Source organism: Siniperca chuatsi, linkage group LG21 (genome assembly GCF_020085105.1).
Source record: "Siniperca chuatsi isolate FFG_IHB_CAS linkage group LG21, ASM2008510v1, whole genome shotgun sequence".
NCBI lineage: Eukaryota > Metazoa > Chordata > Actinopteri > Centrarchiformes > Sinipercidae > Siniperca > Siniperca chuatsi.
Genome location: NC_058062.1, coordinates 1505491 through 1639344, shown reverse-complemented (window position 1 = coordinate 1639344; position 133854 = coordinate 1505491). Strand labels below are relative to the sequence as shown.

The 133854-nt window shown below is 43.6% G+C and overlaps 3 protein-coding genes across 6 annotated transcripts; 2 read left to right on the top strand and 1 right to left on the bottom strand.

Moving 5' to 3' along the window:
• Positions 1 to 7: 7 nt before the first annotated feature.
• Positions 8 to 3791, bottom strand: LOC122869022 (methyltransferase-like protein 23). The gene is made up of 3 exons (XM_044181543.1): positions 3687 to 3791; positions 3343 to 3580; positions 8 to 587 (listed from the first exon to the last, which is right to left on the bottom strand). Exons 1-3 carry the CDS (start codon positions 3768 to 3770, stop codon positions 310 to 312), a joined length of 600 nt encoding a protein of 199 aa, XP_044037478.1. The 5' UTR covers positions 3771 to 3791; the 3' UTR covers positions 8 to 309.
• Positions 3792 to 32711: 28920 nt separating this feature from the next.
• On the top strand, positions 32712 to 88140 carry doc2a (double C2-like domains, alpha). Of its 4 annotated transcripts, none has more exons than XM_044181539.1 (11): positions 32712 to 33066; positions 44436 to 44765; positions 52161 to 52240; positions 58598 to 58672; positions 59377 to 59486; positions 63549 to 63675; positions 64720 to 64779; positions 78402 to 78613; positions 82557 to 82638; positions 83639 to 83735; positions 85176 to 88140. In XM_044181539.1, exons 2-11 carry the CDS (start codon positions 44441 to 44443, stop codon positions 85310 to 85312), a joined length of 1305 nt encoding a protein of 434 aa, XP_044037474.1. In that variant the 5' UTR covers positions 32712 to 33066; positions 44436 to 44440; the 3' UTR covers positions 85313 to 88140. The 4 variants fall into 4 exon arrangements, with proteins under 4 accessions (XP_044037474.1, XP_044037476.1, XP_044037475.1 ...); XM_044181541.1 differs by lacking the exon at positions 32712 to 33066 and adding an exon at positions 35161 to 35200; XM_044181540.1 differs by lacking the exon at positions 32712 to 33066 and adding an exon at positions 38653 to 38673.
• Positions 88141 to 100704: 12564 nt separating this feature from the next.
• On the top strand, positions 100705 to 114938 carry LOC122869006 (trafficking regulator of GLUT4 1). The gene is made up of 5 exons (XM_044181533.1): positions 100705 to 101051; positions 108756 to 109044; positions 110598 to 110887; positions 111813 to 111945; positions 113817 to 114938. The coding sequence occupies exons 2-5, from the start codon at positions 108810 to 108812 to the stop codon at positions 113831 to 113833; spliced, it is 675 nt and encodes a 224-aa protein (XP_044037468.1). The 5' UTR covers positions 100705 to 101051; positions 108756 to 108809; the 3' UTR covers positions 113834 to 114938.
• Positions 114939 to 133854: the final 18916 nt, after the last annotated feature.

The window sequence follows — 133854 nt, the reverse complement described above, 5'->3', positions numbered from 1 at the left end:
AAAACACTGAAAGTTAAAATAACAGGTTAGATTTTTGCCTTTGAGACGTTTCACAGATAAGGATGAAGTCAGACATATGCAAAAGGAACTAGACCTTTAAAGTTACACATTTAAATCTGATTCAGGTTGATATTTCATAACACTTTAAAGACTGAAAACACGTAAAATGTGACCTTTCTTCATAACTATAAACGTTTAATGTCATGTTTGACATTCATTTCTCCACCTTCAGAGTTCCTGGAACCGCTGTTGACACCGTCAGTCTCAGTTTGTGCTAAAGTCACGGCACAGCGACCGACATCTAGTCTGTTACAGCCCGACATCGTCTGCCTTCAGCGTGATGATCATCATCTGGACACTGTGGATGCCCGGAGTTGACGATCCGGCCAGCTCGGGTTTATCGGCGTCAAAGTTTTCCGGCCGAACGTCGATGCAGCTCAGCTTCCACCTGCGGAGCAAGGTGCTGTTTCCCTCACAGACACACAGCAGCTTTTTACTGAACCTCCTCTCTTGGTATGTGGTCCAGAACTGGGCTCCGGGGTTTTCTCTTAGAAGAAAAGCAACAGTCACAAGGACATCTTCGAAATCTGAAACAGGTGACAAATGTTTGGTCACTCAGTTTGACATAAACTACGTGGCCAAAAGTATGTGGACACCAGGGTTGTCACTATTTCAATAAAGTCTGAACGAATTCGAACTAAGAGTGAAACTAAGGTGAATGAATATGACTTAAGTAGAGAAATAAAGAAAACTAGAGTTTGCTGATGCTGTCGTGCTGACCCGAACCATTTCTTTTATTTCAATCAAATTCAATCAAGTATACAGAGTCTTAGCCTTCAGTATCGTCTGTACATGCTGCTGTCTTTATGTTGTGGCTCCACTTCTGTATTTATCCTGAAAACCTCCTGAGACAAACACAAGAGGCTGCGTCTGCTGCAAATGGCGGCCTTTTTACCAGCTTCCAGCTCCTGAGGATGAGCGTGGTGAAAAGTCAGCAGTCAGACGAGGCTGTACAGGTGCTCCACAGGTTTCTGGTTGTACAGGTGCTCCACTGGTTTCTGGTTGTACATGTGCTCCACAGGTGTCTGGTTGTACAGGTGCTCCACAGGTGTCTGGTTGTACAGGTGCTCCACTGGTTTCTGGTTGTACAGGTGCTCCACCGGTGTCTGGTTGTACAGGTGCTCCACTGGTGTCTGGTTGTACAGGTGCTCCACAGGTTTCTGGTTGTACAGGTGCTCCACTGGTTTCTGGTTGTACAGGTGCTCCACTGGTGTCTGGTTGTACAGGTGCTCCACAGGTGCTCTGGTTGTACAGGTGCACCACTGGTTTCTGGTTGTACAGGTGCTCAAATGGTTTCTGGTTGTGTTGGTGCTCCACTGGTGTCTGGTTGTACAGGTGCTCCACTGGTGTCTGGTTGTACAGGTGCTCTGGTTGTACAGGTGTTCCACTGGTTTCTGGTTGTACAGGTGCTCCACTGGTGTCTGGTTGTACAGGTGCTCCACTGGTGTCTGGTTGTACAGGTGCTCTGGTTGTACAGGTGCTCCGCTGGTTTCTGGTTGTACAGGTGCTCCGCTGGTGTCTGGTTGTACAGGTGCTCCGCTGGTGTCTGGTTGTACAGGTGCTCCACTGGTTTCTGGTTGTACAGGTGCTCCACTGGTTTCTGGTTGTACAGGTGCTCCACTGGTGTCTGGTTGTACAGGTGCTCCACAGGTTTCTGGTTGTACAGGTGCTCCACTGGTTTCTGGTTGTACAGGTGCTCAACAGGTTTCTGGTTGTACAGGTGCTCCACAGGTGTCTGGTTGTACAGGTGCTCCACTGGTGTCTGGTTGTACAGGTGCTCCACTGGTTTCTGGTTGTACAGGTGCTCCACAGGTTTCTGGTTGTACAGGTGCTCCACTGGTTTCTGGTTGTACAGGTGCTCCGCCGGTGTCTGGTTGTACAGGTGCTCCGCCGGTTTCTGGTTGTACATGTGCTCCACTGGTTTCTGGTTGTACAGGTGCTCCACTGGTGTCTGGTTGTACAGGTGCTCCCCAGGTTTCTGGTTGTACAGGTGCTCCACTGGTTTCTGGTTGTACATGTGCTCCACAGGTGTCTGGTTGTACAGGTGCTCCACCGGTGTCTGGTTGTACAGGTGCTCCACCGGTGTCTGGTTGTACAGGTGCTCCACCGGTGTCTGGTTGTACAGGTGCACCACAGGTGCTCTGGTTGTACAGGTGCTCCACTGGTTTCTGGTTGTACAGGTGCTCCACTGGTGTCTGGTTGTACAGGTGCTCTGGTTGTACAGGTGTTCCACTGGTTTCTGGTTGTACAGGTGCTCCACTGGTTTCTGGTTCCTCCGCTGCCTCACTTGTGTCGCAGCAGTAAGACAGCAGCTTTTTACAGTCTGATCTTTGTTGGTCATTTAGAACCAAAATACTTCAGTGTCCTGATTATCTGATCAGCACGACTTTGCTCGCTGCTGTCCTCTATTTTTATTGATTAGCTTAGTTTACTGATTGTTCAACAGGGCTGCAATAGGTCAAGCTGATAGTAAATGTTAAGAGCGCCATCTGCAGGTTCACAAGGCAAACTACAACTCTGTTGTGTTTATAGACTGTACATTTTTAATTCAAACACGTCATTACAGCTCAAATATTACATTTTTCTCCACAGTCACACGAAAGCTTACATTTTGAATAAAAAGTGGCAGCTGTAGTGGAGCCGCGGCCACAACGTGGACGTGCCGCTCCAAAAGCAAAACCACGGGGGTTCGTCTGCTGCTATAACAGCCAGCGGGGCGAATGCAGGCAGTGGAGCCTGGCGTGGTCTGACGGGGCCGTCCATGGGTGCGTTACAGTATTACGGGTGCAATGAAATTATTCAATGACATTAAACAGGCTAGTCATAAAGGCAAAGAGAAATAATTGTCGCCATGCAGTGTGTTTTGTCAGTAATCTCTTCGATCCTCCAGCAATGTGGAGAAACTGTAATATTCTTAGAATATTCCAGTAGTTTTAATGTTGTTGTCTGTCACATAGCCTCAATGTCTTTCTGGACCCGTTAGGATTTAAATGAGTTGTGGTTAACATCTGTCTTTCTCATTGAATTGACTACATTAACACCCTTTGATAGTCTGGTTTTAACCTTATTCAGCTATACAGCTCTAAAATCCTGCGTGTTTGCATGATTCTGCGTCCATCGCATCTCGAGGTGAGCAGACCACTCGCACCGGATGTTGAACCTGGCTGCGGGTTTGATTTGCTTCATCCCAAAGGGGTGTCCACATACTTTTGACCATATGTTTGTACTGTGGCTCCAAGCCAGCACATCAAATGTAAATTTTGTTATTCTGTAGGAACCGACCTTGTGGCTCGTAGAAAACGTCCGATCCCAAGATGATGTCCAGTTTAGGAAGCAGAACGAGATCCGGTGAGACGTCCCCCCAGGTGAGGCCCAGCACGAGCACATCATGGAGGCCGTTAACTTCACAGCTGCGCCGGCAGTTCTCCAGACACTGTGGAGTCGTAGCGTTGTCGGACAGGATCACCTTTGCACCGCACCTCCCAGCCACCACACCTGGTAGACTCACACCTGCACCAAGCTGTGGAGAGACACCTCAGACTGTCCACAACTCTGTCGCAGCACGAGTTTCTCCAAGACGGCAGCTCAGATCCCAAACTGTTAAAGTGAAATGTGATTCTTCTCACCTCCAGCACTGTCTTGTCTCTCAGCTCGTCTCTTTGTGTCCACAGATACTGTGCCAGCACTACAGCACAGGGCCACACATACATACCATATTGTGGGTCGAGAACCTGAGGATCACAGTTAAACTGCAAGTTAAACTACAAAATAGTGAATAAAACATAACTAGCGTATTGGACATTTTAAGGATGTCTTGTAGGGCTGCACGACTTGGTTAAAAAATATCAGGTTGCGATTATTTTGACAGGTATCACGATTACGATATGATTCACGATTAGTGGGAATTTTCACTTTTTCATTTGCACTGAAAAACATATTGAAATCATGATGATGTTACATTTGTTGGGGTCTGTACCAAACAAACATGTTTTCTTACATCTGGAGAACAGGATCTGCAGGCCGGGCGTCTCTGCAGCACCATAGTACTTCATTTTAAAGCTGTTTGTCACACATTTTACCTTCATCACAAAATTGCAGCTTCATGATTTGGGTATTGCACTTTTGCCATATTGCGATTTGATAATATTTCCATTAATTGTGCAGCCCTAATGTCTTGCATATCATACCACAAATGTCCAGAGTGGTTCGAGACATTAGACAATTAACAAAAAGTTAGTGTCTTCTAAAGCTGGGCATCGACATCATCCATCATGCAGTATGTTGTTTTTTTAAACAAATACACCTTCAATCTGTTGCTTGTTTTAGCAGGTACAAACCACTTGACCCATGGTTCATTTAAATTAACAATATGTTAACTTAATGGTTAGGGGCATGCCTGTTATCTAAGTTCAAATTTTATATAAAGAAACACATCATTGTGCACAGGATGAATGCCCGAATTGAGGGGAAGACTCGAGAGAAAGAAACGAGGCTCATCTCGACCCACTGATACCCAGAGTACGTACGCAAGCAGCACACACATCCCTGCTTCTTTAAGACTTTTAAGTCAAATTCTTAATGAAACGTTCAGTAGTTTAAACTAAATCAAACCGCAGCTGTTAGAAAATGAGTGGAGTAAAACGTATATTTCACTCAGATGTCAAATAATAAACCCAGTGGAGTCCTGAAGCCCAACGCTGTACCTGATTAGATAAGAGCTTGTCCTGTTCATGTGGGCGCAGCTCTGACTTCATCCAGTGTTTGACTTCAGATTGATGGTGTAAATATTCAAATCTGGGTGCTGAATGTTAAAGGGACAGCTCCTCTTACCTGTAGTGCAGGTGTGAAGCCTGGATCCACCAGCAGGTGGCAGCGACGCTCAAACTTCCAGAGACTGAATGGATGGACCATCCTGAACTGTTTGCTGTCGTGCTGTAACCGCAGAGCGTCAGGCCCTCCGCAAAGTGTTTTCACACTCGAAGCTCACATTTTGCTGTGTCAGAACTGCAGTGGAGTTATATAACAAAGACTAACTCAGACTGCAGAGCTCAGACTGAACTTCGAGATGTAACTGAAAGGTTTAAACGCTGATTAAAGGGTGAATACGACTAAATATTCTTGCGCTCAGTATAGACGGATTACTGAACAATATTTCCTGAATCAAGCAGAGATGGCAGCTGGAAACAACACGTCTCCTTGCTCAATCTGCACAGCCTAAACCTAAATGAAAGAGTTTTATTATGAGTTGTATTGGGTTATATTATATAGTTTCATACAAAATAACACATTCATATTTTATATATATATATTATTTTCCTCCGGATGGTTTGAAGAGTCTCTAAAGATTCTGTGAACATCTTTAAACTTCAGTAAGTGTGAAGTGACTTTTTCACTGACTGTCAGACAGACAGGTACTGGGCTCAGGGTATCTGCTGATACATATAAAGAGTGCGATCAGGGTGGAAAAGCCTCTGAAACAGCAGGAAACCAATTAAATCTCAACAGAAAGCCACACTAACGAAACACTAAGTTTTAGAGATTGGCTAGCTGTTAGCTATTTTTCTTCTTGACCCAAACCAGCAGTGAACGTTTCTGCTAACAGGTGGTGTGTGTGAATCACAGCTGATGGATCTTCTTCCTCCATCGTTGTCCAGAAACTATTAAAAACACATCAGTGAGCCGCACTGTTGCACTGGGTGACATGTTCCTTCATCACCGTGAACACAGACAGACTCTGGAGTTTATTCTGACACTGTGGCGCGTCAGATGAGGTTTTTCCATGAGAAGAGCTCATAGGCGGCGCGATTAAGAGGCTAGGGGAAGCTAGCTTAGCTTCTCCAAAATAATCACTGAATAAATGTTACATTTTTAAAGATTAACCTTCAATAAAATTCGATTTTTTTGGGCAGTATACGACTGGCAAACGTTAAAACTCCAAACAAATTTTAAGATTTTATTTATTTTTAATAATGATATGTGGTAACCAAGGCGACCTGCGTCACTTCCTTTACGTCGTGCACAAAAGCTGAAGCTAGCTGTGAAAGCCTACTGCAGTCACCGATAAGGCACAACAACGAGAAGAAATGAACAATCACGGAGAACACGAAGTCGAGACAGAATCTCTGACTCTAACTGCTTCAAACGAGGGCCAGCCCACGGAGGCTGAGCCTCCCGCGCAGGTGAGCACTCAAGCGGATAAAGATGCTAACACCTGCTGCCCCTCTGACTTGGGGACTAAGGATGGCGCTCCTGCACAACCGTTGTTGCCGGAGTCTCCTAAAACTGCTTTGGGTGAACAGACTCAAGCGTTTAGCTTCGAATATTTCAGAACAGCAAGCAGGTAGTAGCCATATTCTGTTTCCCGTGCCGACAGTTGTGTGCAGAGTTAGGGACCCAGCTTTTACTCCTGAAACAGTAAAACACACTGAATCTGCTCAACACGAGCAGAGGATGGAAAAGTAGAAGCTATATCGGGTTTGAGATGTGAGCTGTGTGACTGTGATCCTCTTAAACAATAACAAAACAAATCTCTGGAACATGGAACAAAAATATTTCTGCTAATCAGATAGATGGAAACGCGCTAACCCTAACATACAGAAAGCATTAAAGCCATCAGGAGAGCGAGACCCCGTCAAAGCTCATCAGATGGTCTGCTGTGATGTCAGCTGCAGGTCGGTGCTGCTGTTCTCTTTACAGCCCCGTTTGTTCAGCCTGAATCTGTTCACATGTAGTCAAACTGTCCCATCAGAGCAGCCGAACCAGCAGTCAGCAGCTCCTGTCTGCAGTGGACCCGTGGACGGACAGACAGCTGTCTCTGGATCACTGTGAGACTGAAGGAAACTTAGAAACAGCAGGATTCTCAGGCAGGTTCTGCAGCCGCTTTCTTCTCTGGCGTCTAAGCTGATTTCTGGAGATTTATTCTGGACGGACGTCAGAGATAATGATCTCCTCTGGAAGTGTGAGTCTCACTGAACCATTCGATGTGTGTTTCATGTCTGAGAGTTCAGCTCAGGGTGACGGCTCCCCTTCTGCCTGAGGAGGATAAACATTTTGGACATCGGGAGTAATAAGTGGTTCAGTGTCTTGCTCAAGGACATGTGGACAAGAGGAGTTGGGAATCAAACTAAGCCTAAGGTTAATGGCTTAGCCACAGCTGCTCATGCTGCACTGACAGGAAAATAAGTGTTAAGAGACAATTGTTTATTTAAAAATTGAAAACTGTGCAAATAGCTAGTAATTCCCAAGGTACTTTCCAGCTGTGAATAGCTCCTTCGGATTAGTTTTAGCTCCGTACAACCTTTGTATTGTCGTGCATGAAAAAATAAAACAATGGAAAGTAACGATAGCTGATAATAAAACCTTGATTTGCCTGACAAATGTACAAATCAAGGAAGGAGAGATGTTACTTGTGGATCTTTCAGGAAAAAGAGTCACAACCTGGATAATTAAAAAATCTTTTTGATTGTAAAGTGGATGAAATGTTTTTTGATCCAGATGAACAAAAGGGACTTTGACGATTCTGGAAACATCTACAAAACTCTAAGTAGCACAGTCTTGTGGGTTTCTCAAAGGATGCCAAGTATCTATCTATCTATCTATCTATCTATCTATCTATCTATCTATCTATCTATCTATCTATCTATCTATCTATCTATCTATCTATCTATCTATCTATCTATCTATCTATCTATCTATCTATCTATCTATCTATCTATCTATCTATCAGCCTCTCCTCAGCAAACAGTGGCTGAAAGTGAACTGCAGTGTAAACCTGAAGTGTTCGGTTCATCGACCGTCTCGTTCTGTATGAACGCAGATAGAAGACCATGCATGTTGTCAGACCTCAGCCAGCAAATACGATTCTCTTGTTATCATTTTATATGTGTTGATATGATATTTTTCCTGTTGTGAACAAATCCAAAACAATGTGTTGATCCGTCTCTCAATACTTTTTGACTTCCTTCCTAAAGGGTATTTTTGGAGGGGGGTTTCCTTTACCTGAATCGACGGTCTGAGGACAGAGGGGGTCGTATCCTGTGCAGACTGTAAAGTCCCTTGAGACAAATCTGTGATTTGTGATATTGGGCTGCATCAATCAAACTGACTTGACTGCGCGGGGCTGTTTGAAGGTAGACCTGGCTGGACAGGTACGCCTGTACAGTCTGTATGAGCCTTCATCGAGAGACCCCCGGGACAGTCTAAAGGCCTTACGGACAGACCGTCCCCTCTTTTATTAGCCATAATCACACAATTCTTCCTCAGCATTAAGGAGCGAGCGTGCACCAACACTCGATCTATGGCGTTCTTCAGGTAACACTCGTTGGGAATATTTTGCTTGTGCGCCTCCTGCTGTTTTGGAAAGTACGGTAACAGGAAACATGAGCAGTCAAAGCCTCTGCGTGCGCTCGCAGCTCACCTACACAGGCCTGCGTCACGCTGTGTCGCTTTAGTCAGTCAGCCTTCATGGGCTGCACGCTGAACTGGGACATATACAGAGAAAGGATCGTCGGCACATGACAACAGCTAACTGGGATCTGATCAGAGCTCTTCAGTCTATTTCTGTTTAATCCTGGCTTCGCGCTTGGCTCTCAGTGTTTGGCAGAGCGTTGTACTGATGCTGCTGAGCCCGCTGTTGCTTTGACAAACAGGAAGCAGAACGGTTCGATCCCCCGTACACCTGCAGCCAGCAGGGATCAGGAATATTTATAGTGACGATCCCACACGCCAGCTTCAAGACTGAGTTACATAATCAGCTTCACCGTATGGACTCAACACCCAATTCAGTGTGTCCGTACCACTATCAACACGCTGCCCCTCCTGCCCCCTCTGCAGAGGAGATACCAGTGCTTTTAGAAACTCCCCTGGTTGCCTAGCAACTAGTCCTCAGGATTGCCAATAGAGATCATTTGTCTGTTTTGAGTGTGTAATATGATATGCTCTAAGTGTGTGTGTGTGGTTCATGGTTCTCTGATGGTATGTCTGCAATGTATGGTGTCTCACAGAGGACACATTTCCTGAGATGAGTGCAAATGTCAAGTAATGATCATAAATGAAGAGATGGCAATGAGTTCAAAGCTGATGTTTGTTTGTTTTATTTAGCAAATATGTTATCATGAAGTCTTATTCCAGTCAGTATTCTATATTTCTCTTAATGTCAAAAACTGTGGTGCAGATCCAAACCAGCAGCATGTGACTTCCTGTCACATGCTGCTGGTTTTTATTAGGAAATGGAAATAGTGCCAGCCACCAGACTTATATTTTAAAGACAGCATTGGCTGACCAATCTCTGAAACCCACACAAATACAGAGCAATGTAGTTTATTCAATTCAATGCAATGAGGAAAACTGCAAAGAACGGTACATAGGTGAGACTAATCAGCCACTTCACAAAAGACTTTATCAGCACAGACGACACGCTAACTCGGGATTGCAGAGCGCCGTGCATTTGCATCTAAAAGCTACAAACCGCACATTCGAAGACAGCGAGGTGCAGATTCTAAGTAGAGAGAAGAGTTGGTTTGAAAGAGGAGTCAAAGAAGCCATTTTGTGAAAAAAGAAAACCCCTCTTTGAACAGAAATGGTGGTCTGAGATTCAACTTGCCAACCGTTTACCACAGTGTATTAACACCGTGGTCAAGCCAATCACATGCTAATCAGGTACTTAACAGTAGTGAGGGAGGTGCAGCCAGAAAACAATAGGCCTGATTACTGATTACTGGGCCATCATGGAAACTATTAGCTCAGTTTCAGGTGAAACTAGCTAATCAACAGATACTCAGGTAGACTCCTCCCTGAGGGCGGGGCTTAAGCAACACAGAGTAGCTTAAATTTCTGAGTTCTCAGACCATTTTCACAATTGAGAATGACTTCCGGATGGGAGCCGAAACATCTTGATACTGAAAACAGTGTCCAGACGACTACGACTGAAACATTTTCTACGATACAATCTCTGAAACGTTCAGTATTTCATTAGTGCTGCTTTCTGTTCAGATTAGCTGGTTTGGCTCTGATCAACAAAAGCAGCAATGACACGGTATGTCATCAAGAGCATTCATTTAAAAAATATATGAATGAAGTATGTAAAGCTGATAACAACAGTGCCAATCATAAAACGATAAAACAATGAAAACAGCTGAAACAAACACACATGTTGAACTGACCGGAGGGTTGTGGTACGTTCTACATCAAAGAACAGAGCGAGCAGGTGAGTTCTGAGTCTGGCCTTACAGCTTTCCAAAGAAGGAGCTGTTCCAGTATCCTCTGCATCCATATTGGACGATTCTGCGCCTCAACATTTACGCCCAACGTCCAGAGCCAACGCAAGAGGTAGTCTGTCCTTTATGTAGAGAGGGGGGAGGTGAGGGGGTGAGGGGGCGGATGGGCGCATGGCGACACCCACATTTATGTCCTGTCACTGACAGGCAGTTAACGTTCACCTTTGTATCAGCTGTCGCCACAATCTTTTCATAACCGTAAAGAGTTTCACGGTATTTGCCTAACTCTAACCATACTTTAACCAAAGTTTATTTGCCATAACCTTGATCTCTGCATTACCCGAACCAGACTTTTTACAATCACTCTTGTCTGGTGATGCGGTTGTATTGATTTCTAGGAGTAAAGCAGGCAATCCGAGATGAAGACAGGTGAGGTAGTGTCAATATTGTTCAGCTACGATGATTATTGGATGACAGAAAAGCCTGCGAACAAATCCCAGTGAAATCGCCTTGATGTGTTCACGTTACTGTGGGAGAACACGGCTCTCGTGTTACGCACAGCACAACGACACTGAACTTGTTGTACTCTCACATGTCTCCATTGTACAATGCTAAAAAGTCAGCATTAGGTCAAAAACTGTATTACAGAGACACGTTCACATATTTTTTGCAACAAAGTTGAAAATTTCATTTCAAGGTAGATTTGCAAAGTTTTCACTGTGCTCTCCGTGCTGTTGTCAGGTTCGGATTACTAACTTTACAGTCACTGTCTGCAGGCTCAAAGGTCAGAGCAGGCTCAAAATGAAAATCAATAACCTTTTCAATAACAGGATGAAAACAAAGGCGAAACAAGGCAACGCAACAAAGCAACCGACGACCAGGTTTCATAAAAAGAATCATAGAGATGAATAATGATTTCATATACAATCCAGTTAGAGCTGGAAACAGTGATGAGTGCATGAAGGCAGAGCAAACATCCTGCTGCTGCCACAGCTGATGGTATCTGGTGTGTGATGCTGGTTGTTTTTATTAACGTGAACCTGAACGTGTGTGTGTGTGTGTGTGTGGGAGAGACCGTAGCAGAGCTTGACATTTTGTCTTTCTGTACATGTGAGGTCAAACGATCACGAGAGAGGTGAGAAAACAGTGAGGATATTTTGCCAGCAGTTCTCAGACAGCAGCGATCACAGACTGATAAATGACTTCAGGCGAGAGTTTTGTGGATGAAACCAAGTTACGATGGTGCAAGTACCCACAATCCTGCTGTTGTAAACTTTCAGTAGTGTTTTTCTGTGCTCACAAAGTAATCGTTGTTTAACTTTGATAAAATCTCAAAGGTTTCAGTTTCTGATATCCAGCCCAGGTAGGCAAAATGGTTTGGCTCCATATTGGCCCAAATCCGGCAGGCCGGAAGAAATAACTTGGCCCCAGTACAGTTGCCAGACTTTTGCCAATCCCAGTTTAAATGATGCCCCACACATACCACACATGGGCCATAGCTGGTCCAAATGTGGCTAAATGTGCCAGTTCTCAGCCTAAATCGGCCCGAGTCCACACACCCAAAGCCTAGCCAAATCTGCAAATAGTTACTGCTATTTTCCAGCTATGATGCAAATGTGGCTTCAAACAGAAGGTGAGCTTCTCACTTCACTCAGCGCTGCAGTCTGAACATCAGAGGACTGTAACAGACACGCTGATACACAGTGATGTCTACAGCTAGCAGCTCTGTCAGGCTGGAATATGAGCTAAATGCTAACACAGTCACATTCTGCGCCTCTATGGGGAAAGACTTTCTTCATCCATCCTGGTCATTCTACTGTCATCAAACTACTCACCTGTTTCCACTTTCCTTCATCTGCCCTGCCTTACCGCCTTTCCTGTTGTTTCCCCGCCCACATACTCACCTGCTTCCCATTCCCTCTAACCAGCCTGGCAGTACATTTACCAGCCCATTATCCCACAGATTGCCACATCATTATAGTTGCTTTGTTGCTTCATGCAGTTGCTTCCAAGCCTCTGGTCCCTGCACCCTCTTACCTGAACCTGCACCTGGACCCTTAACCCTGATATCTGGAACCTGTACCTGCCTGTAAGCTCACCTTAAACTTGTCAATATATCCGTGACCTCTTCCTACCTGCCTGGTCTGTCTGCATGTGGGTCCTGCTAATGCTGATGTTTAGCAGGTATAATGTTGACCATCGTAGCGTGTTAGCATGCTAGCTTTAGCTAGTTAGCAGTAAACACAGAGTGCAGCTGAGGCTGATGGGAACGCCATCAGCTCTGCAGGTGTTTGGTCAGAAACCAAAGTGTCGGACACGTTAACATGTCGACCTGATGGTGGCGCTAGATGAAGTGTGTATGTTTTATGTTCAAAATAACAAACTTGGCGCTCATAGTTGTAGGTAACATACAGAGTGAAGGTGTTCGTGTCTCTGTATGGACAACGTTGACTGTCCCACTGGGGTCACGTCTTTCTATCTCTGTCTCTCCGTCACCTTTCGACACACACTGGACGCCGCATGCACTCAAGATTTAAAACTTTGCGCTAATAACCAACATTTGGTTTGACGGCAACAACCTAATCCTGTTGACCATCTCAGGCTTTTTCACACAGAAACATAAAATCCCCTCAGGGGACTGAAACAGAGAAAGAAACGAGGCTCACCTCGACCCACTCATCTCTACACTGACTCTGTAAACAGCAGGGAGACTTCACTTTTATTTTCTTTGGCTAAATTATAAAATGTACAAACCTGAAACATCACATTAGTTGTGAAGCAGAGACACATCATGAAAACACGATTAAAGCCAAACAGAGAACAAGTGGAAAATATGAAACAGACGAAGTGAGGCAGATATTCAGTAGCTATCGGCACATGTTGTACAGTTTATCTTCCAAACTGAATCACACGTGGATGAAAGTCATTTGTTGCTTCCATTTACATAAAGCGGTGAGAAAACCATAAATCTGTCCCTGAACACACCACTGAGACACGAAGGAAGGATCGGAAAATGATTTACAAGTAGAAAAAAATGTAAGTGGTGTTGGACACTGCTGTTTAACTGGGATTTGTTGCCCAATCTGGACAGACGATTAAAAACATCAATCTGCATCTGGAAATCAATGAGGCCAATATGGAGCAGAGAGCTCAGAGATTAACATCAGGGAAATATGGTCACTACTTTATCTGCAAAGGGTCAATCTGGTTCACCAGTGTTATACTTTCCTCATGCAGTTCTAAGAATAACCAGGGATGGAAAGAGTCCTAGGATATTAAACTGTAAATACTGTTATTTAAAGACATTTTAGTCAAGTGGAAGCAGAAGCACTTGTGTAAATATGTACTCTGAGTAAACGTCACTGTGATACCGCTGTTAAACTGAAGCACCTTTAGGCTGCAAAATAATTTGCATTAAATGTCGACATAACTGTGGAACAACACGAGCGACCTGATGTCCGAACAACAACGCGCTGTTTCTATAGACGGCACTTTGCAGCCTGTGAGTACAAATGATTAGCAGTTATACAGCCGCCGTCCTCTGTGCAGCCTCACTAGAATTAAACGGAAAACAGGACAAAACTCAGCTATGGCGCATTATCAGCTGCAGAAATGAAATAGCCAGACACTTGACAGAGAGAGCTGTGTAAACTCCACAAACTCTGCTCTCTGTACAGTGACTTACGTCCATCAGTAACTTTGTTGAGTCTGAACGTCATCCTGTGAGTCTTTTACCGTGACGTCCTCCACAGTCTGCTCCACGGTCAATGCAAAGTATAACCAGTCCACCAGGCCGCTCTGTCCCACTGTGACCGGTCCACTCTGCTGCTCAGTCCCACTGTGACCGGTCCACTCTGCCGCTCTGTCCCACTGTGACCGGTCCACCGGGCCGCTCTGTCCCACTGTGACCGGTCCACCGGGCCTCTCTGTCCCACTGTGACCGGTCCACCGGGCCGCTCTGTCCCTCTGTGACCGGTCCACCAGGCCGCTCTGTCCCACTGTCCGGTCCACTGTGACCGGTCCACTGTGACTGCCGCCGCTCTGTCCCACTGTGACCGGTCCACCAGGCCGCTCTGTCCCACTGTGACCGGTTCACTCTGCCCACTCTGTCCCCACTGTGACCGGTCCACCAGGCCTCTCTGTCCCACTGTGACCGGTCCACCAGTATCTGGAACCTGTACCCGCCCTGTAAGCTCACCTTAAACTTGTCAATATATCCGTGACCTCTTCCTACCTGCCTGGTCTGTCTGACATGTGGAGTCCTGCTAATGCTGATGTTTAGCAGGTATAATGTTGACCATCGTAGCGTGTTAGCATGCTAGCTTTAGCTAGTTAGGGCAGTAAACACAGAGTGCAGCTGAGGCTGATGGGAACGCCATCAGCTCTGCAGGTGTTTGGTCAGAAACCAAAGTGTCGGACACGTTAACGACAGTCGACCTGATGGTGGCGCTAGATGAATGTTGTGTATGTTTTATGTTCAAAATAACAAACTTGGCGCTCATAGTTGTGAGGTAACATACAGAGTGAAGGTGTTCGTGTTTCTGTATGGACAACGTTGACTGTCCCACTCAGGTCACGTCTTCATATCTCTGTCTCTCACGTCACCTTCGACACACACTGACGCCGCATGCACTCAAGATTTAAAACTTTGCGCTAATAACCACCATTTGGTTTGACGGCAACAACCTAATCCTGCTGACCATCTCAGGCTTTTTCACACAGAAACATAAAATCTCTCAGGGACTGAAACAGAGAGAAGAAACGAGGCTCACCTCGACCCACTCATCTCTCTACACTGACTCTGTAAACAGCAGGGAGACTTTCACTTTTATTTTCTTTTGGCTAAATTATAAAATGTACAAACCTGAAACATCACATTAGTTGTGAAGCAGAGACACGTCATGAAAACACGATTAAAGCCAAACAGAGAACAAGTGGAAAATATGAAACAGACGAAGTGAGGCAGATATTCAGTAGCTATCGGCACATGTTGTACAGTTTATCTTCCAAACTGAATCACACGTGGATGAAAGTCATTTGTTGCTTCCATTTACATAAAGCGGTGAGAAAACCATAAATCTGTCCCTGAACACACCACTGAGATACGAAGGAAGGATCGGAAAATGATTTACAAGTAGAAAAATGTAAGTGGTGTTTGGACACTGCTGTTTAACTGGGATTTGTTGCCCAATCTGGACAGACGATTAAAAAAACATCAATCTGCATCTGGAAATCAATGAGGCCAATATGGAGCAGAGAGCTCAGAGATTAACATCAGGGAAATATGGTCACTACTTTATCTGCAAAGGGTCAATCTGGTTCACCAGTGTTATACTTTCCTCATGCAGTTCTAAGAATAACCAGGGATGGAAAGAGAGTCCTAGGATATTAAACTGTAAATACTGTTATTTAAAGACATTTTAGTCAAGTGGAAGCAGAAGCACTTGTGTAAATATGTACTCTGAGTAAACGTCACCGTGATACCAGCTGTTAAACTGAAGCACTTTTTAGGCTGCAAAACAATTTGCATTAAATGTCGCACATAACTGTGGAACAACACGAAAGCCGCACCTGATGTCCGAACAACAACGCGCTGTTTCTATAGACGCACTTTGCAGCCTGTGAGTACAAATGATTAGCAGTTATACAGCCGCCGCCCCTCTGTGCAGCCTCACTAGAATTAAACGGAAAACAGGACAAAACTCAGCTATGGCGCATTATCAGCTGCAGAAATGAAACAGCTTAGACACTTGACAGAGAGCTGTGTAAACTCCACAAACTCTGCTCTCTGTACAGTGACTTCACGCCCATCAGTAACTTTGTTGAGTCTGAACGTCATCCTGTGAGTCTTTTACCGTGACGTCCTCCACAGTCTGCTCCACGGTCAATGCAAAGTATAACCAGTCCACCAGGCCGCTCTGTCCCACTGTGACCGGTCCACTCTGCTGCTCAGTCCCACTGTGACCGGTCCACTCTGCCGCTCTGTCCCACTGTGACCGGGTCCACTTGCCGCCTCTGTCCCACTGTGACTGGTCCACCGGCCGCGCTGTCCCACTGTGACCGGTCCACCGGGCCTCTCTGTCCCACTGTGACCGGTCCACCGGGCCGCTCTGTCCCTCTGTGACCGGTCCACCAGGCCGCTCTGTCCCACTGTGACCGGTCCACTCTGCCGCTCTGTCCCACTGTGACCGGTCCACCAGGCCGCTCTGTCCCACTGTGACCGGTTCACTCTGCCGCTCTGTCCCACTGTGACCGGTCCACCAGGCCTCTCTGTCCCACTGTGACCGGTCCACCAGACCTCTCTGTCCCACTGTGACCGGTCCACTCTGCCGCTCTGTCCCACTGTGACCGGTCCACCAGGCCTCTCTGTCCCACTGTGACCGGTCCACCAGACCTCTCTGTCCCACTGTGACCGGTCCACCAGGCCGCTCTGTCCCACTGTGACCAGTATCTGTGGAAGCCGTATGATACAGGCCTCTAGAACCTGTGTGGCTTAGTGGGACTGTTAGCTGATGACACAATTTTATATTTGAATAAAACGAGAGGTAAGTGTGTTTTTATCTTATTTTCGTCATCGCCTCTCGTCTTCAGGACGCTCAAAACAGCGATGCAGTGCTCTAGACTCTTTTCTTTTTTGTATAAATCTCTGATGTAGAAATCAATCAGACACACAGACAGTTAGTCAGTGCACAGCAGCTGACGCTGGTCAGGTTGGACGAATTCAACCGACGATGACCCAAGTCCCACACCACAGCCGTGTGTTGCTGTTTAACATTACCCAGAGACATGCGGACCTGCACTCTTCAGTGGTGGAATGTAACTAAGTACATTTACTCAAGTACTATACTTAAGTAAAGTACAAGTACCTCGAATTTGTACTCCAGTATTTCCATTTTATGCTAATTTCTACTTCTACTCTCCTACATCTCAGAGGGAAACATTTCAGATTAGTTTTTCATCCCCTTCCTGTCCAGTGCAAAATGCAACACACACATGAATGCAGCAGGAGTATGAATCCAGAAACATCAGATAATAATATTAAATTATAATAATAAAACACTGACAGGAAGCGTTTTACTGCACAGGGACGACTCTCACTGTCTCACTTATCAGCACTTTAAGCACACTTAGCTGATAATACTTCATACTTCTACTTAAGATTTTGAATGCAGGAGTAGTTTCAGTGTGGTCTTAGTACTTTTACTGTACTTTTAAGTGAAGGATCTGAATACTTCCCTTTATCTTGGACCCATAGGCGCAAATGTGTTATTTCAAAACATATGAAACATGTACACACAACATATACTCACATATATGAATATAAAACCTGTAAACAACACGCTGCGGTTCACACTTCCACTGCCGGATTAAATCAGTTTGATTCAGTTGATTCTACTTTTGAGTTGTTTTCAGAGGATTTTGCCTACTTTATTTTTTAAAATCTGTACTCACAGAAACACTAACAATATGAGAGAAATAATAAATTATATTAATCCTAAACACAAATAATGATGTGCAACAGACAAATTAACACATCAAATGACTAATTACCACAAAGATAATCTCAGCAGCCTGTGAACTGCTGAAAACACCCTGAACACATGACTCAGATTACAGAGGACTGATCACCTGCTGCAGTTTGTAATTAATACCTAAAGTCTGTAATAAAATCTTACTGAACAACAGACTATACATTTTGTTATAACGGTATCAAATTATTCTTTTAGGAGATGTAAAAGCTTGTTTTTGTAAATAACAGTAAAGAAACCCTCCTGAGTAATCAGCTGTTTTCCCAGTGTTACTGTGTTTTGACAGGTTGTAATGAATCGCAGTTTTCTTTGAAAAAAAAATCAGATAATTACATGCAGTCCTGTAGCCCGAGCTGCTTCAGACAGAAAATCTCTGCGGTGCGATTGTGAGCAGCAAAAGAGGAAGTAAAGAATAATGAGGCTCAGAGGGAGCGAGCAAACATCAAAGTGGACGAGGCTCTTTGTCTCATGATGACTGAGTCATCCTCACACCATCACATGACACTTCAGACTTCACCTGTGAACACCACCTACTCACACAAGGACATGATTGCACAAATGCACACACGCATGACAAATAAATACACACCCGCGGATTGTTAATGATGTCGGTAGCTAAATTAGAGGATCATTATCACCTGTGCAATCAGCGAAGGGCAGAGCGCCCACCGCGCTGGTAAACAGGAGAGGAGGAAACACCAAGTGGAACGCCAGCTTTTTGTGTTTGTCTGTAAAGTGAATCAGGAAGCTGTGAGAGAACAACAGGACACTTTTAAAGGAGAGTAAAGTTAAAGTTGAGGAGGACATCAGTGAAGGTTACACAGTGTATCGTGAAATCCAGCCCGTGGACTTCCTGCCAGGACGCGCCCAACATGTCTGCTGTGATGAGACGTGCTCACATCGCTCATGCTCCCTCAGGATGAACTGTAATAACTCTGCTGATCCTCTGACTTTCCATCTAGCGCCACCATCAGGTCGACATGTTAACGCCGTCCGACGCTTGGTTTCTGACCAAACACCTGCAGAGCTGATGACGCTCCCATCAGCCTCAGTTGCACTTATTAGCATGCTAACATGCTAAGATGGGGAAGAAACATTACACCTGCTAAACATCATCCTGTTAGCAATGTCACTGTGGAGCTTGTTAGCGTCACAAAGCTGCTAGCATGGCTCCTCACGCATCTGCTGTTACTCTGTACTTACACTCAGGTCCTTTTACTGAAAATGTCCCTACTTTTTTAAATTGCACCAAACTTTCCACTGCCTTTCTATCTCTCACTTGTCATAGTGAACGTGACGGACTGTCACCTTTCTCGACACACACTGGACGCCAAAGAAGATTTAAAACTTTACAATAATAACCAACATTTGGTTTTGACAGCAACAACCTAATCCTGCTACCCATCTCAGGCTTTTTCACACAGAAACATAAAATCCCTCAGGCTAAAACACTTCAACATTTCCATTTGGATGCCAGGAAAGGGTTTAAGAGATTTATGAAACAATAACAGCACACAGTCATTCTTAATTTCCTATCTGTGGGATGACGCGCGCATGAAACGTGTTTGTTAATGCCTTTATAATTATTTTTCCTCAGCTCAAAAAGAGCCAGGCTGATGATGAGTCTTAAATGGAAATACAGTTTAAACGTAGAGACTGAGTGACATCTTAGAGGATGAACTCTTTTGCATTGGTAAGCTCAAATTGATTTTTGCTGTCTTTGCACCAGAGACTAAGAGGAAGTTGGCAGAAATCTATCCAAACAAAAATCGACGGTGACGCCCTTGCTGTGATCTCTCCAGCGATGGGGAATGTATGTATACTGAGAAACACAGTTTGAAAAAGAGCATAAATCACCTTGTGTCGCTCATCCAAAGCCTTTCCTTTCTCTATTTTGTGTCTCCTCGCTCCTCCGTCCTCCTGCCTGTGACCCGAAACCGATCTCAGCGCGCCATCTGGAATCTTAATTCCTAAAATGCATCTCGAGGAGCGAGGAGGCTCGGCCGGAGGAGCCGGGAGCGGGGTGCACCGTGTATCCTTTTCGGGCGCGATAAACAGCTGGAGCGGGACTCCAGTGATGCTTTTTGTATCTGCCAAGTTGTATTAATGATTTAAGATGATCAAATGCTACATCAAATTTCTTCTGCCCTTCACTGCTTGTGTAGCGCCTCGTCAGGCGCTGTTCTAACCCGCATTCCTTAACATTTCACCTTTGTTATTAATTCTGATTTTATCGGAAGCGTTTCAGTTCAACTGTTCAAATCGTGACAAGATGTTTACACAAACAGCTGCTAATGTCACATTATATCAACAAGATCATTCTTTTCTCAGCAATAATTTGCTGTAATTCATGTCGCTACATAGTGTGTTGCCCATTATGTTATATATCTTTCCAAACATGCAGATTTTATAGACCTGATCGACAGTTGCAGACGGGCTGAGGGCTGCATTGGAGATCAGTGTGAGACTTTGTCAGTGTGTTTGTGTGTAGGCCTATATAATATACTGTAGCCTTTATAACTCAACTAAAATATATATATATATATATATATATAGTATGTCACTTTATTTGTGTAGTACTTTTCATACAAACATTTGAAGTGCTTCACACAATAAAATATAGAAAGGCTATATACTGTGTGTGTGTGTGTTAAATAAAATCTTACTGAACAACAGACTATACATTTTGTTATAACGGTATCAAATTATTCTTTTAGGAGATGTAAAAGCTTGTTTTTGTAAATAACAGTAAAGAAACCCTCCTGAGTAATCAGCTGTTTTCCCAGTGTTACTGTGTTTTGACAGGAAGCTGTAATGAATCGCAGTTTTCTTTGAAAAAAAAAATCAGATAATTACATGCAGTCCTGTAGCCCGAGCTGCTTCAGACAGAAAATCTCTGCGGTGCGATTGTGAGCAGCAAAAGAGGAAGTAAAGAATAATGAGGCTCAGAGGGAGCGAGCAAACATCAAAGTGGACGAGGCTCTTTGTCTCATGATGACTGAGTCATCCTCACACCATCACATGACACTTCAGACTTCACCTGTGAACACCACCTACTCACAAGGACATGATTGCACAAATGCACACACGCATGACAAATAAATACACACCCGCGGATTGTTAATGATGTCGGTAGCTAAATTAGAGGATCATTATCACCTGTGCAATCAGCGAAGGGCAGAGCGTCCACCGCGGCTGGTAAACAGGAGAGGAGGAAACACCAAGTGGAACGCCAGCTTTTTGTGTTTGTCTGTAAAGTGAATCAGGAAGCTGTGAGAGAACAACAGGACACTTAAAGGAGAGTAAAGTTAAAGTTGAGGAGGACATCAGTGAAGGTTACACAGTGTATCGTGAAATCCAGCCCGTGGACTTCCTGCCAGGACGCGCCAACATGTCTGCTGTGATGAGACGTGCTTCATCGTTCATGCTCCCCTCAGGATGAACTGTAATAACTCTGCTGATCCTCTGACTTTCCATCTAGCGCCACCATCAGGTCGACATGTTAACGCGTCCGACGCTTTGGTTTCTGACCAAACACCTGCAGAGCTGATGACGCTCCCATCAGCCTCAGCTGCACTTATTAGCATGCTAACATGCTAAGATGGGGAAGAAACATTACACCTGCTAAACATCATCCTGTTAGCAATGTCACTGTGAGCTTGTTAGCGTCACAAAGCTGCTAGCATGGCTCCTCACGTACCTGCTGTTACTCTGTACTTACATCAGGTCCTTTTTACTGAAAAATGTCCCTACTTTTTTTAAATTGCACCAAACTTTCCACTGCCTTTCTATCTCTCACTTGTCATAGTGAACGCACGGACTGTCACCTTTCGACACACACTGGACGCCAAAGAAGATTTAAAACTTTACAATAATAACCAACATTTGGTTTGACAGCAACAACCTAATCCCGTTACCCATCTCAGGCTTTTTCACACAGAAACATAAAATCCCCTCAGGCTAAAACACTTCAACATTTCCATTTGGATGCCAGGAAAGGGTTTAAGAGATTTATGAAACAATAACAGCACACAGTCATTCTTAATTTCCTATCTGTGGGATGACGCGCGCATGAAACGTGTTTGTTAATGCCTTTATAATTATTTTTCCTCAGCTCAAAAAGAGCCAGGCTGATGATGAGTCTTAAATGGAAATACAGTTTAAACGTAGAGACTGAGTGACATCTTAGAGGATGAACTCTTTGCATTGGTAAGCTCAAATTGATTTTTGCTGTCTTTGCACCAGAGACTAAGAGGAAGTTGGCAGAAATCTATCCAAACAAAAATCGACGGTGACGTCCTTGCTGTGATCTCTCCAGCGATGGGGAATGTATGTATACTGAGAAACACAGTTTGAAAAAGAGCATAAATCACCTTGTGTCGCTCATCCAAAGCCTTTCCTTTCTCTATTTTGTGTCTCCTCGCTCCCCCGTCCTCCTGCCTGTGACCCGGAAACCGATCTCAGCGCGCCATCTGGAATCTTAATTCCTAAAATGCATCTCGAGGAGCGAGGAGGCTCGCCGGAGGAGCCGGGAGCGGGGGTGCACCGGTGTATCCTTTTCGGCGCGACAAACAGCTGGAGCGGGACTCCAGTGATGCTTTTGTATTCACAAGTTGTATTAATGATTTAAGATGATCAAATGCGCGATCAAACTTTCTGCCCTTCACCGTTTGTGTAGCGCCTCGTCAGGCGCGCTGTTCTAACCGCATTCCTTAACATTTCACCTTGTTATTAATTCTGATTTTATCGGCTGCGCCCAGTTCAACTGTTCAAATCGTGACAAGATGTTTACACAAACAGCTGCTAATGTCACATTATATCAACAAGATCATTCTTTTCTCAGCAATAATTTGCTGTAATTCATGTCGTCATATAGTGTGTTGCCCATTATGTTATATATCTTTCCAAACATGCAGATTTTATAGACCTGACGACAGTTGCAGACGGGCTGAGGGCTGCATTGGAGATCAGTGTGAGACTTTGTCAGTGTGTTTGTGTGTAGGCCTATATAATATACTGTAGCCTTTATAACTCAACTAAAATATATATATATATATATATATAGTATGTCACTTTATTTGTGTAGTACTTTTCATACAAACATTTGAAGTGCTTCACACAATAAAATATAGAAAGGCTATATACTGTGTGTGTGTGTTAAATAAAAGAAAAAGCACGACATCAGTACATTCTTCTCACATTGTGAATGAAATGAAAAGTAAATATATAAGTTGTAATAAACACTGTTATGCTCATCTGACAGAGATCATAAAAGACAGCAGTAGGCTTTAACGACACAATGGACAGCTGATGTCAGCTCACTCACACGCTGTATTTAATTGGCGTCACTATAAAATGACGGCTCTCGTCGGATATGTCATTTCGTTAAATGTCTGTTGCCTCCTCTCTCCTCGGGTCTCTTCCTCGCCTCCTCCGCTTGCATCTCTGGTGGGGGGGACTACGAGGAGAGGAATCGAGGAGGTACAAACTGAGAAATGAGAAAGGCCTCAAATACGGTTTCTGGTGCAGTGTCCTCTTGGCCTCATTGTGGTGATCTAAGCTGTAATGTGCTCATTACTGGCCCCTGAGAGCCGCAGGTGTAGTGGGTGTTTTTCCCCCAACGGCCACAAGGGGCATTCCACACTCCAAAACAAACATCTACAAGCGACACAAAGGTGAGAGTTATGCTTTATCGGAAGCTTTTTCTAGCAATCGTTTCCAGGGTACTCCAGACGTCCCTCTCCCCAGCAACGTTTTCCAGCTCCTCCTGGAGGATCCCAAGGCGTTTCCAAGCCAGATGAGATAGCAGTGGGTTCTGGGTCCACCCCGGGGCCTCCTACCAGTTGGACGTGCCAAGAAAACCTCCAAAGGGGGCGCCCAGGAGGATCCCGATCAGATGCCCAAACCACCTCAGCTGGCTGCTCCTCAGCTCCTCTCTAAGGCTGAGCCCAGAGTCCCCATGATCCCGTTCGTTCGGTCACTACCCAAAGCCCATGTCTATAGGCGAGCTGGGTTTGAACATATATCGACTAGTAAATTGAAAGCTTTGCCTTCCGGCTCAGCTCCCTCTTCACCACAACGGTCTGGTACATCATGCTGATGCTGCACCAATCCACTAGTCCATCTCACGCTCCATTTTACCCCGAACTGTGAACAAGACCCTGAGATACGTGAACCTCTTCAATTAGGGCAGCAACTTGTTCACAACCGGAGTGAGCAATCCACCGTTTCCTGGCAGAGAAGAAGTTCAAACCCCACCTACTTTCACACCTCCGCACACCTGACCAATCACTTTGTGAAGTGGGTGAGATTGTTGGATTGTCGGTCTCAGAAAGTTACAAAGAAGTTGGAAGCAGACATTGTTGGAAAGGTGTCGGGGGAAGGAGGTTTCAGACACTGTTAGACAAATCGACAAGCACTTTGTTTGACGCGTACTGAGGCCTTAGCATGTTAACGCACCTTCATTTAGCATGGTAGCAAGCAACGTACCAACTACCGGACGTTAACATGTTTGGTATGTACGGTCTAGCATATGCTAACATGCTAATGTCATTGTCTTTGTTGGAGGTATTATGTTCCTGTGTATCTTTGAATCTCAGGTTTTTATAGGTACGCTGTGGAATTTCTGACCTCTAGTAGTGCTGTGGAGCAATGTGCAATGAGTTTTGTTTGTATCGCTCATGCACAACTCATTCCTGCCACCGGTTTCACACTGCTGATTGAAAGTTGGTGGCGGCAACGCACAAAGAAATGTATTAAGACTTTCTCCAAACCCCTGTGAGTTTGACGTCTGGCTTTGTAACAATACAAGTGTTTTCTTGTGTCTAATATGTTGACAGTCTTTCGCTGCAGATCTTCCCAGTGATCTAAGGAGCTCTTCGAGTGTTGACGTGAATGATGAGGACACTGAGGACTTACACCTGAGGGTTTTGGAACTGACATACCCCCTTTAAGCATTTTCTGTTTTGTTCGTTTTTGCATGTTTAAACTCAAGCTACGTCTTCAGGGTGTAAAACGGCGTGGGTGGACTGAGAACATCATGAATAACTAATGATGTCATGCAGAGTTGAAATTTTGAGCTGTTGGCTGTTGATGGTGGTGAATACTTGAATACTTGTGGAGCAAATTCTTGCTGAGAAGGGAGGACGAGCAGAGGGATGAGCTTTGAAGTGTGGACCCACGAGACTGAAGCAGCCAAAGAAACAGAGATGAGAAAGTCGGCGGTGTCGTGCAGCGACCGGAGACGTGAGCTGAATCAGCAGCAAAATGAGTGAAATATACGTGAGAAGCCACATGACTGCAGTCTGTTCACTGATCACACCCATGACACAGTGGAAAGGACGCCACAAAGCTGTGGTTTAGAAAAACAGACGACAACGGTGGCACATGGAGTGTCGATGTTTGGTAAAACTTTTGAAGTAGATGTTCGACAAATTTAAAAAAATATATTTCAGCCTAGCTCTTACAGGCTGCATCGATCGCATCACACTGGACTGCAGCAGTGAGGAAACAGAAAGGCACTGCTGCTCTGTTGTCTTGTGCTGTGGTCAGTGGAGGAAGAACTAAAAGATCTGAGTGGAGAAATACTCCGTCACAAGGAAAAGTCCTGCATTAACAATGTTACTTGAGTAAAAGTACAAAAGTATTGGCATCAAAATATACTTAAAGTACCAAAAGTAAAAGCACTTATTATACAGAATGGCCCATAATGTTGCAGCTGGCAAAGGTGGAGCTGAGGATCAATAATGTTTTACCCTAACCTGTACTATTACATCATAATTTATTTGTTGATTGCTTTGCAGATTCGTATTATTCATATAAAATAAAAAGTTAGCAAATAAATGTGGTGGAGTAAAGAGATAAAGTAGCAGAGCTCAAGTAAAGTACCAGTACCACAATATTCTACTTAAGTAAATGTACTTAGTTACTTTCCACCACTAGTTGTGGTAACTTTATATATTTTAATTTGCTCGCTCGCTCTCTTTCTGTCTGTTTCTGCTGTAGTCTCTCGTCCGATAAAACACCAAACGTTAAATATCAGTTTCCTGTCAGCGGTCAGTCTGTGGTGATAAATCAGGTGTTCAGATTACATTTTCATTCCCTTCTTTATTTACTTTATATATATATATATATATATATAAAATGTGTGTGTATATATATGATATACTCAATTTTCAGCTGTGCCGCTTTTCCATTTTACCTTGGTGTGGTCCTTTAGTAAATAAAGACAAAAGCAATTTGACTGTTCAGCGCCTAAAAAAGGTAAATATCCTGCTAGGAATGCTGATGTTAAGCAGTTTCCTTTAATAAGTGTCAGTGGTGTGAAAGACAACACAAACAATCGATTGTTAAAATTCAAAATCCATCTTGAAAACAGAACAAATGTCACTTTTTGGACCGTTTCATAGGCACATTTCTGTTCTGTCTTACCACTTCTTGCTGAAAAAGCCAAGATTAGATCGTTTTTTTTAAAACCAGGTCCTGGTGTCGTCATATGGAGCTGTCTCTCTGAACTCCCTGCTGCTCCTTGTGTTTTCCTCTCTTTGCTCTGCTGCCAGCAGCTACATGTCTGGAGTCTTGTTTCATGTGTAACTGTGGGTTGCACAGACTCGCAGAGGCGGACATTTCACTGAGGAAGACTTTGTGAAATAAAATGGATTTTTACTGATTTTTAAAAACAATTTTAAGGTTTTATTGACCCTTATGAATTGTTAATGGATGTATAATCCTCTTAACCTTATTACAGAATTCTAACCTTATTATTAATTATTGCTATACTTTTTACTTATAACAGACTATGATTGTATTTTCTTTATTTTATTATCTGTCTAACATTCAAAGCATAAAAGAAAACGACCCCTTAAATGTCTCAGAACGGCACCTGGCACCTGTGCACTTCCACTTCACTTCACTGCTTGTACGATTGTGAACATATTTTTTTGCTCCAAACCCGCCTCCAGACAGGAAGTGGTCTTGAGACCCAGAACACCCCAAAGTTCATCAAAGTTGAAGTAAATGGTGTCATCCCGTCGCGTAGAGAAACGTTAATTCGCAGCAGCAGTGAAGAGGAAACCCAGACTTCTCATACATTACTTAAAATATTGTGTTGTGTCATTTGCATGAATTTCCCTATTTAATTATGCAGATTAGTGTCTGTGTGATAAAGGGTTAACAGTAACTCCATTAGCAGGATTAAGACATGAAGGTAGGGTTAACTGGGGGACAGCGTGGACTGAGGAAAGAGAAGCAGCAGTGGACAAACTGAGTCTGTAATGCAAATGAAATTAGACCTGAATGGTTATTATTCTCATTTCTTACGGGCCATTAGGGTTAATAACGCTCAATCTGCATAATACGTGACCGTTTCATCGGCAGCACATATCTCTGAGGCAAAGAATGGAGGAGGCAGGGAGGGCGCTTAACACTTTCAATTATCTGACTCATTATCATTAATAATTAACGGGACCGTGAGTGTCTGGTTGGGCATGAAGAATAGCTTAAGCGAGTGAGGGAACGGCAGAAAAGGTGCTGAAAGAGAGTAAGAGATGATTCACTGTCTCACCTTTTCACCAGGATTCTAATGAAAATGATGAATAATTTAGTTTAGGGCTTCTCCTTATTATTATTATTCAGCTTCTGTACATAAGTGTTGCAAATACATACGCCAAAAAACCCATGAAAATGTGCAGTTAGACTTTTCTCATTCGACTAATTGTTTTTGCGAAAATTGTAAAAAAAACTGTGTTTCATTTCCACATAAACATCAAGGGGAAATCGCTGCTCACAGCCGCCTTTGGACCTGTTTTACTTCGTTATACTTTCTCATAGAAAAATGATTCAAACCAAACGGGTCACGAGACTTGAATCTTTGGGCTAAATCGGCTTTTTGATAGCTTTGTTTGTTTTAAAGACCGTGAGCTCTGAGGCTGAACTTCTCAGCACGATGATTTATTATTTATTTATTTATGAGTTATTAACATTCTTCACAGTCTTCACAAATGATCACTAAACCTGATGATTTTTACTTTGTTGGTCTGGAAGCTGATTTAGCAACATGAATCAAAGCTTTTCACCCAACTATGTAATATAATTTCTATTTCACTGATGATGTAATTTGGAATAATTATCTTGTTACACACCAGTAAGTCCATGAGATGGAAAACTGGACTGTGTGTAACAGTGGGACTAACCAGCTGAGTCTCCACTGGGACTGTTGGTGCAGAAATACTGTATTTACAAGTTTTGAACGTCCACTCAGACACAAAATAAAACACAAACACATTCTGACCAGTCGCCATCATAACAGTGAGCTGAGCAGCTGATCCCAGAGCTGTGCAGGAGACCTGATCTATTTGTTCAAATGCAGGTAAAGGTGGTCAGAGGCAGCAGATGTCAAACACAACCCAACACATTCCCACTTCCTGTGTAGACAGGAAGTTAAAAGACAAACAGCACTTCCTGGTCAACAGAGTTTTGCTTCTCCTGGTTATCATTTAAACAGTTTGCAATCAGCAGCAATCATATACTGTGTTCTTTCTTCTGAGCCTTGTCGGTGTTAGTGTCTGTCTTTCCTGCATAAAATTCAAACATGGGGTGAAATGATGACCTCACATACATATCAGATGTGGAGGAGAAGACCAGGAGGCAAATACATTGCATGGTTGTAAAAATGGCCACCGGGGCCCCTCAGAGACAGCTGATACAGTGATAAATCAGTGGAGAAGACAGTGTGTGTGTGTGTGTGTTTATATCGACCCAGTGGAAACTATAAATATTTACATTATGCAAATGCATGCATTGACTAGTGAAGGGGGAAATGGAGTGAATGAGAAGTAGATGTTTTATGAGTCTGTGGTGGCCGGTGTTGTCCTGTATGCTGTTGCATGCTGGGACAGCATGCTGGGGCAGCAGGCTGAGGGTAGCGGACGCCAACAGGCTCAACAAACTGATCCGTAAGGCCGGTGACATTGTGGGGGTGGAGCTGGACTCTCTGGCGGTGGTGTCAGAGAGGAGGATGCTGGGTAAACTACACGCCATCTTGGACAGCGTCTCCCACCCGCTCCATGACGTGCCGGTCAAACAAAGGAGCACCTTCAGCGGAAGACTCATCCCCCCACAATGCACCACAGAGCGCCACAGGAAGTCATTCCTGCCTGTGGCCATCAGACTCTTTAACTCCTCCCTCTAAGTGTCAGTCTGTATGACCCAAAGTCACTAAACTGGACATTGATCATTAACATCTCTGCAATACTTGAAATAACTGTGCAAAATTCTCTGTTTAATATTCCGGTGCAATATACTCTTTTCAGTTTAATTTATTGATATTTATTCATACTTCTATTACTGCTGTGCAATATCCTCCGTCTCATAATACTTCTGTTCCTGTGTGCACTGACGTGACAGTGAGCTGCTGGAACAAAAGAGTTTCTCCTCGGGGATCAATAAAGTATTTCTGATTCTGATTCTGAGTGATTTCCATCATCGTAGAGCTTTTACATAAGTGCGAATCAATGGGCTGTGATCCATCAATCACAGATAAACACCATGTAACTAACAAAGTTCACGCTTAAACATATAGCTCTCGGATCCCTTGTGGATCTAATTTTGCCGGGTTTTTGTTTCACTTGAAGCTGACTGCAATAGTTTGGGTTGGGGTCTAGTTATGCTGGCTTTACCTGAGGTAATGCTGCCGAAAACGAACGAAATAAACTAAATGTGAAAAAAACATTTGGCTTCACAAAAAACCATAACTGAAACTTGTGTGTTTACAAAACTAACTAAAATTATAGAGAGAATGTCCCTAGTTTTCGTCTTTGTCAGTTTATTTCAAACACAAGCCTCGTATTTCAGGTGGATTTGAAATCTACTTTTTTAGCTGTGCCAGTCTCACACCAGCTGTCGGCACCTCACGGTCCGTGACGTGTTGCCAATCCGTCCACGCCACGGCTGGCATCATGGCGGCGGCGACAGTCGGGAGAAAGCGCCAGAGTCCCATTCGGGATTACTTTGAATACGACTGTCGCAGATAAAAAAGTGCCTTGTAGCAGTGGAAGCTGATAAAATATGTGAAACATTTCTCGAGGGGAGAAATCCCACGAATCTGAAAGTCCTTTTGAAAAGCTCGCACAAGACGGCTAACCTAGCTTGACTTAGCAAGGTAAGGGAGAGCACCCGGGCCCCCTCCCCCGACAGAGAAGCTAACGTCAGATCCAGGCCAGGCAGTACGAACGTACTGTACTGCATTATGATGTTTTGTTTTTAGTACACAATACTATTTCTGACCTTTTTGAATCCCTCCTCTGATAAATACCCCATATTACAAATAAAAACGAAACTAAAACGCTTTAAAAACGAATAAAACTAAACTGAATTTGAAAACAAAAAGTTAAAATAAAAATAAAAACTATAATAACCTTGGTGGGGAGGAGGTCGGGTGGTTGGATGGGTCAAACACAGGTCACGCTGTTCGTGTCCCGTGTGAAACCAATAGTCAACGATGACTTCTTTAACTTACATATGTGTCATAGTTTAAGGTTCTGTCACTTCCTGTTTTATTTTGTAGTGTGTTACTTCCCTGGTGTGTCTTGTGGTTTTACTTCCTGTCTTTGTTTTCCCTCCAGTTTTGATTGTTGGCCCTTCCTTGATTGTTTGCACCTGTGTCTCGTTGTCTCACCTCCCCTGGGGTATTTAGTCTGGGTCTCTTCTTTGTTCAGTGTTGGGTCATTGTTGTAACGGCATGGTGTGGTCCCGTCTTGAGTTTTGGTCCCGTCTTGAGTTTTGGTCCCGTCTTGAGTTTTGGTCCCGTCTTGAGTTTTGGTCCCGTCTTGAGTTTTGGTCCCGTCTTGAGTTTTGGTCCCGTTGTGTGAGTGTTCCTAACCTTTGTGTGTGTGTCGCTGTTGGGTGCACTTTTTTGTGGTACCTGGTTCCTGACCCCAGTTCCCCGGCATTCATACCGTGAGTTCTGCTTTGGATTCTTTGTCTCCCTTGGACCTTGGCTGGATCCTGGATTTTGTAACTTGCCTGCTCCCTATTGAACTGTTTTACGACCTTGGACTCACTTCCCTGCTTCCACTACTGCCAGCCGGTAACAGATCTGCCTTTTGCCTGTTTGTTGAACTGTCTGCCACCGGTCTGTCTGCCTGTACCTGCCTGCAAACCACTACACCCAATAAACACTGTAGCCATCCGGCTACTTCATCCTCATTCTTGATATTCTGCATTTGGGTCCACGTACTACTACACATCATACGACCGTATGTAAGTTAAGTTACATAACTAACATACTCATTTTAACCCACACCATCACAACACTAACCACGTGTTTTATTTGAAAGTCTGACCAGACATTGCATATTTATTATTGCTAACTTGAACGCGGAGCCCTGCACGAGCTAGAGCGGTACAGTTTGAAGCGTAGGGCCACTGACCAAGCTGCCATATTTGAGTTGGCATTAAGTTGTTTTTGTTTTTTTTACATAAACAAGTGACATAGTTTTTAAATATCTAAACATAAGGCGTTAATCACACGCCATACTGTTGAGAGAGGTTCTGTTCCCAGGCTGGATCTTTAGTTATTTTGTGTTGCTCCAAATGTTAATGTGATTTTTGAATGAGATTTTCTTAAATCTTCTGGATTTAGTGAATCCACTAACGTCTGTGATCTGTAGACACTACTCAGGGCTGAAAAAAGTATTTCCACCTTCTCTGCATGTTTTTCAAATAAAAAAATTATATAGTTTAATTGAATCTATATTTAAATGTACAGTTAATCTCCTAAAAAGACACTAGAATTGAACTTCACTCAGAGATAAGGCAGTAAAGCTCAACACTGTCTATCGTAACAGTTCAAATGAAGGGAATTAAAAATAATTTCAGGGTTAGTGCATTACAGAGGTTTACATGACATTTCTATGTTTTATACTAACAATATTATGGAAAGTTCACTAGCCAATTTCATCTCAGTTTGTTGTTTGATTTAAATGGAGGATGCAATGTAAGATACACTATCTTCGCGCCACCCTCTCATCCTAAAGAGACGCAGTTTTGGTTTACAGATGTCATCAACCCACTGATCTTTACTCAGCAAACACGGCTTCTCTTATCACACAAGAGTTGATGTTTTCAATATTAAAAAAAACAACCAAAAAAAAAACCTCCCCAAACCTGCAAAACAAAGTGCTCACTTCTTTTTGACCATGCCCTGCTTCCTCAGAGAAGCAGAGACGGCGAGAGGCTTTTCTCAGGCTTGGTTTGGTTTGGTCGGACCTCGCTGTCAGCTGGTGGAAAACAGACACAAAAAAGAGGAAAATTGTTCCATCTGGGCTTCACAAGACAAAAACCAGCGCAGCAGTGGTGGGGTTTTTTTTATCTTCCACTGAACTGGCCTGCAGGGTTTTGTATCATGTTACACTCGAGACCACTGATGGAGAGGAGAGGTGTGGATGAAAAAAATCATCTCAGAGTTCCCTCGGCCATTTGGCATGCATGGATGGGTAGAGAGAGAGTGGGTGGATGAGAGGCGGAGGAGGATTGGGGGGTTGTTTTAACGAGGGGTTCCTACACCCCAGGGACACCTATCTGTCTGATCACAGGAGAGAAGAAGAAGAAGAGGAGGAACAAAAGGCTGACGAGGAGGAGGGATGAAGAAGGAAAAAATGAGGGGGGAAAGGAGGGATAGAGGGCCAGATCATCTACACCCTTTCCTGGAAGGGAGGAGTAAAAAAAAAAACTGCAGCTTTGCATGGACATCTATGTGTGAATATGTGTGTTGGATGCACACATGTATCATTAGGCATCATTAACCACAAATTATACAGCGAGAAACAGAAAGACAGATGCTGCTGTTGGCACATTATTTTGCTCCAGTCCCCGCTATCTGCAGCCCCGGGAAAGAAAAGGAGAGGGAGGAAGAGCGTGAGGGAGAGTTAATCTAATACATGTGCAGTGTGATTAAAGGAAGAGCTTCATCGCTGTTGACATGTCAGATGAATGTGAAGCTCAGCGAAAGGATATTAAACACACAGAAATCGCACCGAAAAAAACAGGCAGAGGAAAGGAAGAGAAAGGGTTAAAAGTCCAAATCTATAAAGGGGAGCTCTCTCTCTCTCTCTCTCGCTCTCGCTCTCTCTCTCTCTCCCTCCCTCCCCTACCTCCCTCCATCACTAGGCTGCTCGCTGCCTCTCTCTCCACCTGTTAGTGCGGACCCCTCATGCACTGACATCCACCTGTTTGTGTAGGAATCTCCTCCACTCACACAATCAGAGGTAAGAGAAATTAAATTAAATTGACTTGAATTGTCACCTCAACTGTTCCTGTTGATACTGGGGTGCTTTTGGCTTTGACTGGTTGTTTTCCTTTTTTTTTTAATTATTATTATTCACTTCACAGAGGCTTTTGCATTTTTTTATTTTTTATCTCTGCCTCCTTTATCTCTCCTCTCGTCGATCAGTTTCTCTTTTCTGATTTGACTGCTTTATGTCAAATATCAGGAGTGGAAAGTCTTGAATATAACTGTTTTTTTTTTTTATTCCATTTTATACTTCTCATTTAATAGCCAGATTTCAGATTAAAATTGGCATCAAAAACATTTGAAAAAAAACAAACAAAAACCTACTGAGGCTGTTTTTAAATCACTTTTTTTTTTTATGATTTCTAGTGTTCGTTCTTATTGAGTTTAATGCAATTTCTGTAAGTCGCTTTGAACGAAAGTGTCTGCCAAATAAATGTAATGTAACATGATGCATTATCGATTAAACAACCCAACAGTATATAAAGTAGTCCACTAATAATATTAGACTATTAGACCAAACAGTCTACAACTTTATAAGGTGTTCACAGCTCGTTTTGCTGCCGTCAAGTGGCCAAACCCCCCCTGTAAAAATGAAACAGTTTGCAGGTTTGAGTACAAACTTTAAGGACTTATTCCTCAGAATGACTTCTCTAATCTAATAAATAAAAAATGAATTATATCAGTATATGTCTGATTTTAACGAACAGAAACTGGCACACAGCCCTAATGCTCTGTGGACCCCCAGTTGAGCTTCAGTGGATTAAACACTATATTAATAAAATACTGTTTACATGTTGCATTACAAGGTGCAATGCATCATTATAATAATCCAATAATATAATATTTAATATTAAAACACTCTGTAAAGAGCCGTTCTGCATAATGACTACTTTTTACTTTTCATTTTGTCAGCTTTTGATGTCTGCCTTGTTTTAAGCTTCGTGACAGGACTTTTATTTGAGGTTTTTTAGCATAAAATTGAAGGATTATTGTCTAAACCCACAAAATAGCATTTAATCCTCCAGTTTATCTGAAAACAAATATGACCAAATAGGGAGGTACATGGTTTTCAGTGGACAGTAATGTTTTGATACATTTTGCAGATAATAACTTACATAACATACATAACATACTTTTACTAAAATAAACATTTGAAATCAGCAATTCTTCTCATAATTTTATCTGTAGTACATTGTTTGACTTGTATACTGCTCATGGATGTTCACTTCCAGTTCATCTGTACTTTCTTCTGCTCCCTGTGTCATTTCAATTTCATCTTGATTAATCAGGGATGCTCACAGTGGTTGAAGAAATATTCAAATTCTTTACTTAAAGGCAGAATAAGTAGAATTTGTCAGTTGCTGTTTGTAAACACACGATTCGAAGCTGGCCCCTCCTCCCCGGCTCAGAGAGAGGGGGCTACAGAGTGAATGGAGAGGCAGAGCGACGTTGGCGAGAACAAAGCAGTGAATCGGAGAAATAAAACGTTATTTTCTGATTGTTTCACAGTGGTTACGTTCTGAAGCACAAATAAAATCGCCCACAGCTCCGCACAGCCCTGCAGGAAGGAGTGTGAATGCAGGCGAAGCAACGCGTCATCCTCTGCTCTGCCTGTGTGTGTGTGCAGAAAGACACACAAACCAAATAAAGAGCAGCTCTTTCATAGTCGTAGCCAGACCTGTCTGCACACTTCGTTTTAGCGCTGTGTCAGCGCTGGACATGCATCTGGGACACAGACCGAGAGCAGAGCGTGACGGAAGACGGCGACATAACCTGCTACGTTTCACTAGAGTCCCGACCTCACAGCCTGCGCGCTGCTATTGGCTGGGGGCTGCACACCGCGTTGTTATTGGCTGGGGGCTGCACAGTGCGCTGTTATTGGCTGGGGGCTGCACAGTGCGCTGTTATTGGCTGGGGGCTGCACAGTGCGCTGTTATTGGCTGGGGGCTGCACAGTGCGCTGTTATTGGCTGGGGGCTACACACCGCTGCCCAAAGGTTGACGCCCAGAAACGTCCCGAACACAGCAAACTAATAAGAAACTAAGAAAATTAAGCCAGAGGGCCGCAGCTCTGCAGATACAGACGCCGCCACACACTTCTAGCGGGTCGTAAGTGATGATTTATTTCTGTCTATATATTGTTTATTTTTACAGAATGGCATATGGTAATGATACTCTATTACAGGTAAAATCCCCGTCTTACAATTTTAGGCAAATTAAAGTACATCGGTGTTATCTGCGAAATGTACTTTAAGGAGTAACTGAACACCCTCTGATACTCTTGTTTTTGCTAACTTCTCACCTTGCTGTAGTGATGTAGACGTGTACTCCGGGGTGTGTCCGAACACTGTGACATCACCGCTGGGTGTGGTCAGAGGTGAGGTCTGATCCAGGTGTTAAATTAAGACTCGGTCACAAAAGCATTTAAAAGAGCAACATTTCACAGAAAACTCAAATAATTTCAATGAAATCTCTGCGATCCGTAGATTTGTTCACAGGATCGAAGTCAATTTGTGCAAATGTTTTGCGTCAAGTTCAACTTCGGTGAAATTTGACTTTGGCCCAGGAATCTGCAGCATTGAGTAAAGGCAAGCCGTCCTGACAGAGCTGACCTGGGAGTGGATGGAGAGCCGGAGAGTCCAAAATGGAGGACGCTATCGTAGCTTATTAGCTGTGTGTCACCATCCAGTTTTATTGAAGCTCCTCTCAACAGAGACCTGCTTTACACATAGTTGGGAGACAGGAGGACATCATACTGATACAGCTTTTAAACTGTGTTAACCTATTCTCCTGTTAGCGTCCAAGCAAACAAGCTAGCTAGCTAACGCTGAAAGCTTTGTTCCCTCTACAGTATGTTTATTGATTTGAAATGATGAACAATCCTGCGAACAACATGTCAGGTGGAGTAAACGGTCCAGTACAGAGAAACTAGAAAGAAGCTAAGAGATATATTGACTGACTAATGTTAGCATGTTTCTGGCTGGCTAGTGTGTTAGCCATTAGCTTGCCACCTAAAGTAGTTCACTAACATGCCAACAAGGAGTCAGCTGGCTAGCTGTTGGGTAGTTTATTCTATAACAGTTCATCATATTTGATGAGCTGATCATATGTTTTGTCAGCCTGGTCTCACCACATGGCGTGGGAATAACACAGCAATGTCTTACGTCATTTTGCGTGTCATTTCGTGCCATTTAGTCTCAACTGACTTCTACTGTGCAGAGACGACGCATCTGAACGTCATGTAGAAAGCAATGTCAGGTGATGGCGTATATAGAGCGACAAGTCCGCCTAAGGAGGTGGTTGGGGTGGGTGGACGGATGGTTGGGTCAAACAAACACAGGAGATCAGAGTTCGTGTCCCGTGTGAAACCAAAAGTCAATGTTGACTTATTCAAAGTTTTAACTTAACTTATGTGACTGCGTACATGATGTATGTCACATGACTAACATAACGTACTTACTAACCCAAACCATGTAGTTTTGTTGCCTGAACCTAACCAAACTGCGACCGTTTCACAATGGTAATGTGTTTATTATTGTTACCATGACAGAGGTCACCTGACTATGACGATGAAGGTCACCTGACTTTGTCCTTTCCTGCACGTCCAAAACTCATGAAATGCGGCATCTGTCACGGCTTTAAATGACACGCGAAAAGCTTAAAATGCGTCGACATGACACGCAAAATGTCCTTTAAAAGTGGCGTGCTATTTATACGCCATCCCATGAGATCACGTTTTCACAATTTCAAAATGCAAAGTAACTGGTAGCCGACCAACATTTTAATTTTTACTGTTCAGTAATATTTTCTGCAATTTTTCTGTCCCTATGCTCTGACAGATCCTTTTCCACACTTCTGGTGGCAAAAGCTCTGAGACTGTAGGACGTCAACTCGTCCTCAGGTTGTTAAGTTAAAGAAACAATAGGGACCGACATATGTATAACTGTCAAATACATGTAGTGCCGTTAAAAGTACATAATTTCCCTCTGATGTAGTAGTGGTATAAATAAGGCTAGCATGGAAATACTCAAGTAAAGTAAAAGTATCTTAAGTACAGTACTTGGGTAAATATAATTGGTTACATTCCACCACCAGATCTTAATATATTTATTAAAGAAGTTGCATTCAAACAATAACTGTTAAATTGGAACGAAGGGAAGCGATGTAAACTTGAATTAAAGTCACCCGATTTCTTTTTGGTTGGAGTTTGAGGTTGTTTATTGATTCTTGAACGCCATTACTGTGCAGAGGAGTCCTTTGTTCCCCATCCTTCATCAGAAACTGACACCTTTTCTCTGCTAATGCAACAGCCGGGAACATCTGTCTGTGTCAGCGCTGAGGCAGTATTGATTTACATGAATAATAATGTGGGGTTTCGGTGACTGGAGGTTTTCAAGTCCCAGAGAGAGAGAAGATTTTGGCAGGAGAAGTGAATTAAATTATGTATTTTTTTCCTCTCCTTTCTGCGACACATGTGGTGGATTATCCACAGGAAACACTGAGGAAATAATGATGTCTACTAATAATCTAACAGTCTCTCCAAGGTGTGCCCCTCTCGCTCCAGACCCTGCCAGAGTAATGCTGGCTGTCATGATAAATAAAAAGAATGAGTAATAATAATCTTTATTTATATAGTGCTAAATAAGAGGTTTTTTTTTTAAATGACTATAAAGAAAACTTAGAGTAGAAAATACACACCTCCAGTAAGACTGCACGCTCCTTTAAATCTGATATTTTAATACCAGAAGTTGTTGATTGTTTTAAAAATGTGGATCGAGGTCTGCATTAAAACACACATTCAGACGCAGTGGTGGAATGTAACGAAGTACATTAACTCATGTACTGTATTGTATTTGGACTCTGGATTTGGAGTTATTTGCATTATCACGAATGTCAGTGGGATTCTGAATGAGGTTTTCGTAACTCTTGACAAGAACCCAGACGTTCTGCTTTCACTTCGGCTCTCTTTAACTCTTCCAAGGCATTGCGCAGTTGCAACCACATTAGAGCTGCAACAATTGCTTGATCGACAGAAAATTAATCTGCAACTATTTTGAGTCAGTTTTCACACAAATGCGTTGCTTTTTCCTCACAGTTTAGTGAACTGAATATCTTTTGGATCAGACTAAACAAAGCATCTGATGACCTCACGTCTTATAGAGCAAATGACTGATCGATTGAGAAAATAGTTGACGGATGAACTGATGATAAAATAATTGTCATTTGCAGCCCTGAACCACATTTAGTTGACATGTAAACTCTGAATGATCCTGCAAGGTTTCACAAATCGGTGATGCTTTAGCAGCAGCTGAATGCTGAAAGGATCCTTCAGAGTCCTGGCGTGATCAGCTTATGGCGCGGCCGTAGCTTTTAACCACCTCTCCTCACCCTTTCCTCACCTGTCAATCAGTCAGCAGGTCAATATTCAAAGTGACGCTGACCACTGAGTCACCTCTCCACAGCGACAGAGTGAGCGAAGGGGAGAGCGTTAACGCAGAGAGCTACACGGAGACGGGGACATATCTGAAAGAGGGGGAGACAGACACCAGGGTGAGAATAAAGACAGCAGGAGTGACTGGCAGGTGAGATAGGACAGTAAAGAGGGGAGAGGGGGAGGGAGGGAGGTGAGGATGCCGAGAGAGAAGCATTTCATGTGTCTTCATTAGCATACTCTACTGTGCGTTTCCCTCAGCTTAACTCTCCACTGCTGCGTCTCACCAGTAATCCCACTGCGACTGAATATCAGTCACCGGCCGCGCACCAGATTTCACTTTCATGTGGGAGAATGTTTCCGCTGATAAATGCTGCTTCCCCCTGAATTAAACATGACTACAGCGGAGCACCAGCCAGCTGAAACACCCACCAAATAAACCCAATGTGTTTTACATGCACAGTAATATTACACGTGAAACTGTTTGCTATGTTCCACATTTCGCACGTCAAATACACGTGAATCTTTTAAATGTGAAGTGGTTTTCCGCATGTCATAAACTGAATCACGAGCTCATAATTGGCTCGACTTTCGCCACAAAAACATACTTCACCTGGCCGATGAAATATGTACAGACGTAGATTCGTGTTACTTTCTACTGTTGACCTCAAAGTAATGGGAAATAAAATGTCTGTCACTGCGATAGCTCTCCGGAGTCGTAACATCCCGTCTCACGGTATCATAAGTAGCTCTGCGGTGTTTTGCTGTCTGATAAACTCATGGGTCTGTTACTCAAACTGGATTCTGTTTTGCCATCAGTACCTGCAGCCACATGCCTGAATGGCTTAAACATAAGGAAAGGCAACGCACATCCGTAGTGATAGTTAACACACGGGAACACGAGTCTGACAGTTTATTTAGTTAATTTCATCTTGGAGTACAGTAGGATGCATGAGTCAGCTCTTCTCTCCTGCTCACACCAGCATATGAAAAGCCTCTGAGGGGAGAATCCAGCTCAACGCAGCACATTTCTGCTCAACAGGGAAGATCACTGATGCAGACATAAACAAAAAGCTCTTATTCAAGCAGAGTGTGAAACCAACAAATCCTCCAAACGGCATGACAAAATACTGAGGGCTGTTTGACTGATGAGAGTTTTTCCGGTGAACGGGACAAAGAAGTCACACAGAAAAGGCAGTGAGACGAGCATTCAGCTCAAGATCCATGAAATACAATATAAACCTGAAAATGGAGTCCGGTCGAGTCATTCTGCTTTTCAGTTAGCAGTTTGATCAGCCCCCTCACTCTGTTCACACTTGTTAGTTTGGATAGAAGTCTCTGCTTCAGCCTCGTTCTGGACGCCCTGCGGAGCTTTTTAAACAGAGGCTTCCACACTGTGTATATCCACCCACTGCCTCCACCTCCACCTCCACCCACTGTTTTAATGTCTTCAGTTCCTTGAACATTTGATTTGTCCTCTCCCTTCTCGACCACTGTCTCCTGCCAGTTAACATGCAGAAGGCTGAGGTGGGAAATCAGGCAACGCATCTGATAATTGGAACCAGCTGTTTAACATTTTGGGCTAACGAGGAGTCCACTCAGTTCTTATCTCTTCTAACGTGATCATTTAAGGCAGCAGACATTTTTTTTCAAATGCTGCGGCGGCCTTTAAACACTCTGATCACAGAGTCAAATACTGGATTGTGTTCCTCAGTAAACCCACTGCGAGTAAGACTCTGGTTACCGTCACCGCACGCAGAGTAAGTGGATTATTGTCAGACACGACGAGAGGACCCTCGGACTGAATCTCACAGATGAACCACTTCGCTTTAACTGGAGAAGACAGTCAGGTGCTCCTCGCTCAGGAGAAACGATACGTTCGGCCTGTGCGGCGATGCATCTGCAGAAGCTCGACACTCAACGAGCTTGTAAACTGTTCCAAACTGTGACGCCGCTCGTCCCTCCGACGCTGAGCTGCTTGCATTTCTCGTCTTTGCTCATGTGGCGGGAGGACGTTTGTAGATTGTTGTGGATTGCTTGTCGACTGTATTGACTTCAGAGCTCTCTGAGCATTTAGCAGGCACACAGGGACCTGAGTGCTACTGAGCCTGTAAACACAGTTGTACACTGTAACATCTTGAATAATGGATAATTGGATAACAATAAACGCCCCCAGTGCTGGTAGTCAGCGCTAACCAGCCCTAACCCGCAGCTAATGTCGGACTCGGAGATACACGGAAAGGTCTTTGCAAACCTACACAGAGAAAGGTGTTCTCGGTAACCAAACGGATTTTTGGATAGTAGGCGATGATGGGGGGGCCTACTGCGTACATCTCAGCTGAGTACTGCCACAAGTGATCCTCTAGCAGAACACAGGAAACTAAATCCCTCCACGACACTGCGGGCCTCGGCTTCCTGGTGGACTTGAACAGCACAGAACGTTTTACATTTTACCCACAATCCGTTCGGGTATGAAAGAAACGCGTGAACGTGTCTGAACGACAGCCGTGTACGTTTCCTTACGTGAAGCCTGGAGACGCATGGGTTTCTGCTGGAAAGGCTCTGAGGTCATGGTGGTCAAGTTAATGTTCCTGTTACTCAGCATCTCTCTCTCGGCGTCCGTGAAAGGTTTATAAAAGCAGTAGTACAAAACAAAAAGCATCACAGATCACTTTATGAAACGATTCTTCCCCTGAAATTTAATAAACATGTTTGTCTACATCTAGAAGAATCCCATCTGTGGTTATCTTGGTACCTCTGCCTACGAGACGACCCAGCGTCTCGTCTGTCCATTCGACCCTGCAGCAGCTCTCCTGGACGCCGCTCTTGTCTGGCACTTCTCGTCTGAAGATGGGGGGTCCTTGACGTCAGATTTGACCAGTAAATGTAGTTTGGAAAGGTCACCAGCAGAGCCTGAAGCTTCAGCTGTGACTCACTCATACTGTAGAGGTGTACCTGTGGTGCGGTGAGCCGGTCCGACCCCAGATGCCGGCCTGTAAGACATTTGTTGAGCTGCCAGCAATCACTTCCGAGTGTAAGAGCTTATTATAACCAGCAGTGACTTTTTCACATTAGTATTAGATTTAGGATTTGTACAGCCGGCTCCATGTGAGGAGCTCTGTAGTGTGCTAACATGAAAAGAAGTACATCACTTGTTCCTACCAACAGTCGGGCTCGGGCCGTTAGCTTGGCTGCACTAGCTGTAGCCGGTGCTTTTGTTGATGCTAGTGCCTCCGTTAGCTTGATTAGGCTGCTCCGTGTGAGCGTCTGTGCTGGTTGGGTAGGATTCGCATCTTTGATTTTAAATGGCTTGTTTTGGTTTGAAAAGAAGAAACCTTTATTTGGATGGAGTCAACCTGTCGCTCGTCCATTTTCCCCTCCGTATAAGTTGCTAAAAGAATGTCCTACAATCCAGTGAGTTTTTTATTTTCAACATTCTTCCTGTAATATCTCTAATGATTTGCTCAGAGACTGAAATGTCCAAATTAAAGGAGATCCAGGACCATGATACGTAGCATGGCAGCCCTTTGTCAGGGCTAGGAAACACAGTGGTCTCGTTAAAAGAAACCAACATTGACGGTTAGTAGGAAGCCAGAAGAAGAAGCATTCAGATCGAAAACAGCCAAAGGGGCTGCGGCAGTGGGTATTGTAGAGACATGAAATACAGTCCAGGAAGGCAGTTCGAGTGACAGATTAATGACTTTAAAGGCTTATCAGATGCCAGAACACTGCACAGCAGTTTATGATACTCTGAGACAGACTTTTACTACTCTGGAACGCTATCATTTTGTCTCAACGACAGCGTTCCCCTTACAAAGTCATCTACCAGGAATGTGCTCTCGCATGTACATGAAGACTGCAGCGTCTCGCTGGAAGATGTCTCGCTGGAAGATGTCTCGCTGGAAGTCTCCTCGCTGGAAGTCTCCTCGCTGGATGACGTCTTGCTGGATGACGTCTTGCTGGATGACGTCTCTTTGCTGGATGACGTCTCTTTGCTGGATGACGTCTCTTTGCTGGATGATGTCTCTTTGCTGGATGTCTCCTCGCTGGATGACGTCTCTTTGCTGGATGACGTCTCTTTGCTGGATGACGTCTCTTTGCTGGATGTCTCCTCGCTGGATGACGTCTCGCTGGATGACGTCTCTTTGCTGGATGTCGTCTCGCTGGATGTCTCCTCGCTGGATGTCTCCTCGCTGGATGACGTCTCGCTGGATGTCTCGCTGGAAGACGTCAAGTTACGGCAAAAGTTGAGCAAGGTCCAGCTTTTTTGCCGGATGTCTTTTTTTGCCGCAGCCTTCTACGTTGGCACCTCCACTGCATTGCTGGCCTTCAGATGAATGAGGGGGAAGACAAAAACAAACCCTGTCCCTCAGTCATCTAGTGACACCACTGTGGCACAGCGGGGTCCTCGAGGGGCTCCAACAAAAAAGTTGAACCTGGCTCAGTTTTTGGCGTGACGCGACCTCAACTGTCAAAGTGCTGCATGGGCCTATCAAATATGTGCAAACTCACATTAGACTACTTTGTAACATGTAACAGTCGTACAGTTTATTTAATACTGGAAAATAAAGTATAAAATATTGCTCTAACTGGGGGCCGTCACGCTGCATCCTGAGCTGCGTGGTGGATGTCTGACCTGTCTTGTCTTCAGGTTCAGTGGTGTTTAAATGTTCTGGCTGGAGGCCACCGAGCCTGTTTGACTTCATCCTGCTGTTCCTGAAACGAGCAGTGCGTGTAGGAATATGGAAACCTCATTAGGGAGCTGTCTTTGCACCCTTGGGTGGTTCTGGTTCTGTATGTGGCTCCTATATCTTTTCTGTTATATCTCCACATCTTTACACAGTGTTTGTTAAACTGCCTTGTTTATTTTCTGTCCATTCGCTTCCTTTTCCTTCAGCATCGGGCTGCGACACACCTTTTCTCTCAGCCTTCTCAAACTCAAATACGATCCCAGCACACCCAGCCTCTATCTTGTTCACACACACTCACTTTCTTTTCATGTGTCACTCACACACACACACACACACACACACACACTCCTCATTAGACACCTGCTGTCAGTTACCTGCAGCGGGCCGCAGAGGCTGCTGTTGGGGATCAAATGTGTCAGACCCGGTTTTGGAAAAAAGGAAATAAGCCTGTTTTTGTGTTTCCATTAACATCACAAAGAGCCACAAGCAGGAAGTCAGGAAGTATTTAGTGACGCAGTAACACGTCTGCACGAGAGTTATTGACAGTAAGAGAAATATAGAATAACAGCAGCCTTTAATAGAAGATACAGGTCTTCATGGGTGCACTCGGTTCCTGTTATCCAAGACTCGACACCGGACCATGAGTCGGGTGCAGGGTCCAAATGATCCTGAGTCTAATCGAGCCTGGTAGGGTCTTGTTGTGTTGCTGCAGGTCTCAGGTCTGTGTGTCAGTATGTCTGATACCTGGGTGGATCCAAGCGATCAGCTCTGACCACGTGGTGCGTCGTCATCATCATCATCATCATCATCACCACCACTAGAGTCTGTGAAGTACAGGAAAGATGATCCGTGTTGCTGCTTGTTAATCGGTGGAGCGTCCTGCCTCTGACAGTGTTGCTGTTCTCTCCCTGTTTGTTCAGGTCGATCGCATTTTGGATCAGGTCTAATTATCCTCGGGTACCTTTTGACTCGCGGATAATCAGACTGATAAATGGAAACCTAATAAACTAAATTAAAACTCATCTAAACAAAGCTGAAACAAAACAAAACTGAAAGCAACTAAAACTAGACTAAATTTGGAATAAACTAAACTGAGCTCTCTTTTGTTTGTCTTTATCTGCTGATGAAGCTCATGTGATATGGTCGAAAGCTCCTGCCACTAAATGGACCTCGTGTTGATATTGTTTTGTTAAGTAAACACCGTCTTTCTTTGTTGTTTCAGACTCTATGACGGTGCGGAGAGGAAAGAAGCTCAGCATCTCCATCCAGGAACACATGGCCATTGACGTTTGCCCCGGCCCCATCAGACCCATCCGACAGATCTCCGCCTACTTCCCCCGCCTGTCCCCCACCTCCCCTGGCCCCGTCTCCCCGAACCCCGCCTCCTCCCCGCTGGCCCTCAGCCCCGGCTCAGTGGCCTCCGGGATGGGCGGGGCTCACCTGCTGTCTCCTCTGCTGGCCCACGGCCGGCCGGGCGGGGGCGGGTCTTTGTCTCTGACCAGCAGCGTGGACACGTCGGTGGAGATCAACAGCTCCGACAGTGACGACTGCAGTGAGCCTCGCTGTTGGCATGTGTCTGTGTGTGTGTCGCTGTGCATCTCTACACATCTGCAGAAAGATGAGACTGTGGCTGCAGCAGAGGAAGCTCCTCCACACGGCTTTCTGCATGACGCAGCATGATATTTCACACCAGAGCTCAGCTGTAGTTGACTAATAGCAAAGAAACACAAACGCATTACAGGCAGCAGCGATGGTATGAAACGGTATACACTTCCTGTCTCCTAAGTGGGCGTGGCCACCTCTCCCCAGTTAAATAATAATAAATATAATGGCATTATTTCAATAGTTTTACTTCAGTTTTAACTTTTAATCCCTCTAAATGTCTGTCTGTCCGGTGGGAAAGCGCCGGCAGTGAAACCAGACCGACGGCGAGAGAACAGATGCTGCCGGAGAGACGGGTCTCGATCACAGTTAATTTTCTCCCGACTTGTTTGTCTGAAAAACGCCATTTTAGTGTCAGAACGTCTGGAAGACGTGTGGCTCGTGGAGAATGGGTCCGATATTTACTTTGGCGAAAGAATCGCTCATAATCTGCGCTCGCGTTCACTTCTCCCATCGGAGTGAATAGACTCAGGAGCTGCCGCTGGTCTCCTGAAGGGGCGGGGCCGTGGTGAAACCCACGTGACCCAGAAACAGGAAATGGCTCTCAAGTGAGCCGTCTCCTTTCAAAGCGTCTCTGCTAACAGGAAGCTGTCTTGACAGTGTTGAATGCTGAAGTTCCTCTAAGATCAGACTCAAAGGGATTTTTTTTTCTAACTTTATTTTTGAAAATTATTATAAAGATTGCTGCACCGAATTTGCAGGCTGTGTTTATTCTCTACAAACAGGCAATGTACCAATGCCTCAGATATTAGCTGTAGCTTTTAGCTAGCTAGAAATGTATGGTGACAGGTCCAATGGCAGAACTTTCATCCCCAGGCCTGAGGTGCGTCACTGCCTTTAGGGTGAGGCGGTGACAGTACTGCAATTTTGCATGAAAAATAATGCTACAAGGCTACGTCATAGCTGAAAATTGAAATACGTGTAGGGGGTTTGGTGTGGCGATACCAAGTGGAGAAAGACAGGGTCAAGGAGTCTCCATCCTCTGGAGACCATGAATATCCACAGTGGATTTCATGGACTTATGGCAGTAGTTGTTGAGAATTCTGGACAAAGGGAACTTTGACGTGATGGTGGCACTAAGACAAAACGTAATGAGGTCACCAAAATCATTAAGGTTCATCCTCAGGGGACCATCTGTATAAATGAAAGGTCAGTCCGTCCAGTCAGTGTGAGGACATCTTGCTTTGGACTGACTGTCCAACCGACACTGATGTCCAACCGACCAAGCAACCGTTGAGGACATTAAAGTCATGTCCTCAGTAATATTTCGGAAAGTAAGGAGGCTTATATTGACAAAAAGAAGCGTTTACATTTTACAATTACACACATTTTACACATGTTGGGGCTTTAAGGCTGCGTGTTTCCATGAATGTCTGTCGGTCCACCACTGTAGTTCAGACTGAAGCATCAGCAGCTGCTGGACTGTGATGAGACGTGCTTCGTCGTTCATGCTCCCCTCAGGATGAACTGTAATAACTCTGCTGATCCTCTGACTTTCCATCTAGCGCCACCATCAGGTCGACATGTTAATGTGTCCGACACTTTGGTTTCTGACCAAACACCTGCAGAGCTGATGGCGTTCGCATCAGCCTCAGCTGCACTCTGTGTTTACTGCTAATTAGCTAATGTTAGCATGCTAACACGCTAAAGTAAGATGATGGTCTTCTGCTCAGGACTTATGACCTCAGTATTTTGAAAAGCCTGGCTTTGGCCCTGCACTGGCCCTGCCTGAGTCTGAGGGGATGTAAAGATGCTGCAGTGACTCCACTGTGATCAATAAACGAGTCCAATTTATCTGACCAGCAACAACACAAACGACCACTCCTTCACCAGTTTACCCCAGAGTTCAGTTCAGAGAAACAACTAATAAATAATTCATGTCTTTATGGCACAGCAATAATAATAATACAACACGCACAAACCTCTTGAAACACATGTGTTTTAGTGAGAATGCTTCCACATCCACGAGTGGATTACAGCCATTTAAAGTACTTGATGAAGCAGCAGACTGCAGATAAAACCCAATCTATGCTTTGGAGACGCCTCAAATATGTTTGAATTGCATTTGGGTTACAGCATCACCCTGCAGAAGAAGAATGAGCAGCTTTCTGAGAGATGAAGGAGAGCAGGGAAGAGATAGCTCCTTCATGCTCTCTATCATCGCTTCACTCGGATAAATGACTGGCTGAATGCTGGTCTCAGAGCTTCTGAGCCTCTCACATGTTTTCAAGCTCCTCTGATTCAGATCCACTCTAAAGCAAAGACTAATTAGGTTTTTTTTTACCACCTTTATTTCCTCATTAACATAAATTTCTGATCAGATATTTGTTTAGCAGTTTTTTTTATTGGTTTTCTAATAATGAAAGCCTGAAGGAGGAGCGGAGCGTCATACGAGAACATTTTTTTATCAGACTTTCTCCTTTGTGTACAAATGATCCCTATGAAGATTTCATCCACAGGCTCAGATTTCATCACAGCAGATCATTATTACTGTGCAGTGACGTCTTTAGGGTGCATTTTATTTTGTGCAGTATGTTTTTACAACAGCCGGTCGGCTCTGCTCCGGGCTGCCGTTAGTCAGTGTATGTGGGTGGAATTAGCACCATAATCATTCGAATTTGAAAAACCTGCATAAAATGTGAAAGTGGACAGTTTTTTTAAATTTCTGTTTTGTGTTCAGGACTGCAGTGGAGTCAGCAGAGTGTATCCAGCTCTCTGAGATACAACCAGGTTGCTTATCTGTTCACTCTGCATGTTAGATCAGAATCATTTTACTGAAATTCATTCTCAATATTACGCTGTCAGCGATGGCCAAGTACAATCACACTTAAAGGCGGGGTCAGCGATTCTAATCCAATACACGTCAAATTCAACGAATGTCTCCTCTCGGCCCGCTAGCTGTGCGTTCAGTGTGAGTGCTGAAAACCCTCCGGTGTGTGCGCTCAGCCCGGCTCTGTGAACGGGAAACACAAAGAGGCTCGGACCGAGCCGCACAGCACTGATCCCGTCACGATCTGTGTGTCAGGTGACGTTAAACGACCTGCCCGCGGACACTCAGCTGACTGTCTAGTTTAAGATCTGCTGCTGTTGTGATGTTAGCTGTAGCAGCAGGAGAGTTGTGAGCGTCGCTGTCTGGAGCTGCTGTGCTGGCTCGTCGTTAGCTTCACAGCAGCAACTGTAGCGACAGTTTGCTAACCCACAACCAAGCTAAGCTAACCTACAACCTAGCTAACGTTAGTGACATTACTTGTCGTGTCGTTGTTCGCTCTGTATCGTGGTATTTGTGATGGTGTTGGATTTCTCCAGAATCGCACGCCCCACCTTTAAGCCCCACTCAGACTGGATTTATGTCTCTAGTGAAGGGGGGCTGATTTAAACGTTACCTGCGCTGGTCATCGATTGATCATTTAATCCGTATGTGGGTCATGTTTCACCCCCACCCCAGTAACAGTCACAGCCACAATGACTTCCTGTTTCCCTGTGAAATGGCTGCTCCTCCTGTCATTTAAATCCCGTCCGGAGCGACTTCCTTGCATTTTGAAGTGTATCTTTGAGTTTTTTCCTCGGACAGAGCTGCTTGTCATTCTACTTTATTATTAATCAGAATCAGAAATACTTTATTGATCCCCGAAGGGAAACTCTTTGTTACAGCAGCTCGCCTTTACGTCAGTGCACACAGGAGAAAGTACTAGCAAACAATATGATACAATACACTATAATACAGGTCAGAAAATAAATGAAGTACCAGGTGGGTATAAGTATAAGATAAACTAAGTGTGAAGTACCAAGTGAGGGGAATTCAACAGTGACAATGACAAGACGCACAGTTAGCCAATTCTAGCGCGCTGGTTGCTATGGAAACCTCTGGAAACCTGGAAAGTCTTCAGCTAACTAAATGAAAAGTTTTCAGATCGTCTTTAACAGTTAACGTGAAACGGTGAAATAACAGTTAACAGTCTGCAGCAGATGTGAGCCAGATGTGATTCCCCTCGCGTTTCATTGCAGTTGGTTGATCACTGATGGTTGGTTGTCTACTGATTAATACGAGCCGAGCCTCTGGGGAAAAGGCTGTTACTGGCTGTATTTATCAGGTTTAAGAAGATAAATGACAGCAATTAAAATTCTAATTCATAAAAACTACCTAAAAAATAAGAGTAGCCGTGGTAAAAGTTACTGAGACCCAGACCTCAGGGACCTCACTGGTACCGACGGCGGCGGGTCCATTCTGTTTTGGCTTTGTCCTGAACGATGAGTTGAATTACAAAGGAGCACAGTATTCAGGAGTATTTCACTCACTGTGTAACTGTAAGGACAAACCATGAATCGCAACATCCCCGGTTCGAGTCCGGAAGCCCCATCTGTCTGTCTCTCTCTGCCCTTATTTCCTGTCATCTGTCCACTATCGACTCTAATAAAGGCCCCAAAAGATAAAAACAAGAGTAACAGCCATGCTGGTGGCTTTGCGAGGCTGTGCTTTGCACTATATACTAGCATAAACATGCTAACAATGGTAATGCTAACATGCTGATGTTTAGCAAGTGTAATGTTTACGTTGTTCACCATGTTAGTTTAGCGTGTTAGCATGCTAACATTTGCTAATTGGCAGTAAACATAAAGTCCAGCTGATGGTAATGTCATTATTTTTGCAGGCATTTGGTTAGAAACCAAAGTGTTGGACACATTAAAATGTGGCTAACAAAAAACCGATTATTGTTCAGTGATAACAAAGCAGCTGCACGGCCCTTCACTGCCCAGATAGAACAAGGTCAGCAAGAATGAATACTTGATTAAAGGAACAGTTTTAAAGGAATCATTTTTAGAAATACACATATTCACTTTGTTGCTGGGAGTTAGATTTGGGCGTTGATGCCAAACAAACCGACAACCTTTCGGTTTTCAGTTGGGGCAGTTTTCCTGAAGAGTTGACCGAGTTGCCAGCTTTGAGTCTGCACAAGAGAGTGAGAAAAGAGTGCTCTTGGTCATTGTGATTGCTCCTAAATTTTCACTGAAAATCGTTTTAGGAACTTGTACCTGTGAGGTGATCACCAAGGTTGGAGGCGAAGGTAACGTTAGAGTTGACAGGAAGTAAACGGACATACGTCACACTGCGTTGTGCGAGAACAGGAAGTTTAGAACGGGGAACCTGTGTGGGTTAATAAGTGTCAAACTACTGGTGAATTATTAAGACCTCACTTTAGAATGGGGGACATATAGAAAGATTTAATTTAGACTTATTTGGACACTATTGACACGTGTAGATTTGTGTTTTGTTACATAAGAATAAACCATATTTATTAAGTGTTATTAAGGGAGAATGACTACTACTACCAGCTTATAAGGCCTATACTGACAGCTTCCTTCCTTACTATCAATAAGCAGTAATTAGGAGGTTATTGAGGGAAACCGCTTTAGTTAATGGCCTAGTAGCTGTAGAATATGCTCATGCAGAACAAGGCATTAATAAGTGCTTTATAATGGCTAATAAAGAGCCAATATGCTACTAATATGCATGCTAATAAGCAAGTAGTTCATGGTGAATATGTGTACCTTAATATAAAGTGTTACCTAAAGTTTATATCATCTGGTCTTATGGAGGTGGTGGTGGAGAGCGTTGTCTTTGTCCGTTTGTCCAAAACCTTCCACAGGTGTGAAACTGGGCTGAGGTCAGGCGACTGAGGCCGCAGCATTTTATTCACATCGTTTCCATCCTCACCAAACCGCTCAGCTGCACCTGATGTGTTTCTCCTCTTTCATTCAGCGTTTTCCTTTCATTTGTCCCCCGTCTGTGTGTGTGTGTGTGTGTGTGTGTGTGTGTGTGTGTGTATATATATATATGAACTGAGGGTTAAGCAACTTCACAGCAGATGTGTTTCAGATGTGTTTAACCTGCACAGCTGTCGACAGTTTGCTCTTCACATACTCCATTAAAAGTCCTGCATTTAAAATCATACTTAAGTAAAAGCACAAAAGTATCATCAGCAAAATGTACTTAAAGTATCAGAAAAGTACTGGTTCTACAGTAAAATGACATTATTAGAGTGTTAATACTGCTGCATCAGTGTTAGAGCAGCGTTTTACTGCTGTAGCTGCTCGAGGTGGAGTAGAAGTATGAAGTATAAATAAAATGGAAGTACCTCAGAATTGTAATTAAGGCCGGTTCTCGAGTAAATGCCCTGTACTTAGTTTCTTTCCCCCACTGCAGAACTGCAACCCCAAACATCTTTGTCGGTTTCAAGTCTTTCTCCCGCCTACGTACAGATCAGATTCACTGTACACACGGATGCAGGAGGGAAGCTGCTGCTGTGCTGCTTTTGATGCAGAGCCAGTGTTTTAGAAATAAAATGCATATGATCTGAAGTGACTCTCAGACAGCAGACCCACTACATTTCATTCAGTTATGGAGACGAAATAACAGGAACAGCTTTCCAGAAATCTTCACTGGGAACATCCATGGATGGATTATTCAGACGATAAGCACAGACATGTGAAAGGCCCCCCGCCCCTCCAACACACGAGCAAGAGCCCCAACAGCTACCAGCGACACGTCTCCCCGTGGGCGCTTCTGTCTCTTTGTGGTTGTTTCACGTCTCTTTGTAATCATCTCGTTGTCATCGTTGCAGTTGTGTTGCATCTCTTCGTGGCTCCGTGCTTCACGTTGGCGGTTTGAAGTTTTCTCGATTGACTTTCCGACAGGAAATGGTAACAGTCACTTCAAACAGGCCTGATGGAGCGCAACAGAAGTTAGCCAGGAAGTGAGCACGACTCCCAGCAGCTTACAATAGCTTATAGTTTAGCATAGAAATCCAGTGTGTTGTGTAAGCAGTGGTTTGTTGGTATTTATGAGAGCTGATGCCTAAAATACATTTTTGTTCTAATCCCTGTGAATCATATGCCGTATGCATCATGTTACACAACTGCAGCAGAAGAACAGAGTGTGTGTGTGTGTTACTTGTATGAACATGTTTGTACACAGTATGTATGCATGGCTGTAACGAGCCCTGGCGAATGCGTTTGCTCTCCTTTTTAAGAGGATTTTCCGTGTTGACATGTGATGTGTTGTGTTCAGATTCATGTGACAGGTGCTGCTCCACTAAATTGGATTTCCATCTTCTGAACGCATGGCGTCCCTGAGATATTTCTCTGTTCTCTTGCATGCTTTCAATTTATTCTGACAGATTTTCAACAATATAATTTTTCTGTCTACTGATGCGATGTTTGTGAATCGTGTTTTTTTTATTAGTTCTGATGATTTTCTCCCTCCTCTGCTTCTGTGTTGTTTCCTCAGCTGCTCTGGGAACGCTGGAGTTTGAGCTGCGATACGAGCAGAGCTCCAGCGAGCTGCACTGCACTGTGCTCCGGGCCAAGGTAAGGACGCCCTGCAAGCGCCGGCCGTTAACGTGCTGCTGTAACGGCCTCCGCTCTCCTGCTTTCAGGCTTTCGGGGATTTGCTCCCATTCAGCCTCAGTATGTTTTAAATGAAGGGCTCTCTGGAGCGGCTGAAATCCGCTTTTCAAAGGTGGAATCAGAGTCAGCTGTGTCCGCCAACTTTGTCTAAAATACTGGAACTAAGAGAGTCTGGACCAAACCAGGAAGAACAAAGCAACAGTATATGAGGACAGGTGTGTACATGGGATTAATGTAAACTAAAATAATGTTCGTCAGTTAAGCCACTATGTGCAGGATTTGAGATGACCTTGTTACCACGGTGATATCAACAATGACAGGACACTGAGATGAATGCGCTAAAAGCAACTCAGGCTGCACCCATTTTCACTGGAACTGTCTCATTTTGTTACAAGCTAATACTAAAACTACTAAAACCAAACGTAAAGGTTCCCTGTGGAGCTTCTGATCTCCAGCAGGGCAATTCAGAGTGCTCTACATAAAACAACAAGCAACACGACAAGACCTTGAAACACAATTCAAAATACTTAAATAGAAAATAAAAACTAGATAAACAGGAGAGTCAAAGTTACAGTGCGGTGGAAGAAATGAATCCGCGTTTGATTTAATAAAAGGCAGCGGCAGACGTCATCGGAAGAAGACTGCAAGCTAGTAAACATGAATGTCAACAGGTCAGGGTCTGAAATACTTAAGGAAAAACACTGAAGGATCCACTGAAGGAGTCTGACTAACCGGGGCCGCTTTAACACGTCAGGTTCCTGTCAAAAGCTTAAAAATGGCTAAAATGACCCGAGTTTCCGTTTATCTGACAACGAGCTCTGATGGCCATGTGAGCTGTGACTGTTGTCCCTCAGAAGCAAAAGGTGTATGTAGCACCACGACATACGAAGAGGCTTACACTGTCCTCTGACTGGACAGTTATTTATTCTGGTTCTGGTTTCCACCGTCGTTTTTCTTCTTGTTAAAGTCACACCTGAGAGAATTGTGAAGCTGTTTGGGCATTAATTTCCTTTTTCAGCGCTCTGCGGAGAAGGAGCCGGTCGCAGGGGTGAATCAGACCTGTAATAAGGAACAAATCTCACCGGAGACCGATCCGGCCTTTGAGACACACAAGCCTCTCCACCACGACGAGGCGACGGGACAAAGAGAAGCCGTTCAGTCGTTTGTACCACACATCAGAGCAAAGTGTCAGGAACAATACGGACTGGAAAGACACACTCGGCTGCACCGTCGAAAATCTACGGGACCATCAGCGCTGAGCTACAGTTGACCAGACACCTAATGTAACTGTGACTGAGCTGAGTGTGTGTGAAAGTGTGTGTGAAAGTGTGTGTGTGTGCAGGTTTCTGCCATCATCCAGGAGGCTCGAACTCTCCTCAGCACCTGCTCTTCACACCAGCTGCACGTTTCCTGCAGCAGCCTGAAGCTCTGCTGCTTCTTATCTCACCTCCCAACATTCAGCACCTGGGCCTCGGCCCGACTGACGCAGCGGCTCGCAGACCGGACTGGACCGGCAGACAAATACGCTGCTGCTGACAGCAACTGCTTCCTCCAGCTGCCACAGATTTACCATCGCATGATTCATATCGGCTGGATTACGGCCCGTCCTCTGTGTCTCGGTGAAATTTACTGATCAAATCGCATATTAATCTGTGCAGAAGACTGAAATGTCACAGCTGAGCAGCTCATTGAGTCTGAATTTGCAATGAAATACTATCGGGGATTTTATTAATCTCGCTGGAGTGGAAATAAAACAATTCCACTGACTCACAGAGGACGAGAGCAGATTTCATTTCTGATCTGAGGTGGAAATCTCCCGGTGAAAACCCCCTTGAGTGGAGCTTTAATCATATAAAACACTATACTGCTCTACAGTCACGTTCTGCATGCCGTGTACTGTACATACCCGAAGAGCACCAAGATGATTTCTCTCGCTCTGTCATGGTGCGAGCGGCATGGTTGGGATCAAATTACATATAGACATATTGAACCCCTTTGAGCACAAGCTGAATACTGATCAATACCACTCTGACTGGTGGTAACCATGGTGAAACGTGGTAGCCCCATCATGGCACTCAACAGTCCTGGACGCTTGAAAGATTTATTTATTGGACCAAACCGACCAGTTAGTCCTCGTCCGTGAAGTCTTTTCTCTTCCGAAAGCCAAAGCTTCTGTTTGAAAACCCTTCTGATGAAGTATGAATGGCACCTGTGCAGCTTGGTAGAGCGCCAGAGGCTGCTTCCTGCTCTGCAGCCTCAGGAGCGAGGCGAGAGCGAGGCGAACGAGGCGCCGCACAGGGGAGAGTTCTGCTTCGTGGGAAGTTTCATCAAACAGTATGTTTTGGTTTTGCAAGAGGTCCGACTTCAGTGATGAGGATTAACTGGTTGGTCTGGTTAACTCCCAGCTGCTCTTTAATAGAATAGCCGCTTCCCTAAACTTTTCAATGAGGAGCAACCGGTCTCGGGAAGGATCGCCGCTCTGCTTCCTGCATTGACGCTGAGCGCTGGCAAACGTTCGTCTGGATTTCTGTTTGCAAATAATTCCCAGTTTGCCCAGTTGACTTTTATTTGTCTTTGCACATGCAGAGGCACGAGGTCGCGTACGCTGAGGACACAGAAGCAAAGCTTTGAAAGTTACAACATGTTGTGCATTTACAGATCGATAAGCTATCAATATCACTGTCGCCAGTAAAGTTCTGTTTTCAGCACCAGGATCACTTAAAAACAAATCTAAACAGATGACGGTCACGAACCAACAAACGAGGTATTACATTTTGGAGCAGATCCTGGACTTTCTGAACTCAAACTGTTTAATGCCACAGAGATCAGTTTTAAATTACTGTCTGACAGAGTGTGAGAGGACAGTATCTGTGACTGGTCTTGGTGGAGGTCTGGGGTCTCTAGATGCTCACAATGAAAAGAACAACATGTACTACTTCAAGTGCACATGAGACAGTGGACTGCTGCAGTATTCCTCCACATTGTGACACAACTATGATCGGGCTGCGATGTTTGTGCGCGTCCTGCCGCGAGGTTCTAACGGCAGCAGACGAGTACAGGACAGCAGCCTCACAGAGAATACGTTTAAATGGCTTCATTATCTCGGGGATGGAAGATAATCTGAGCGCCTGCTGTCACTGAGCTTTGTGTCCTTCCTTTCCTCCTGTGTTTTCTTTTGAATGTTAATGACCCCCCCGACATAGACTCATTTCTGCAGCAGAGAAAGGAGCAGTTTCAGGCCAGAACAGGTGGATTCACTGAGCGCTGCCTGCTGTGAAGGTAGTTTTCTGTGAGGATGAAGGAAAGTAGCTGCTGCTGTAACTGAACGTGGGAATTCGTTCGTTGGCAGATTGAAAAGCAAAACCTCGGACAGAAAGAGCAGTGAGAGCGACAGTCTGTCACCTGCCATTTCTAACCACTGGAGCTACATTTCTTTTACACAGATGGAAACAACCGTACAAGTCTGCCGCCACATTAGCGCCTCTGTCACGTTCAAACAAACACACAAACGTTTGTTGTTCTCTTCTTCCCTGGAATGGAATCCAGCTGTGCTTTTAGCCACATGCTTACACGCTAATTTGCCAACATTAGTTAGCTAACATATGCCCCATTTCTTAAGCTAATTAAGAACTATTAGATCCTGACACGACATTAAGCATGAAATGTCTAGCATTATATTTTAGCATGCTTAGCAGCTAACCAGCTGCGTTGAACAGACCGAAGCTGGTGTTGGTTCCAACACAGCGCTGCACTAAGTGTCTTTTATGACTTCCACGACATCTGAGACACTTTTTTAAAAGCATCAGTGTGTATATATAGATATATAATGTATGTAACTAAGTACATTTACACTGTACTTAAGTACAGTTTTGACATACATGAACTTTATTTGAGTATTTCCATTTTATGCTACTTTCTACTTCTACTCCACTACATTTATTTAACACAAAAAACGTATGATATACTGTATGTGATATATATATATATATATATATATATATATATATATATATATATATATATATATATATATATATATATATATATATATATATATATATATATATATAATGATACGATACGATGCAGTACTATACTACTAATCTACCCAGAAGTAGACAAAGTATCTAAAAATGGCTCCACATTGAGAAACTACAGCATTAACATGCTCTTACCTGTTATATTCTATAACAATAAAGCAGCCATTCTGCATAACGAGTACTTTTGTACATTGTGCTTTTAAGTAAAGGATCTAAGTACTTCCTCAGAAAAATTCCTTTTATGAAGTTGTTATAACCACAGCAATATGTTTATGGTGTGATCTCTTTTCGTTAGCAAGTTAATAAACACAACCCCACTTTGACCCAGTTTTAGTTTAAAAATAGAAGTTTTTAAGGTTAGCATGGCAGAGACTGTAGGTGCTTGAGTAAATTTAAACATACATTATATTATAGTTGTAGTTGTATCTTTCCTCCGTCACATGTGAGACTGAATTATAAACCGGGCACGTCTATAAGGTCGCAGTCTCCATCAGTTTCCTCAGCCTCATCAAGAATGCTGTTAGGGAAAACATGTGACAGAAACTCTCTCCATGCCATCACTGCAAATGTCAGAGCTGTTGGAAGAAATTTAGGAGCAATTTCTCACGATGTGTATCACTGACGAGGTCAGCAGATTGAAATCAAGTGTCCCTTTCACTCTTTCCACTCCTGAAGCATTTAACAGCAGGAGAGAACCCTGTGTTCACATCAGTGAAGAAGACCTGTGATCCGGGAAAAGGTCAGGAATCACGGCTTACGTGGGAATCGATTCATAGTAATCTGATTCCACAACTGGGAGCTGAGATCTGTTACGTTTACGTTCATTATAAAACAGTAAATACGTAGAAAACTCAGATTGCAGATTCAGATTAATAATACCAAATATATTAAGATGTATTATTATAGGTTATTGGCTAAGTCATTCAAATGAGCTCCACCTTCACCAGCTGCAACGTTAAAGTGATGAACACATTAATCAGAATCAGAAACACTTTACTGATCCCTCTTTAATGCATCAATAATTATAATCCAGTAATATATGATTTGATGGGCCATTCTGCATTATGAGTACTTCTACTTTTGGTACTTTTTATATATACCATATAATATACAAAGTATATTCTGTTGCTAATGCTTTTGTAGTTTTTGCGTATTACTACCTTTACTTAAGTAAAAGATCTGAGTACTTCTTGCACCTCTGATTATTTTCATCATCTATTAATCTGCTAAATTAATAAATCGTTTAACGTACAAAATGTCCAATTTCTCAGAGCCCAACGTGACGTCTTCAAATGTCTTTGTTTTGTCCGACCAACAGTCCGAAACCCACAGATGTGGTTCCACTTAGCTCGCCGCTAACATGGTGATAAGTCTACTGACAGCTGTATGAGTACGGCTCCTGAGCGTGGGAACCAGTTTCTGCTCTGACCGAGGAGCTTCGCTAAAACTGGACGGTGACTCTCCGGCTCTCCGTCCCCTCAAAGCTCAGCTCTGTCAACAAGGTTTGCTGCTGGTCAAAGCTGAGCTGCACACAGAACATTTGCACCGATTGATTTCTCCTCCTCGTGCAGATCTTCTAATCGCAGCGGTTTCTTCAGATGGAAGTGATTTTGCAGAGAAATGTGATGTGTGTGTTTAAATCCTGAGGGAGGTGCCGTCAGTAGGAAACGTACAGGTGTAACTAACGGTGGTGGAAAGTAACTAAGTACAAGTTTGTAGTACTTTTACTTTACTTTACCAGCTGTCAATCAGTTTTTAATTCAGCGAATCATCTTTCTTGTAAGCAGAAGGGGGAGGTTCGGCACGAGGAAGCAAAGTTCCCTCGCTTCTCAGTGTTTAGGAGTTTTCAGCTCTAGTCAAAGGATCAACAGACAGCAACGTTTGTAACCAACATTTGAGAGCAGACAACTTTTGATCATTTATACTATATTATTTATACTTTTACTTAAGTAAAGGACCTGAGTACTTCCTCCACCACTGGTTACTAATAACATTAACAGTGGCTCTGTTACATTAAAGGCCCTGCTCACCCACTCAGGTGCTTTCGGTCATTCTGGATGATCAGACTCTGACCGAGGGACGCAGGTGCAGCCCTGAGAAGAGCTCTAATCCATTCAGTACGTAAAAACACCTGTGTGGGCTCACCACGCTGTGCAAGGCCGTAAAGGGTCTCCAGAAGGAACAACACCAGGACCCCCCTGACCTGGCTCACCAATTTAACGCAATCATCGGCTGCGTCGATCGTTATTTAAGTGAACTTTGTTGTTTTCATCTGCAGGGTCTGAAGCCCATGGACTTCAACGGTTTGGCCGACCCGTACGTCAAACTGCACCTGCTGCCTGGAGCCTGCAAGGTGAGACGCAACCCCCGGCTGAAACACAGCTCACCAACAGCTCCTAAATGTATCATTCTTTTCTTGGTTGGTTCACATGTTGAAATGAGTTATTCAGTTATTATCATCATATTCTTTTATATATTCATATATTTTCTTTTCTTTAAAATGTTGGCTGCAGTCAGAAGCACTTCCAGGTGTTTGCACCGGACTGGCAGTGTGGATGCAGCTGATTTCAGATGAGATTTGGAGACCGTTTCTTAAAAGCCATGAAATGAAATCCTTCTCACTCACAGCTGACGTGTGGAGAATAAAAACACGTTCAGTGAAATAAGCGGTGCAGTGCTGATCAGCAGAAAAGTGAAATGTGTTTTTACAGAAGTCATTTTGTGCCTGTGAAGATCAAACTAAGACACTTCCACAAATTAAACTACCCCAAGTGACAGTTTAGAATTAATCTCTGATGAAGGTTTAAATATGAGTCTGCAGCTTTGGTGCCACCTGACAGACTTAATGTCAGTTGAATTATAAACCTTGATTACATTCAATTCAGTCTTAAATTGAATTTGGATTAGAGTTAATCCAGGTTTGAGTGTTTTCGACAAAAAGAGCGAGAGAAATATCAAAGATTAACACACACAGGCCGCATGCTCTGAACTACAGTGTGGAGCTGCAGGGTGTGAAATCAATATTTATCAATCTGTCTGTCTGTCTGTGTCCTTCAGGCCAATAAGCTGAAAACGAAGACGATTCGTAACTCTCTGAATCCAGTGTGGAATGAAACGCTCACTTACATCGGGATCACAGAGGAAGACATGCACAGGAAGACGCTCAGGTGTGTGTGTGTGTGTGTGTGTGTGTGTGTGTGTGTGTGTGTGAGACACTGGGAATAATTCATGCCTGGTTTCATTGGATCTCATTTCGGACTGATTAAACTTACAGCCATTAATCACCGCTGCAGGGACATGTTGACATTCAGATATGAAGCTCAGTTGTCATCATTGATTAATTTAACTGTCAAAGCACAGAGCTCACACAGAAATCAGGAGGTGAAGTGATCTTTTTACTGTTTTGTCCCCTGTTCTTTCTTGTAAACACCCACAGTGAACAGCCATCAGCTTGGATTGAAGTGCAACACAATCAGTAGTGTCATGTGGAGAAATGTGCTCTTTTTTCAATGAAGTCTGGTGTGGTTTTTCTACATGCTGCAGTCTGAAGGATTTAAAAGGAGCTCAGTGCATGTCGATGTGTTTCCCACCCTTTAATGATGAATGGATGTTTCCACCCTTGAAGGCACAGAGGGGGGCGACCGCAGCAGCGTGTCCATAATCAGAAGAAGTGTGAAATAACAGAGCGGAGGCCTTTTAATTATCAAGCTCGTTTAACGTTTAATCTCAACTAAACATGTAGCAAAGCCGGCGTGTGATTGTGAACTAACCTCTACGGGAAAAGTAAAAAACGAGTGTGTGTGTGTGTGTGTGTGTGTGTCGGCCGGCAAGCATCAAGGAAATTAATCAGTAACAGTTCGTCCTGAAGCGAAGCGATTCCTCTGAGTCGCTCCTTAAAGGCATCTTCACCTGAAATCCAGCGGTGGTAGAAGTATTCACTGCCTTTACTTTGTTAAAAGTACTATCAGCAAAATGTACTAGTTAGACATTACTCCTTGTTCATGTTATTTCTAAACCGTCTGAGTCCTTCACAGCTCCGGCACCAGACCAGGCGGTCTAGCTACTGTACCCCAATGAGTAGTCCTGGAACGTCAGCACTCGGCCCTGTACGTTACCCGGAGTAACTACCAGTCGTGAAGTGATGCTACAAACAAAGATGGGGCTTAGCAATGGCTAACAACACTGCCCCCCGCTGGTAACCCGGTGGTGTGGCAGCAAGTCTTTATTACACTTTACAGTCCCAACATTGTCAGTCAGTACCAAAACTTCACGCGCCCTTGAGAACACGCGTGTAGGGGGCGCTATGACTTTTTGGTAAATACAATTTTGACAAAATAATTACACAAGTCAAAAGAAACACCAAGGATATAGAGGATATACTGACTTCTCAGCAAAAATGAATTTTAACTTCAGATCGGCTTCTGGGTTTGAAGGCGGGGTTAGCGAATGCATCATGTCAAGATTGCAAGTTGTGGATTGCAGCTCAGCAGGCGGCTGACTGAACACATTTCCCTGAAATGGCTGCAAATCTCATTGTGATTCAGTTCATAAATAATAAAAATACATCCTGGATGGATTCCTGAGGTCACTCAGACTGTGGCTGCTTCAGCCCCAACACACACACACACACACACACACACACACACACACTCTGCCTGGCTCAATACTGTATGAATATCTAAGTTATTCCAAATATATACAGTACATTTTTACCCAGCTGTTTGGTGCCACTCTCACTTCAAACTGTTGTTCTGTCTCTCGACCTTTCCCCGTCAGTTTCCACGCTGTTTACCTCCATATTTAATGTGCTGCTTGTATTTGCTTTAATCCAGAGCTCCTGGCTGTGTTGTCACTGTTTTAATACGTCTGTCTCTGGTGAACCACAGCATTGTTATCGGCTCTACACTTCTTCTCTGCAAACAGAATTTTGGTTTATTGAAAAGCAGAAAAGAAACGATATGCGTTCACTGATCTGTCAGTTCAGGTCGACCCCAGGGACGATGGGAGGGACCCTCGTTGACGTAATCCATTCCACACCAACCTAAACCAAGTCTTAACTGTCAAACAGTCTTTGACAACAATGTTCTCACCTTCCAAAAACTTTGCACCCCCCCTTAGCCTTTAGCACAAAGGCTAGCTAGCACTATTCCTTGTTTTCTGACGAGTTTAGAGCTCAAAGTGAATTACACCCCCTCGTAACACTTCTCAGTAGCATTTCAGTAAGTCACACTGCCCACATGTCCATTCAGAGGACAAACTGATATTAATACACAATATTTGTACACAGTGCTGAGCTTTGCAAACCCACCTCGAACACAATTCTCATGATCTGGCAATGTTTCACAATTACCAGTGGCGTTTACCTACGAGGGTGTGTGGATCTGTGGATTAATACAGTTATAGCAAGAGGAATCGCACACTATACAAACTCTGTTCCACATGTTTAAAACACCAAACTGCGGAGCACCGATTTCTAAAAACTAGAAATGTTTCCAAACTCTGCCCGACCCAGTAAACACAAACATGGTGCTGAATTTAAATGTTGTGGACATCATGAACAGGAAAGGGCCCACTGAAGAAGCTCCGTCGTATCCATTAATATCCTAACGAATGTGAGGGCTGGAGGGGGAGAAGTGTGTCGGGACTCTTTCTCTGATCCGACGTCCTGAACAGAATCTGACATTTCACTTTACGGCTGGCAGCTTCTTTAGTCTGATCGTCATCACATCAATGACCTTTCTGTGTGCTGCGCTGGGAGCTCGTCTGCAGCAGCAGCAGGAGGAGGAGGAGGAGGAGGAGGAGGAGCAGGAGGAGGAGGAGGAGGATTTCCCTACACCACCTGCTGCTGCTGACGAAGGCGTTACCAGGTCGGGAGGAAAAGAGTGAGTCACTGGTGGAAATCCCAGTGGAAGTGTCTTCCTCATTATCTCCTGCGTCTGTGTTTGTTGAAGACAAATATCCAGCCTAAGGTCTCTGCTGTGCAGGTCTGGGTCTTCAGTCCTGTGGCATTTCAGAAAGTCTGTCTTCCCCCTCAGGGACACATGCAGCTCTTATGGATGCTTTTCTAAACAGATGCAAATATAGCTACACGGGGGAAACTAAATGTGGCAACAATTATTCAGTGATATTTTTCAAAAAACAAATTTCACTCTGATTTTTATACAATTGTTTTTGTTGTTTTTTTTTAATCTGATTTTCACGTTTTTATGTTCAAAACAAATCCACATTCAGGGGTAAGACGTGGCAACGTTTTCACATGTGAGATGTCTGAAAGCCGGTTAAATTTGTTAAACTCGTTTCCTTACTCCCTCTTGTTTCCTCCTCTCCTGTTCCCTCTCTCCTCTCCTGTTCCCTCTCTCCTCTTCTGTTCCCTCTCCTGTTCCCTGTTCCCTCTCTCCTCTTCTGTTTCCTCTTCTGTTTCCTCTCCTGTTCCCTCTCTCCTCTCCTGTTCCCTCTCCTGTTCCCTCTCTCCTCTCCTGTTCCCTCTCCTGTTCCCTCTCTCCTCTCCTGTTTCCTCTCCTCTCCTGTTCCCTGTTTCCTCTCCTCTCCTGTTCCCTCTCTCCTCTCCTGTTCCCTCCCTCCTCTCCTGTTCCCTCTCCTGCTCCCTCTCTCCTCTCCTGTTTCCTCTCCTCTCCTGTTCCCTGTTTCCTCTCCTCTCCTGTTCCCTCTCTCCTCTCCTGTTCCCTGTTCCCTCCCTCCTCTCCTGTTCCCTTTCCTGTTCCCTCCCTCCTCTCCTGTTTCCTCTCCTCTCCTGTTCCCTGTTTCCTCTCCTGTTCCCTCTCCTGTTCCCTCCCTCCTCTCCTGTTTCCTCTCCTCTCCTGTTCCCTGTTCCCTCCCTCCTCTCCTGTTTCCTCTCCTCTCCTGTTCCCTGTTTCCTCTCCTCTCCTGTTCCCTGTTCCCTCCCTCCTCTCCTGTTCCCTTTCCTGTTCCCTCTCTCCTCTCCTGTTCCCTCTCCTGTTCCTTCCCTCCTCTCCTGTTCCCTCTCCTGTTCCTTCTCTCCTCTCCTGTTCCCTGTTTCCTCCCTCCTCTCCTGTTCCCTCTCTCCTCTCCTGTTCCCTCTCCTGTTCCCTACCTCCTCTCCTGTTCCCTCTCTCCTATCCTGTTCCCTGTTTCCTCCCTCCTCTCCTGTTCCCTCTCCTGTTCCCTCCCTCCTCTCCTGTTCCCTCTCTCCTCTCCTGTTCCCTGTTCCCTCCCTCCTCTCCTGTTCCCTCTCTCCTTCCTCTGTGCAGGTTGACTGTGTGTGACGAGGACAAGTTGACACATAACGAGTTAATCGGAGAGTCCCGGGTGCCTCTGAAACGTGTGAAACCTGACCAGACGAAACATTTCCACACCTGCCTGGAGCATCCGCCCCCGGTAACACACACACACAAATGTTTGCATTTCTATACTTGTGAGGACCCTCATTGACATAATGCATTCCTTTGTCCCTTACCCCAACCTTAACCATAACAACTAAATGCCTAACCCTAACCCGAACATAGTCTGAACCCTCAAACAGACCTTTGAAGGTCTAAAACTCAAATTGGATAGATGTACACACACGCACAGAGTACTGAATGCATAAGGATACAGCGTTAACTACATCCATAACTGAAACTCCGCAGTCCACAGCTTTGGTCCAGACTGAAATATCTCAACAACTATTAGGTGGATTGTCATGAAATTTGTCTCTCCATCTAGCGCCACCATCAGGTCGACATGTTAACGTGTCCAACACTTTGGTTTCTGACCAAATACCTGCAGAGCTGCTGACGCTCCCATCAGCCTAAGCTGCACTCTGTGTTTACACTCTGTGCTAACTAGCTAATGTAACATGCTAGCACACTACACTAAGATGGTGAACATGGTAAACATTATACCTGCTAAGCATGTTAGCATTGTCACTGTGAGCATGTTGCTGTTGTTAGCATTTAGCTCAAAGCACTGTTCACTGCCTCACAGAGCCGCTAGCATGGCTGCAATTTTTATTCACATTCAAAAGAAAAGAATCTACGAGAATCTACAGCCACATCCTGACCAACACTCTCTGTTACATGTTTTCTAACAATGATAAAAAGGAAATATGTGCAGGAAATTGTGTAAAATAACACAATTTGTTTTGTCAAAGACCCAAGTGACACCCTAAATACTGCTTATACTGCTCAGTCTGGAGAAAGCCAGAAGCTCTGTTATTGCTCCACCGATGGTTTAAATGCTAATGCATTTCAGTTCAGAGGCTTCCAAACACACAGGCACAGTGTTTGTCTGCTTCCCAGAGTGTAAACAACTTTTGTAGTCGCTGTCTTCTGCAGCCGTTTGATTCTTTGAACAGAAGCTCAGCACACAAATACAGGAAAGAAGCATCCTCACTGCATCTGCTCTCTCTCCTCTTTTTACTTTTGTCTTCTTCTCATCCAGCTCCCGTCTCCTACCGCCATGGGTGAAGCCCTTCGAGGAATATCCTGCTACTTAAGAGAGGTAAGAGTCCATCTATCTAGTGCAGGTTGCTGAGTTTTGCTGCCACTTTCATTCATTCAGCACTGATCAGTCTGATGTGGTGACACCAGACAACAGGTGTCTGCCTCATGAGAGTGACAGGTAAACAGGGATCTCTGTGCTCCTTGCTGGTAGCTTCTTTAAAGATTTCTGTGTATGAAAGCCAGAGTTGAGGTTTAAAACCACTGGATTGACTTTTGAATTTATTAGAACTGGTGCGGTCTTTTTATTGAAACACTGCCAACTGACTATTGTTTCCACAGCTGACATATACTGAAGAAGCCTTGTTCTTACTGGCTGAGTTTACAGAGAATTTAATAGGAGAATTAATCAGTTCTTTAGAGGAAATTATTGTAGACTCACTGAGCTGCAGCCAGCAGACGTTTGGCCTTGGAAATAAATAAAAAAATGTTTAACCGGAGCTGCAGTGACATGTTTATTTGTGTAAAATGGCAATGTATTATAGTCTTTGAGGAATCAAATCAAACTGAAAAGACATTTATTCCCAGTGGACTTTTGACTTGTAGCAGGAGAGGCTCAGGTGTAACTAATAATAATATTAATTATGGCAGCTTCCATTCAGCTGTGCCAGTGTTCACAGTACCAGGGCCCTGCAACTGCAGCAGCTAACTTATGTTACCAGTTACACCTCATTAGTAATGCTATTAGTTACACCTTATTAATAATGCTACTGGTCACATCTCATCTCTTGCACCTCATTATTAATATTAAACCACTTTAATAATGCACCTAATTTCTATTGTCATTGGCTACACCTTTTTTACTAGTTACACCTATTAATAATGTCATTACTAACACCTCGTTATTAATGTTTCTAGTTACATCTTGTCATTTTACTAGTTGCACCTCGTTATTAACGTAATAAGTTGCCTTATTATTAATGTTACTCGTTACACCTCAGAGTTATTAGCCGCGCTCCTAATGAGGACCACTGTTATTGCAAATATAGTGGGGTGAAAAAGTGTTTGCCCCCTTCCTGATTTCTTTTTTTTTTTTTTGCATGTTTGTCACACTTAAATGTTTCAGATCATCAAACAAATTTAAATATTAGTCAAAGATAACACAAGTCAACACAAAATGCAGTTTTTAAATGAAGGTTGTTATTATTAAGGGAAAACAAAATCCAAACCTACATGGCCCTGTGTGAAAACGTGATTGCCCCCTAAACCTAATAACTGGTTGCTCCACCCTTAGCAACAACAACTGCAATCAAGCATTTGCGATAACTTGCAGTGAGTCTTTTACAGCGCTGTGGAGGAATTTTGACCCACTCATCTTTGCAGAATTGTTGTAATTCAGCCACATTGGAGGGTTTTCGAGCAAGAACTGCCTTTTTAAGGTCATGCCACAGCATCTCAATAGGATTCAGGTCAGGACTTGGACTAGGTCGCTCCAGAGTCTTCATTTTGTTCTTCTTCAGCCATTCAGAGGTGGACTTGCTGGTGTGTTTTGGATCATTGTCCTGCTGCAGAACCCAAGTTGGCTTCAGCTTGAGGTCACGAACAGATGGCTGGACGTTCTCCTTCAGGAGTTTTTGGTAGACAGCCGAATTCATGGTTCCATTTATCACAGCAAGTCTTCCAGGTCCTGAAGCAGCAAAACAGCCCCAGGCCATTACACTACCACCACCATATTTTACTGTTGGTATGATGTTCTTTTTCTGAAATGCGGTGTTACTTTTACGTCAGATGTAATGGGACACACACCTTCCAAAAAGTTCAACTTTTGTCTCGTCAGTCCACAGAGTATTTTCCCAAAAGTCTTGGGGATCATCAAGATGTTTTCTGGCAAAAATGAGACAAGCCGTAATTTTGCTCAGCAGTGGTTTTTGTCTTGGAGCTCTGCCATGCAGGCCATTTTTGCCTAGTCTCTTTAACACTGACCTTAACTGAGGCAAGTGAGGCCTGCAGTTCTTTGGATGTTGTTGTGGGGTCTCTGAATGGCTGAAGAAGAACAAAATGAAGACTTTGGAGTGGCCTAGTCAAAGTCCTGACCTGAATCCTATTGAGATGCTGTGGCATGACCTTAAAAAGGCAGTTCATGCTCGAAAACCCTCCAACGTGGCTGAATTACAACAATTCTGCAAAGATGAGTGGGCCAAAATTCCTCCACAGCGCTGTAAAAGGCTCATTGCAAGTTATCGCAAACGCTTGATTGCAGTTGTTGCTGCTAAGGGTGGAGCAACCAGTTATTAGGTTTAGGGGGCGATCACTTTTTCACACAGGGCCGTGTAGGTTTGGATTTTGTTTTCCCTTAATAATAACAACCTTCGTTTAAACGAAGACTAATATTTAAATTAGTTTGATGATCTAAAACATTTAAGTGTGACAAACATGCAAAAAAAAAAAAAAGAAATCAGGAAGGGAGCAAACACTTTTGCACACCACTGTACATTTCCTCTGCCTGAGCCTTATGAATGAATGACTGAATAGAGAGAGTCCACTTCCTCGGTGTATTGAGTACAAACTGAATGTGGCTCCGCGATGGAGTCAGAAAGGATCATCTTGGTGCTAATTAATCCTTAGAGGCAGAGAGGCTGTTCGTTTTTTTTAATATCCATTTTTATTTTTTCATCAAGTCAGGATGTGTCTGCCACTGTTCGCTTTCTCTTCGCTACATTATTTGAATTTCAGTCAGGTCACTCACTGCATTACTTAGAATCAAGAAAGTCAGAGGAAATATAATGTGCGTGTTGGAGAGCAGAGAAACATGTTCAGTTTTAAAAGTTTTAAGTGATATTTGGTGAGAAGTGGACTCAAAATATCTCTGGACCAGATCCTGTGAAGTTTAAACCCATAAGAGTGAGTTAAGTGGTACTTGTGGTTCTTCTGCAGCAGCTTCGCGCAGTAAGAGGATGCTTCACATGAAGAGCCGGTTTAACCTTTCACTCGAGCGGCCATTGGAAATGTCATTATTCAGAAGTAGAAGCAGTTTATTTGTTGAGTTTATTTTCCTCAAAATCAGAACTTTGCATTTCTCAAGTCTAAGGACCCGAGACCAGCAGGGACCAGCTCAGATTAAAGACTAGTGGCCTGGTGAAAGGCAGCGCTTCACTTCTGATTCTTTATTTGATCCAAATAGATACAAAAAAACTTCAGTTTTAACCTTAGATCTGAAACTTGCCATTACAAATAGTTTAACAGGTGTTTTCTTGTGACAACACAGCAAATGAATCAGTGATGCTTGTAAAGCCATAAACCAGACCAGGATCTGTTCAGGTCTGTCAGTACAATTCTCTAATGACACGGGTACAGTATATAATATGACCCAGAAAATACTGTTTGGAGCTTTAGCAAAGAGTCAGTGCATCATTAAATCTCCCATTCGGCCTGCAGTTCGATTAGACACCATTTTATTTATTTAAACCTTTATTTAAACCGGAGACGGCCCTGTGTGCAAGAATAAACACTCACACAGAACTCTGTCACACGCAATGATTTGATACTCATATTCATTTCTTCCAGAAAGCATGAGAGCTCTACAAAACGTGCAACAACAGTGACAGTGTTCACAGCAAAAGCTTCAGTAGACTGGACATAAAACAAGCAGCCGGTAAAAAGTCTGGCAGGGAAGCAGCTTGAGTGACAGGTGGTGCTGAGGGCATTTGGAGCTTTTTATTGTGTTGCAAGCGGTGCAGGTACTTGGTCAAAATGTTCAGTAAGCAGACGACTGACAGAAAGAAATATGTTTGGTGAAAACGTGTTCCCCACAACGAAACGTCACAGTACAAAATACCCTCAGATACCAGCCGGTATACCACCGTGTGACTGCTGCTCCAACTCCCGTCTACAACTTTTTACTGCACTACATCTATTGAAAACATTAGTTGCTCGTTACTTTTCATATTAAGATTATTAATACGAACTATAAATCAACTAATTGACAAATAAACAAATTATAATGTATTATTATGGATTAAGCTGCCCAGCAGTATACAAAGTAACTGAAATGAGCTCCACCTGCTGCAACATTAGTAATGAACACATTAATGCATCACTAATTATAATCCTGCGTTATAAAATAGATGAATCTGAAATGGGCCGTTCTGCATGAAGAGTGCTTTTGCTTTTGAATGCAGGACTTTGACTTGTACACTTCCGCACTGTGCTATTACTGCTTTGGCTTAAGTAGAAGATCTGAGTGCTCGATGTGCAGGCTGACACAAACTGAAGCCGAGGTCTCATCAGACCACCGCACACAGTGTGACATGATCCCTGTCACTGATCAGCGCGTCCCTCCGCACACCAACGCCTCGGCAGGTTTAAAGCCGAGGCTTCCAGCTGCGGTGCGGCAGAGCTGAGCCTCTTCATCTGCCTCCCCACCCCACCCCACCCCCATGACGGTGAAATAATGTGGTAAGCCGGGGACAGGCCACACAGTGTCACCCAGCAGCCGACACTCAATGTGGTCTCTGTAATCCAGATTGATTAATGAGTAGGTCTGGTGCTCTTCTATACTTTACATCTAATAAAAGGACCCAAACCAACAACGAATGTGTCCTGCTAACAGGTAGTGTGTGTGTGTGTGTGTGTGTGTGTGTGTGTAAAGTAACAGTCAAAACGTTTCATCCGGCTGATCAGAAGAAGGACTGGCACCGTGCGATCCTGAACGTGCATCGTGTTTTATTCTATGATTAGAATAAAGAATCAAGGAGCAGAGAGTTTAACTGATTAGACCTGCATGGATTTTTCAAAACGGACATTATACAACAAGTAGTAAAATAACATGTGACGTTCGCGGACAGGATTTTTTCAGCACATATCTCAGCGAGGCGGTCTGTGTCGAGGCGTGTGCTGTTTATTCACTTTGAGAAACCCCCGAGCAGCAGCTCAGGTCGGCCGGCGGACTCAGCAGGGACTAGAAGTCGGCTCTGTTGCTGGGGTCGTTGCTAAGGGTCGGCCTACCTGCTGGAGTAGTAAACTAGGTTTCATTACATAGGATTCCACTGACGTGACTGATTGTTTTCCAGTTATTAGTCGGGCCCTGTGTGTTTCCACGGAAACGGAGAAAACGCTCGCAAAAAGTTTTGTTATTTTGAGAGCTAATTGCCCGACAACGTGAAAACATTTAATTTAGTTGGTGACTGTTGCATCAAATACTACACTCCAGGCTGAGCTCTAACCTCTCGCCACCTCAGGGACGTCGGCGATGGTGCCAATCATGAGGTTAAAGCATTAACTAGCTGCCTGTGTGATGGTGAGGAGGCATGAAGCCCTGATACAGAGGCGGCACTGATCCTCTGCATGTGAACACGCCTTTATGACCACAGTAACTGTACAGTAAATCTTGCAGCTGAAACAGACTGATGGAGTGAGAAAAAATGAAAGACTACCCCCCCTTCAGCCCCTCTTCTCCTTAACAGCAGTGTACAGTCCCTGATGGGTTTGGGTCTGGAACATCTCCAGCCTTAGTCTTTCAAATGAAGACAAAAAAAAATGGCTAGTTAAATAGAGAATATTTCTGTTTTTCTGTATTTTTAACCAAAAAGAATCACAAATCATCACTGATGGTGGCCTGAATCTGCTTTCAACATATTTCTGGGCTCATTTTTACTCCAGTAATGAGAGAAAATCCGAATGGGAAACTATCCAACAAAACGGTAGCTTCAGCACAGCTCCAGCTGAATGTGCTTCTGTCAGACAGTAGGCCAGAGCGCCGAGAAAAGATCTGCACCCACAGCCGGAGCCTCCTCAGATAAAAGAAACTGACACTATCGAAAGTGAGAGCACGAATGTGGACAAGAGAGCCGTCCGGAAAAATGAGAGCGAACTCATCAGCAGAGCAGTGAGTGACAGCCGGAGGACAAAGCGAGTCAGAGAGAGCGGGAATGGACACGGGATGACAGATGATGACTCGCCCAGAGGAGGTCAGACCCACAAAGGAGTCCAGACGGTCTGCAGGGAGCAGAGCGCGAGGGGGACGGAAACGTTTGGAGATAAGTAAACAATCTGAGCGCTCACAGTTCGGTCCGGGAACATAAATTCATGTCACGTAGCTGAGGTTCGTTCAAACTTTTGGAACTTTATTTCAAAGGCTCGTGGAGAACTCAAAGCTTCCGAAGATACAGGAGACTGTCAGGCAGAAGCACAGAGAGGCGGGAGTAAAATGACGCAAGACACTGAGAAACCACAAAAACATGTCATTTTGGATCAGAACTTTTCAGCAAAGCATGAAAACACTTCAGTGCCGGTGAAACAGGCAGACATTACGATGCCTTATTAGAAAAGTCCTGACGTAACGAGCAAACGGAGAAATAAGTTGCAATAATGCAGAAATGATTTGATGTTTTTAGTGTGAAGCTGTAATATTACTGTCTCAATGAACAGGTGAGAAGAAGGTCAGATAAATTACTGATACTGATTATTCATACCAATATATCATGACAATGTGAAAACAGTGGGAATGTGAATAGTTCACTAAAGCATGAAAACCAATAAATAACCAGCAGCCTCATTTCCCACCAGGGAGAATGGGACTCAGATGTTGCGTGGAACAACATGCAGTGAGGAGTTGCAGCCAAAATGCGACGCTTTCATACTTTTTATGTGAAAGCAGTTGGAGTCAGTTGAAACAGACATGAACCAAAGATGAACACAGCTGCTGTTCTCTGAAGGACGTCCACCTTTCAAGCGTTTGACACTAAACGTAGAAACGTTTGGTGGAGAATCCCTTAAAAAAAGTCGGATTTCTGGACTTATTGCTCTTCTCACAGGTTACGCATATAGATGTGATCCTGTAATATGTATTTGTGAGAAAAACTGTGAAAATACAGTCGGTGAAATTGCCCTGGCAGATTTCACGGTGCCAAACCACATCACAGCTCAGTCCAGCACCCTTACAAACCTGCCCGGAGGATTTAAGGTCCTTGAAGTGTCCCAAAGCTGGCTTCTTTTTTCCATTTCTAGAGGTCACACTGAGCTGTGATGACGGTTTAGGAGGGATTGGGTGGAAGCTCACCTCCGGGTTCAAACAACAGAAAAGAAGTCACATTATTTGGAAAAGATAACCAGAGATGCTTGGGTTTGCCCGGTCAGCGGTTTGTTCAGAGACAGACGTGTAAATGCAGCCTCAGTGAAGTCGTGCGACCAAATGCCTCCGACGCATCAGAGTCGCAGGTGAAGACGTTAGAAAAAGCTGATGCTGCAGGCCTGTTTGGACCCTGCGTGTGGATAGTTTAATCCTATTAAAACTGAATATTATTATAGAAATGTTTCCTCGAGGTCTTTTTATTCATTACCAGCTTCAAAACACGGAAACGTCCTCAAATCTTTAACTGAAGTTTAAGAAATAGTTTTGGGAAACACGCCGCATATTCTCTTTCTTTCTGAGATGTTAAGATGGATATCAGTCTCAAGTCTGTGTGCTCAGTACAGGAGCTGCAGGCAGGATGCGGCTAGCCTAGCTTAGCATAAAGACTGGAAGCAGGGGGAAACTGCTAGCCTCAAAATTACAGTGATTAACATGATGTATCTTGTTTGTTTAATCTGTAAGAACAACATGTTGTGGTTTGGGGGTAAATTACTTGCTGGAACTACTTCTTGTGAACAGCAGTGTATCCATTCGCCCAGCACATCCCACCACATCTCCGTGGGTTGCCAGATATGGTCTCAGCACAAAGGTACCAAACCTGGCAACCTAAAGATGAGCAGACACTGTACATTTTAATTTTCCTTGTACGTTGTGTTAACTCTCGCTGCACGTTTTCATCACCTCTGCGCTCACACTGTACGGATCAAATGACCACGTGGAGCGCTCACTGAACACGAACCCCTGAATAGAGACCGCGTCCTCAAAAACGTTGAAAAAAAGAAAAGGCGGCGACTCGTTGAACAGAAACAGAAGAAGAAGAGGAGCACGGCGCAGCAGATGGCTGACAGATGTGGACGGTCTGGTCGGCCGCAGTCTTAAGTCCCGACTTACAACATGTAAAATACGGCTAAACAAGTTCCCTACAGTTCATAACAGAGCCATGTTGGGAAGTCAGATCACTGAACCGCTCAAACTGCCAGAAATCCATCCGACTGTACCCCGCACTACACGTCGAATGAAGGCCAGTATGACGACAATTCTGCCCAATTTTAAAACAAGCGACCAGTTTGCGATTAATACCAGGCTTAATCGCCGAACACCGAACGCTGTGACCACAAGAGCCCGAGAAGTCGTTTCACCGGCTGCTGTTCGCCAAGAAATAGTTCCAACCTGCAGCCTACCCTAAAACAACAAACTGCCTTTCTGTCTTTGCACGGATTAAACAAACCAGACATATCCTGTTCATTAGTGAGCATCAGAGGTGTTGGCACATGTGTTTTTGAACTTTGGGCAGAGCCAGGCTAGCTTGCTTTCAGTCTTTATGCTAAGCTAAGCTAACCACCAGCTCAATACTTAACACGCAGACGTGAGAGCGAGATCGAGAAGAGTCATGTCCCTCGTCATCTCAGAGAGAAATGTGAGCCACCTTTAGCTGAACTGGATCAACCTGGACTCACACACAGAGTGCCTGGGTCTATTTCCTCCCCTCCATGTGGGCAGATAACGGTGGCAGAGTGGAGTGAAACCTATTATCTGAATTAGTCCTTATGTGCTCTCTAACCGGGATCATTTCTAGTAAATGAAACCGTCATGAGATGAAACTACTTCTCATTTCTGGACGACTCCCAGACCTCTTAAAGACCTCTGGGGAGTCTCTGAGCCGCAGGGTAGAACATCTCACCCGACGGGACGCCCTCGCGTTCATCTCTCCAAACCTCAGGACGGGATTGGATGTTTTGTTATTAGTCTGTCACGTCCATTTAGCAAACTACACCTCCTCGTGTCCACAGGGGCGGATAATAGAGCTGTTTGGGTTTATTCCTGGCCGGCGGGTGATTTGTAGCTTCACGAGCTTTGTCTTCGATGTGCAACATCCTTTTCTCCCGCTCCAAAATATTTCAGAGAGGCGTCTTATAACTGGTGAGTCTTCTCCTGGTTGGTCCTGATTCAGGTCTGGGTTTCCTATAACTCGCGGGGTTTGATTCTGATAAGAGAATTTGAACACGGCCGCCGCTTTTAATTTGTGTTTGCAGTTAAAACCTGCAGTTCGACTATTCCGTTTGTTGTCTTGTTTCTCTTTTGGAACCAAATAAATCTGTTTCCACAGCAACCCGTGCTCCGCAGCGGCGGCCGTCACCTGCAGTGTGCTGTCCCTGCTGTTTGGTCTGTCTTTGTCTTTCATTGGCGACATGCCCAATCAGCTGAGTCAGTCACTTGTCCAATTAGATGAGATTCCTGTGGTGAGTGTGACGCGGGCACAGCTAAGCCTCGGCTGGGCGTCGTACCTGCCGTGAGCTCATTAGTCTGCCTTCGCCTCGGCAGTCGTACAGGTGTTTTAACAAAGAGCTACTTTTTGTTGTCGCTGAAATCCTTGCGGTGTTTTCAGCCAATTGACGTTGGTGTGGTGACAAACAGGAGCTGTGCATAATGACTCACCTTCAGTCTTTTCTGTGTGTGCAGGCTGATCTGAGAGCAGCCGGCTGGAAACAAAGAGCAGCTGAGTCCGACAGTGTTTCTCTGTTTGTGGGATTAGATGGCAGCTCGTTCTCTGCGGATACGAGGAGTACCAGGCTGCGTTTCAATGATCAATGTTTCCCTTCAGCCGAAATTGGAAGTGTCTAATTCTTTTCTAGCAGCTGTGAATGAACGTGTTTCCTCTTCATGTTCCTTCAGAGGCTTTTCCCCCCTGACCAAAAGAGGTTTCTAAATATAAATATAAATATGTCTAACCTTCGTGGACGTTTAAGCGGCTGTTTGGGTTTTGTACTGACGATTCAGCCAGGACAGCCTCATGTCTGTCGCCTAACTGTGTGAGAAAATGAACCAGACTCTTACTTCAGAAACCAGGGGATAGATTTCGACACCTGATTAAAAGAAGAATGGCTTCGTTAAGGTTAGGAGACCTTTGTTGTCATGGTTAAAATCATAAATACTTAAAATACCTTCTTGCTGACTGTCGGCAGGAAACAGCCCGTCCGTACGAGAGCCGAAACTCGCATGAGGGGAATCTGTTAAACAACACTGTAATCTCTCAGTCTCAACACATAAACAGGGATTTTAAATTCAGCCGTCGCAGAGCTGTGGATGAAGATCAGCCCTTCACTCTCCCGCTCACCTGCGGCCCGATAACGTTTCCTCCCTGAGCAGATTAAATTTCAGCCAGAGAGGGTGACTCTGGGAACGCTGCTGTGCTGAAATCTCCTCCAGTGCAGGGTTCATTTACAAAGTACATTTCCCACCAACTGGAGGTGGGCGGGAGAGAGATCCTGCCAAGCGGCGCTGACTCCTGCTGAAAGCCATCGATCTGCTTATTTTCTGACCTTTTTTTCTTTTCTTAGCTGCACTTTCACTGTGAAGAATGGTGGGAAGCAGTTTCTGTGGAGCTGAACACCAACTGCATTAGTAGGAAGCACTTAAAACAAATGGCTCGAATAACATGTTCACCTTTTTTCTTTTGTTCAAAACTAAAGCTTTTGGGTCTTTTTTGACCGTAGTGAAATGTCAGAGTGAAGGAGGTGCTGAACCGAGCTCAGACGGTCTGGCTGTAATGAGGAGTGGTGGGGTGGTGGGGTGAGTTAGTGGAGGACAGAGTCTAATAGAGACAGGAAACCTCCCCACAGGAGGGGGGGGGAGAAAGAGAGCGGGCGAGACAAAGATGGAGGATTAAACTATCGATCTTCTCACCCTCTGCTGTGTCACGGCCAGAAAGATCAAATCAAAGACCAGCGGTGGGAAGTTTTAATGAACGCCATCAGTGCTGGTGGAGGTGGAGGTGGAGGTGTGTGTCTTCTTGGCAGTGGGCGAATGTACATTTACTCAAGGACTGTACTTCAGTACAGATCTGAGGTTCTTTACTCGACTCTTTTCTTTTCACGCCACTTTTTGCTTCCACTCCACCACATCTAACAAACATTGGACTCTTTACTGCGCTGCACTTTTCTGACAGCGTTAGTTACTTTACAGATTCAGATTTTTGCTGCTATAAATTAAACTCCAACAGTTTATACAAGTTCAGGTGAAACGATTAATCGACTGACAGGAAATGAATCAGCAGCTGTTTTGATGTTTGAAGTCGTTTCTCCTGTAAATCCCTTCCTGGCTGCAGCTCCTCAGATGTGCAGATCTGCTGCTTTTCCTCTGAACGACTGTAATAACTGTGATGTTTGTTAATAACGCCGAGCTTCGGACTGTCGGTCGGACACGACGACGACACGCTGAAGGCGCCGCTTTGGGCTCTGGGTCGCCGTGGACGGCGTTTCTCACCGTTTTCACCAGTTTTCCAAACCGATCGATCGATCGACGGATCGACGGAGAAAAGAATCGGCAGATGGATCCAGAATGAAAAGCATCATCAGCTGCAGTCCGATACAAACCGGTTCAACATGAGCTCCAGCTCCACCAGCTGCAGCAGCAACATCCTGCTTTACATTAATGCACGAGGAATAATAACCTGATGATAGAATATATAACAGCACAGCAGCCACAGGGACGCTGCACTGCTTTAATGCTTTAAGGGCTTTTTCCTGATCACACTCGCACACTTTCACTGCAGCAGAGGGTTTCACAGAGTGTGTGTCGGTACTTTTACTGCAGTAACGGACCTGAGTACTTCCTGCACCGCTGGTTTTTGCTCATGTTCTCCTCTTTTTGGGAACGTTTAGGGTTGAAATTAAATTTCCAGCTCATCAGTAGAAAATGGGATTATAGCTGCACTCAAAAGGCTCGACTCTCAGCTGCTGGTGTACTTTCGGATGAAGCAGGAGACGTAATACCTACATTACGCAGTCATGGCTGACACTTCGAGTCACTGTACACTCAAACCTCTGACAGGTAACGCAGTGATTGGATGATGGCGCGCTCTAATTCTATCCTCGTCTTTGCCGCTACGTTTTCCAGTTTGCAGTAATAATACTGAGAGTTTCATCTCCCGACCATGTCAGAAATTTAGGACCAAACGTCTTGGCGATCATTGTAATCTCCATTTTTAAATAAAGTTAAACCCCTCGAACTCTCGGCTTTTCTGCTTGGTTTTCACGCCTTGTGCATGTCAAACATTGTTATTTTCAGAACACGATAATACCGAGACGTCAGTGGTACTATGAATGAAAGAGCTTTATGCAGTCTGAAGCTGTTTGGGTTTGCAGGTTCTGACTGAAAAATGACCAGACAGAGCAGAGTGTCGGGGTTTCAGGAATGAGAAGCTGATTGATGCCACACTCTGAACACAGATGTTTCTAAATGTATTGATGGTGCCAAACCAAAAACATTAAGCTAAGCTAAGCTAAGCTAAGCTATAAAGTTAAGCTTCAGAGATTTTGTCACTACAGTTCCCAGCATGCTTTGTGTGATGTAAACAGTAGATATGTTTCAGTCAGTTAGTTTTTACGACTCGTGCTGAATTAGCTGCCAGCACTACCTGTCTGCTCTGTAACCGCAGATCAGGGATTTCTGGACGTTTATCCTCATTGGACGATGGATCCACTATTACGAGGGAGGGTGTGTGTCACGTCTGTGCGTTTTGATTGGACTAGAGGGAATCAATCAGGGTTCAATAAACTGCTGCATTTTCGCATTTAGTGCTACAGTTCACGAGGTTTTCATCACTCAAGTTGACTCGCCTCAAAACTGATAACGTACAGTCTGACACAATCAAGATGTCAGGAGACCCGAGGGCGTGGCGTGATCTCTGCCATCACACAGTGTGTGAAGGCCTCGAGACATTTAACAGAAAGTTTGGAAGAGCTGAAAGTCCAGCTTCACCCACAAATACCAAAATACAGAACGATCGGCTGGCGGTCTGATTCCTCAGGGTGGGCTTGGTGTCGTCACCCGTGGGAGCGACACTGACGACTGAGTGTGAAATATTTTCAATTTGAAGCGCCTGAAGCGAAAGCACAGCTGCAGCTGAAAACACCAGAGGCTGTCAGGTCCGGCTGTCTTTACTGAGTCAATCGAGGCGAAAAAGCCAGAAACATCAGAAAAGGCTTCAAAATGGAAACCAGAACGCTCGGGTATTAAAGAATAATTTTATTATTTTGTGTTCTGAATGTTTGGAGCTATGCGGTTACTGCTGCGCTGTTTCTCTGCGGCCAATGCTTTGTTTTAGTTTAGGCTTTTTCCATTTCGTATTATAACGAGCAGTAGGCCTTGATTTTTGTGGGGCTTCGTTCTTCCGTCATTCGTTCTCAAAATCTAAAACATGAGACTGTAGTTTTCCGTCCATATTCTAAAATGAATCTGTAGAATGAATACAGTGCGTGTTGTGGTAGTCTGCCTGTTAGCTCATGAGACAGCAGGCGTGTAAAGTTGGCATCTTGTCCAGACGTCATCCTCAGGGGAGCATGAACATCTCTACCGCATTTTACAGTTCATCCAATAGTTGGTACGCGTCAGTCTGGACCAAAGTGGTCACAGACTCAGAGTCACACTGCTACTGCGGCTAAAAAGCTTCTGTCGCTTGGTTTTCTGTTCTTTGTTCGGGTCACTGCAGCAGCTAACCCCCCCTCTGCCTAAACAGAGCTAAGCTAATCTGATTAATCTAACCTTGTCCGCAGTGGGAGAACGAGCAGCTGCACAGCCTGGAGGAGAGAGGTCGTCTTCTTCTCTCCCTGCAGTTTCTGCCTCCGCTCGGCGTGGAGGATAAAGACGTGGAGGGCGGAGGAGGAGGCGAAGGACGTCGCAGCGGGGGCCTCTGTGTGGGCGTGAAGCGCTGCGCCCACCTGGCCGCCATGGACGTCAACGGATTCTCCGACCCCTACGTCAAAATGTAAGAAGTCTGGGACACTGCTGTCCAGAATCACTGCAGGACGGTGGTAGTCCTGCTGCGGTCTGGGTCACTCTGAAGGATCGTAGAGGAGCGTTACATTGACACACAGTAGGACGTTCTCACAGTTTGGTGTCCACATTAAACACTTCAGATACCCAGAAATACTTTTGCTTCTCCAGTTTTGGGGAAGCCGACCTGTGTGCGTGAACTTGAGGTAGACTAGTATCCGAGCAGAGTTCACATTAACCGGCAGCAATGGCGGATGACATGAGCCAGTTTCACAACTCTTGTAATTATTTATTCTAAATTACGGGCCGAGAAATGAACTATTTAGATTTCACATAAGTATAATTTGTTGGAAGGTAAAGTTAAGGAGTCTCTTTGTGGGTTTGATTGGGCAGCGACAGCGACAGCGCTTGAAAGTGCATTAAATCCAGAGCACAAAAGACTAATTAGAGATCATCAGCAGCAGCTGTTCAGAAATTCAAACTTAGCTTCGGTCTAACGTGTTTACTAAATGGAGTTTCATGCATCACTAAAGAAAAACAGGCTGCAGCACATAAACTGCTTCTTATGTAGAGTCACACATATATCTGACCTGACTCTCGATCTAATAATGATGGAAACTGAAGACTTTTCCACAAAAAACACAATATACCTCAAATTACAAAACGTGATGCTATAATGAAGACTAAATGACCAAATGCTGTTGATTAGCTTAGCTTAATCGGATATTTCCCGCTCACTCTGAACACACAGATCTCTACATGAAAGCGGATTCCGCTCAGCCCGCAGACTTTACATTGTGATGCCGTCACTGATTTTTAAATGGCTTCTCTCGGCTCGAGGAAAGTTTTACAAATATAAAACCGCCATGGATCAAAAATTCATAGTAGAGAGAGTCATAATGGACCTTGTCTGCAGGTGTCCTGTCAACAGTTTTACAGATGTCTCTTTGTTAATGGCGGCCTGTGGGGAAAATGCCTTCTGGGCCACTGGGGGATTTTTCGTTGCAGCACCGCGAGTGGCCACTGAAAGAAACGGGCTGAGCGGGACACCCTATCCAGTTCTTACTATACATCCTTAGTGATGCTTCAGTGACTTCCTGTTGGTAGCTTTTGATTGGACAGCGCTACAGAGGTTTCCTAGCAACCGATTTACACATCACTAAAGTCTGTACTATCCAGGACAAGTTTTAATGGTGCAACCTGATTCAGTAAATCGTTCTCGCCGAGAACTTAGGAAGGACTTCACACGGCAAGTTAGTGAAGAATGAACGAACAGCTGCTGCAACACAGTCCTGCTTGGCTGAACATCTGGTCTGATGAACTAGTGATTTATTGAAAACTAAACAGTCCTACAGTCAGTTACAGACACAGAAACATGAGCAGAGAAATCCCAAATCACACCGTCGTTACCAGTCGCAGTTCGACAACACGATGCAGTTCTGTCCAGCTGGATTCACTGGATGAATGTTGCTCGTCTAAATGTGTGTCATTGATTGTTTTGGCAAAGATAATAACCTCATCGAATAATCTGTTCAACTTTACAATGGAAACTGGTGAGTTCATTCAAAATCACATCGCTCGAATGAGTCGGAGCCAAACCTGAACTCTTCCTGGACTCCAGCACTAATGAGACAAAGAAAAGCTGGAGTTCTGCCATCTTATTAACTTTGCTAACCAATGATGCAACTGTTGTTATAGAAGCGCCATCTGTTTCCCGGCAGGAAGGATAATCAGTGAGGAAAAGGAAACAGTGTGAGCGGAGCCTCGTCTTAGCCGAGCTCTGTCAGGAGGAAGCACCGGGGGCTAAAGTCGGGGATTTAAGGCTTCTCTTTGCTCTCGTTTCCTCCGGCACTCGAGGGACACTCGCTTTGAAGAGGAGGAGAGTTTGCTGTCGCACGCCGTCAGAATACAAACCGAGTCTGAGCCAGAAGGAGCAGGCGCTGACAGCCGAGGGGTCGAGTGAACTCACATATTTACCGGTTTTAAAGAATATCAGCATGCTGCGTCACGGCTTCTTTTTAGCCAATTTACCAACATCCAACAGGTCAATGCTCCGCTTAAAAACCAGACGAGGCTCAGCCAGTGTCCTTACTCTGACCCGTCGCTGTCTGGCTTTATTATTATCTTTAGATCCAAAAGAGAAATCTGTCCATTTAGCAAAATGTCCATGTTTCAAACCTGCAGTGAGAGCTGAACGTATGACATCAGTCTGACTTTAATCAGACACCACCTCTGAAAGCACAGCTACAGTCGAAGGCTTGCAGCTTCTCTGTTTCTACTGTCCATCGAGGCTCTTTGTTTTCTGTTGATAATAATTTGACTCATCCAGATATCGACGTCAGTGACTCAGGTTATAAAATAAACCCCCTCAGACTTATTGAAGATCAGCATGTAGGAGGAGCTGCAGCCTGCTGGACTCAGTCAGACTGCAGTCAGTCCAGACAGGATTAACAGGTCTGGTCTTCCAGCCGGGGCCCCGTTCTGTGTCGGGGCCCCGGCTGCTGTTTCTCCTCCTGTCAGCCTGCAGCAGTTTGCAGAGCAGACTGTGATGAAGAGGAGCGCCGAGCGCGTCGCCTTCATTATTTCTTCATGTCATCTGTTAAAATGACCGGCTCTGTTCGGGGAAGCGGCTCCGCGGCAGCCGCCGGCACTGATGATGATGTGTGGAGGTCGGGCTTCCCCGTCCTGCTCTCTGTGAATCACTGTGTGTGTGTGTGTGATCTGCACTGTAAAACTGACTCAGTGTGATTAATAATTAATTGCTGTTTCATTAGTGATGATTTACATGATTTCATCAGACCGCAGTATGAAAATAATCCTGCAGGAGGCAAATGTCTGATCCCAGCACTCGAACTCTCCGTTAATTGCTGCTTCGTTTCCAGTCCTCTAATTTCAGATTGTTATGTTTTGTCTTATTACTGGCTTTTTAATTAGACTCACAGCAATACATGATGCAAATATTAAGCTTTTCTTTTTGTTCCGATATGATGGAGGTTCATCTCTGATCACAGATTCTCTCGTAAACAGTGCAGTGACATGCTTTGTTGCCACATCCATAACCTGTGCACAGGGCAAGTATGATAAAACAATATATACAGAGAGAAGGTATAATAAAATAGTGGAAAAATATATAAAAATACAGAACCAAAATGTACAAGTATAACAAATTAGAGAAAAAATCTGAAGTATAAAGGAGACAGAGACGGTTCCCTTAAGGAAACAGTCACTGAGTTTAATGTAGAAATATTTCAGTCTGCTAAATGTTCCTCTAGGATTTTTCTTCATCTGACAAACCCTGCAGACTTTAAAGCGTAGCTGAACCAGCTGTGGAATGCAGCTGAGTACATTTACTCAGGTACAGATGTGTTTCATCCCCTTCCTGTCCGGTGGAAACCTCGTATCTCCAGGTGTTTGTGACGAGCTGAAGGATGAAGAGTTTCCTTCATGTGCTGAGGAAACTCCTCCTCCTCCTGAAGCTGAAAAAACTCTTTAACCCCCCCTCGGATCAGCTGGGAAACGCATCGTCACAGAGCTGAAAACAGGCTGTTTCTCTGATACGTGGTTCTCACAGGACGGCGACGCTGCAAACACGTGATGATCTTATAGACCATGATGCATTGCTGCAGGTGAAACTACCCAACAGGATATAAAGCAGTTAAAATGAGCTCAACCTGAAACATCTGCAGCAGTAAAATGCAACACACACATTAATGCAGCAGTGATGTACATGTGTACTTCAGTACTTTGTGACATCACGGTTGGGTGTGGTTACAGGTGCAACAGAGCGGCTGTGGTCAGAGGTGAAAGCCAGAGAGGACAGCAGAGCACTGCTGACTCGCCACTGACACGCTGCACTTCGCAGCTGTCGTTAAGTTAGTTACTCGAAAGCAGAACAAACTAATCTGCTTCTTCCTCTTTTCCACTTCCGCCGTCAGATACCTGAAGCCCGACATACAGAAGAAGTCCAAGCACAAAACAGCAGTGATGAAAAAGACCCTCAACCCTGAATTCAACGAGGTAAGAACCCCCCGCTGCTCCCCCTCAGGCGGCCACAGCAGGTCCAACACCGCCCCCGAGCTCCACGTCAGCTCCACTCTCACAGAGAGACGTCAATGAGCTCACACTGTCTCTTCCCTTTTAGTTATTGTTTTATTTAAAGCTGGCCTCATCTCATCTCTGCTCCTTCATGTGTCGTCTCCCGTCTCACCTGTGCCTCTTTTGTTATTCGTCTCTGTGTGTTGGCCGACCGAACTTGCTTCCCCTGTGGTGATTAATAAAGTTATCTGTCACTGTGGTCTGAATAAGCAGACGTTAAAGACTGGAATGAGACTGGAGAGTGTTTAGCTGCTCCGTATCTCGTAGATGAACCTGTGCAGAAGATGTCATTTTCTTAGACTGAGTTTACCTCAAAGCAAGAAAACTGCATTTAATGTATGATTTGTCCTCTCTGTCTCTATTCAGTGATTTTACACCAGAGAGCAGCTTCATAAGGAATGAAATGATAAACAGGCTAAATAAGACGGTGTAGTCCCTCATTCGTCGAGGAGTGTTCTATCGTAGAAAAGGTTTCAGTCGTAGTCGTCTGGACGCTGTTTTCAGAATCAAGACGTTTCGGCTCCCATCCGGAAATCATTCTCAATTGTGAAAATGGTCTGAGAACTCAGAAATTTAAGCTACTCTGTGTTACATAAGCCCCGCCCTCAGGAAGGAGTCTACCTGAGTGTCTGCTGTTTACTCTGCCTAGTTTGTTTCCATGCCCAGTAATCAGTAATCAGGCCTATTGTTTTCTGGCTGCACCTCCCTCATCACTGTTAAGTACCTGATTAGCATGTGATTGGCTTGACCACGGTGTTAATGCACGGTGGTAAACGGTTGGCAAGTTGAATCTCAGACCACCATTTCTGTTCAAAGAGGGGTTTTCTTTTTTCACAAAAATGGCTTCTTTGACTCCTCTTTCAAACCAACTCTTCTCTCTACTTAGATTTTTTGTATCTGTGCGTGTGTGTGATCGCTGCAGGAGTTCTTCTACGAAATCTCCCTGTCGGAGCTGTCCAACAAGACGCTGGAGGTGACGGTGTGGGACTACGACCTGGGACGCTCCAACGACTTCATAGGTGAGACACCGATGGTTCAGTCTGATCCTCTCGGTGAGTTTCACTCTGAACAGGAAACTTGATCCCACCCTGTAGAGGAAACCCAGCGGCCCAGAAACACCTCTCTGAACCATGTGACCTGGGTGTGAAATTCTCAAGAATATGTTTTATGGTTGAGTAAAAAAACTAAACCGACAGGATCGTCCTCTGATTCAGCAGCTGTAAATATTAACGAATCCAACACATGCTGCTCATTAGTGTTGGCAAAGCTGTTCAGCCAAAGCTCGTGCGTGTTTCTGATTATTACTGCATTTTTATCGCTCTCACCATCTGTATTACTGACGGGTTCCCTTTGCTCCTCCAGTTTTAATAATAGAATAATATTGTTATATTAATATTCTTGTTAAAAATGGAAACAAAGAGCGCAGCTTAATTAGACGTGCATCTTGAGCGCTGTGTCTGGTTTACGGTTCATCCTGAAGCAAAAGCATTGTGAGACCAACCAGAACGTCTCACACAGCTCCGGCCGACACATTACTGGACATTTAAAGATCCCTTCATACGATAAAATCCACAGTCCGCAGAGTTAAGATACTGTGAGGCTTCATCAGATTGAGTTGGACTTTCAAAATAAAGCTTCAGGTGACGGTCGCAGTTTGGTCAGATTTTGGAAAAGATCACGGTTTGGGTTGAAATAACTAAAACAATCAACACTGATTATTGGTTTCACCCGGGAACCGAACCCCGGGCTCCCGTGTTTGACTTTTACGTTCGATCCCGAAGTACGTTTAATAGCAAATACCTCGGGAGAACTTTCAGATCAAGACGTCTTGAGTTGCGTTCAGGCTTGAACTGATTAACCTTCGATCAATATATGAAAACAATTTAGCTTCAAATTTTGTATTCAACATAACACCTTATTATCTCAACGAAACGTACTGAAACAAACGTATATGTGACACAAAGATCTACCAGTCCAGTCGGCCGGTGAGTCAAAAAGTTAATTTCGGATACTGGTCCTCGAGTGATGTCACTCAAGTCAGCTACAAGTTTCTGTTGGTGTGGCGTTGGAAAGAAGTGAGCTCGCCGGACCTCTGCAGCCCGCTGCAGGCTGCGTTAGCCGCTAGTTAGCATAACACACCACCATCTCTGACTGGACAGTGAGTGGTGAAGTTGCATTGTGGGTAATGTAGGCGCCAGGTTTTGACAAGGAAGAAGAATGTGTGGATATTTTCGGTTCTGCTGCATCGATTTGGATCCATCCGGAGTCCGGCAGTGCTATAGCGGTGCAGTATCGCCCTCGAGCTGGTTACATGAACCGTTTTTAATCCGACTGAGCTCTTCTTCTGACTATTTGTTTCAAAATGTTTAGTTCTGCTCTGATATGAGACGAAATGACACTGTTGTTTAGACTTTGATGTGAATTAAAATTCTGCTTGGTATCGTTTGCTGCTTGTTTAGGTGGCGTCTGTCTAAGCTGTCACTCCCAGGGCGACGCCCTCCGTCACTGGATGGACTGCCTGAAGAACAAGGGCAGGCGGGTGGAGCGCTGGCACATCCTGACCAATGAGCTGCCACGATCCCTCAGCCACGACTAAAGCCGCGCAGCGTCCCCCGCGCATGCAGACGGCGGCTGTCAGGGATCACACGGTTCACAGAGATCCTCCGCTTACTTTATGGGACGGACTCGAGCAACTTCACCACAGGAATCAGCAGCAGTTGAGAGGAAAAGTGTATTATAATAAGAGCCGCCATGACGGCTGGAGAGCAGGGTGAAGCTGGAGCAGCACGGCGGTGTGCCTTCATTAATGAGCAGTGAGTCATCCAGAAGAAGAAGCTCGTTGGCTCCACGAACGCTGTCAACATCACACCTGCACTCAGCACCAGGATACATTCACACACAACAGGGTCAGACCGAAACACTCGACTCGTGAGCGCTGCAGCTCTCAGCCGGAGACGGCGGGAAGCAAACTGCATGTTCTTTGTTCTACGACAGCTCGCAGATTTGTTTTGTAAATCACATGACCCGTGCTCTCAGTCGAGGAAAATTCAGTTCCCAAAAGGGAGAAACTTAAATGTTATGTTTTTGGTGTCATGACCCCCCCCCCGCCCAGTTTTCGTCCTCTTCTTTGCACACAGTCTGACTCCAGTTCGTTCGTTACATTTGGGTCACAGAGCGAGCAATCTTTGGAAAACAAAGACTCTTTTAACCATGTGGATGAAAAACATATGAAATCAACTGCACGTTAAAAAAGATCTTTAACACATTTCCCTCCGTGACGAAGATGTTAGCTGGACGTGACTTGTCTCCTTGCAGCTTTTGTACAACATGAGTGTTTTTCTCGTGTTGTACAAAACGTTATTTCTGGCTACCTGAGTGGAAATGTTGTCACAAATTGGGAAACGGGTTCTGTCTTGTCGTGCAGCAGATCGAATATGTTTTCATCCAGACTGTCAGGAGAGATTTTGAACAGTGGTTTTATATTTCCATGTTTATATATTTACCTTTCAGAACAGCAGACGCTGAGCTCTGTGGCTCGAATGTAATGTGATCTGAACCTCAACCGACACTCAGCTTTCTAGCTCGTGTCTCTTTCTTTTCAATTCAAATTAGCTTTAGAAGCATGACCACGATTAAGTACAGTACTGCCAAAGCATGTTGTGCTGGGTTTACCTGTCCGTATGATTCAGAACGTGAGACACAAGCATGGACATGTCTCGTGTTGCACCTTCGCTGGCTAAACAAACATCTATTGGTGAAATGTACGCTGCTGGCTGTAAGTTCCCTAACCCCCTAACCCTAACACGGGACCCCGGGAACACAGGACCCTTTGTCAGGTTCCCATTATGTGCCATTTAAATCTGGGGAACATAGGAATGACCCCCGTCGAACAGCTTCACAACTTACCTGCTAATGTCCACACGGTGCGATCACCCCTCCGGCGCGTCAGCTGCAGTTACCACGGCAGCTTTGTTTACATTGTGTCTCTGTTAGCGTCGCCGTGATGGACTCGGAGAGCATTTGATCAAATTCAGATCCAGCGTTGAATCCACTTACCGAATCCTTTCAAAGTCCTTTATCAGTTTCAACCTTTTATTGGCCAAGAAGACCGAAACTCAGCAGTTTCTTAATGCTGAAAATATGAAGCGTAGATTAAATGCATCCGACACCTTCAGCGAACAGCTGCAGCCTCCAAATACTGAAGCTCCTGGTTCTCAGCGACGAAGCGGATTAAAATGGTGATGGGATGAATCAAAGTTTACCTGGGAGATGAGTGAGGTGATCAGCTGATCGCTCGTTTCTCTGGAGAGGAGTCACCGCTCTGTTGAACTACAAAAACACGGCGGTGTTACAGAGCGATGCCTCCTTACACTCACAAATACAGACACCAGCTGCAGAGAGCACGTTTCATTTTAGTCTTTACTGAATTAATGCTAATTAGCTACAGCTGATCTAATCTCATTTTAACCAGACAGTCGGCTAAAGACGAGAAGCTGCTGGCTGGCTAACGTGCTACTAATGTACTTTCAAAGTTTGTTTTCACTTTTAACGCCAAGAGTAGTAAGAGTAAAGGCTTTTAGGATGACGACTCACTGATGTAACTCTATCTCAGGTAGCAGCGGCTGGGGTTAAAGGGCAGGACACAGCCGCTAACGCTAGCTTCAACTCTGATAGCATTCATAGCTCCTTGGCCTTGGAAGTAACGCTCTTGGTAGCGAGCTAGCTAGCTGGACGCGCTAACGACACGCATGCTTTAAACTGATTTTGTGTTTTGGTTTTGTAAAGGCTGGAAAAGACTCCACACTGCTGTGCCTAGTTACGGTTGCTAAGCTATGATTGGACAATCGCTGTTCAGGGGTGGGGGGGCATAAAAAGATCATGAACATCTACAGAAAGTATGAGCCATCATTTAAAAACTGTATCGGCCTCACGTTTGAAACGCTCCTATCGGTCGAACCCTGATATAATCTGAGGTTGCTTCACTTCATTTCTCCGGTATTTGCCGCGCTGCGTAACGCACGGACCACGTCTCTACTGCACTCCTTAATACGACTGTGACAAAACTAACAGCATCCTATTGTTGCCATGACTGATGATGATGATGATGATATATCAATACAAGTGGTTCTTCCTTGTTGTCGCATGATGCAATATGTTGATATACTTCTTTATATCTCTATACTCCCCCCTGCCTGTTTTCTAAGTGTTGACGTGAGACGTGATGAGGCATTCAGGTACGGCTCCTGTTAAGATCCTTCTGTTTACGGTGTTATTGCTCATCTTCTCTGCACGAGCGAACGTATGAATGTGGCTTTCTATACGATATCGTCGAACTGTTGTTTACACTGTGCTTTACAGTCGTTCTTACATTTCTATCAGGTGTTTTATGTACGATGCAACAATAAATTTGGAATGCAACACAGACGGGTGTTTGGGTTTGTTCTCCCTCTGTGAGGCTCCTCAGGTGAGTGGGTCACTCCTGCCCCCTACAGCCAGAGGAGAGTACTGCAGCAGCAGCAGCTTCACAACACACTGACTGTTGTACAAGGATATTATTCTGTTTTATACTTTCCTACTTCCAATACTATCACATGGCTTGAACTGTATTAGTGTATTTCAGAGGTGGAATAACTAAGTACATTTACTCGAGTACTGTACGTACAAATTTGAGGTACTTTGTATTTTGTTTTCATGCTACTTTCTGCTTCCACTCTCCAACATCTCAGAGGGAAATACTGGACTGCATTTATCTGACAGCTGTACTTACTTTACACAGTAAGATTTTTACATATAAAACATATGAAGTTTATAAAATCTGATGTTTTGTTATAAATGAAACTCCAACAGTTTATACAAGTTCAGCTGAATCGATTAGTCGACTGACAGGAAATGAATCAGCAGCTGTTTTGATGTTTGAAGTCGTTTTTCCTGTAAATCACTTCCTGGCTGCAGCACTTTTTCCTGATCTCACACTCACACTTTCACTGCAGCAGAGGGTTTCACAGAGTGTGTATTAGTGCTTTTACTGCAGCAGATTCAGAAAACGACCAAACTTCAGACTCGCTGACTGGATCGTATCCACATGGTTGAACTGTTATATATTCTGTCATCAGATTATTATTCCTCGTGCATTAATGTAAAGCAGGATGTTGCTGTTTTTACTGTCAGTCGACTAATCGATTAATCGACTTTCAGCTGAACTTGTATAAACTGTTGGAGTTTAATTTATAACAAAACATCAGATTTAAAAACTCTTCATATGTTTTGTGTAAAACTGATCTGTAAAGTAACTGAAGCCGTCAGATAAATGCAGTGAAGTAAAAAGTGCAGTGTTTCCCTCTGAGGCGAGGCGGAGTGGAAGTGGAAGTACAGTACTTGAGTGAATGTACTTGGTTACTTTCACCACTGCAGATTTTTATAATCAAACAGCAGAAATCAAATCAGCAGTTTCAACATTTATTTTGCCTAAAAAACAAGATGTTTCACATCGATACAAAATACTGACACTCACACAGACGATGGAAACACATTCACGTCTGACCGCTGACGCTGAAATATCACCAGCCTGCTGTCCGGCACCCGTTTCCCATCATGCTTCACTGTCCGCTGTCTCCAAAAGTGTATTTCCAGAAGTGAGATCAGACAAAATTCAAGCCTTTTAACACACATTCAAAAAGAAAGAAAGAAAATAAATAATATATTCTTCTATTTTTAGTATTGCAGCGACCGGTCTGCTCTGAAGTCGACATTATAGCGTTAAAAACAGTCCTCGAGTTACAGAACCCGTCCCTCAGCCGACGGGACGTCTTCACGCTCACATCTGGAAACACACACACACACACACACACACCTGTCAGCTGGGCAGGAAGTGCTCCGCTGCGACCACAGCACATCTGCCGCTCTGAAGCCAGCCACGCCGCAGGAAGTCAAGACGTCTGTCTCTCTCCGCTTTTCAGCTCGTTCTGTTTTCATGAAACCGCCACAGAAAGTGAAACACGAACACCACGATGCGTTGGACTTTAAACACGTCGACGTCAACACGAGTTACCACTTTATTAGGAACACGCTTAACTGTTAAAGTCTGATAAATGTTGAGCGAGTTCTCTCTCGTATCACACGGTCTTCCTCAGGAATCGGAGATGTTCAAATGTCCTTCTGTTCTGCGCACTTTAAGGACGTCTCGTCCACGTGTGCTTAAAGGTCGAGGTTCACTTGTTGCCGAGGAAGACCATGTGTTGCGTGATCGAACGCTCCAGAACAGCTCCTGATGTTTTTTAAAGTCAGAATGGACGAGAAATCCTTTAAGTGCTAACAGCTGCAGTTTATTTACTAATGAAATATATATATAATATATGTATATGTGTGTGTGTGTGTGTGCGCCTCGGTCACGTGAGTGAAGGAGGAGGCGTACCTAATAAACTGGCAACTCAGTGAAATGTGGCGTTACGGCAGAGACATTATTCTTTGAGTGACTACTACAGGTGCTTTGACGATGTCACTGTGACTAAAACTGTGTGTGTCTTCATCAGCGTTAATGGTGAAGGGACGAACTTGCATTATAAGTGCCAGTTAAGCAACTCTGTCCTCGTTACAAGTCCTCGTCCTCCAGGTGCGTCCCTACTCCGGGTGGACCGAAGAAGACCGGAGCAGCTCCTCGCTGTCACGTGCTGCGTTTCTGTCTGAAGACGCCGACGAATCCTCAGTCCAGTCCTCCGAGTCACGCTGTGACAGGCTGACAGGCTGACAGGCTGACAGGCTGACAGGCTCGGCTGTCTCTTCAGAGTCCACATCTTTAAACTTAAGATCTAAAAATAAATAGATAAATAAACGTGCAGGTCTGGATGACGTCGGTGCGACTGTAGCTGCCTATAAACCGCTTCCTGTCCCGTTCAGACAAACACAAAGTGCATTAAAGACGCTCGGCAGGAGACAGGTCTGCGGGACTGTCCGAGTCCTCGCCGCTCGCTGGCTGCCTGTCAGGGTTGGACGGCTGATCTGTGCAGTTATTTTTAGCTCGCCCTGTGCGAGGGAAGCGGCGTCACCAGCCAGCGGCCCCAAAACACGGCGGCCTCACAGGGCTTCGTCTTCACGCGCCAAATGGCTGCGTCTCGAGATGCTGAGAGCGCGTCGACGAGTTTTGCCGTTTTATCGCCGCAGTGTTTACCGACTGCTTCCCTGTCATTGGCCGTTCAGGTTTACAGCCACGCTGCGGTGCACGTTACGGGGCTGTGGCGTATCAGACCCTACTGATCTACTAAACCCCTTCGTGGGATCTGTGTTCTTATAAGAGTTCTCAAATAGTTTATTCAATTAAAAGCTGAAATCATTCCTCGACTAATTAGTCTGTTTTTCAAGAAACAAAACATCCGCTGCTCTTCTTCATCTCGTGTGACAGTAAAATGAAGATCTTCGGCTTTCAGACAGCTGAAGACGTCGCTCTGCTGTTTGACTGACATTTTATAGACGTAACTGAGAAATACCGCGCAGATACTGATACTGCAGAAGAACCCAGAAAATCAAATCTCCCCCTACGTCACGGAGAAAGAGGTCGCTCCCAGTTTTAAGCAAATCAAGATGTTGAAGCGTGTTTTACACAAGTGCTGTACTTATACAGTTTTGAGGTACTTGTACTCTAGAATTCAAATACTACTATCTACTCCACTGCAGTTATCTGACAGCTGCAGTTACTAGATGAAGATTTGACATTAAACACATGTAAATATGATTGTTATAGATTTAACAGCCCAACAGTACATAAAGTACATTAACTCCACCTGCTGCATTATAACGCTGCTGACATCAGTAAGTGCAGGACATTTAGTAGTAATGGAGTATTTTCACACTGTGGTATTTGATATTTTACTGTTTTTACTTTGTTTTTAAAAAGGACTAAAGGACTTCTGCCCCCCCCCGTCTGCAGGAAGCACTTTGCATTGCCTTGTTGTTCTATACAAATAAACTTGGACCTGAGTGCTTCTTCCAGCTGTGGTTTAAACGCGTTTCTCACATGTTCGGAAGATGCAACTATTTGGTGTGAAGACGCTGCACGATAACCAGAAACTACATACATGTTTCCACATGTGTAGCTCCACTGCCCACTGGCTTGTGACGCTCGCATCCATCCATTAAAATCAGCATTTCTGCTGAGTGATGCGTCTGCACGGACTTCCCTGCAGCCTCGCGCTCTCCTGGACTGGCCAATCAGGCGTTAGCCACGAAGCACATGTCCTTCTTTAAGTGTATCTGCAGGCCGCTGGCGCTGGTGAACGTCCTGGCGCACTGAACGCAGCGGTACGGCTTCTCTCCCGAATGCGTGCGCTTGTGTTTCTTCATGGTGTCTCCGTCGCTGAAGGTGCGGCAGCAGTAGGGGCAGCTGTACGGCCGCTCCCCCGTGTGGATGCGCAGGTGTCGCCTCAGGTTTCCTCTCTGGCTGAAGCTCTTGGAGCAGAAGGTGCAGCGGTGCGGCCTCTCGCCCGTGTGCGTTCGCAGGTGACGCCGCAGGTCCGCCGACTGCGCGAAGGATTTACAGCACCACTCGCAGGCGTAGGTCTTTCTTTTCTGCTCCAGGTGGAGGCGGAGGCTGCCGGCCTGGCCGAACGCCTCGCCGCAGCGGGGGCAGCGATGGACGAGCTCGGAGACGTAACCGGCTGCCGCGCCGTCGTCGGCCGTGACCGCCAGCTTCTCCTGAGAGGCCTCGCGCCGCTCTGCGCGCACCGCCGCCGCCGTCCCGCCTGCGTCTGTTCTGCTTCTGAAGCTCGACTGTTCCTGCGCGGCGCGGGTGTGAGCGGTCGCTGTCAGAGAGTCTGCGTGACCTTCGGGTTCAGTCACTTTGTATTCCTCGGGTTCGGTTTTGATCAGAGCAGGAGCCGGGGCCCGGGGCTCCTCTCTGAGTGCGGGAACTTCAACATGGACTTTAGGGCCCGAGGCGGAGGGAGGACTCAGGGAGGAGCGAGAAGGAAGAGGCGATGCGTCCTTCTGAGGGTCGGGCTTCAGCACCGGCTCCCAGGCCTCAGCAGGCTTCTGGTCCCCTGGCAGGAGAACTGGCCCCGGGGACGTCTCGCTCTGGACCGACAGTAACTGCACAGAAACAACCCGCCGTGCGTCGGCTCGGCCACGTTAGCCGGCGGGTGTCTGGGCTGCTTCAGGGTGGAGTCCGGCTCCTCTGAGCGGGGCCTCGGCTCCGAATCACGGGGCTGCTGCTCAGGAGCCGCGAAACCCAGACGGGACCTGGTCGACCCTGGAACAACAGAGAAACACAGCAACGCCAACAAACATCATCACGGTTTCCTGGGACTGACACCGAGTCTTCGCTCTTATAATAGCGTCGAGAGGTGCAACCTGTTCTCGTTCCCGGGGCGTCAAACGCCGCCGCTCTGTCGCGCCCCTCGCCGCTGTCTGCAGACGCCTTCAGAAACGACTCCGTTAGGCAGCAGGAAGTCACGTGACGTAAACTTTTTAAAAACAACTCTGACTCTTGGACTGACACGATCCCCGGTCTCCTGGGTAGAAGTCCTGTGTTTGTGCGACCATCCACCCACCACACCGCCTCCGCAGGCGGACGTTCTCGCTCTTCATGTCGCTCGTTATGCTACGTCGCCTGACTTCCTCTAGGCTTTCTGGCAGCGCCGTGCGTCTGCAGACAACGGCGAGGGGCGCGACAGAACGCCGGTACTGGACGCCCCGGGAACGAGGACGGGCTGAGAGGGTCTGTGGAAGAACACTTACGACTGCAAGTACGTCAAAGTTCAATCAAGTTATTTTTCAACACGAGTAAAACAGCGTGTCCAATCAGAACCTCGCAGCGTTGTGCTTCTCAAGTCATCACAATTACTGATGAACAAATCTTAAATAGAAAAGGGAAATTAAATGAATTTTGGTAGTCCCTTTTTAGTTATTGATTAGTCAGACAATTGTTTTACTGATTATTCATCTATAAAATGACAAATTAATAAAAACTGTCCTAAAGCCCGAGATGACGTCTTCACATGTCAACAGTCCAAACCCCAAAGATATTCAATTTACAGCATCATAAAAGCTGAATAAAAAATAGCAAACATTCACATTTGAGCGGCTGGAACCAGTGATTTGGGGGGTTTTTTTGTTTGTTGCCAGTTTTAGCTTTATCTGATTATCAAATTTGTTGACAATTAATTTTCTTGACATCAATTAATCAACTAATCTTTTCAGCTCTACTCTTTATATTTAGATTATGAACTGTGCCTTCAAGGTTAGACCAGCGTGCTTTAAAACCACCTCAGTCGTCTGCAGTTAAGTACAACGTGGATGGAGTTCTGTTTCTTTTTGCCCATATTTCAGAAAAGCTCATTTTTGTGTCCATTCATACAGTAGTTAGTGCTGACCAGCCGTGAATAATAATGTAAATGTGTACGGAATTCCCCTTTAATGGAAAGACAAATGACTGTTAGTCAGCTGAGACTGGGAATGAAAGTTTAATAAAGTAAGTTAGTTAGCCAGCAGCCCTAAAACTGAAGTTCTCCTGCATGGAGAGAACATCACACCAGACTCCATATGATAATGTGGCAATTAAATGTAATGTTGTTGTTTTACGTTAAAACACAGAGCAAATAAACATAAGTCATTGTTTTAAAAATCTGTAACAATACATTTCAAAGGTTAATTCGGCATATTGCTAGATGATCCAAAAGCGCTTCTCACTTCCAATAGTTAGCTCTATTCTCGGAACCTCAGCTGATGCTCGGTGGAAAAAGAGGAACTAACGTTAACGGGCAAAGGGCCACGAAAAGTCACATTTGTCATGAAATTTCGACGGAGTGGGTATATTTCACCGGTGCCGAATTTAAAACCGGCTCCTTGACCGCACGTAACAACTTAGAAGTCCGTGTTTTAGCCGGTATTTGACGTTAATCCGTTTTGAAAGATTAAACTGGACATATTTGTCAGCGCAGTTTGGAACGTTGTTCTCTCACAGCTCTCCTCGGAGCTAGCTGACTAGCTCGGCCCTTACTCAGCCACTCCGTCTCGGCCTCCAGCAGCAGGATGTCCCGCAGCTGCCTCCGCAGACTCTCGTTCTCCCGCTTGGTTCTGGCGGTCTCCTCCCGATACTCGGTCACCGTGTCCTCCACCACGTCCAGGATCTCCTTCACCACAACCGTCAGCCGCTCCGTCAGGTAGGCGTTCAGTAGCTGGAGTTTGGTCATTTTGGAGCCAAACAGCTGCGGCTGCATCCACACCGGAAACAGAACAAGACAACAACAAACGAGACCGGAAACGCTTCTTCTGTCGATTCTCGGTGTTCCTTCAGAATAAAATCGTTTTCTCAAAAAAATCTAAACTTTAATCTAAACACACTTTTTAACACAAAGCAGAGTGTTCTGACACGTTTGTTCATTATCAGCCAAAGACGAATTGTACAGTGGACATTTTCTTCTCAAAAAGTCACAATTGCATATAAGTCAGACTTCGAGAACCTGTCGAAACAGGTTTTCTTTCTTAAACGAGTGCAGATGAATAAGTGAGGGTTAAGTACAGGCCGTGATAGATGCACATTTCTGTATGACTTTATCCACATTGCATATCATTTATAGCATAGCACCCTGCACTTTCACTCATGCACTGCAAACCTGCGCCTCCCTTAATTTGCATCTCTGCATATACACCTATTTTTCTATTTTGATTATTTTTTACTGTGTTAATTGACCATTTTTGGCAAAAAAAAACCTCCTTCGAGATGAGTAAAGTTCTATCTTAACGCTTGTCTTATTACTATGTGCATTAATAATCAAAGAGGACTTGTAGGTGGCCAAGGCTTCCCAGAAGATTCACTGGGAATGCTGAACCTGTTTGCGTGAAACCAGTGAAACCAGCATCTGCCACTGGGAATGTTCACTTCTATTAACATGTCACAGTGAACAGAATATTAGCTATTGCGCACGCTGTTTTGATTCATTTAAGTGTTTACTTCTGTCCGCCATTTTATTTCAGAATCAGAATCAGAAATACTTTATTGATCCCCGAGGGGAAACTCTTTTGTTCGCTGTCACGTCAGCGCACACAGGAACAGAAGCACTGAGCAAAAAATATAATACAGGTCAGATACATTAAGTACCAAGTGGGTATAAGTATAAAAAGTGTGAAGTACAAAGTGGGTTTACCGGTTGATGATAACAATGCGGTATAAAGTACAGTATAAAGTAATAGTGCATAGTAATAGTGAACTGTTAAGTGTAGCTTATTAAGATTATAATGATAATAACGTTCTGTATTGGTGGAAAGTAATCCAGTACATTTCATCAAGTACTTAAGTATAGTTTTAATGTACTTTTACTTTACTTGAGTATTTACATTTTATAATACTTCTACTCCACCTCAGAGGGACATTTTGTTACTAATTACTTCACAGATTAAGATTTTACATGAAAAATATTCAGCTCGTAAAATGCAACACATTGTTCAAGAATAAACCAGTGTCTCCTCCTAAAACCAGCTAACTGTATATAAAGCCTGCATCTCCCACATAAAGTCAGCCACGAGTGAAGGCCATTGTCACATGAGACATTTCACTACAGAACAAGTACTTTTACTGCTGATACTACATGAAGCTAAGAATACTTCTGTACTTCTATCGTAGAAAAGGTTTCAGTCGTAGTCGTCTGGACGCTGTTTTCAGAATCAAGACGTTTCGGCTCCCATCCGGAAGTCATTCTCAATTGTGAAAAAATGGGACGGGAACTCAGAAATTTAAGCTACTCTGTGTTACATAAGCCCGCCCTCAGGAAGGAGTCTACCTGAGTATCAGTAGATTAGCTAGTTTCACCTGAAACTGACCTAATTGTTTCCATGATGGCCCAGTAATCAGTAATCAGGCCTGTTGTTTTCTGGCTGCACCTCCCTCATCACTGTTAAGTACCTGATTAGCATGTGATTGGCTTGACCACGGTGTTAATACCCTGTGGTAAACGGCTGGCAAGTTGAATCTCAGACCACCATTTCTGTTCAAAGAGGGGTTTTCTTTTTTCACAACAATGGCTTCTTTGACTCCTCTTTCAAACCAACTCTTCTCTCTACTTCGAATCTCCACCTCGCTGTCTTCAAATGTGTGGTTTGTAGCTTTTAGATGCAAACGCACGGCGCTCTGTAATCCTGAGTTAGCGTGTCGTCTGTGCTGATAAAGTCTTTTGTGAAGTGGCTGTTTGGTCTCGCCTGTGTACCGTTCTTTGCAGTTTTCCTCACTGCACTGAATGGAGTAAACTACATCGCTCTGTTTCTGTGTGGGCATCTTGTCCTTAGGGTGAAGAGTTTCTGTCTTAAAGTGTTGCCTGGTTTAAAGAAAACAGGAACATCGTGCTGTCTAAAGATCCTTTGTAGTTTTTCAGACAGTCCAGAATTCCTGGACGAATGAGGGACTACTTCGTCTTCTGTACTTCTACTTAAATGGGATTTGAATGTAGGACTTTTACTTGTAATGGAGTATTTTCCTTCATGTATTATTACTTTTACTTAAAGGTGGGTATGTGATTCTGACCTAACACACGTCTTTTTGTCAAATTCAGCGAATATCTCCTCTCGGCCCGCTAGCTGTGCGTTCAGTGTGAGCGACCAGGGCACGTACACTACTTTCTGCTAACAATCCCACGATTCAATACTCCACATTTTCACAGATACGAAAATGACCACTGAGAGGCTACTGAGTCTGTTATAGAGGGAGAAGCGACTGAGTAAACGAGGGTGGGACACAGATATCGTGTCTGTCTTCACCATTATTTTCATTATCAATGAATCTGTCGATCATTTTCTCTATTAATCGATTAGTTGTTTGGTCCATAAAATGAGGCGACGTCCTCAGACGTCTCATTTTGTCCACAATCCAAAGATATTCAGTTTACTGTCACAGAGGAGTAAAGACACCAGAACATATTCACGTTTAAATAGCTGAAATCAGAGAATTTGGTTAAAACGGTTACTCGATTATCAAAATAGTTGCCGATTAATTTAATGGTTGACAGCTGATCATTTAATCGATGGGCGGGCCCTCGATACCGCGGCTCCGACCCCGACCTCTACCGCGCGGCGTCCATCTTGCTCTTGACAGTGTGTTTAGAATCAGGAGTGTTCGCTGCCCTCCAGTGGTCACAATGAGGAACTGCGACACTTCAACACTGTTAGAGTTCCCGGTGGAGTTTCTGACCTCTAGTTTTAATATTACAGCACTTTTACTTAGGTAAGATTTTAAATGCATGAGTTTTATAATGGAGTACTTATACATCGTGGTATTGGCAAAGTTTGCTTGCAAGTGTTGCATGAGGAAGGAAATGAGTTTTAGCGAATAATGTAAACATGACTTTTGTTTGTTTACAAGAAAACGGCACAGGGAACTTTTCCCGATTGCTTCAGTGGAGTCACTTATTTTGAAAGTTATTCACTAGAAGTGCTGGTGTGCTGTCGTGTCAGCCTTGATGCTGGAATGAACACCTTGAACAGGTGAGACTGGTGTCTACACCGCAAAATCCAGGCGTAGTGCTGCAGTTCCTCACTGTGACCACTGGAGGGCAGCGAACACTCTACTGCAACAGGTGTGTGTCAGAGGTAGGTGCAGACAGGTTGGACTGGTCTTTATGCAAGAAAACTGTTGTACATGTTGATATTAATATTGATTATACTGATATTTACATTGCGTTTGCCACAAATGTAAATGTGGTGCTGCAGTTCCTCACTGGGACCACTGGAGGGCAGCGAACACTCGGGATTCTGAACACGTTCAAATTAAAACCATCAAAACATCAGACCAAGCGGCAGCCTCCGGGGCTGAAAACTGAAGCCAACAGGAAGTGCCAAAGACTGCAGTTCCTCCTGCGGCTACTGGAGGCTCCAAATTTCGTTTTGTTTAAATTATATTGAGGCTTAAAGTTCTGCATAATTAAGGGCGTGGCTGCTTTGAGTGACAGCTGGCTGGTTTCAGCAACCAGGCTTCGTTCGGCCCGCCTCAGCTCCGCCTCTTTGCCCATTTTCGGATTAGCCGGAGTCGGGCGCTGCCAAGATGGCGCCGGGCGGAGCCACTGGGAGCCGCCCACTTTGAGCTTCAGAAACCGGTGGGTGACGTCACGGACGCCACGTCCATGTTTTCTACAGTCTGAGTCAGACACATTCTCACACGAACACTGCTGTTAAAAGCACACACGATAGCATACCAACATTACCGCCGACTGTTCCACGGTGAGGTACGATCATTGCTGTTTCAGCTCTGATCGGTTAGATTGATCTCCAAGCGTCTAGAAAAACAGCTTTTCACTGATGTTTTAATGATGTTACTGTTATTTGTAATAATCACATTAATCATAAGTCATACATATTGATATTAATAAGAACTTTAAACGCGGTGCTGCAGTTCCTCAGTGTGACCACCGGAGGGCAGCGAACACTCAGACTCCAAACACACTCAGGTGAACCGTCGACGCGAGACACTTTCTGTCCAAAGTGCGTAAATATTCGTGGGAGAAAGCTTCGCAGTGTTGGTGTTTATTCACTGGGCTGTTTACTGGAAGACATTTCATGATGCAGCGTCAAAGTGTTTATTATTAACACAGAAACTAAACATTAATAGTGACATGAAGATGAATATCGTCACTGAAACCTCTTGAGAATAATAATACTCGGTGTGAATATGGATACCAGTCCCAGGGAAGAACAGCTGTAGACGGGCTGCTGCATTGTTGGGGTTGTGCTCCGTCAGCAGAAACACAGCAGGACGGGGACAGACGAAGGTGCAGCAAGTCACCCACAGTTAACCAAGACAACACAGGAAATGGGCTTGTTTCCCTCCAAAATAAGAGTATTGCTATATAGTTCAGGACAGTTGCATTTCATGTGGATTGCCTTATTTACTGGTCATGTTTATTATTATCACGATTGGCCTTTCATCAATCGATCGACTTGTATTTAGATTGAGTTTAGTCTTGAACTTGGAAACAACACAAAACAATCTTACCTCACTTAGTATTTGTTCTGGAGCCGGATTTGAACGTCTGCATTTCCATGGCAACTGGGCAAACTCCATATGCTGATAAAGATCATGTAATCCAATCAAAAGCCCCAGAACCTGCTACTAAATGGACCTTTGGGTGAGCTGTAGTTTGTGTTAGTGTTGTAGACGTCGAGTCTTTCGCGCGTTGACTCGTGTCAACAGGAAGTGGTTTTTCCCACATGGTGATATAATTCGTGGGCGTCATCCAATCTTGTCTTTATCATCCGAGGAATTTTATTAAAATCGGTTCATATCAGCTTCACAGACACCAAATCCATTGCACAAGCTTTCATTTCCTCACGTTTACATCACTGTAGTTATCTCCTGTCATAAATCATAAATCCCCTGTTAATGTCTTCACACTGGTTAGCGGTTTGGTACAGAATCGATTTTGAGATGTTCCTCATTACTTTGTCTTTAAGCTCCAGACTATATCTCTGAATTACTGCGTCCTTATAAAGCTGCAGTCTGAGGCCCTCGGGAACCTGCAGTCCCCACGTCAAGGAGGAAGACTAAAGACGCCAAACATATTCTGACCGAAAGCCTTTTTTATAACCTCTCTTAAATCGCATTTCCTCTTTTATATTGCTTCTGCAAATGTATTTTTATTGTAATCCTTCCTTATTGCCTGATTCAGTAACTTTGTCTGCGTGTGTGTGTGCAGGTATGTTTTCTGTTTTTGTCCTTTCTGTCCTTCTAAAGAACTTTAATATAATCTCTGCTTATGATAAGTGCCATATAAATAAACTTTATTATACATTATTAAATATTCACCTCATCAAATATATATAATTATGTGCAGATTTGTGTGCTTTGAACTTGACTACGCACACGCAAATCTACTCATCAAAAAACGCAGAAGACCCCTGCTGGGCTTTTACTTTGAAAGTTTAGACAGACACTGCTTTTAACTTCAGCCAGCTTCACACTGGTGGAAGATGGAGAAGAAAGAAGCTACTGTACTGCAAGAGCTGCCTCCTGCGCACACACATTAACACACACACACACATTAACACACACACACACACACACACACACACTCTTAAAGCACCCCTCCCTTTCCTTTTACCTCTTGCAGTGGAACAGACAGAGAGCTGCTGCAGTGACATCCCTCCACTCTGCAGCATCAGAAATAATAAAAACAACCAGGGACAGGCTGAAGAGCCGCTGCACCGTTTGTTACAGATCTGACAGCGTGTTTGAATCAGAATCCTGCATCTGATTTCTTTATTTTTCAGTATTGTCGCTCCATCTCAGACCAGTGGATTGTACCTCCTGCATCTCCTGCAGAGACACAATGAACACCCCCCTGCAGCTTCCTGTAGACTAGGACCAGGTAAGAGCTCGGCGATCGGCCGCTGTGGTGAGAGGACCTTTAAATTTCACACGTCGAGTGTTTAAAACATGTGCTGCTGCTACAGTAACTCGGCAGGTGTGTCGGCTTCCTTCAGCTCAGCCTGCATCACACTTCCATCCTTTTGTCTGCATTTGATGCTGGTGTATTTGGTGCATCTGTGTACAGCGAGTGTGTGTGTGTGTGTGTGTGAGGGAAATGATGTCAGACATGCTCATGCATCAGTGTGTGTTAATTATGTAGAAAATATGGTTGCAGTCATGTTGCTTTCATGGCATTACATCCCGGCTTTCAGGCTCCGCTGCTTCACAAAATGTCATTAATCATTCTTATATTTTTCTACTCAAGCAGGAATAAGTAATATTCCTACATCGTATCTGTAGTGTTTTCTAGAAAACCCTGCGAGAGGCCGGTTAGTTAGAATCACTGCTCCTTCTGTTAACATTCATGCCATGTCCTCCTTCCACGGGGAAATAATGGAGTGTATGAAATAATCAGCATAAGGATGCAACTAACGAAAACACAAATATTCAATTTACAAAGAGATTTAAAGAGAAAAGAGCTGCAAACGCTCGACTGGAGAAGCTTTGAGCAGCAAATAAATGGTGTTTCTCCTCGATAAATGACTCAACATTGTGCAGGATTCATTTGGTTGATGAATAGTTTGAACACCATACAAGAACAGAAATCCTCACTTCCTGTTTGAGGAGAAAAATCAGGTGTTTAAATTGTGGAAATATTAATACAGATGTTTGTTTGACTGTTTTTTTTTTTAATACTGAGAAGAAGAAATGGTTTGACTTTCAGTAAGGAGATAAAATAATCCCAAAGTGACAGAGAGTACTACAGCAACATGGCTGCCTCCAAAATCTGCTCAGTAGTCAAAGTGTGTGTGTGTGTGTGTGTGTGTGTGTGTGTGATGAAGCTGAGGTGGCAGCAGGATGAAGGTGGACAGAAAACAGACTCATTCCCTCAAATCTGCAGCTCTTCCTTTAAAACGTTTGATTAGAACAACAAAGATGATCCTCTTCCTTCTGCACCGACAGAAAACGAAGCAGGACCCGCACAAACCAGTTGAAGCGCGTTAAGCCGGAGCTGCAGCGGCGCTGTTCCGCTCTCAGTGGCGTCTTTGGCCACATCTGAAAATGCTGCTAATGTTGTTCGGAGATTATCTTAAAGGGACAGTTCACCCCAAAATCAAAGTAGGAGCTATTTTCTTTCTGCCGAAACTGCTCACAACAAACCCGCGGCTTATCTTCAGTAACCGGGTCTGGAAAGAGACGTTGACTTTTTCAAATGTAGTTTTTTGGCGCTTTGAGCTTCACAAGCCGAGCTCCATATAGTCCCGTTATATTCATAAACACGCAGACATCTCTACGGCCGATATCTCCAAAACTCTGCAGCTCACACCAAAACTCTCCAGATGGATAAACAGGTGAGAGGAGACGTGTGTGTTTTTGATTTTGGGGTGGACTGCCCCTTTAAAGTCCTCAGCTGTTTGATGGCGCTCAGCTGCTGCTGCTGATGTAAACGGGTGTAAACTGTGAGGAAGACCACAGAGAGGCGATGGATGAAGGACCTCGCACTGCTGCTGTGTGACGACAGACAACTGAAACATGTCGGAGTTAAAGACGTAAAACTCGAAACATACATTTTATTTCAAATTGAATTTGAGGATGAAGCTCTTAAGATGCACCATCTCGTTTCCAAGACACAAAAACATTTAATCAAAAGATAAATACATAAATAATAGTAATGATAATAACTTAAACAATCCAACGTAGTCGCTCCAATGAAAATGCATTTTGAAAAGGGTGTACGTGTGCACAGCAGCCAGACAACTGATCTCTGATAATTGATTGATAACAGTATGGTAGTATAATGTATGGTGGGTTTTTTCTAACATTAATATTTCATTTTATTATTGCTCTGCATGCTTATAAATGATCTCAATAACTTTGTAATTGTAATCTCGTATGCTGCTTCGACATCTGTCCGGGACGACAAACAGCCTCTTGGTTAATTTAACGGGGACCGTGCACATTAATAAACATCGCTGTGATAGATGTATAAATTAATAACAGTATGCATGTGTGTGAGTTTTCCCCTCGGGCTGTTAGGCCCCCCACAGCACCGGCTCTGCCCTGCAGCTCTGTGGCCCCGGGCCCCGGGCCCCGGGCCCCAGGGATTTCAGTGAGATGAAAATCTGGTTCTGTTCTTCTGGTGCAGCAGTCAGTCTTATTCTGACACCCATTTCTAGAAAACAAGCTGATTTGTACTTTTAGGACTCAATAATGAACAAAGCGTACTCGATAACATGAACTGCTCGTTGTGATATTGTGTGTGTTTTAATTAAACGGCTGTCAGCTAATACTGTGAGTCTGCATCGCAAATGTTATTTATTCCTAAAACTGACTAAATACCTGCATAAATACGACGTGTGTTAGCCCCAGAATATAAATCTCATCATTTATTTAGCTAAAACTCTCCATCTAAACCCCCCCAAAGTCTTCAGGTTTCACAGACTGACACCCTGGAATCTGTAGGGCAAATAAGATGGAGGTGGATGACACTGACCAGCCATTATCCAGTATTTAATAACAGGTCTGTGTCAAGTCGATACATCAGCTAACTGATGGTCTAATCAATGGTCTAACCGGCATGAAATAAACATTATGGAAGCACTGAGTCATTGCAGCTACAGCTGCAGAGCTAAAAACAACAGACTGATGGCTTTAATGGTCGTCTCTTCCTGCTAATTCCCCCCCCCCCCCGACTCCTAAGTGTCCGACGCAGCTCGATGCAGCCGATGCTAATCCTGCCACTTCCTGAGAAAAGAACGAAAGCAATAGCAGGTTAATTGCTGTTTAGACCCCTACCCCTTTAATGATCCTTCAGCGTTTCATTAACTTTTTGGGACCTTTCGCCTTTTCTTCAGCGCCGAATGTCACTTAGAAAGAAATGGGGGAAATTAGCAAGTGTCCCCGAACTTTAACTCACACCGACAGGTGAAACGTTATGTCCGATTGTGGAAACTACAGCGGAGGAAGGATTCAGATCCTGTGAAAATCCTCCACTACAAGTAAAAGTCCTGCTTTCAAAACTTTACTAAAGTTAAAGTGTGAGTGCATCACTGATGTTAACAGGATGTGTGATGTACTGACACATGGAGGCTGTCGGAGGTTTTTGCAGAGGCCCTTTGAAGAGCAGTATCCTGTAACGTGTTTTAAATTACACTGCAGCTCGAAGCCCCTCAGGCCGCTGCAACACAGGACACGGTAATATAAAGTGTAGCTCTGCAAGAAGAGACTGCATTTGTCAGCTTTTAGGGAGTGAAGCAGTGCCGCAGCGCTGGGTCCTCAGGGGGAAACAGTACCAGTCATCAGGAGAGTCCTGGCAGGCCATTACAGTATTCAGTGTGTAGCTGCTGCAACACACACACAGCTCTCTCCCAAATCTGCTCTTTAAGAAGCCGTTCGTCAGACCAGCGAGTCTCTGCCTGAGTGCGTAACATCCACACACAGTTCATCAAACAGCAGATCACAGGAACATTTATTTCTGTCCAAAAGATACAAGATCGATGGGACAAGATATAAAAAGAGCAGCAGTGCGGAGGCGGCTTTCAGTGGTTTGTCATAACAGATTAACTGATGCATTAAAAGTAAACCAGTGTTTAAGTCTGCACTTAAATTATTAAATAAGATAAGTAAGAAATGCTGCAATAAATAATCTTTCATCATTTTCTTCGAATGAAATTAAAATCTGTAAAATTATTTTTTAAAAGACCTTTTTAAGCTTTACTTTACAGATGTCAGTATCTTGAATCTGTCCAGTAACGTTTCCTTTTTCTGCTGCAAGTTATTTTATGACGCCTGTCATTTAATCATTTCCTAATTAGTTTCCTGGAAGGAAGTATATCATTTGGAGACATACCAGGAAGGAAGAGGGAGTTCCTTGAAAGAATTTCTAAAGTCTTGATGAAAACATTTCAATCCAAACCTATTCATTATTCTCCACAAAAAAAAGTCAAGGCCCACTGCTGTGTCAAGCAGCGGCTTCATGATTCAAAACAAGAGGGCGGTGATTCCTGTCCTGTGGATCACAAACACATTTTGTGTTACAGTGCTGCCAGAAGCACTTCCTCATTGGTTTTTATCTAGTAATTGTTTAGTTTAGTTTAGTTTTCCTAATCTCTGCTCGCTGAGTTGTGTGTTTTAAACAGAGCGGTAGCTGTGTGCACATCCCATCCTGCGTTAAGGAGCAAAGTCGAGTGTCTGCACGCTGGATCGTAGATCCCAAAAACTTTTATTCAACTAAACGTTTTGGCCGGTCTTCATCAGGCCAACATGACAAAGAGAGAGGTGTGTATATATAGACATAATGATAAATGTATATATTTTTGAATAAAAAAAGTATTTATCTAACATATTTTATCTTGATTATGTGTGGAGTCCTGCCATGAATAGTACATGTAATAACATCGACATGATCTATACATACCGCTCCTGCAGGGTCGAAACGCTGCCTTTTTTAGACAAATTCACTTTCTGGGAGCTAAAATCCACTTTTCTCCTTCACTGCTGTAATTAACAGCTACACAGAAACAGGGCTCTGGCCTGTAGAGTACACACACACACACCAATAAACATGTTGAGGTTTTTTAAGGCTGATTCTTAATATTTTGTGTCTGAAAAGTCTGAAATAATAGGCATTTTGTATTCTCCACCAGCATTACATACCTGGCAGTGTGGAGAAGCTGGTGCAACAACATTCAGACCATAATACAAGGTGAAGAGTTTAGTCTGGTTGGTGGCTGGTCGAACGTTTCTCAGGTAGTCTGTTCTGCTGGAGGACGTTGGAGTCATGACCTCAGTATTTCTAAGGCCCAAACAACTTTTACATCTTTGTATGTTTCATTTTTGCACCGACTAAAAGATAATAACTTTGGTAAAACAGGTTACTCTACCAATGAATTCAAATGAATTGGACGTGTACAGATTGAACACTAGTTCAGAGTGTTATACAGAACATTTCCTATGAAATTACTTTTACAAAGCAGCTCCTTTCTAGGAAATTATGTAGAAAACTACGGAACCTTTTTAAATATCTGAGCAAAAGTCCTGTATTGAAAATTTTTCTTAAGTAAAAGTATGTAAGTATAATCAGGAAAATGTACTTAAAGTATGAAAAGTAAAAGCACTCAAAGCAGTAAAATGTCCCCTGTGGCTGTTAAAAGTCAGCAAATCTTACAAAGCTGCAACCAGGAAATGATCAAAACAGCTGCTGATTAATTTTCTGTCAATCGACTAATCAATTAATCGACTAATCGTTTCAGCTGAACTTTTAGAAACTGTTGGGCGTTTAATTTATAACAAAACATCAGATTTTATATGTTTTGTAGTAAAAATGTTACTGTGTAAAGTAACTAAAGCTGTCAGATAAATGCAGTGAAGTAAAAAGTCCAATATTTCCCTCTGAGATGTAGGAGAGTAGAAAGTGGCATGAAAACAAAATACTCAGGTAAAGTATCTCAAATTTGTACTCGAGGTAGAGTACTACTTAGTTACATTCCACCTGCTTATAAGTCTTTGTGGAAGTGCGATACTAAATCACTGGAGTAAACGCCTTTCACTGTAAAAGTAGAATTAATGTCATTGTTCATACAACAGTGTAATGTCTGACAACTTAATAGCTCCTCTCAGTTTCGCCGTTACGGGACTGTTAATATCCGTAGCTGATTATTGGTTATGCTGTTTAATGGTGCTTCTGGTTTAAAGAGGCGTTCGGTGATGTATGAGTCTAAATATACTCAATCGGTGACCAGTGGGTCTTCAAACAAATACCGACCGAGCTCACGTCCACCTACACAGCAGACCAGGAGCCAGAAACCTCAGCAGCTGGCAGCAAGAAGCTGTTGAGTCACTGGAAGAAATCACCAACCTTATCGACCCACACAGATGGATCTGTGTTATATTTTGTTCTGGAGGTAACAAAAATGTTCTGGAAAACCACGACGTTAATCACGTTCTTAGGCTTGTAACTTCTGGTGATTATCAGACTAATTCGCTTCAAAGTCTAAACAGATGAGCAGTTCGAATACATCTTCATTTTTGACAAAACAATCTTATCACGAGATCCTTTTAGTAGCCATTCTGGAGCTTTCAATCTTTTCACACAATCTTCCTCAATTGATGGAGTTTTTCGAGGAATTAGATGTTCAAATGTCCATTTATTTCCGGGCACGCTATGGACTTCTCTTCCTTGTTGGCTCAACAGTTGAGATTGAAAGTTCGTTCTTGACCTTGAAACAATCTCACCACAAGGTCCATTTAGTAGCCGTTCTGGAACTTTCAATTGTATCACATGATGTTAAAAGTTGTGTTGAAAGTATCTCAACGTTGAACATTTAGGAGAAGTCCTTAAAGTGCACTTATGAGTCAAAATCTGTGTTCTGAAACATTATCTGTCAAGTTCTTGGTCTGTCTTCAGTCTTTCAATGTGAAGGAAACCCTACAGAAACCCAGCTTCCGTTTTGTTTCATTTAATATCTGAGTACATGAACTCTGTAAACTTCCACCCTGGTTGTCACGCGCAGCTTGATTTTGGTTTGACGGCGGGGACCTAAAAAAGATGTCTGAACAATTTAATAATGTTCTTTAATTAAAGTGCAGCAGTTTTAATATTCTCTCTCAAATCTCCTGACTCAAGCTTTTAATAACACTGCAGTTACTGAGTAAAGAAAAAAACAATCAGAATACAACGCATATTGCAACTGTAACTACTCGCTTTGTTGCTGGATGTCTGTGGGATTATTGCATTTAAAACTGAATAACTCTCTCAACTAAATGAACGCACACAAAAGTGCACCAATCTCCCTTTAAGAAAAAAACCCCCGTCATCCAACAAAAGAACAAAAAACATGATAAAAAAAACCCCACAGCAATCCATAAAACATGAAACACTAACATTGTCAAAACCAAAGAACTTAAACACAAAAACCCTGCAACACATAAGCAGCTAATTGCTCTGTCTGTCCCAAAAAGTCATCAAATGAAAGTAAAAATGTCTGAAACTTCACCTCAGCTTTCCTTTGAAGCCTGTTTCTGTTTTTACTTGATGATTCACGTTTTTACTGCATTCAGAGTTTATGGTAGATCAGACGAGGACTGATCTTTCAGCTCTAGTTTGGTCCACCAAATGCAAAAATATGTGGATGTCTTTGGTTTGTTAGTCGTAGAAAAGGTTTCAGTCGTAGTCATCTGGACACTGTTTTCAGAATCAAGACGTTTCGGCTCCCATCCGGAAGTCATTCTCAATTGTGAAAAAACAATTTTGAACAAAAATTTCCAGTTCCCGTCCAATTTTTTCACAATTGAGAATGACTTCCGGATGGGAGCCGAAACGTCTTGATTCTGAAAACAGCGTCCAGGTGACTACGACTGAAACCTTTTCTACGATAGAACACTCCTGGACGAATGAGGGACTACACCATCTTATTTTGGTTTGTTAGATTATGATTTTCTCTATCTGCCACTCAGGGACTGAGCAAACAGTAACAGTGAGCAGAATCTGCAGACAGTTGATTCTCAGTGGGATCAGCAGAACTTTCTGCTCACATGGAGGCATTTATACTGTGTTAACATCAAAGTTAGCTTTTGCTGACTCCATCTCTTTAATCCATTTCAGAGAGCGCCCGTCCTTCAGCTTTTCTTCAACACTTAGCTTTGTCTTCACCATCTGATGGCCACCAGTCCCAGCGCCGCCCAGCCGTCCAGCAACATGGAGGAGTCCCAGCAGCCAGAGCAGCCAATCAGCAAGCAGCAGGATGGAGAGGTCGACCACACCGCCGTGACTTCTCAGCCGGTCAGCGCACAGCAACAAGCCCCGCCCCCAACAACAGACGCTCCTGATGCCAAACAAACAGAGGAGGGCAAAGACCCGGACCACCTGACAGTGATCAGTGACATGGAGACCAGTAAATACAACACCTGTCCTGCACCTGTGCATGACCCCCCATTTTCCAACACTTTATTTAGTTTTTTACCACATTTTCTTTCTCTCTTCAAAAGAATCCGCAGTTCCTTATTGATTTTTATTCTTCCTACTGTGATTAGATTTCCTTCTTTATTTCTTTCTCTTCTAAAAGTGATGCGTGAACTGAACACCTTTTGTTGAAAATTAAATTGAAATTGATTTTGATCTGTGAGTAATTACACAAACAGACAGGCAAAACAAACAAACAACAAAAGAGGCAATGACTTGCAACAAAACAGCACAGCAGAAAACAATCAGTGATGGAATGTAAGGAAGTACATTTACTCAAGGACTGTATTTAAGTACAACTTCTACTTGCTTTACTTGAGTATTTCCATTTTCTGCTACTTTATACTTCTACTTCTAGGCAAATATTGTACTTTTTCCTCCACTACATATATTTGACAACTGTAGTTACTTTTAAGATTAAGGTTTTATATACAAAATATATGATGAGCATATAGAATAGAATACGATGCATTGCTGTAGATTAAACTACTCAACAGTTATAAAGTAGCCTAATTAAACTTTAAACACTTTGACCAGTTACAACATAAAATGCTCCATACACAGTAATCAGTAATTGTAATCCAATAATATAACTCTGGCAACTCTGCTGCCTAATGAGTATTTTTACTTTTGATATTTCAAGTTCATTTTGTTCCTAATATTTCTGTACTTTAGATGCAGGACTCTTACTTGTGGTGGGGTAATTTTGCCTTGAGATATTGATACTTTTAATTAGTAAAATTAATTCTACCACTGAAAACAACACAACGTACTATAAAGATTTTCTACAGACCAGAAAGTTGTAGGCCAAAGCCACTGCATATTGCACCTTCCCGTTTTACATCAGAAAAAGCTTTACAATATTCCCATCATACTAATGCCATCATGTCATTCTGATCATACATATTTATCTTTGTTCAGTGAAATATCTTTGATACATTGATGCTAAAAATGTGTATGCTATGATGTGCAGAATTGGTCAGATTGTTGATTCCCAGTGGGATTGGTAGTACTAGCTGCTCTTTCACACCGAATGGAGGCAATTTGTTGATGTTAACGTGAAAGATAAGGTTGGGTATCATTTGGATTTTATAATTTCTACTCGTGATTCTCATATTGTTTAAGTATTAACAAGTAAATGATGTATTTTGTGATTATTTTTAAACATTTATTTTAATAATAAGGTTAGCGTTATTCTGTCTTTTTCTTATTTTCAACAAATCTGAGGAAAAGATCCAAACCAACAATGAGTTAGTCCGTCTCTCAATATTTTCTGACTTCCTGTCTGTGGCTCTCAGCTCCAAGCCCATTGGTTCAAAGACGTAAATCGTTAAAAAAAACACCTCACAAATATATAGTTTTGTTTTTTAAAAAGACTCAGTAATTGAGTTGCTTAAGGTACTCAAACAGAAGGCCATTTTTTGGCACTTACAAACATCATTTTTCAGCCCTTTCAGTCCTCTCTTCTGACTTCTTCTCCTCCAGGTAACGGCATCGGTCCTGTGAGGGTCGACTCGTCTCCCACAGTGTCCTCTGTGTCGCCCAAGCTACATGCTAAGCCAGGTGGCCATATTAACGGTCGGCCTGGTTTGGGCAGCCGGTCCGGCTCGTTAGCGGCAGGCTCACCAAGGCCTTCGCTCACCCGCCAGCCCAGTGCCATCACAGAGGCCACTGTGGATGGGTCCAAACCGAGGGACTACCTGATCCTGGCCATCCTGTCCTGCTTCTGCCCACTGTGGCCCATCAACATCGTAGCCCTCACCTTCTCCGTGATGGTACGACTTTAGACGTGTCTTTTGATTAGAAATGAGAGGGAACTTCTGTTAGTGAGCGAGAGTTTTATAGGTGCTGGTTGGTGTATTTTGTGCAACCCATTCTCATTACCAACGTGTCAAATGTGGCTCAGTCGTGGCCATATGCTTTAAAATATGGCACTGTAGGTACCCCTCTAGCGTCATTTCTGGAGAGGCCCCTCTTGCGTAATGTTTTGATGTGTGTGTGGAGCCTAAACCTAATCAAACTGCGACTGTTTCACTACGTCAACCACGTGTTTTATCTTAATATTCTATGCTATCACAACTTATTGGCAGCGCCATCAACTTTTATACAGCCCTCAATGAGTCAATGGGACAAACACAGTAAGTGTCTTAAATAACCTGTGTGAACTTGTTGTCACATTAGCGACCAAGCCAACTAGCTTGCTAAGCTTGGAGAGCTATTGTGGCTGACTAGAGCTAACATATTCCCGGCTTGCTAGCATGTTAGCCGTTAACTTGTCAGATACATTAGTTTGCCAACCAGCCCAGTGAGTTATTACTACCTCACCAAGACTCTAGCACCACCTATTTCGCTAGGATGAACTTCACTGTTCCACTTTCTGGTGTGACCAGGTGATTAGAGATGGGCAAAGCTACAATTGTTAGTACTTTATATAACCAAACTACAAATACTGATACTGAGTATTGTTTATTGTAATGTTTTTTTTTAAATGATCATGATGGACGTTTATCTCAAGATGATGGATTAATGATCTTGTTTGCACTTGATAACCAACTATTGACTTATTGTCACAACTCACTTATCTTACTTTTCAAGATATAGTTTTCTGTGGTATTCTTTAAATACAAAAGTTGGTTTACAGGTAGTTGAGTTTAAGTTTTGGTCACATCCCAACTTAAACATTTCCTCACTGTTTTTCAGTCCCGAAACAGTCTGCAGCAAGGCAACATCGATGGAGCTCGCCGTTTGGGCCGTAATGCCATGATTTTGTCCGTCGTCTCCATCTTGGGAGGGATCGCCATCATCGCCGCAGCCATCGCCCTCAACTGGGGATGTAAGTAACATCTGGCTTTTTAACCCCTTCAGACCGGATTTTCTCTTGACTCTCTCAAGTCAGAGAAAAATCACACATTATGACAGTATGACATATTCTGTATCAGCTTGTTCCAGCTCTTCATTAAAGCTATATGATGTTTAAACTAGGTAAAACATTTAAACCCAAGACGCATTTTTAGCACCATTCAATCAAATGGAAATAGATTTAATATAGATGAATACAGATTTCTTGTTTCTTATAAAACATTTTTGACACATTTCCCCAAAATTCAGCCTGATAGATTTAGTATCTTTGGAAACGTTGGGGTCTCCACTAAAATTTTAAAAAGTTCTGTAGGTTTCATAGCAGGACTTTATAATGATATGGCTGCCAGTGAGCTAAAATGGCTCAAGGGAATTTTTAGACTCTTTTTAAAGTGGACCTGTTACAGTTAGCCATCTTTTATTGATTCATTCACTGATGTCTGAAAGAACACAAAGACCACTTACTGAATATAAACACTGCTTTACTAGATGTAGCCGAAATGTCCTTAGCTCTAAATCAGGCTGAGCAGGGTGGTGATTCGCAGTTTTAACAGAATACCTATAAATATGCAAGAACTGACAAATCAACAATTTCTCAAGGGAGACAGGATGCTACCATATGTCCCAAATTCATACTACTCCTACAAGAGAACACTTGTTATCACGTGAATTAAATTCCACACCACGCCAGCTCCCTTTACTACTGAAGACCACGAGAAAGTCCAAAATATCTAGAAGGTGGACCTTTGAGATGTCCCTTTCCTCCCTCCTTTCCACCCCTTAGTTATGCTGCTATAGGCTTAGACTGCCGGGAGACTTCCCATGATGCACGTCTTTCCTCTCTCCTCCTCTCCGTCTCCGTCTGTATGCATTTTTATCCCATTACTGCATGTTACTAACTCGACATCTTCTCTCTCCCATAGTTCTGTGCTTTCTTGTTTCTCTCCTCTCTCCTTCTGTCGCTTTCAGCAGGTATTTCTGCCTCCAGAGCTGCAGAGTCTGGATCTATAATTATGGGCCACCTGCTTCCTTATTATTAATATTAATATTATTACCACTACCATTACTATTATTTTAAAGGTCCAGTCTGTAACATTTAGGAGCAGCTATTGGCAGAAATGGAATATAATATTTATAAGTATGTTTCATTAGTGTGTAATCACCTGAAAACAAGAATCATTGTGTTTTCGTTACCTTAGAATAAGCTGTTTATATCTACAGAGGAGGTCGCCATGTTGCACCTCCATGTTTCTACAGTAGCCCACAATGGACAAACCAATCACTGGCACTAGATTGGGCCTTTTGTGTTTTTCGCAAGTTTCGTGGCCACCGTAGTTTCTCCTACACACTTGGAAGGGGAGGGCGAGGCGAGCGGTATTCAAATGTTTGCAAACTGCAATTTTTCCCTGCCACTGTCGCCAAGTACTTGCATGGTGGGATTTGTTGGGTCTCTGTAAATAATATTATAAAGAGTACGGTCTAGACCTGCTCTATATGAAAAGTGCAGTGAGACGACTTCTGTTATGAATTGGCGCTATATAAATAAAATTGATTGGAAGTGATTGTCACACATACTGTTCCCAAGGTCGAGAATTAACTTCCATGCTCAAATTTGCAATTAGGCTAAACATCTGGGACAACAGTACTCTAAACCACTTTTGAAAAAGTCATTTTTGTTTAAAAACCCATTTAAATCTAGAACTAGGCTTCTCCAGGAAACCAGCACAATGTGTCTTAGAATTTTTCTTGCTTAGATAAAGCAATTATTAACCTTTGTTTTAATGTACCAATTCATAAAAAAAACCTTTAAATATCTGTGAAATTCTGTCTTTTTTCTGTCTCCAGTGATATTAAAATCCTGATTAAAATCAGCTGGAATGGCGAGATCGAATCCCCGACAACATATGACCGACACGACACCGTACCCTCCGATTTCCTGAAGCACTATCGTTCTCAAGCGCCTGCACCGGATGAAAAACAAATAGATATTTGTTCCTGTACTTTTTTGTTTTTTACTGCACGACGAGCATGGTCTGCCTGCTCTACCTCCGACACAACCAACAAACCGACCCACTCCTGACACCGACACTCGATTTGGATGTGGAGCAGGAGAAAAGGATGGATCACCAGATGCTCATTTCATTCTGTGGTAGCAGCTTATCTCCTCCTCAGACCACTTTCTCTCACCACACTTTCTCTCATCGATGTGAGTCTGTTGTCATGGAAATGGCCATCTGTCTCTATGGAAATGGGATTATTATTATCTCTAAATGTCTCCATGACACAGGTCCAGTACTGGTGCAACCTGGGGGATGAGGTTTTCACTTTTTGATGCCAAAAAATTTGAAACTTGGTGTTTGCTGAACTGAAACTGAGAGATGCTGCTGCTGTGATAGTTCAACATGAACTGAAGACGAACTGAGTCTTTGTACTGTGAAGTGGTGGCGCACACACACACACACACACACACACACAAACATAAAGGTGGACACACCCATGCTGCTGCTGCATGGTGGTCATAGAGAGCTGAAGTCCTGATGTCACTTCTCATCTCGCTGCTTCTTGGGACTCAAAACAATCTCTCACTGAGGTTTCCTTCATCGACCTTCCTGAAAAAGTGAAACGTGTTTTACTATATATATATTACTACATTTTCTAATATACAGTAAATGACTGTCAATGACAGACCATCATATTAGAATCTCTACCCTTGGTGATTTTAACAAAGTTAAAGGATTAAGCTGGCGATATTTCATACTTTTCTTACTGTCAACAAATCTCCATGTGCAGATCCAAACCAACAACATGTCAGTGAGTTTCTCAGTACCGTCTGATTTCCTGCCTGTGGCTCTCAGCTGCGAGCCCATTGGTGCCTACTGAAGACGTAAATCTTTAAAAACACTTCACAGATCTATAGTTTGATGTTTAAAAAGGCTCAGTAATTTCCTCAAACAGCTGCTCGCTGTAGTTTTTTTTATCAAACTAACAGGAGGAAATAGTGCATTTGTTGGGGACTATTTTCAGCGGCGGATGAATCCACGTATGATGCTCTAGTGAGTGTTTGGGGCAGCAGGACGGTGTGTGTGGGACACACAACACTTGTTAGTAGATACATTCACCGCTGGTTTGGGTCTGCACATAAAGGATTTGTTGACAATAAAGAAAATATAGAATATCACCAGATTTATTCTTTAAACAGTAGTTCATTTGTTTGCAATTATAAAACTACCACGTTAAGTTTTTCCAGCAAGTACTATTATTGTTTCTTCCATATCCATGATATCCACCAACCCTCTCTTCTAATATCATCTTTCCAACTTTTTAGCTGTAATCTGAAAAAGCATCTAGCTGTCCATTATCATAGCTCTCCATAGCTCGATAATCAGACTGAATTGCCATTTCGTTTCACTCTAATCGTTGAGTCTGACATCGTATTCATGTTAGCCGATTTCTGTTTTGGAGATTAGCAGCGACTGACGTGCCTGTCCCGTCTACGCCATTTTCAGCTCACGCAGAAGCTGTTGCAAGAGGCAGTTCACCTTTTTCTGCCGATCGAAGAAATATGTCAATTAAAAAAATTCAACTTACATCAACCTGCGCAGCTGCAACCATCTCACCCCGTTTGTGGCCATTTTTCTGTTGCTATTTTTCATGAATGTAGCTAGGTAGCTAGCTAGGATGGTGTCCCCTTTCTTAATCCCACTTACAAAGCTCTGATTGGTCGATTGTTTCTCTAGCTGGGGAAACAGCCGTCACTGAGCACAACATCAGACCAGTTTGAATAGAGATTCACATCCATCGTCAGGTTTTGGCATATGGGGTTTGTTAAAGCTGCTAAAACCATTTAATCGCAACGTTCTAGTGCAGCTGGGGACGTTTGTTGCATGTCATCACTCCTCTCTCCTCTCATTTATTGATCTCCACTGTCAAAATGAGGCAGAACTATTACTATTATCAGTATTTACTTTGGCTCTCTATAACTATAACGATAAAGTGTGTGTTGTGTGCTGAGCTGGGGTCGCTGGGATGTCTAAGTGCAGCTCTTTGCCTGTAACTGATTCCCTCTGATTCAAACATATTTAATTATTCTCTCTGACCACAGTAGGTGCAGTGTTTCCCACTTAATGGACATAAAGGGATACTATTCCCTGTGATCTCCAGGTCTTCTATTAATTCTAGCGATTAGGGTTACGCTGACAGATCTCGACTCCCTCTGACTGTTCTGATCTACCGTGAGATGGACCGGTCACATTTTTCTTGACTGCTTGTGTTCTTTCTCTAGCCTTTTTACTTTCAGTCTCCAAACGCTTCTGTTTTTGCAAGCCTCAGTCTCTTTATCCTAAAAGACATTTATTGCTATGTCTTCCCAAAACATAGCTGGAGAGACTCTCATTATCAGGTCTGATGAAGTATTCAGCCAGGTCTTTGAGTTGTTAAGTCTTCAGTATTTAAAATGTTGGTCCCCGTGGTCCTAAACTCATTTTTGGGTAACTGAAATACAGAAGAGACGTATTCCCACGAACCTGTGGCATAAATGTGACGTCTCTTTAGGGTGATGAGAGCGTCAAACATCAACTCAATATACAGTATGTGCTATATACTAAATGTACTAATTACAGGAATTAAAATCACTAATTACACTGTACTAATTATAGTATACTGATTTTGCAGTCAGTATAAAAGAAAATACTTTACTATTGTGTACTAACAGGAAATCATACAATACTACGTGTGCCATTACATGTCAATTAAACTTCACATAACACAAAAACTTCCAAAAATGTAATACTAATTAAATGTTTTAAGTTTTTTCTGTAGCTGTTTCACCACCATAAGGCGATGTTTTTTAACTTAGTTACTGCAGCTGTGAGCAGTGGTAGAAAGTAACTAAGTACATTTGCTCACGTGTTGTACTTTATACTTCTTTATATTTCTATTCCGCTATATCTCAGAGCCAAATATTGTACTTTTTACTTCACTGCCTTTATTTGATAACTTAAGTTACTTTACAGATTCAGATTAATAATACAAAATATAATCAACAAATAAAATATGATGTATTGTTATAATAATAATAATAAGGCAGAAAATTCACAAGCTAGCAGTATATAAAGTAATTTAAATGAGCTCCAGCTTTACCAGCTGCAACATTAAAGTGATGAGCACATTAATTACTTAAGTAAAATTGTGAATGCAGGACTTTTACTTGTAACAGAGTATTTCTACAATGTGGTGTTAGTACCTTTACTGCAGTAAAAGATGGGAGTACGTCTTCCTCCACTGGCTGTGAGCATCTCCTGTTTCCCTCAAGAGTTTTTTTACCTTATAATTTTTTTGAGTGAACTTGATTTTGTTGCTTTTCCAGTGTGAACACATCGCATACTCAAAACCTGTGCAGTTGGGACGCAGCTTCAGCATCTGTAGTATCGATACTTAAGCTATCAATCCGCCCACCACTGATATGAAGGACTGTGATGAAGCAGCACAGTTCGTCTGATGAAACCTCATCTACAGTAAATAACGCTGGAAGCCAGGTGGAGCTCCTGTTATGGCATTTGGTCATTTAACAAACAAATAATCTGGATTTTTGTTCTTGTTGAAGGAACATCCTGGGCCATGTCTTTGGACATGTTGGTGATATTAAATATTATTATAAGAACTCACTGGCACAAGCTGATTTTGACTGCCTGGGCATTGGGCATAGCTTTGGTTATGATGTTACACTGTTTAGGGTTTACTGGCTGATTAACAGCTTGATTTTTACACAGAAAACCTGTGCCAAACACCAGAGTGTGTGCCAACCCTCACAGGAACAGCCCTCTGTTTTCGCCCGTCTCTGTTTAAACGTGTGCGTACGAACAGACACTTTGTGGACAGATTGTTTCTGGGGATCTTTGAGGAAATAAGCTGTTGTTGTGGAAGTAAATCTGCCCTTCATCTACTATAACATGTGCATGTTTACAGTATTTATTACAGAAAGCTTTTAGACTGTAGCCTCATTTAGCAGCAGAGCTAAGTGAGTAGCACTTTGTAAATAAATAGTACGGGAAATAGTAACCTGTCCGCCCAGTAAAGGTATCCCCTTTTTCTCTTCGCGTCGTCATGGACACTAAACTGACCCACAATCAACTTGCCGCCACAAATGCACATGAACCATGGGATTTTAGAGGATGTCGCTGCTGTGAAGATGAAGCACCACTTCAGAGGTTCAAAGCAGTGACACATTTGAACTTTGCACCAATCAGACGGTGTCTCTGCGTAGAGGTGAGGTCCGGCACAGAGTGGGGGAGGAGGGGAGGCTCCTCTAAGGTCGCCTCCATCCCGCTCGCACCTTCACTTCGCCCACTCCTGTACTGTATGTAGCATGCCTGTTTACTAATCACATTATGCAAAAAAATGCTCCAGCTCGACGTCAGTACGAATGCTAGCTTTTCTGATTTTTGCTATAGTTGTGTACTTGTACACGGTTTTGTATGGAATTTGCTTGCGCTACCTCTCAGAGTTGCCTACAGTGTTTTATCAACTGCGCCTCATTGTTGTACTTTAATGAGTTTAACTGACTGTTACATTTCTTGCGCTATTGTTTGTGTTTTGCTCTATTGTGTTACTATTGGAGATTTTCACTGCTAACATCGTAATTATGATATTAATGTGCAGGGTTTTAATTGTGAACACATACACACAAATCTATACTATCATACATCTCTAATTGAGCTGGCACACGTTCTGTAAATAGGAAAAACTCCTACAATATATATAAATATACTGTATCTTAACAGAAAATTAGAGAATCGACTTGTCTTACACTGAGAAATGAACAGTTCTGAGGAAGATTTTTGGTTCTCAGCAGAGACGTTCAAACATTTAGTGTCTGTCTTTTGGTGAGAAGATGGATGTTAGTGCCGAGCAGCGCTGTTACTTTTTATATAATATTCAAACTACCATTCAAACGTGAGAAAAAATGTAATATTTCATTTGTAATGATCTGTTCCAATTCAAAATTCCCAGTATAGATACCAAACCAACTGAAAAGTAATGTGTGCAAGTTGGACTGGACACCATAGATAAATCATGGACAGAGGCGAGGCTGTTAGCTGACTCTGTGACACGTAGCTGCCTTACAGTAACGTTAGCTTGTCACTCGGTGAGGAAGCAGAGGCACCGCAGATTTACAACATCAATTCTACAACGTAGTTTAGGATTAGACTACGTCGCATGGATGATGGATGTGTTAGTTCGAATTCGTTCTTGATTTTTTTGAAAGAGTGACCGCCCTTTACAGAGAGGGGCAGGATGTGTTTGGCCTAGCTTAGCACAAAGACTGGAAGCAGGGGTTAACCGCTAGCTAGCTAGAGTTGAGAAATCCGCCTTCGAACAACTCTAAAGAAGAAAGTGACAAATAAAACGTTCATTTAGTGTGTTCAGCGTTGAAATTTCAGTAATGCTCATTTTCAAACATTCTGAACTGGATTGTACTGTATACCGAAAATACTGTTCTCAACTGTGTGTATGCTGTAGATTTATAATTCATATTTACTTTCCCATTGTACAATGCCTCAAAGGGATTCACAGTCCCGTATCAGTTGCCTACCAGCCCACGCTCAAGGAAAACTCCCCAAAAAGCACAAAATGAAACCTGTGCAGCCCGGCACGTGTCATGGAGAGAGAAAAAATGACTCGTTTGCGCACATTAACAAATAAATTGTGTGCTCAAATTTAAATGAGCCACTTGGATTTTATAGTTTTGTCTTGATTTCGGACAGATACGTGGACATACTTCGGATTTTACCCGTTGAACAACGTTATCTTTGACACCCCCTAAACATAAAGATGCTAAAACAAATGCTATGTTCTGTCAGTTCAAGCTCATAATTCACTGTATTAACTCAGAGCATGAATGATTAATTCAAGAGCACAATTTAACAATTCTTTTTTGTCAGGCTCCATAAAATTGGGAACAAAATGAGAGACAGTTCAAAGAGAGTTTCCCTCAATAGATGATAAAGGTGCAAAAAGAGCCGGATATGGACAGTAATAATAAAAAAATATAAGATTGTCGCAATTAATAGATATACAACAGTCCAACGAAGGATCAAGACCGGTAAATATAACATCGACATCATATACAGAGAAGCTTTGACTTTTATTATGAAGTGGAGATGCTGAAAATCTTCCGTAGGACTTCTCATTTCACACACACAGTCTACTGTACTGTATAGATGCTGTATTTTGTGAAACCCGATTAATTTTATGTTTACAACACTTTGAGTGGCACCTGAAGGAATCAGATCCTCTCGTGTTTTTCTGCTGTCGTGTTTTGTCAGATTTCTTTCACTCCCGTTTATCATTTTCTTTTCTTTTGTAAATGCTCTTTTGACACCTGATTACCTGATCTTTGTATTTTTATATTTCTATTCCCATTCTCTTGATCTCTTTTGTATTTACATGTTAATCTACTGTTTGTGACGCTCAGTATAACCTGCTTGCTCTTTTTAAATGGCAAGGTGGGGGGACGCTGTAAGCATGAGTAGACCGTCAGCTGACTTCATTATGTCCTTCTCTTATTATTGACTGCTATCTCCTGACACCGGACTCTTTTTGTGCCTGTGCATGCCTTAAATTGACTGCTTTATAAAGCATACAGAATGAGTATGGGTGTACACAATACATTTATCAAAGACACTGTTGATCTTGACTACTGATGTTGAGTATCTGATCATGTTTGAATAAACCCAAGTTAAATACTACCTCCTCCTAGTCTGCAGGCTCATGAATCAATCTGAGGGTAAATATACAGGAAGACCTTTCTTCACGTGACACATTCACTGGTGGCAGCGTTGGAAGTACTCCAGGGATTAAATTCATGTGTTGGTACAATTACAGGCATCACTTTCTCTGATCCAGGACTCCCGCACTACGTATCACGGTCCTCGATGGAAGTCTCAAGGAAACCCAACGTTGTTTTCACTCACGGGGTCGTAAAATTTGTTACAGGAAGCATTTTAAAAATATGACTCACGACTGTCTTAGACTCATTCAGTGTCTATGACTAACCACTGTGACTAACCACTGACTGGAAAAGTCAGTACAAATATGTGAAAAACCAGTGACAACACTGAGCGTGCTCAGTCGGTAAACAAAGAAGAAATTCTGCGCAATCTTTGATTTTCCATAATTTCTGTTGACTTTGATGTGAAAGACCTTTCTTAGTCAGAGTAAAACATGTTTTCTGTTACTTTACACATTTACACCCGCCTCATTTTCCCCCTTTAAAGTTCCTAAGAAGATTTCCTACCTTCCAGTGAGTTTTCAACATTCTTCCTGTTATGAATTTTACAAACCCATAAGTTACTCAAATTTCTGCAAGATGTTGGGTCCTGGATCACTAGAAGGTCAGTACCAGAGGCTACTGTGCCAATTATGTCAAGCTAGCTGTCTTACCAATTGCTCTTTCATTTACTCAGTGCTGTACATAGTGTTCCCATGCAAAGCTTAGGGGGAAATCAAGACGTTATTTATAGCCATGCTACTACTGATGGCAACGTGGGTCAGTCGGTCCACCACTTTGGTCCAGACGGAAATATCTCAACAACTATTAGATGGTTTACTGTTAAATTTGGTTCAGACATTCACCAGAGGACTGAGCCCTCCTCTGGCGCCAACAGCAGGTTGACATTTTGGCTTTAGTGAAACATCTGAACAACTACTGGATGGAAACTTGCTTCATCGTTCACGCTCCCCTCAGGATGAACTGTAATAACTCTGCTGATCCTCTGACTTTCCATCTAGCGCCACCATCAGGTCGACATGTTAACGTGTCCGACACTTTGGTTTCTGACCAAATACCTGCAGAGCTGCTGCCGCTCCCATCAGCCTCAGCTGCACTCTGTGTTTACTGCTAATTAGCTAATGTTAGCATGCTAACACTCTAAACTAAGATGGTGACCATGGTAAGCATACCTGCTAAACATGAGCGTGTGAGCATTGTCATTGTGAGCATGTTAGCATGCTGATGTTAGCATTTAGCTCAAAAGACAGCTGTGCCAAAGTACAGCCTCACAGAGCTGCTAGCATGGCTGTACATTTAGTCTTGCTAGCTGTTTACCTTTTATCCAGAAGTGTGTTGTAATTTCATGATCCCACAGTTTTAGTGTCTGCCCAGAGAGGTAACATGTTAGCCCGGGATGAAACCAGCATTTGACTCTAATATCTCTACAGACTGTGCTGCTCTGTGCTAGCTATGGCAGGCTGCGGCAGTGGCCAAGTGTTAAAATGTTGGATTCGCCCATGGATGTATAAAGAGAACTGGAATCAGCGTCAGAGGCGGTGCCCCATTCATTTCTACCATTGTGAAAGTCGCTCAGTGGCGCATGAAGCCAAAAAAGTTCAACTTCCCAGTATAAATTTACCCGGATCTTCCGCATCGTGTGGCCCATAGAGCGAGCGCTCCAGAGACTCCGCCGGCCGAGCCGACTAACTTCCGGTTTAGCCCTCCGCTAACTTAAATGGGGATTAAATGATTTAATCGTGCGGCTAGACTTTCCAGATGTTATCGGACTGAATGCATCAAATTTTGATAATAAAACCAGTCATTTCGTGGGGGTTGTGACGCTCAAAAAAATGTATCCACCATTTTACAGCCGCTTCTTTCACAATGTAAGTCTACGGCAAGTCTACGGCAAGTCTAAAGTCTTTTGGGCCAGTGAGCATCATATGACCCGGGAGTTGTAGTTACACAGTTTGGCCACTATGACAAATTGGCTTCAAAGCCCAGCGCACTTCCTGGGGGCTTGGTTTCGCCCCATCTGCGTTTTATGACAGAATCACGCCAAACTACCAGACTTTTTACTGAAATCCAACATTTTGAAGCTTTTCCTTTTTAAAACAAAACACAATGAAAGTCTGAAGACTCCTATGGTGGGATATATTGTCCGTAGAGACTACAACTTTGTTTAGCAAATTATTTCTACACAGAGTAACCTGCTGTTTTAACAGAAGTCTGAAGAATGGTAGAAAGAAGGTCCGACAGTGCGATGAGGGTGTGCAAAACAAAAAGCATAGAGAAATGAACACACAATACAAAGTGAACTGTGAATATATTGTGAATATATCAAGATATATGAAACATTACGAGCCGATTAGTGTCATATTCACAGCCCAGGTCTATAGAACGCCACAAATCATGAGAAAGTGTCTGGGTGATTAAAAATACAGTATACGTCTAACAGAAATCTTAATGACAGTATTCAGTTTGCAGAACTAGCACAAAACGAATTCTCTCAGCCAGCAGGAAATGCTTTTATTTTCTTAAATGTTATTGTGCTCCATGTCTGTGCACACGCTTTTATTTTGCAAGGTTTTGGGGTTTTTTTTAACGTGACATGAAGAAATTAAGAGAGAAAGCAGGAGACATAACGATGGAGTGGGCTTCATTTATTACACCCTGTTTCTAGGACGAGACGAGAGGTTGTCACGGCAACCGTCAGCAAGGGAGTGAGAGGCAGCCGGGGATGCTGGGACGGGGCAGACACAGACGGAGAGGGGAGAGGGGGAGAGGGGGTCTGATTCCTCACTGTTAATAAAATATCTCTCTCTCTCCTGTGCTTCATTTGAATTTTAGATTCCTATAAATTATTAAGAGACTCCACCGCCGAGGCTACAAGAGGAGCGATCAGAGACGGGGGGGGGGTTAGGAGATGAAGGAAAGGAGAGAGGGGAAGAAGAAGCTGCAGAGAGGAGGGATATCGAGCTGTAAAAGAGAAAGAAGGGAAGCAGAATGAGAAAGTGTTTGCATTGTGTGGGTGTGAAGGGTCGAGGCCTTATTGAGATGAATGGAGGCGTCTCTGGGTGGAAACAGCAACCAGACACACAGAGAGAGAAAAGACAGATGAACATGGACGGAGGTTGGAGGGGGGAGGCGGAGTGTCATAATGCAGCTGAGTGTGGTGAGATGGAGCAGCAGGGGAGGAGGAGGAGGAGGAGGAAGAGGAAGACAATAATAACAGAAGAGAGAAAGGAGCTAAATGACTGTGGTGGAAAGAATGAATGTCGCTCCGTCAAACTGGTCGGAAATATTTGTTTTAGAAGAATTTGATCGTGTCACATCCACATTAGACAGAATTACAGTTCTTTGAAGTCTGTTTTTCTCATGCACTGAAGTGCTGTGTATCACAGGAGGAGGAGGGGGGAGGAGGAGGAGCAGGAGGAGGAAAAAGAGAAGGAGGAGGAGGAAGAGAAGTAGGAAAAAGAGGAGGAGGAGGGGGAAGAGGAGTAGGAAAAAGAGGAGCAGGAGGAGGAAGAGGAAAAAGAGGAAGAGGAGTAGGAAAAAGAGGAGGAGGAGGAAGAGGAAATGGAAGAGGAGGAAGGGGGGAAAGGGGGAAGAGGAGTAGGAAAAAGAGGAGGAGGAGGGGAAGGGGAGGAAGAGCAAATGGAGGAGGAGGAGCAGGAGGAGGAAGAGGAAAAAGAGGAGAAGGAAGAGGAGGAGGAGGAGGAGGAGGGGGGAGGAAAAAGGAGGAAGGGGGGAAAGGGGGAAGAGGAGGAGGAGGAGGAAGAGGAATGTCTTCATGATGTAGCTGTTGTCAGGATTCACCAGATGTGTAACTTGGTCTAAAATGTGAGTTTTAGACAGAAACTGAATAAGAATTAATAAATAAATCAGATAAAAGTTTATTTCACTGAAACCTGTTAAAATGTGCAGAAAGTTCTGTTTTAATAAAGTTCACTGAGTTTCACACTAAAGGTCCAGTTTAATGATTCATAAACACATAAATAAAACCTGGAAGCACCTTAAAGGACCATTACTTGACACAGAAAAACATTCTGCTGGATGACATCATTTTGCTGCCCAATCAGCTGTCACTGTAAAGGTAAAGGGGCGGGGCGTACAGGTGAGGTCACAGGTCAAACTGCAGGTGAGTGAGAAGCAGTTAGCGGCTAAAGCAGACGAAACTCCTGGATGTGCGTTCACATAATCTGCAGAAGGTAAATACTCGCGTTTGTCTGCACCAAACTGGTTTGTGATGCTAGTTGCGGCTAGCATGCTAATGCTAGCATGGCAGTAGCTCCACCTGTGTGACCTCACAATCTGTTCTGTTTGAGCCTTCAGCATGCGAGCCAGTCGCCGGCTCGCGCTCCCTTCACCTGCCGCAGGTGACATCCCATCAACCGGTGAGTGCTAGCAAACACTGCAGGTAGACTTTCCAGGTGTTTTGGTAGCTTGCCCTATCAGGTGAAGGTAGTCAGTGGCCAGTTTATTTGGTACACCTGGCTAAAACCAAGTGAGTCTGATCCAAGAGTCCTGGAATAGGTCCTCCTTCATGAAGGTTATGTTAGGAGGACTTATGAAGGACTGTTGGATTAGGTTACGCCAGGTGTTCCTAATAGACAGCTGCAGAGTGTGTGTGTGTGTGTGTGTGTGTGTGTGTGTGTGTGTGTGTGTGTATTTGAAATGTGATTAAAACCTCTTCACAATAGCAGCCATAAAACATGGAGTGCTGGGTTTTAATATTTAACTTTCTGTAAACATCGTACAGCTTCAGTGAAGACTGGAACACCACAGTGACACTGTTGGACAGAGTGGCATAGGAATACTTTAAAGGGACAGTTCACCCCAAATCAAAAATACATATTTTCCCTCTTACCTGTAGTGCTGTTTATCCATCCAGGTTTCATGGAGGAGCGATCGGTAGAAAGAAAATAGTTCCTCCATGAAACTGCTCACAACAAACCCGCGGCTTATCTTCAGTAACCGGGTCTGGAAAGAGACGTTGACTTTTTCAAATGTAGTTTTTTGGCCCTTTGAGCTCCACAAGCCGAGCGCCATATAGTCCCGTTATATTCATAAACACGCAGACATCTCTACGGCCGATATCTCCAAAACTCTGCAGCTCACACCGAAACTCTCCAGATGGATAAACAGGTGAGAGGAGGAATATTTAGTTCTGATTTGGGCTGGACTGTCCCTTTAACAGCCTTAAAGGTGTTTTCTTGTAGTTGCAGTGTGTGTGTGTGTGTGTGTGTGTGTGTTTGGATCATTGACTGTATATAAAGATGGATGACATGACAAAAGCGAAGCCAGAACATCTGGATCGCCTAACGATTGGGTCGGCCGGGTGTGAGGGCGGGACTACAGACTCTGGCTCCACATGACGTCACCAGCGCAAGATGGCGGCTCCCGTATCCGGATGTTTGGGCTTCATATTGCACAGTGGGAGGAAGAGGAGGCGCGGCGGCCATCTTTCTAGACCGTCTGTGGTTCGGACCTACCAGATCAATGCTTCAAATGTGATTAGCACGATATTATTAGGTCACATTTCAGAACATAAATAATTTTAAAGAAAGTGAGTGGAAAATGTACAACCCTCAGATTAATCTGTATATATGAAGTCCGTCCACAGCCTCTGGGTTTAGGTCTAAAGGTCTGGTGCTTTTATGTTTGGGGTCGTGGTTTTGCTGGGAAATAGATCTCCCAGTTTGCAGTTCTCTTGTCTCTGAGGATGTCCTGTCGTCCTTGACCTTCAGGGCCGCAGCACGACGCTCTGGCTTCGTGTTGGGATGCTGTGTTTCTGACGTCTGTGCTTGTTGGCGTCCAGCAGGCACAGTGTTTTGTAGAATAATCAAAAAGCTCAGGTTTGGTCTCATCAGGCTGCTTTTTGTTCTGCAGTCTCCCAAATAAGCTGCACTGCGAGGGGTGTTCATGTATTCTTTACAGTTCCAGGTTATTTTGTGTGTGTTTTCTCTTCTAAACCAACAGCAGAGCTAAAAAGATATCAGATAAAAATACATCGTGTAGCATAAGACGTAGCAAAGTGCAAATATGTACGAGGTGCCTCTTTGTAGTGCTGATGTTCACTGGGATGAATGTGTTCGTCCTGTTTGGAGAGATTCTCTGTCAGCGACCTGATGGGCGAGTTGTGATGAGGGAGGATTTATTTTGAAGTGACGGGGCAGAGATCTGAAGGTCTGGTATTTTACCTGCATGGTCGAGGTTTCTTTTATTTCTGTACCGTCGTGTTCGTTGTGTGGTATTGACCTGAGCGAAATGAATTTCCCTTTGTGAACAATAATCTGAGAAGGTTTTGATTGGTTTCCAACAGAGAGAGAAAACTGTGATGCTGGAAGTGAGGACCGGCTCACTAAATTACTTTTCTAACGTCAAAGAAGAATCGCAGGAATGAACCGCTCCATTGAAACACAAGTCAATACAAAATTGTTATTGATTTATTATTGGAAACTTTAGTCTTCATATTTGTTGAACTGTGTGTTTGCCTGCATGTAATTGGAATGAATGAATTGGACGCGTACCAACACTTGCTATATTTCCTGTATTTCCTTATATTCTGGTTCTTGTCCTAAACCAGCAGCACTTCATAAAGCCCTCACAGTTCCTGTTTACGCTCCGTTCAGGGACACGGTGAATGCTGTATTTGTCAGTAATGGACTTTCTCTGTGTTGTGATGTTGCTACTTGGACTTTTAAATAGAGGAAGATGAATTTCAAGATAAAATTCCCAAGATGGTTTTCAACCTTGTAGAGTTTGTAGTTTGTTAAAGAGGTCAAGCTTAACTTGTTTAGGAGAACTGGTGATGATTGAAATTATATTTTCATTTTTTGTTTTGTATTTTCGTCCAAATATCTTGTTTTGTTCGACCAACAGTCCAAAACCCGCAGAGATTCAGTTTAGTATCATACGAGACAAAGAGAAGCAGCAAATATTTGAGATTTGAGAAGCTGAAACCAGAGAAATCTTCTCATTTTTGCTTAAAAATGACTTAATCAATTCATCGGTTATCAAAATAGATGCCAATGAATTTTCTGTCAGTTGACTAATAATTGATTAATCATTTCAGTCCCATTTTAGATTGATCTTTACTCATTCAGAGGGAGTGCTGCAACCAATGATTATTTTCATTACCAAGTAATTTGATTCATTTATTTGTTTTTCTTTTTTTAATTGAATGATTAATAATTTGTAATAATAAATACATAACTACAGATTCAGTGGAAAACCTGTCAGACAGAAATCCTTGTTTTTAGTCTGATTATAATTCTCAACTTGAGCAACTTTATATAATCTCACTGACACAAACATGGAGGTCAAAGCGTCCGCAGGACGGAGGACGCTGATGGGCAGATTATAGAAGACAAAGTGAAACATGTATGAGAGGAGACAGTTGGAGAGAATTACAGTCAACCTTGAGGGATTTCATTAGCCCGCCGTGACTGAATTATCCAATCGATGAATTGAATTAAACAGGAGCCACCTCTTCTGCCTGATCTGCGTCTGTTTGGCTGCTGTCTCGTCCGTCCTGATGTCCTCTGTGATTACAGTCCAGTCCTAATGACACGATCGCACCAGTGCAGCATGTAGCTGATACATGTTCAGAGCATCTCTGCGTTTTATAGGCTTCTCATGTGCATTTGTAACAACTGTGTTCTTTATCCAGTGGAGGAGGAAGTACTCAGGTCCGTTACTGCAGTAAAAGCACTGACACACTCTGTGAAACCCTCTGCTGCAGTGAAAGTGTGAGAGTGTGATCAGGAAAAAGCCCTTAAAGCATTAAAGCAGTGCAGCGTCCCTGTGGCTGCTGTGCTGTTATATATTCTATCATCAGGTTATTATTCCTCGTGCATTAATGTAAAGCAGGATGTTGCTGCTGCAGCTGGTGGAGCTGGAGCTCATGTTGAACCGGTTTGTATCGGACTGCAGCTGATGATGCTTTTCATTCTGGATCCATCTGCCGATTCTTTTCTCCGTCGATCCGTCGATCCGATCGGTTTGGAAAACTGGTGAAAACGGTGAGAAACGCCGTCCACGACGACCCAGAGCCCAAAGCGGCGCCTTCAGCGTGTCGTCGTGTCCGACCGACAGTCCGAAGCTCGGCGTTATTAACAAACATCACAGTTATTACAGTCGTTCAGAGGAAAAGCAGCAGATCTGCACATCTGAGGAGCTGCAGCCAGGAAGTGATTTACAGGAGAAACGACTCCAAACATCAAAACACATTTCCTGTCAGTCGACTAATCGATTAATCGTTTCAGCTGAACTTGTGTAAACTGTTGGAGTTTCATTTATAAAGAGCCTTTTTCTTTCTTTGTTTCTTAATGTTTTCCACAATAACCTCCGATGACGACGCTAACATGATGATGTTCAGCAGGTGTAATGTTTAATGTGGTTATCATCTTAGTTTAGCGTGTTAGCATGCTAGCATTAGCTAGTCAGCAGTGAACACAGAGCGCAGCTGAGGCTGATGGGAGCGTCAGCAGCTCTGCAGGTGTTTGCTCAGAAACCAAAGTGTCGGACACGTTAACATGTCGACCTGATGGTGGCGCTAGATGGAAAGTCAGAGGATCAGCAGAGTTATTACAGTTCATCCTGAGGGGAGCATGAACGATGAAGCACGTCTCATGGCAGTCCAGCAGCTGCTGATGTCTAAAAACAACTCCAATATTCTTCACATGGTTTAAGCCCATTTTTGACAAATCATTCATACTTTACATAACTGCCGACCATTTTTCGAAGTATGTCGTTTGTTAAAAATGTATCAATGTCTTTTCACTCCAGGCAGCCATTTGTTTCCTTTGAAATTGGAATTTGTTTTCGGTCTGCAATCAACAATAGAGACAATAAGGCAAGAAACTATGAGAAAAAGAAAATAACTCAAATACCACAGTTGAAAACAAAACAGCACAATAACACAACATAAAGATCTCTGCAGTAAAAGGTGTGTAACTGTAGAGGAGCAGTAGAAAGTATATAATGAAGCTTGATTTAGAAAATCCTTAATTGTATACAGTGGATAAACAACAGTAAAAGCAGCTCTGTGGTGGATCACTGAACTCGAGCAAGTCTTTGCAAGTTCTTTTCATTTCATTGTTTGTTTTCTGAGTCAGTTCCAACGCAACATATAAGCTGCAATCTGGAACAACACAGAACACGTTCCATGATGGAAAAGGAGCAGCGAGGAGAAAAATCTTATATCACCTGCCCCCTTCTCAAAACAAGCAACATAAATGGTCTGCTAATACTTTCAACAACTTTTTAAGACACACGTGCACATAAAAACACAAATAAGGGAAACTGCTTTTAATGATCTAAAACACTGCAGCAGCAGTAAAGTACAGTGTGTGTGACTAGTGGCTAAATGGGCTAAAAAATGCATGAACACTGGTAAGGTCCCTTAAACAACAATTCACATATTGACCTCCATTGCTGTTGAAATGTTTTGTCTTTTATGTCATCAATTCTTTCTATCACACACACGCGCACACACACACACACACACACACACACCGCAGCATCGCCATCAATAGAGACGTCAGGTGTTTTCCTTTCCACATCTGTGAGCTCCATCTAGTGGACGGCTGCAGAGAGTCTTCGAGTCCAAAGTTTCAGGTCTAATAGACAGTATGTTTTAAAGAAGAATACGTTTGTTCCCCTCTGTCCAATAAAGTTTTGAACAAATTATCTTGAGGGGTAGTAGTTACAGTTTTTCTCGATTGCTAAGACACATTTCTTGAAGGCCGCTCTCCTTTTCTCTAAACTGTGAACACAAAACACAATTTTCAAGCTACATTCACAAAACCTCACTCGTCTTGCAAAACCAAACTTTCACCTCAAAACAGTTCAATCTGTGCTCAAAACTGAACTATGTTGTCAAATCGTGCCCCGAGTCAATCAAAATTAAAAACACTACTGAACAGTCACTAAACACTACGTAGAATAATAGAAAACACAATGCTCAGGACATGAAGCTGGAGAAATAAATGTTTATTGTTCACTGTGGGATAAATGCATGTTGCAAAACAAAAAAACCTGTGCATTTAGCACTTGGACAAAAAGACAAAACAGAAATCTTATGCCTTTGCCACTGGTGTACAGTAAGCCCATGCAAAAATTACAAAAATATACATGAATACTAGGCCTACAAACAGTTAGACCAGCCCTCCATTACAATACTGCAGTATATTGGTACAGTGATGTACTGAAACATATTTACTGACAGTGTACTGTGGTACAGGATATAGCATGTCATACAGTAATTGCTGTCAACATGTACATACTGTACTATAATGTCAAAAAAAGGTAATTACCTGTTCTCTTCTCTAAATCTTGGGATTGTGGTGGCCACAGTGAATCTACTGATGTTTGGTTGGACCCTTTGTCCAGCCTCCCTCATGCTCACACCACGGACAGGAACCTGGTCAGTCCCAGTCGCTCTGAGTTCATCAGATATTACTGTTCCTGGTCTTCGCTGACCACCTCGACCTCCTCTTCCTCTCAGGTTTCTATCCGTTGCAGGGCCTCACAAACCAGCGCTCTCAGAGCTGGCTTACTTTACATGTTCCCTCACATCATTCGCCACAAGTGGGATCAGTTTTGAGTTGTTGTGTTCAAGTGGTGACATCTGTGCTTTAATTGTGTTTGACTTTTGTCACCTGTGCTCAGCGTTATGCAGCACGGGTGCATCACAGTGAAAACGTGTCGGCAAGTTGTGTCTAAACAGGTGAGAAGTGCTGATGGTTTTGCCAAAACAGTGACTGATTCAGTCAGCGCGTTCAGGCAGCTGAGCGTTTGGTTCAGACAGTAGGGTTTAGTGTTTTAGCAACTGAGAAAAACTGTACTAGAGCTGGTTGGCCGTTAATCGTATGGACTGTAGTATACTGTAGAAGCAGAGTTGGGCTCTCTGGCACATCTGCATGGAGGAGGTCAGAGGAGGTCAAAACTCCTGCAACACCTGTGGTATATAGCTGAACGATGTAACCAGGCCTGTCGCAAGACATTTCAGTGAAATGCAACATCACGTTTGATCTTTTACAGTCATAGAAGTGATTAAGTGCAGCCAAAGAGGTGGTAAAGACAGAAGCAGCATGAATGAGTTTTTATAGCGGCGTTTGATGAGGTCTAATATTTCCAAATCTCTTATGTGGTTTTATAATGTATCGAGGTCTGATTCTGTTCTTTATACTACCAGTGCTGCTGGAGCTTTGACCTCTAAAGGAGTATAAACATGCAGACTGTAATCATGGGTGATTTAACATGCATAAACTCAGTGGTGAGCGCGATCATCCTCTTTGGAAAAATCTTTTAATTTAATCTTTATTTAATCAGGCGGTCTCGTTGAGACTAAGACCTCTTTTCCAAGAGAGACCCGAGAACAAGAACGTTCAAAAGAACACAAACAAACAGAATCAACACAGTCAACTACCCAATAAACAAGGTAATTCATTAAAACAGGTACAAGAATCATTGAAAACTTTAGATAATAAAGCTTTAAAAACTCCAAGGGGAATGTAAGACTGTAGTTTGAGGGCAGTTTGCAGTTCATTCCATTTAAAAGGTGCATAGTACCTGAAACCAGTTCTGCCAGCATTAGTGCGTACAGGAGGGAGAGCTAAAGTCAGCTAGTTACTGGATCGTGTGCTGTAGTTACAGATTTAAATGAGAGAAGAGATATGAGGTAGTTTGGAGGACTTGTAATTGACCTAGTATATACCATGATTGATATTTCTCATTCAAAGTGCCATTACTAATTAATGGACCATATAAAGAAACTGAAAACAAATTAATTGACAACAATTTTGATATCTGATTAATAATTTCAAGTCATTTATTAAGTAGACATGCCAATCATTCTGTGATTCCAGTGTCTCTATTGTCTCAGATTTACTGCTTTTCTCTGTTTTATATCGCAGCAAACTGAATCTCTTTGGGTTTTTGATTGTTGGTCGGACAGAGGTCATCTTTGGTTAGATGAACATTTTCACTATTTTCTGACATTTTATAGATTCAATAAACTGAAACAACAGATTAATCAATAATAAAATTAATAATTGTTGGTTGCAGCTATACATGCTACATGATATAATATCAAATATTAAATGATTCTTATTTTGTGACCTCAAGAAAACAAGCTAATGTCGACCTCATGAAATAACAACAAAGTAACTGCAAGCAGCTGCTGGCTGAAATAATCTACAGCAGCCATGTAGACTGTAGATGAAGACAGTGCTGCATTGTGGGTAATAGTTGGGTCAATAAAGTCCTGGGGGAAACAAAACTGACTGTTTGGGGTGTATACAGACTTGAGCCACATTTGCAAAGATGATTTCCTTCATTCCGGTGAGTGTCATTTCATGTTTCTGTCTGATGTTGTGGTTTTTGTGAGTGACAGTTTTGAGTCTGTAGACTGATAGAACACCTGTCTGTAATTGATTGTATGTGATCTTCCATCCATCCATTTTCTACCGCTTGGTCCCGTTAGGGGTCGCGGGTGACTGGAGCCTATCCCAGTGACTTTGGGCCTTAGGCAGGGTACACCCTGGACAGTGGCCAACTCGTCGCAGGGCTAACACAGACACAGACAAGGACAGACAACCATTCACTCTCACATTCATTCAATACGGGCAATTTAGAGTTATCATGCACATGCATGTCTTTGGACGGTGGGAGGAAGCCGGAGAACCCGGAGAGAACCCACGGTAACACGGGGAGGACATGCAGACTCCACCCAGAGAGATTGTGTGATGTTGGTCCGGTCCGGGAATCGATCCCACGAACCCACGATCTCCTTATTGGGAGGCAGGAGCTTTAACCGCTCTGCCACCGTGCACCCCGTGTATGTGATCTTTATAGCCATAATTAATTAATCAGTTTTAGGTTAAATTGCCTGTTTTATATTAGGAGGTGCAGTGGTAGAATGTAACTAAGTAAATTGATTCAAGTACTGCCTCTTTCTGCTTCCACTCTCCTCCATCTCAGAGGAAATATTGGGCTTTTTCCTTCCCTGCGTTTGTCTGACGGCTTCAGTTACTTTACAGATCACAGCGTTTCATCCCCTTCCTGTCCGGTGGAAACCTCGTATCTCCAGGTGTTTGTGACGAG

Excerpts from the sequence above, each read along its gene's own strand:
- doc2a (XM_044181538.1), top strand. The coding sequence starts at position 41,508 with ATGCCGGCCTGTAAGACATTTGTTGAGCTGCCAGCAATCACTTCCGAG. Across the intron at positions 52,241-58,597 it reads GCACTGTGCTCCGGGCCAAG|GGTCTGAAGCCCATGGACTT; the intron begins GTAAGGACGCCC and ends TTTCATCTGCAG. Across the intron at positions 63,676-64,719 it reads GCCTGGAGCATCCGCCCCCG|CTCCCGTCTCCTACCGCCAT; the intron begins GTAACACACACA and ends CTTCTCATCCAG.
- LOC122869006 (XM_044181533.1), top strand. The coding sequence starts at position 108,810 with ATGGCCACCAGTCCCAGCGCCGCCCAGCCGTCCAGCAACATGGAGGAG. Across the intron at positions 109,045-110,597 it reads GATCAGTGACATGGAGACCA|GTAACGGCATCGGTCCTGTG; the intron begins GTAAATACAACA and ends CTTCTCCTCCAG. Across the intron at positions 110,888-111,812 it reads CCCTCACCTTCTCCGTGATG|TCCCGAAACAGTCTGCAGCA; the intron begins GTACGACTTTAG and ends ACTGTTTTTCAG.
- LOC122869022 (XM_044181543.1), bottom strand. The coding sequence starts at position 3,770 with ATGTATGTGTGGCCCTGTGCTGTAGTGCTGGCACAGTATCTGTGGACA. Across the intron at positions 3,581-3,686 it reads GAGACAAGACAGTGCTGGAG|CTTGGTGCAGGTGTGAGTCT; the intron begins GTGAGAAGAATC and ends GTCTCTCCACAG. Across the intron at positions 588-3,342 it reads CGTTTTCTACGAGCCACAAG|ATTTCGAAGATGTCCTTGTG; the intron begins GTCGGTTCCTAC and ends CACCTGTTTCAG.